Source organism: Vigna umbellata, chromosome 1, assembly GCF_029865625.1.
Source record: "Vigna umbellata cultivar VRB3 chromosome 1, Vumbellata_1.0, whole genome shotgun sequence".
NCBI classification, from domain to species: domain Eukaryota; kingdom Viridiplantae; phylum Streptophyta; class Magnoliopsida; order Fabales; family Fabaceae; genus Vigna; species Vigna umbellata.
Genome location: NC_142165.1, coordinates 60,373,586 through 60,485,639, shown reverse-complemented (window position 1 = coordinate 60,485,639; position 112,054 = coordinate 60,373,586). Strand labels below are relative to the sequence as shown.

Below are 112,054 nucleotides of genomic sequence, written 5' to 3'. Positions count from 1 at the left end.
AATTGTCATTGTTATTTTAGTATGTTCATTAATCAATGTTTCTTTTGTTTATTGTAACAGATGAAGGTGTAGTGGAAACTTGGACTTGAAACTGCTATGCAAAGAAATTTTCACAATAAAGCATCTCATCGGCTGTCAGAGATGTTTAGGGATGGCTGCTTGGCAGGGGAGCGGCCTTACTAGGTGGGCGAGCACATTTGGAACTCTTTACTCACTCATTGGAATTCAGTAGAGTTTCGCAATACGTGTGCTAGAGCCCAAAAGAACAGAGCTTCTAAAAAGGGTGGCATCTTGCATGCCGGTGGTCAATCACGGTTCATGAGCATGTCATTCGTATGGTAAACCTTCATTACTTTTATGTTTCTTTCATATTAACATATGTATTTTCTATTTCATGTACACTTCTAACTCTAAATTATGTTACAGGCACAAGCTTTAGTACGGGCGGTCCATGTTGATGAGATCTTTGCACTGACTCATGTTCGGAAGGGAACTACTGAATTCGTTGATGAAAGGTCTCAAAAGACTCATGTAAGCAAATAACATTGCTACTACTAGGTAGTAATTTTTATTTATGTTACTGTATCATTCCCTAACTTTTAATGTTTGAACAGAAAGAATTTTCTACAAGACTTTCACAGGTTAGATCTGAACATGGGTCAGCTTCTACACCGGATGATGTGAGTAATGAAGACAACGACATCTGTAGGACACAATGTTGGGTGGGAAGAAAAAGGGACGAGTGTACAATGCAGGACAATTGGCTGCAAACTACACAACAGCAAGAGGAGGTACTCTAAAGCACCAACCTTCTGCTTCAACCACAACTACTGACGAGGTCGTCGAGCGCTTGACACAGCTACTACAAGAACGTGACCAGGAAAATCGTGATTTGAGACAAGAATACACTGAATTGAGAAACGAGTTTACAAACTTTAAGTCCCTGGTCATGAGAGCGCTGCCTGAAGCTTCAGACATTGATTCCACCACCCTCCGACCCAACCATGACCCTCCCTGTCACCCGTCGTCCCTCAGCAGCCCACATCAGTCCAGCCGACATCAGTCCAGCCCACACTAATTCAGCCCACACCAGTCCAGCCATCTATAGAGCAGCAGGATGATGAAGATCATTCTGATAATGACTATGTAGATTATTAGTTTTATTTTGTTACTGAACATAGTTGTTCGAACATTTGGATGTTACATTATGATTTTGTTTCATTACATTTGCTAGATGAACATATTGTTTTATGTTTTTATGTTTCATGTTTCATTTACAAATACAAGTTCTTAAATTTCAACAATACAAATGATGTTATTATATTGTTGTTTACTCCATTAATGATTGGATGATTTTGGGATGTATAATATGGAGGTCTATCTGTGGTTTGAAAATGTTATGCAGGTTTGTCTGTGTTGTGAACATGTTATGCAGGTTTGTGTGGTTAGATAACAAATACAAATATCACTTAATTTTGTCTAGTTCTTACCGAAGGACTTACCGAAGGCTTTTGCCCTTCAGTATTTACCGAAGCCCTTTACCTTCTGTAATGTCGATAATTGTTAGCGACGAACGATTTACCGATATAAAAATGACCATTGCTAATTCGTCGATAATAGAGGCATTACCGACGATATTTTGGCTATTTCTGACGGAGTAGGGTCATCGGTAATGCCCTTCTTTATGACCCTACAATTTAATTTTTTTGTTTTAATTTTAATTATAGTTAGAAACAAAATTAGAATTGACTTTGCACGTGACAATTAACGTTGTTGTTGGTTACGAATAACTAAAAATTACATGTTTCATAAAGCAGAATGATAAAAATGAAGCCAACTTTAAAATAGGGACTAAACCCAAAAACGTTGGGACTAAAAACATATTTAACCCATTATTCAATAATTTGTATAAAATTTATCAAAAATAATAATTAAAAAATTAAATTTTCCATAATTTTAATTTTTAAATAAATTGAAAAGATAGGTAAAAAAATTCTGACACTTTTAAATAAAATGCATAAAAAAAAAATTTTAGTCAAATATTCTTATTTCAGAAGTGACAGAAGGACAAAGTTAAAATTTTTAACAAAGTTTGAGGTGCAGACGAGATTGAAAATGTGCAGATCTCTAATTATTATGCTTTACAGAATAGTTTATAACAAAATATGTAACAAAAAACTAATAGTAAAATATTATTTTTTAATATAATATAGATGAATTTTTAATAATTATTAAAATTAGTTTAAACTTAGTTTATTTATTTTAATTAATTTATTATTGTGTGAAAAATATATTTTATTAAAAATACAATAATTTAAATACATTCTCATACTAAAAGTTATAAAATATTATTATTTAATTTTAGAAAATAAAATATTAATATTAATAATTCTAATAAATAACACGACACATTAATATGGTTTTGAATAAAATGTTTAAATTAAATTATTTATAAATTTTGTAAACTCTAATAAATAACACGACACATTAATATGTCATATACAAATAGTTACACAACCAAATTTAATTATTTATAAATTTTGTCTTTAATATTTAAATTGAAACATATAACCTATTTTAAATGGTATTTATGACATGTTTATTATAGATGAAGTGAACTAATCCTTACAGCACATAACAGCATATAAAAGTATCAATCCTATAAAAAGAATTAAATAATATATTCAGTAATTAAAAATGAATCTTTTTTAGTGGATCAAATATAATATGAAATATAAGAAATTTTTTAGACATAAGTTATATCAACAAATTTTTTTAAATTTATATTAATCAAAACATGCTGTTTATTCTGGGATAGTCAACTCTAATACAGACTAAATGGTTGATGACGATTTACATTTTTCTAAACAATGTAGACCATTTCTCCCACTTTAATCATATTAGGAAGGTATTTTCAACAGTTCAATATTAATTAAGTTGAGTTAAGTTTCTTGTAAAACTATATATTTAGTTATTATATATATTTTCTTTGCACAGTTTTGTATAAAATTTTTAGTGTCACAAGAAAAACGGTTATTTTTTTCATAGTATCACCACAACGGATGTAATAAAAGAAAAAGAAATTAAAATTTACAAAATAATAAGAAGAGGGCGGGAAAAGGATAATGCTAAGGTGTACGTGGAAATAGTTTCCCTGTTAAATGTCAAGTAAGCAAAAAGACAATCACCTCGTTAGTATCGAAGGTGACACGTACTCTGCATGCAAGCAACTCTCATCTCTTTATAATCTGAATCGCACTCATCCTCATCCACCACACAAACAAAACTCATAAGCAATGCCAGGCCTTACCATCGGAGACACCATTCCTGACCTTGATGTTCAAACAACTCAAGGCAGAATCAAACTTCATCCCTTCTGTGCTGATGCATGGACCATCCTCTTTTCTCACCCAGGTTCTAAGTGTTTTCTTCTAAACATTCTTCTTTTTATATCAGTTTTTTTCTTTTTTTTCATGGTTTTGCTGATTTTATAAATGTACATTTTAGGTGATTTTACCCCAGTTTGTACCACCGAGCTTGGCAAAATGGCTGAATATTCCAGTGAGTTTTCTCAGAGAGGAGTGAAATTATTGGGTTTATCCTGTGATGATGTGGAATCTCACAAGGAGTGGATCAAAGACATCGAAGCCTATACTGTGAGTTTATTTCACACTTTTAACACACAGATCTAGTTCATCCTAATATGAATATACTGTTACTGTGGTTGTGTTTGCATGCAGCCAGGTTGCAAAGTGAATTATCCAATAATCTCTGATCCCGAGAGAGAAATCATCAAGAAACTGAACATGGTTGACCCTGATGAGAAAGACTCCACTGGAAACCTACCCTCCAGGGCTCTTCATATCGTGGGCCCAGATCTGAAGGTGTCATTCTATTTTCTACCTGTTAAACTAATGAGTTCGTATATTTTTTATGTTGGTGACATTGGTGGGGTAATGCAGATCAAGCTGAGTTTTCTGTACCCTGCAACTACTGGGAGGAACATGGATGAGGTGCTGAGGGTGATAGAGTCCTTGCAGAAGGCCTCTGTGTTCAAAGTTGCAACCCCAGCAAACTGGAAGTCAGGGGATCCTGTTGTCATTTCCCCTACTGTAACCAATGACCAAGCCAAAGTCATGTTCTCTCAAGGCTTCCAGACGGTTGATCTCCCATCAAGGAAGGAATATATGCGTATCACCAAAGTTTGATTACCAGGACGCCAAGACAACAACCTTATTTTATATATGTTTTGTTTGTTTCAGTTATATCATGTTGCATCCTCTGTTTGTCGTATTGTCGTATCTTTTGTTTTGTTTAGGGGTATAATATGTCCTGCATCATATCTTTTTGTTCACTACAGCTATCTCGTACCTCCACCGTATTTGTTTTAATTTTAACTACTTTGCCCCTTTAATGGCTTCTACTGTTCATATATAAGCATAAATTTCTTCCCACTACTGATTCAAGTCAATGAAAGCTAGACTAAAATTAAATTAATCAAACAAACCATTATATCCATATGTGCCTGCACTTTTACAATATACTTATTCAAGAAACTAAAATTAAAATCAAACAAATAGGTATACCCATGTTTCAGGGTAAAATGACAAGAAATGGATACAATGACATGCAAATTGGTTTGGAAGAAGCAAGTCAGAGATCTTTATATAATTTGATATTGATACTCGTTATGTTGTTCTAACATTTCTTGAATTAAAAGTCAGAAGGAATGATTTCAACTAAACACCTCACTCAAGAGATTACTCCAATTACTCTGAGATTTTTTTGAAATAAATTGATTTCACTTCAAACAAATGCTAATACTATTAAACTCTCTAAACATCCATAATCTCACAATTTTAATTCCATAAAGAAACCATTAATTTATGGGACTAGAATGTAGGAAGCTTCCTAAGAACGAAGCTAAATAAATCAACCTAAAGGTTGAAACTCAACTAGCGATGATTATATATATACGCTTCATCATCATGCTTCATTTATGAACTTGAATTGAATTGATAGAAGTGTTAGTTTATATTTAAAACAACATAGATCAATATTCAAGAAATAAGAGTAGAAAAAAAGCTCTAAGAAAATGTATAGTATGATATCTAGGCCGAACGATTAAGAGAATTAACCGATCGATTAACATTAATGTTAGGCTATAATTAGACTGACATATAAGTTATTAGAGTGTTGCTCCCTCCGCCACCACCACATGTTCCCTACATCACCCTTAACGAGATGTTGACATCCGTGAACAGATGTTGACATCCGTTTACATATTATATATTTTAGTTTATTGTTTTTATTTAAAAAAAAATCTTCAACGAATGTGGCACATCCGTTTAATAGATTTTTCAAAAATATTTTAATTATTATTTAAATAATAATACATAAACTAAATAAATAATAATTATTTTATTAAATAAAATAAAATTAATTTTTATAAATAATTAAGTAATAATTTAAAAAAATTAAATAATATTTATATATTAATTTAAAATACAATAAATTAAAAAAACTAAAAATTAAAAAAAAAACTCAAGGGATGTGACACATCCGATAATAGATGTGGCACATCCGTTAACAGATGTGGCACATCCGTTGAAGAAATTTTTCTTCAACGGATGTCGACATCCGTTTAAGAAAAGAGGTGGGCGTGTAGGATATTTTAAAATATAAAGGATAGTTTTGGAATTTAAAAAAAAGTGTGGTAGTACACGGAACAATATGGGGTGGTGTAGGGAGTAACCCTCTTCCCCATGTCAAATTTTGTTGTGTCACATCCATTGAGTTTTTTTTTTTAATTTTTTAATTTATTGTATTTTAAATTAATATATAAATATTATTTAATTTTTTTTAAAATTATTACTTAATTATTTATAAATTAATTTTATTTTATTTAATAAAATAATTATTATTAATTTAGTTTATGTATTATTATTTAAATAAGAGTTAAAATATTTTTGAAAAATCTATTAAACGGATGTGGCCACATTAGTTGAAGACTTTTTTTTAAAAAAAATAAAAATAATAAACTAAAATATATAATATGTAAACAGATGACAACATCCGTTGAAGGTGAAATGAATGTTGACATTCGTTTTATATCTAGGGCAAAATAGGTATCGGTGGTAGCATGTGGTAGTGATGCAAGGAGCAACACTCGAAATTAAAAGTCTTTAACTCGTCTTGATTTGTCTCGTTTAAATTGGTAACCTAAAGGATAATTGACTTGTCAATCATTTTTATAAAGGAAATTAAAACAAAGTTAATTTTATTATATTAATTAAAAAATTTAAATATATGATAATATTATAACTTAAATTATTAATACATACAAATTAAATTTTAACTATTATTTATTGTTGATGAATTTAACATCTAAAAATAATAATAATTTCAATCTATTATATTGGGTTAAATATGTTTTTAGTCCCAAAACTATTGGCCATTTCTGGTTTTCGTCCCTCTTCCAAAGTAAGGTACAATTCGGTCCTCATTCTTTAGAAAAACGTTCGTTTTAGTCCTCAAAATTTTGTTTTTAGTCCTCGTTTTAGTCCTCAAAACGTTCGTTTTTTCGACTAAAACGAACGTTTTTTAAAAATTGAGGACTAAATTGTACCTTACTTTGGAGGAGGGACGAAAACCAGAAACGGTCAATAGTTTAGGGACTAAAAACATATTTAACCCTATTATAGAAACATTAATTAATTAATTAAGATTTATAAAAAAATTATTATTTTCTTTTAATTTATATATATATATATATATATATATATATATATATTAAATCAGGTTTAATTATAGTTCTCTATTTTTTTCATTCGAAATCGGAAATTCATCCTTTTATTATTTTTTGTCATTTTTTTTTTTGTCTCAATTAGTTTTTCAGTTTCAAAAAATTGATGCAATTTGGTTCTTTTCGTTAGTATTGTACTAATATCATTAAAGATAGTGTAACGTGTCAATTCCTTATTGTTTTTTAAATATTTTTTAGTTTTTTATTTTATTTTATTGTTAAGGTTTAAACCCTCGGATGATCCTCATTTTTGTATGAAAATCTCAGTTGGGTCCTCATGTTTGAAACTGTCTCAATTGGGTCATAATATTTGTAAAATATAGTCAATTTTTATTCGTTAAGTTGTCCCAAACAGTGTTAAACTGTGATGACGTGTTTATGCTGATGTGCATTATTTAATTAGGTGGAATTTTTATTTAAATTAAAAATTATGACATGTGTCAGCCCCTTCCCTACCCAAAATTAGGGTTTCAGATTAGGGGAAAGGGGAATTTTCTACTAGTATTGGGATACGAAGGTGGAGGCTTGGTGGTCACGGTGTTGCGGTGGTGATGAGATGACTGCGCAGGGTTCGCAGGAGAATTGGGGAAAATGCTATTGGGTTTTGCTGTGTAGGTATGTGCGATAGTAGAGATGAAGGAGACGAACACAGTGACAGCGACGCATGGTCGCGGCGATTTGCGATTGGGTTTTTTTGATTGTAGGTTTATGTTGATGGTGGGAGAGCACGATTCTGGGTTGGTTTCTAGTGGCTTCAAGTTGCGAAAATGGTGATTGGCCGTGAGCGTGGGCCGCACGATTCTGGAGAATGCCATGGAAGAGGCTTGCGATTTGGCTCGCAGAGATTATGGATGCGTTCGTGGATATTTGCGAATCGCAGCGGTCATGGAGGCGTCATTGCGCTATTGGTCTGTTGCGATGGAGAAAATTGGGTGGTGGCGTGAAGTCTTGCGCTGTTGATGGTGGCTGTTGTCTGAGGCAATGACGGCAAGGTAGGCGTTGTTTGTACTGCGAAGAAGATGATGCATTGAAGCTTAACGATGACCTAGAGGAGGGTTTCTGATGAAGGTTGATGGAGGAGAACGAATTAGGGTTACGCGACGGCCTTGCGGCATAATGGTGACGACACAGTTGCGGCACGGCGGCAAGGGTTATGGAATTAGGGTTTTTGTGGAGAGGATGATGATGTGACAGCAAAAGTTATCAAACTCCACGTCATTATTTAAAATTTATTTTCACTTAATAAGATCACACATATCAGTATCACTACATCAGCAGACTTTAACGCCGTCTAGGACAACTTAACGGATAGGGTAAAATTGACTCAATTTTACAAATATTATGACCCAATTGAGACAGTTTCAAATATGAGGACCCAACTGAGATTCCCATACAAATATGAGGACCATCCGAGGGTTTAAACCTATTTTTAAATAAAAAAAATTGTCATGTGCCAAACTATGTCACGTGAAAAATGCTAGTGTGATGTAATAGTGACAATACCAAATATCATTGTTTTAATCTCAGTCATTGTATTTTTAGCTTGTCTCAATTTCGTCTTATTTTTTTTTAATTAAACAATTTCATCCCTCCTCAAATTGAAACAAAATTTAATTTTTATATAAATGTTATATAAATATTTTTATTAAAATTGATATATTTATTAAATATTTTAAAAAAGATTAAGTTTATTTATATTAATATTTGACATTGAACTTTATTTAAAATTGTTTTTAAATTTTACATTTGAATTTGTTTTAATATGTTATAAAATTGTTTAAAATTATTTTAAAATTTTACTTTTAAATTTGTAACATTGTTATTTTTAAACCAACTCAAACATTTATATAGAAATTATTGATAACTTTATTTTATTTTATGAATGCAATTGATAAACAAGTTTAGCATAATTATTAGGTTAAAATAATTTTGAATCTTTTTCTATAAACTTTACTTTCTATTAACAACTTGATAACAATTTTAAATAAAAATTAATATAAAATTTAAATATAAATTAATTTAATCGTGTTAAAAATGTTAATTTTGATCCAAAAATTTGTATAATATTTATATACAAATTTAATTTTGTTTCAATTTGGAGAGAGATAAAATTGTTCAATTTTAAAAAATCAATTAGGACTGAATTAAGATAAAATAAAAATATAAGGACTAAATTGAAACTAAGACAATGATACATGGTATGATAATGACATATGACACTTCCATTGTCACATTCATTGTCATTGCCACATGACACAACATAAGTTTGACATGTGAATTTTTTTTTAATTTTTAAAAAATAGAAAATAAAAATAAAGATTAAATATGTTTTTAGTCCCTAAACTATCATGCGATTTTAGTTTTCGTTTTTCTCCGAAACTTTGATCCATTTTCATCCCTCTCCTATTAAAAAGTTTCATATTTAGTCCTTCATGACCAACGTCGTTAATTTTTTTCTGACGTGGCTAATAGTGTGTCACATGTAAGGTCAATTTTAATTTTATTTCTACTTATAATTAAAATTAAAAGAAAAAACAATAAACTGAGGGGTCAAAATTGAAAACTCTTTTCTTCTTCGTACATGATAACGACATATGACAAATGGCATGATAAGGACATATGACACTCCATTACCACATTCATTGTCATTGTCACCTGACACAACATAAGTTTGACATGAGACAATTTTTTCTTTAATTTAAAAAAAAAGAAAATAAAAATTAAAAAAATTTAAAAAAAATAAAATTTATTAAAAAAAAGTCATGAACTGACATATGACACCTTTTTTAACCGTGTTGGTATAGCACTAACAGAAAGGACCAGATTGTATCATTTTTTTCAAATTAGGGACCTAATTGAGACAAAAAAAAAGGATTGATTTCTAATTTCGAACAAAAATGGAAATAATTGGAATAATTAAATCTAAAATTTAAAATTAAAAGAAAAAGTTGGTGGTTTAGCTCACCCTTTAACAAGATATATTAAAATTTCCAGCCCCTTATTTTATGATCCAATCCTCCCCCAAAGAACAAATGACTAGATAAATTGACTCATCGTATCCTGTTTAATTAAAAGGAGAGAGAAATGCATAAAATAGAAACCTCTTGTATAGACTGAATCAGCTAGAGCATATCTGGTTTTGAAGTTTAACAACCGATATTAAACGAAATCATCTTGAGAAATCAAATGGAAAGAACAAAATGAAAGGAGTTATATAAGGCTACACCAGGCGCTTAAATATTAAATACTGGAAGAGATAAGCTAAAATGACAGGACGTATCCTTGAGAAAAAACGTCTAATCAATAAGAAAAGTCTACATACACTTGTCAAGACACTATACCTAAAGTCACACATACACCCAAGAAATTATGGGTATAAAAGTGTCTAAGTAAACCTTACAAAGTAATAGGCGCAAAAATCTATCAAATGAAATAGACTTCACAACATCGTCTAATGAACATATGCAGATGACACTTTGCTCTTAAGAAAAAATATAATACAAAACACTGTTGACTCACAATTAATCAATATTACTAGAGGAAGGGAAAATTGATAAGAAAATATTGTTTGTGAGGCAGAACCATCTAACGCCTTCATATTTTGAAGTTTAACAAACAACGACAAATGAAATGAGTATCCGACAAAGTATTAACTTTGTGAAATCAACATCGTTGAATTCAAGACATCGTATGAAAAAACATTAAGACATATGAATAAACAAAGAAAAGTTTTAGTAAACATGTTAAGACCAAACGATCCTATTGTTAGAAAACACATTACTAAACGATTTGTTACTATGAAAAGGTCAATGTGTAACACCACCATTTCTAAGATGCCACGGGTTATTAAAAATCGATAAAATTCAAAATTTATCATAGCAAGGAAATGTACTTAAAGAAAACCTTATTCAAACATTATTTCGAGTAATAAAATAACGAAGGAAATACTTCAATTATATTGTCTTAATTTGTAAAACAAAATAGCTTTAAATGAATCCCAAGGTTATTTCTCATCCTCTCTCGTGTTAATCATGTCTCTGGAACATCTGTAACATTATTTCCTCATGTATAACACATTATACGATCATTGCCGATAATTTCATTCACAAACACACAAACACACAAACACAAACATGTATGGGGTAAGATACCGATAAAACAATCATAACAACAAGATACATACATATTGATTATATCAATCATAATCAAACACACAACAAGATACATACCTTCTCATTATACCAACGATAATCAAACACACAATAATATACATACCTTCTGATTATATCAATCATAATCAAACACCACATACATAGTAGTAATAACAATAGGATCATAATCCTCTAACATAAACAATTCAATCATACTGAATTACTCGATCCTCGATCTCCGATCTTTGAACTTCGATCATCGATCCTTGATCTTTAACCATTGATGTCATCACTAACATCTCACACATAGACCCTTGGTCTATCCACTCATTAGCACCCATGCTAACTACTTACTATAAACCATTATAGTAACACCACTACCAACATAACATAACTTGGAGCATCTCAAGTACTAGGATCATCATCATAGATACACCACCATCATGACTATCCCAATCATGAACAACACAATGAGCATCAACGTACCATAATACCATAGTGGAAAAAGTGCATCTCACTCTTGTACCCTACCTCACCGACTGTAACCACTCCTACAGCCCACCTGTAGCCTTCCCTACATGACATCTATAGCCTCCCCTACAAATCATCTCCTTCCAATGCACAAAAAGCAAAAGGAAGTACATATCCGCATATAGAACCAGGATTTATGAGGAATAAGTAGACTTATCCTCCACACTCATGCTCATCAATCACATACTCAGGTACATCCCAATAATCACTCATACGCTCCACTCTCAATCAAGGGTCAAATTGACCCTAAACATAACCACTAACCTTAATCTCTAATTATCATCATGTTCCACAACTCCTTAGGCTTGGTTTACGTCTATTCTTCATCAACTTCGTCATTTTTCACCAAAATGCATTGTGATAATCGATTATCACTTAAGATAATCGATTATCTCAGTGAAATTTACCCAGAAACATCATGCAGGAAGGGATAATCGATTATCATCCCAGATAATCGATTATTGAAGTGAAATTTACCCAGAAACATCACGCAGGAAGGGATAATCGATTTTCATCCCAGATAATCGATTATTTCTTAAACCACTCTCAAAACAAACACATAGATAATTGTTTATGACTAATGATAATCAATTATTGTTGAATCGAAACATATTCTGGACACTTGAATAATCCAAAACCCATCATTATGCAGATTATACCCAAACAAACCTAATATTCTACATATGATTATCATACCATCTTTATAACATATATTTGCATGGTAAAACCCTCAAGTATCATAGCTTTGTTCCCCCTTAGCATCAATACCTATTATGGGATAACCCAACAAAACAATACATATTTTCATAGGGAAAATCCAACACAAATATTACATAAACCATGTCCTCCTGCATACACAAACCGTTACCCAATAATAACCACAAACAATCATAACCATAATCATGTACACATGCATCAAAACAAAGATTATTAATCAAGATAATCAATAACATGTAACATAAAATAACAAGCAAATAAAGGTAAGCTTCATCATACATTGGTCAATCCTAAGGCTTTATCTACAACTCTAAAACAACATCAATCTTCCTTTGCACTAAGGTTTTTTGCAGCTCTTCCTCTTCTCTCCTAGAAAACGTCTTTCTCTCCCCTTACCTCTCTTTTTCAATTTTTAGATTTAGAGTAGTAATATGTTGCCTTTTTTCCTCTTCTCTTTTTATTTCCCTTCACTTTATCTCTATCTTTTTGGTTAAAATAAAATTTCTCACTTAACTCTAAAAACCACCAAGATTTTATCTCATATGTTATCTCAACTACTTTTTAAAATATCAATAACTACTAAATCTTTCAAAATCCATGTAACCCTTCTATTTTGTAGATTTTATTTGCATTCTTTTACTTTCTACACCCCTTAACTTAATTGTTGCATCATTTAATAAGGGTAAAAAGACTCTTTGCCCCTAGACCAAAAATACAATTAAAATCTAAGTTTCTCCTAAACTCTTTTCCTTGGGAATTGAACCTACATTCATTCAATCTAAATAACATTCCTACCAACAAACCAACACATCACATTGGTAATGTCTCACGCACAAAAATCACCAAATTAGTAACATATAAATCATGTGTTGCACTTTATCAATAATAACATCAAATAATTAACATAACTATTATAATTCTAATAAACATCTAAACATTAAACTCCAATTACCAAAAATTATTACTCAAATCTCAAAACCACTGTATTCCCTAATTACTACATTTTTCTCAAGTCTTACACTTTACTCTTCGTAGGCTATTCTCTTTGTATTTTATTCTCTTGATTCTTTCTTTGAATCATATTCTATTTAAAGGCTTATCAAAAGATACCCATTAGACTTAAATTTTGCCTTGATTCTTGTGTCTTCTTAGTCTTGTCGTGTGAAGCAAACGTTGATTAAAGTCAACTTGTCAAAGCAAGCTTTCTTTTTCAGTACTTTTACAAAAGTAGGTTGTACTATTTATCTAGCACGACTTCTGATGAAGAGAATATTCTGTGAATGTCTTCTTTGTTTTGAATGTCTACTTCTGGTATGTATCTGATGGAGCAGGTGGATGCATATAGTAGGTTATCTGCACAAAGTAGAGTAGATATGCATGCACTAGATATGTCTTTTCTTTTATCACTTTTGTTGTTTTTGAACAATGAGCATTTGATGGCATTCAATGCTTGTTCAGAACAACAAAGTGTTTTTTACATTTTATATCGTTCGGGTAGCATTTTATCATTTAAGCTTTTTCACTAAGACACCAAACATAATTGAAGACTTCATCGTTGGACGAAATGAATGGTTTAGCTCATGGTATCGTCTAGTCTATTGTAAACGCTTTAAGATTCTACTTCCTTCAGCAAGAGCATTTAGCTAGTTGTCTTCCACAAGTTTTTTGAATATTAATTGAGACTTTCGAATGGCTTACCAAAAACATTGTCTTGACACTTTTACATCCTTATCTATTTGAGAGTTTGACTAATTACCGTTTGGTGTAGTATAGCTTCTGCGTTTAGCAAGACTCGCATTGACGCTTTAACTTTGGGAATCGTTTAGTGTTGTGTCTAGTTTTATGCCTAAGTGTTTTTCTAAGACTTTTCTAGGTTACTAGATTTTCAAAGTATTTAACTTATCACCTATGTTTCAGTTATTCTGATATTCTAGTGATAACCTATTCAAATGCTCATTTTGTTTAATATTGTTTTGTTAAACTTTAAAACATATGAGAGCGTTTAGACATTTTAGTTTTATAGACGATTTTGTCTTAACATCGATTAGTATCAGCCTTTTGGCTTCTTCTCATCCTCATTCGACTTCATGAATGACCATTCAACCTCTCCCAAATGGTCTCAATTAGTATAGCCTCATTTGGCTCCATCATCTCAGCCTGATTTAGCTTTAACAATATCAATTGTTCGGTCTTACCTGTTTCGCCTTAGTGTAGCGTGATTCGAATCCTTAGCATCATATAGCTTCATCGTGAATGACCAATCAGTCTCTCTCGCACAAACTCAGTCAACCTCCATCTTGGCCTATTTCGACTTCGTCATATCAGCCTTATTTTGGCTTAATTAGCTTGTTCGATTAACATCATCAACATCTTAGTCTAATTTAGCCTTAACATCTATCAGCCTCATTCAGGCCTCAACATGTTGGCCTTGTTTGGCTTCAAGATCTCTCGATGTAGTTTAGATCTCAAGCTCGGCCTTATTAGCCCTCCAGCTCAACCTTCTTAAGCGTCAATAACTATCAGCCTTGTTCGTCCTCGTCATCTACTTGACCTTGTTATGCCTCAACATCTCGACCTTGTTTAAACCTTAACATTTGTCGGTTTTGTTCAGGCCTCAATAGCTCCTACTCTTTCAGGACTCTAGTACGTCCTTTTCAGGCCTCAATAGCTCACCCTGACCAAACCTAAACAACCCAGCCTTTCTAGGCCTCAACAACTTAGTCTCATTCAGACCTCTAGTTAAGCATCGTTCAAGCCTCACAATCTCAACCCTTGATTGACTTCTTTTAACGAGCACTTCATCTATAAAATAAAGGTTTTCACTTTTAAACTTCTACTTCACTATTCTGCAATTCTATTTGGATACTTTGCAGGCAAGTAAGTTCCCTATTGCCTACTTAAGTGGCGTTGGTCGAAGTAATCAATGTACAACAAAGCGCACGAATTTCAAACTAAGGAACCCCTCTTGATCGGATTATAATGTTTGACATACTTAAGCACCAAGTACCGAACAACCCAAATCCCAACCCCTTTGCAAATTATGCAATGCTCAGGCTTGGGCCCTATGTACCGTATGTCCGTTTAGTTGAGTTCCTCCAATCGAGTTCCTAGGGTCGAGCTCTCCAGGTCGACCTCCTACAAGGCGATCTTTTTAGACTGACCTCTTATAGGTCAGTCTCTCCAGGCCGACTTTCTCCAACTGAGTTTCAAGGCCAACCTCTCCAACACTAAGCTCTCCAAGGCCAAACCCCTCCAAACGAACTCCAAGGTTGAGCCTCTCCCGGGCAGAGCTCCTTTGGTCGTCCACTTTAGACCGACCGGTTATAGCATGAATGATCGATCACAACATGGTCAAAATAAACAACATGGTTCATCGGTCACAACATGGTCAAACTAAGTAGCATGGCCAACTGGTCACAACATAGTAAAATTAATAATGGTAATGATAAATCAACATCTTAATGTAGATTAAGATATGATTAGATCATAATTAGACTAACAAAATGGTGAAAACTTATCATAACTATTATATATAAAAGTTTCATATATAACTTTAACATAACATACACATAATATGCATTGATTGCTAACTAAATAGTCATCTACTAACTTTAGTATCGATATATCTCGTATAAATAGTATATGAACAGATTTTAGACAATGTTGAAAAGAAGTTGAAAATCAAACAATTAACTACCCAAAAACTATCCTATCTATAACACAATCTGCACTGTCTATGACAACTAGTCCAAACTCCAAAACGATAAATAATCTGAAAAGATAATAAGTAAAAAAGAAAGGAGAAATCATGTTACAAAAATGTTGTAAATGTTTTCTTGAAATTAGAAATAATTTGGTAACAGTATACAGTATCCTTGATGAAAAGTAATAAATGTTGTCTTGAAAGTATAAATAGTATGGCACATTATTAGTAATAATACTTTACAATATAATTGATGGTAGAGAAAAAAAGTAATAAATACTCTCTTTAAAGTAGAAATAGTTTAGAATAATATTAGTAATTACTTATACTAGAGACCATCAATAGTGGAAAAAAGTTATAAATGCTTTCTTGAAAATATAAATAGTTTTAAATAAGATTACTATTTATTAATGCTTTCTTGAATGTAGAAATAGTTAGGAATAACATCAATAGTTATATACATGTACCTTTAAAAGTAGTATAAATACTCATTCGACAATATTATTTAATATATAAAACAATAGTTTCTATAATTTACTTGTTATGAAAATGTTCCACTTAATTTTTAATTTTAAGATTAAATAAAAGTCTCTTGCAAAATTAAAATTGTTAAAAGTATATTTTTTTTCCACATTGTAAAACAAATTAACGCGATTTCTAGTATAAATTGTAATCACTCACTTATTTAAATATTTGTCTTAAACGTATTTTGTTTCGTTAATTCACTATTTTATTTTCAATATATTAATAAAATATTAAATTAACAAACTAAAAAAATATTTTAACGGATTAATTTTTCATTTTTTAAATAAAAAGTGTTTTTCTTTTTTTGTTTTAACTTATCTTTATTATATAATGTGATCCATCAATGATTTTATTTTACTTTAAGAAAAAAACCTGCTGAAATTCAATTTTACAGTAATATTTAAAAAAAATACACGCATTCAATTATGTTCCACTTTGTTTTTTTCTTAAAATCTAATTAATATCTTATTCTTCTGTTATAATATTGTAACTTGAATTATTTAATGAACTTTTAATCAATTTTAAATATTTTTTTTTATCCAAATAGCATATTTGAATCTAAAATCTACTTGTGTCAAATATTAACATAACAGTATAGTTTCTTTTTTAGGTTAGAATTTGGTTATCGGAAATTGAATTATGAATTGTGTCAAATCTCCTTTTTATTTTTTAAATAAAAAATATAAATTCAGTTCAAAATTTAAAATTGAATTCTAACTTATGTTTCAATATTTTTCTTTTAAATTATTGTTCAAAATTTGGTTTTCCTCTAACCTAGCTCTGATACATGTTAAAAGAGGACTTTAAGCCTAACTCAATCCCACAAAATAGGGTGAAGTTTACGCCTACTTATATACACTGAATTGGTCTTATCTCTAGTCGATGTAAGACTTCCAACAAGACGTGCATAAATATTTCATACTAAGTAATTTTATTGTCTATATATCAGATAAACATATCCAGTATAAAAGATCAATAAAATCATGAAAATATTTTTACAACCACAAAAAAGAAGATTAGGGTGTAGTAATATATAAATGTTGAATGAAGCTATTACAAAGCGTAGGCCCCAAAAGAGACCAATTTCTGCATCTCATCGCACAAAATGGGAATAATGTACCCAGATAGGGACGAATCCTAAAAGATTATCACAGAGAACCATCATCAACATAATAATGTTCTATCATATATGTATAGTATATCATATATCATATATATTTCATCTAATATCTTGTATCTATAAGCCACCTTATATATATATATATATATATATATATATATATATATATATATATATATATATATATTTGATATAAGTAACATGTCTGGTTTAACTGCATTGATATTCAGAAAGATCGCCCACTGCCTCAGGGTCACCTTCCCTTAAGCAATTGATTGGAGGTATAGTCAAGGTCTCCTGTGTCCCATAAGCATTCCAGCAAAAGGGGTCATCAAGCAATGCTCCTTCGAATGGCAAAAGCTCAACCTCAGACAGAGTGATGTTTGTGCAAGCAACACTGTCACTGCAAGCAAAGTGAATAGGAGCTGTTCTCACATCATAGGTGCCCTTTATGTTGCTGTACGACACATCATTCACGTGCACAGCAGAACTCTGGTTTAGGCATTCCTTTGACAAACAGTAGTATTGATCGATGATGATGCAGTTCCCAACGTTTTCCATTTGGATGTTATCAAATCTCAGACCTGTCACTGATCCCATTCCCCCTTGCCATGTCTTGATTCTTAGTCCGTTGTCTGATTCTCTTATGATGCTGTCACGGACTGTCAGGTTTGACACACATGCCTGAGAGTTGTGCACTCCAAGACTTCCAATGCTGCACAAACAAATTACCATCGCACAAAAGTTATGCCATACTCCTTCCAAAACTATGCTTGTCTTAATCATGTACTTTTGTTTCAAAATTGCTGATGTTTAACAAATTCAACATAACATTTCTAATGTTTTTTTCAAGTGGTGGTTCTGCATTGTACCTAATCCCGTGGCTAGGACCACAAGTTAAACCTGCTATATCCACGTTTGAGGAACCGGGTCCAACTGAAATGCAATCGTCACCTGTTGAAACCATGTGATTATGTTATGGCATAAGTAAAAAACAGTGAAATGTTGAACCAATATATCAAACGGGGTGAGTGAACATTGCAATATAGTCAATACCATTGCTTATCATGGAGTTGTAAATCCCCACATCTTTGGAGTTTTCTACATGGATTCCATCGGTGTTGGGGCTCAGTTTTGGTGAAGAAATGTAGAGCTTATCAATCAGCACTCCTTGGCAACCATCAAACTTCATGTGAAACTGAGGACTGTTTTGGATTTTAAGCCCATTCACCTTCAAATTGGAGCTCATGAAGAATCGTATCATCTACAAACAAAAGAAGGGTAAGTCCAAATTTATAGATACCTTAACAGTTAGTAAATGCACGAGCTTGGTTGAGTTTACTTACAGCTGGACTACCACATGGTCCTGACAAAGTTTTTCCATTGGGACCCTGAAAGTGCCATTTTTTAAGCATTTAGTATATGTTTCCGTTCAACTTTAAATAACCACAACAACACAAATTGAGGGAAGAATGCACACATTGATTGTGTTTGTGACAAGACAAAATGTTTACCCTGTGAGGTTTGCAAGGGAGATCCCACCATTTGTCTCCATTCCCTTCTATTGTTCCAGTACCATTTAGAGTCATTTGGTCAAGTCGGTAAAATACAAGCCATTGGTTTCTACTATCTTTTTCTGGCCATGAATTTGGTCCATCTGGTGCCATCAGTGTTCCATCCACCTGGTTATTTGTCTAACTTTTTAGCAAACTGAAATACTTTCATTATCATACATAGGCAGTTAAAGTTAAATGATCTTAACCTTGTGTACAAGGTTGAATTGAAGGCCTAATATTAACTTCTCTAATGTCTCACACATGAAAAAAAAATACTATGTGATGTAAGCATTTAAGAAGCATTCTTACTTGGAATACCAATCCTGGCTTGCATGGACCTGAAAAAATAGTGGAAGTGATCTTAAAGATGTAGTCTTCTGGAGCAAGAAGAATTCCAGACTCCACAGCACATGCTGCTTTCCATGCTGCCCTGAATGCAGGTGTGTCATCAGCACAACCATCTCCAACTGCCCCAAAGGATCTCACATCAAAAACACAGTCAGAAGAGGAGGTTTGGTTATCATTTGGATAAGGGTCAGAAGGAACGGTGGGAGAATCAGCAGGGGGTGGAACTGAAGGGTTTGGGTTCTCTGGCTCAGTTGAAGAATCAGAAGGAGCAGTAGGAACAGAAGAAACTCTCCTCTGCTTGCTGTGATGGTGGTATCTTCCCTCCACATTTCCAAAATTATGGTTCAAAAGGGTCACAATGATCCATAGAGTAGAACATACACGAACTGTGAGATCCATGAGGGGTTCTAGTTTGTGAATATTTTCACTCTGTGAATGTGTGTGCCAATGTGGGAAGGACCACAAAATGATGCTAAGTTGTTTCTGTAAATAGACCAAAACTTCTAATTCAGAATTTGTAGTTCTTGAGATAAATGGATGAGAATGAAATAGAAGAATGGAAAACGTTTAATGCATATCCAGAGGAAGCTTAGCAAAGAGCACTCATTTATATTGGAAAACTTGTATGATATGGAACAAAAGGTATGCTCAAACCATAAGGATGCCACGTGTAGAGTTCATGTTGGTTGAAAAGGCCAGAGTGTCATAGAACTTTAAAAGGTACTTTTAGAGGTAAGCATTCTGTTTAAAGCTTATTCAAAAAGTTTATTTGTTTGATAAAGTTAGGGAAAACATTTTACATGTTTCTTTTTCATGTTCTTCATCAATTGAAATTGAATTTTATCTCCATATTTAACCTTCATTTTAAGCTTAAAAGTAGTTTTGGGAGCTAGATTGAGAGGAAAAGAAATGAGGATACCTTTTATTTATATATTAAGATAATTAAATATTAGTTCACAAAGATTTTCCATTTCCTACTTTTACCAATCCGTTATGTTCTTCCTTTGTGGATGAAAAAGTTCATCTTTTCTGGTACCCCATGCCACGTCCTTTTCACTTACATTACTCAATCTTATACATTGAACAATTTTCAGTTACTAGGCTATTGTGAAGCAAATTTTCTTTTACTTTAAGCCATATCCAATAGAAGAATCCATTTTGAATTCTTAACATATATTTTCTTGGTTTATTTGTGTTATATCTATATATATATAACTGATGATTCTTATATATGATGCCATGTATAATTAGTCTATAACAGAATCAATATAGGAACAAAAAGAAAAATAGTTCCTTTTGTAATAAAGAGACAAGTATATTAATTTGACCTTTGAAAGACGGTGAATTTTTTAGTTGAAAAGAATAAACAAGCCATGTGTGTGTATTTTCCAAGAAAATATGAAAAACCATTCTAAACACTATTGTCTTCAATCTACATGTCCTGTCATATGTAACATGTTTTTCTGTATGTTTTCCCTGAGAAGAGGCCAAATCAGTGCTTGCATTACATAGCTTCTGATTCTGAAAACCCTATAAGACATTGCACGTTTGTTCTGGCTAAAAGTTAATAAAACCAGATCTGTAAATTAAGCACACACTGTCAGATTGTAAGCAGTTCAAAATAACAAACCATCATGAAGAAATAATACAACAAAACTTTCATGGTGTCGCACAAATCCTCCATTCTAATTTCAATTATGCTTCATATCTTCAACTATTGCACCTGTTTGACTGATAACAATAATAAGAATGTTTTAAATCTTACAAAATTTAACTCTAAGATAAGGTTTCCTTCACATATATGTTATCAATTCATTTTATTTTTAAATCTTTCTTTTCCATCTTATCTCTTTTAATATCCAAACATGAGAATTCATTATGATTTAATCTTTCACCACAAAACAATAAATATCATCTAAAACATACTTTCCAATTAAGACATGACAGGGAAATTTTTGAAATGGTAAGGCAATTGAAGCATCACGCACGTCACGATGAATTAATTATCCTATGGAAGTCTCGTTCACATTGTTATACTAAATAATATTTGCTTGTTCTGTTATGGCATGACCAACTTGCAGTCACAAAAGAACACGTAGAAGCCTATGAGAGAAGGATAATTCATTAATATTTTGGCACAGAAAAGAATTTAAAATAAGCATCAAATTGGGTGAATATGGTATTGATGTAAAAGCAATCCATCCCGTGACTCTTTGTTGTTGTTTAGCTCCTTGTGGCCAAGAAATTGTAGGCAGCATATATTAGGTGGGTGACCATCGATTTAACTTAACCCATTCACGGGTGGCACAATTCATGTTTGATTAAATGTCACCAAAAGAGAAAGAAAAGAAAAAGAAAAAGAGAAAAAGAAAAAGAGAAAAAGAGAAAAAGAAAAAGAAAAGAATGATACAAAGTAGTGGCATGTAATAGTAATACACAGTCCTAATATCAAGGTTTAAAGGTTAAAAATTGCAACTATGCATTAGTCTCGTTTGTAGTATGTAATATTTTTACTGCAATAAGATTCCATAACCCTTTTAGAAACCATACGATCACTCAATTTTATACATGGTTCTATCTATCAACATGACCACTCAAGGAAACATATTAACAAACAGTGAAAGAGCAATGGACTTTGTGACTTCACCTGAATATGAGTGTTTGTTTGCTCTGAACTTGCTTGGTTCAGGAAGTTTTTCTGTAAGCATGCAAAGGCAATGGCAATGGCAATGGCGCATGTAAACAAATTGTGATGATGCAAAAACACTGAGTTAACTAAGTTAAAGTTGAGTGTGAAGAGGGTTTTATAGAGGTAAGATTTTGACAGATAGTGGAATTGTTGAGCATGCATGCATTGCTTCCAAGTTTGTCATAATCTGTCACGTGTGCAGTCTCACGGGTGAGATAAAGAGAAAAGGGAGATTCCAAAATCAAATATAAACACAAAAATTATGAGCTTAACAGAACAAAAGTTTGTGATCAAAGAGATTCTGTAACATAAAGGTGAACACTTTTTTGTGTGCCCTGACAGATACATTGGCAGTTGCCAGTTTGTGGCTCTAGTTTAACCACGTGGCGTGCTCGTACTCGTAGCTACTGGTTCTGTGCCTGCTTCGTCACATATAGAAACAATAAGACTAGTATAATAGTATAATGATAATTGGTTCAAAATTACTCCACAATCAATAATAATAATCATAAACATTAACGTGAACTAATCACAGAATGATACATAATATTAAAATATTATTAAAAAAATATTGTCAAAATATCATTATCACTTATGACCAATGTTATACACAGATAAAAGGAATAAAAAACTAAACTTAACAAGAAGAAGATATACACAAGTTGAAGTCTTTACTAAAATATTAGTCCCCTGCTTGTTTTTGAGGAATAAGAGAAAAAAAAGTGTAATAAAATAAAGGTTATTTTTTATTCCTATTGAAAAGTTTAATTAAATTTCTAAACTTTATTTGGTTCAGTTTTTTAATTTTGAAAAATATCTAATTAGATCATTTTCATTAGATTAAATTAGATTTTTATTAGAATTTATACATCAAATTATCCTATCTACAAAATAAAATTAATTTAAATATTTGAATTTTTTAAATAAAGTGATTTGATGTATAAATTTTAACGTAAATTTAACAAAAATAACCTAATTAAATTATTTTAAAAAAATTAAAACACTAATTGAATTAAATAAAAATTAAAGATTTAATTAATTTTTTTATAAAAATTAAAGGAACAAAATGGAATTTTATTCTAAAATAAATAAAGTGGGTAAAAATAAAATTATAATAATAAAAATGAAAAATATCAATCTTTATATATATATATATATATATATATATATATATATATATATATATATATATATATATATAAAATTAACAATATTTAAAACTTATACGTATCTATATGTATTTATATTTCATCACATAAAGTAAATTTGAACAAATATTTTTAAGAAAAATTTTAAAAATATATAATGAAAATAAAATTAGCTTCTCATTAACTTAAAATTAATTTTTGCATATTTAAAAAAAAGAATTTGAAGAAATTAAATAAATCTTAATTTTTATTTTATTCCTCTTGAAAACTCCTGTATTTTGTATCCAAGAATCTTGTGGTTTGTAACGTGTGTTATAATATTTAATTATTTTAATATTAAAAGTTTAAAATATAAATAGAATTTTTATAAACGAATTTTATTATTTAAAAGTACATTATCTTTCTAAAAACTTTTCTCTAGATTTAAAAATACATTATCTCTTTAAAAGCTTATCTTTGGAGCTATCTCCCTCCTTTCTAGATTTTCTTACCATTAGTTTATCTGTTTGAAGATCGAAGACACTAAAAACACACAATTTCTTTAAAACCCTTTTACGTAAAGTTTTCTCCCTCTTCTCTAGATTTTCTCACCATCAGATCATATGTTTGACAATCAGAGACTATTAAGGTGATCCTTGTGACGAGCTCTTCACTTATGTATGATCAGTTTCTTCTATAGAGTAAGTTGGTTTCTTGTCACTTTTCTTGGTTTTATTTGTTCTTCATTTGCATTTGTGGTTGACATGTAGGTTTTGAATTTTCTTTTCTAGTATATGTTGATTAGTGGTTTTAATGGTGTGTTCTGATTGTGTTTATATTGTTCATAGGGGTAGTTTGACATGTTTTTCAGGTAAGAAAAACTAATTGTGTTATTATTAATTTATAGACTCCTTTTAATTGATAATTATATGTTTGTATGATATTTGGTTTGTCTGGTTAAGTTATTTGCTAAAATATGATATGTGGAGTTAAGTAGGATTTTATTTGGTTTATATTAATTGTATTTTGAAATTGGGAATGTTGTCTGGTTGGTTTTGAAATTGATATGAATTGAGTCATTGAGTAGTGTACAATTTGATACATATGTGATTGTTGTTGGGCTATTTTATTTATGTTTTCTTTGGTATGTTTAATGTGTGACTTTGTCAATGTTAAAATGATGGTTGATTTACTATGTTCATTTGAGAATGATTGACATTAATCCTAGGAGGATTAGTTGTGATATATTTAATATATATGGATTTAGTATTGAGAGTTATCATGTCACTCTAATAATCATCCAATCTCAAGTAGAGAAAGGGTGAGGTATGTGGTGAGAGATGCAAAAGGTTCTACTTTAAGGGCCTTTACCTTAGCCAAAGATAGTTGATGGACTAACTTTGTGTGTGGTAGTTTTGGTAGACAAGTTATTCCACTACAACAAGTGTATAACTCGCTAGAGTTTGATATCAATACATGTATCTGAATAAGTGAGTCTTGTATGAGTCTTCATGTGTAATATGTTTGTTTTATTGAATGAATCATGTGTGATGATAACTTTATGTCTATTTTATGAATATTCTTTTTTGAACATTAGCTTACTTTTTTCTTTTGTGTTGTTTTGTCTATATGGTAAGCTTGTTTGCAATTATCACATGGTAAGAACAGATGATGATGTAGCAATTAATGCAGTGCAAGATGATGATAGTGTTGTAGTGTAGTTCATACGATGATTATGTTATGTATATAATTTTTTCTTTTTAAAAAGTTTTATTATATTATTGATAATATAATATTTTTTAAATTGTATTAAACCTTTGATATTATAGTTATACTTATGATAACTATAATAACATTATATATTAGTGAGTGATATGTTGTCATATGATGTTTCTTTTTAGTAATGATATACCATTCATTGGAATTTAGTAACGATATACCATTAATTGGAATGTTACATATTGAAGGTAAAGTTATTAATTCAGAGATGTCACCAAACACAAAACAAACTTAGTGAGATAAGCACGACTAAGACATTTAAATAATTGGTTGTTAGAATCAGAGTATTGCGAAACCAAGGAGGTATGCTTGGTATTAAATTATAGAAACGGTGTGAAACGGCTAAACTATTAAGGAAAAATAAATAAATCACATTTTAGTCTCTTTTAAAACAAAAATAACGCAAAATATTAATTTTTTAAATTTTAGATATCAAATTGTTATTATAAATCATTATTTATGCATATTACTAAAATTTTAATTTAAGTATAATATATAGAGAGAGAAAGGGAGAGAGATATTTTTATGTATATATAGTTGAAATCTAAGATTACTTTATCTTATCTTAAAAGATGTTTTATAGGTAACTTTTTATATTTATAGTTTTTTTTTTTAATTAATGATTAAGTTTTTTATATTATCAATATTATCATTAAATTTGTAATTATTGATAATTAATTTTAATTTTTTATTTATTGATAAATTTATTAATAATTATAATTTTTTTATTTGTCAATAAATTTATTGATAATTAATTATAATTTTTTATTTGCCGATAAATTTATTGATAATTACTTTTATTAACGTATTTTTTTAGTATTTTTAGTCATTAGTAATTCTTCTATAAACATGAGTTAGCAACAAATTATTTTATTTCTAATAAATTGGATTCTTGGTAATAAACCATTCTATTGTAATAAAAAAACTCTTATATCAATTTTGATAATAAAGTTTTGAAACTATAATTACGAAATATTCTATCAAAGTTTTAATATTTTAATTACAAACTAAACCTCTAATGATAGTTGTTTCTTTCTGCAATGCTCTTAATGAAAATATGAGAAAGAAAACACATGATTCTTTATTCTCATGTACTTTTGTCACAGAAAATAAAAAATAAGTGAGAAAAGGTTTAAAATTAATTAAATGTATATTTTATTGATTATTAAATTAATTAGATGAATGCGAATGGTTAACGAACTGGCTTTCACCCTTTTCACGTGTTGGTGTCTTTTGTTCTTGTGTGTGTCACGGACTCAGTGGAAGGGAATAATAAAAGAAATGTTAATTGGGTTTTGAATAGATTTGTATTCCATTGGAGTGAGACAGTGACGAAGACAGCAAATGTATGAATCGAATCGTGAGGAATAAAACACATGTAAGGTTTCATCACCTTCTTAAGAACCCATTATTTTAACTTCTTTTAATAATTTTCTGCATTTGTCTTAATCAAACATAGCCATTCAACCGGATTTGGCTCAGACGTGTTTAAGGAAAGTTGCTGCCTGTTCCACCTTCACTCTCTCTTGTCCCAATTCTCACTTTCATACTAACCACTTTTACATTTTTTTTATTCACTATATTATATTTTCTTTTAATATTTGTTATTAATCTTAACAAAATTAACAGACAATATTAAATAAACTTTTCTTACAAGATTTCATTAAAAAATTTGTTGATTTATGAGAGATTTGATTTTATATTGAAGGATGGGTTCATCATAACCAAATATCATTAATTCAGGTTTTTTAATCAACCATCATCCCTTTACCATGTAATTGTGTTTTGCATTTTTCATACAACATCAAATGTATAATGGTGCTTCAAACTCATGAATGAAAATCACCTAAATCTTTGTAATAAAATTTATAACTGTTGGAGCCCTACAGATAGATCAAGTTCATTTTATTGTGCCAAAATCAAGAGTGCATGAAAGATTACATCAAGTACAGTATTGCATCAATATTATTACAAAAACATGTTCCATCAAACCCTAACTTGTATAGCCATATTTTTATAAATTGATATTTGTTACTTCATCATTTTCTGTTCTACAGCTTCCCTCAATTATGAATTTTGATCAGTACCAACAATCTACCACTTCTTCTTGCTCTGGCAAATTCCACTTCTTTGGGGGTCCTGAGGCCCTTGGGGTTGCACCAAAACAATCCCAACCCAATCTAGCAATTTCCACATAGATTGTTCGACCATAAAAATCCTGTAGAAAATGGACAATAAACACATCAAAAGGGAACACTCAATTGCCAATGGATTTTATAATCCAAATACCAAATACCAAATACGGACTAAAAATTACCTAGATAGCATTGTTGTGCCAAATATATACACAGATAGCAGGGTTTGTTCTTTTTCATATCAGAATTCAGTTTTCAGAAACAAATTTTTATTTCTTTTTCCTTTTTCATTTAAAGAAAAGGGTAAAGATATTTTTTAAAAAAAATTGAAAACATAACCCATTTCAAAATTCAATGCTATCTGTGACACAGTATGTTATCTGGGTAAATTTTAAATCCAAGCGTACTATTTGGGTGAAAAAATCATTGCCAATGTCATGGCTGGCAGAAGAAGGATGAGGCATGAAAATTTGAACCTTCTGATCCATGGTTTCTAGTGCAAGCATGGCATCATCTTGGCATGTATATTGAATGAAAGCAATACCCTTGGATCTTTTCGTTTTCATATCTTTAACCATTTTAACTGCACACATAAAATGCATGACCCAAGAGGTGAGTTAGAGTAGTAAAAGTCATGATGTAAACCATCCCAAGACTCACACCATTGTGAACAATGAGAAAACTTGGGCATTTACCTTCAGCTATCTTTCCAAAATTAGAAAATTCCTTTTGCAAAGTAATCTCACCAGTAGAATAGGGTAAATCTGCTTCCAGATAAAAACAAGGAGAAATTGATGTAAAAAAGTAGGTAAGATGCAATATCTGAAATTAATATAAATCTGCCTCCATGGCATGGAGACAACATAAGTCAAAAATAAAAAAAGGGCACACAGTCATGCAGATTGATCACTGATGAAAATTAAGAACTGCACAAAGTAAAGAAAATCTCCACCAAACAACAATACATCAGAACTATATCAGTAAAAGAAACCGTAGATGGAAACTAAGCGGATAGATATGATAGATGCTTAGTGCTTTGAAGCTAAATGCTTCTCATATGTTACTGGAACTTTTATGATTAGAAGTCAAAACCAGTAATGATAATATAGCTAAAGCTAAGTCAAATATTGTCTAATTAGATTAGACACTAGTCTGCACGGCAGATACATTAACTTGCTAGATATCAAATTAACAAAAGAGAAGTGTTGTTAACCAGATGATTTCGTAACAGACACCTTTGTACTTCTATTTATCAGGTAGATAATTGGCAAAAGTGATTCTGTTATTACTGTACAAGAACATTTTTACTAGTCACTGTAACAAGGACGAAAGATCAACAATCCTCCTAAACAAAGAAACCGTCACAACTATATATAGAGTCTAGAAAAGTATGTTCATAAGGTACTACCTCTACACCAACTATGGCTAAGAATTCATCATCCCCTCCTTTTTATTCATAAACTTTACAACTTAGAGCAATACACTGAGCCAATCATTGCCTATCTGCACAATAATGGAATAAAATATAAAGAAATATAATAAGGCAATGACATCAACATCCTGATATGTCCCCTTTAATATCTGATGTAGTCTTTCAATCTACTAAGGTCCCTGGTATGACTCTTATGGGTCAATGTACTGTCATTTGTCTACCTCAAAGATGTTCAAATAAAATTTTGAAGAAAATAAATTTTCCAGCATAGAGCACAGAAACACTGAGAAAGCATGAAATGTAGAAAAAGGCAGAAAGAAAATATAGTCAGAGCTGAAAACGATCTCCAGTACCCTGGACTTAGTCCCTGTTATAAATCCCAAACATAGACAGTAACCCCAGTTGCCAAAATGGAGCACAAGGCCCAAAAGGCTCATACTGAATGTCTGAAACCAAGTAGGACAAAGAACATTGCCTAATAAAAGCCTGATACCTAAGATATTGACAATAACTCAGATGTGGCACACCATAACTAGTATTCTTTGATAATTCTGTTTGATTTATTGTCAAAAAATCAAATAAAACTATGCAAATTATTAAATATAATAAAAATTGTATGGGATTTATGTAGAAAATATACATAAAGTCCTGTACTTATAATAAATAAAATATGGGCTGATAGGTTCTTGAATCAAGAACTATCCCGGCACTTTATCCCCACTCACACACAACACAGAAAAGAAGAAACAGTTATGTATATTCTTCTATATGAATCACCCTTTCAATTGTACAAGACCTCCCAAGGGATATCTCCCTCCTCCACAGGATATAAAATGTCCTGCCAATTCAAAGAATGTTCCAAACTGAAAAACTGTACAATATTCCCTAAGCCTTTTATATAGGCTTCCCCTTTCCCTCCAACTAACAAAACTAACAGACTCCCCTTGTACCCTGCTAACTAACATATTAATTCTTCTTTCTCCTTTCATAAACCCTCAGTATTCTACCATTGACTAAACTCAAAATACAAATAAAGAATAATAACAAAGTAATTAAAAATAAAAGATAAAGATAAAATATCTATCTAAGGTATCTAATAATCTAATATATATAATACTCTTCCTCAAGCTGGTACATACAAATCATATATACCAAGCTTCTTACAAATATAATCAATTTTCAGTCCTCGCAAAGACCTTGTGAAAATATTTGCTAACTAAAATGTGTTTGGTTCTCTCATGAAAGACAAGATTAGAACAAATATGAAGAGTAGTCTCATTGTCACATATAAGTGTCATTTAAGTGACATATCTAAATTGTAACTCTCTAAGCTTAAGCCAAACAAGCTCACAAGTGGCTCAGGCCATAGTTCTATATTCTACTTCAATACTAGATCTTACCACAACACTTTGTTTCTTGCTTTCCCAAGAGATTAAGTTACCTTCTATTAGAAAGAGATCTTGTCCAACCAGCATATGAATAACAAACAACTCATGGTTATTGGAACCATATAACAACCATTTTTCCAAGAGCTCCTTTAATGTAATTTAATATACAGATAACTCCATTCCAATGATTTTCACATGGAGAACTAAGAAATTGGCTTACCACACTAACAGCAAAGGAAATGTCAGGACGAGTAACTGTAAGATAATTTTATTTTCCAACTAGTCTTCTATACTGCTTGGAATCTGACATAAACTCTCCCTGATGTGGTAGAAGTTTAGTATTAAGATCCATGGGTGCATCAAAAAATTTTGAATTCATCTATCTAGTTTCCTCCAAAATATCCAATGCATACTTCCTTTGAGATATAAGGATACCATCGTTGGATTGTGTCACCTCAATACCTAAGAAATATTTGAGTTTGTCAAGATCTTTGGTTTGAAAATGGTGGCAAAGATGTTGTTTCATCTGAGAGATGCCATGATTGTCACTAATGATGTCATCAACATATACTATCAAGTAGACACATCCCTCACTCGAGTGATGATAAAAGACTAAATGATTTACATCACACCGAGTCATACCAAATTGTTGAACAACTAAAAATCCAAGGTTCTCCAATCAAAGCACCAATCATAGATCATGAAAGAGAAGAAAGAGGCGACCTTGACACATTGGATCACTATCGGAGAGGAGACAGGACCCGCTGCCACGTGGGGTGGATAAAGGGTGCAAATCCAAAACTTTGAGAGGCGTTTGAGGACGCATGAGAGCTTTGATTAAGGCATCGTTGACGACATGATAGTCGCTTCGTCGAGAGAATCAAAACTGTATGGTAGCTGGTCGAAATTGAAACTCTGACAATGTTAAGGGCGACGATGGTTCAAGAGAACTCACAAGCTCTTCTACCATTCTATTGGTCATATGACATTCTCAGCAACCTCAAGATCTTCTCCAGAGCTCAGCTGGTGGACAACATCTCTCTATTTCAGCTAAATTGGTTCACCATGAACCGATGATAAACTCAAAAACTTCTTTGTCTCTTTCAACCTCATGCTCTCGAACTCGTCCCGAAGTGTTTGAAATTGGACTTGTTTCCTCGCTCATCTCCCTTGTACACTTTTTCCAAAATATCCCACACTTCTTTTGAATTTTAGCAATTGTTATCTTTTAAAAGACAGACTTATCAACAAACACTTAAGCTCTCAAGCTCTAATGCCAATGTCAATTTGATGACAAGTTTTTCTTTTGTGTGAATATTCTGATTCACTTTTCATTCATTAAACAAAAAATAAAATTGTGAACGTATGTATACATTGGAATGGCTTTCCACCTATCCATTCTAAAACTGCTAAGAGATTAACTCTCATTTAAGTTTATTCAATAACCTTAACCCTCATTTAAGTTTATTCAACAACATTAGCTATCATTTAACTTTATTGGCCATATTAAAAGCCTTGTAAAAATCATCTTCCATGAATGGAAAGGATAATTTTCATCTCCTTGGACTAACCAACCAACCCAAAATCTTCAGAGGCCAAAATGGTGTTTTACTCAGCACTTAATTTTTCTCATACCCTTAACCTTACATATCCCACCAAGGAACTAACATTCACCTGCCTACACTTTTCTGTAGCATAAACTACCTAGAGCTGGCAATGGTAGATAACAGTTAAAATGACATCTAATCTCGGTGCCACACCATAAGTAAAATAAGCATCATATATGACAAGGCTTTCAAGTGCAATAAATAAACAAACGTCCTTATATTTTCTCCTTAGAACTACCCACATCACCAAATTGGGTGGCGTAAAAATTGCTGCTTTGTAAGGAAAAGGGTATAAAAAGGAGCTAATTCTAAATTGAGTGTGTATCCATAAGGCTCAAACAACACAAGAACAATTGGAAATGAGATGGGCATGAATCAAACACACAAATAAACGCTTCAACTAAATGAAATTGAAGGGTAAGAGGGTGAGAACGAATATTACTCTTAACAACAATTTTGCTCGCAAGAGGGTAGTCATGGCGCAGAGAAGATGCCCTGAGCGTAAGAAGAGAAGGTTTTACAGTTGCAGAGGGTTTAGCGAAGCCAGGGAAGGAAGGAGCCAACATACTCATCTCCATCACCAAAACCAAATACGGCCTTTGATTCTTATGAGCACAGCGAACGAGGTTGTTCTAAACTAATTTGATTTCATAATTTTAAATTTCGTTATATTTTTTTTATCACAATTATTAATCTTTTATCAGTTAGTTTTAAGTATATTTTATCTTTTAGGGTATATTACATGTTACTCTTTTAATTTTTTTTTTCTTTTAACCTTCACAACGTTACTTGGATTTATTTTATTTCTATTGTTTTTAGAGTATATTTTATTTATGTCAAAATGTTACAATTTCGCAATGTTTTATTTTATCTTTTAGAGTATACTTTATCTTTTATTTTAATAAATGTAGCATTATTCATAATAATTCATGAAATTCTCTTATAAATACAATATATAAAGGATGACATATCTCAGCTTATTTAACTGATATTGTAAGACTAAATTTAATTTAATTTTCACTGTTTCAATAATAATTTAAAAATAATATTATAATATAATTAAATATATTTTTAATTATTTTAACAAAAAATTGAAATTTGTTATTTATTCAATGATATAATTTGGTCTTTAAACTTAAAAATAATCGTCTTATAACCTAATTGAATTCAAAATTTCTTACGTGGAATAACGTTTTACGTTAATGTTTCAACTGTTCATAGTTTAAATATTTACGTGAACTATAGTTTACAACATAAAAAATTTAATCATGTATTATATTAAATATTATAAAGTTTTATAATTAGATATATTAACTGATAAAGAGCCTAATCCTTCCCAAAAATAACATTGTGTAGCAGTAGAAATGGACCAGAATGCACACTCTACTACCTCATATTTTTACATTACAAAAATAGTTGAATCCTCATATTTTTACATTACAAAAATAGTTGAATAATAGTTGTAAATAACTAGCATTCTTCTAAAATATGAAGAGTTCTATAGTGGTTATTCTCCTTTATTCGTTCTTATCCACATGTTGTAGCAGTATGTATGATGTACTTTTCTTTCATCAATAATATATAGAATTCATTCCAATATCTTCTCTTTCTTGTCTTTCGGTATTTCCTTTTTATGGTATCAAGAGTCATTCTTTGACATATCAGGCTCAGCTTCTACTACGTCCAACCTAGGGTCCAATGAAAATTCTTCAAATCCCCCACCAAACCCCACCAAAAATCCTTCTAGTCTATATCACATACAGCCTAGTGAAAGTCCATCATTCGTCATCTAGCCCTCGTTGGCAACAATTATCATTCCTAGTCTTGGTCATTTCGCATGGCCCTTGTCTTCAAAAACAAAATGGGGTTCCTCAATGGTTCCATTCCAGCCCTTGCCGCCACAAACTCATTATTCCCTCAATGGGAACGATGCAACACACTCATCATGTCCTGGTTATTGAACTCTCTATCACCTTCCACAGCTCAAAGTGTGATCTACCTTGACAGAGCTATCGACATTTGGGCCGATCTTCGTGAACGTTTTTCCCAAAGCGCTTTACTCCGAATCGCAGAACTTCAAGAAGAAGTATGTTTGTGGTTGTTCTGCAAAAATGTGTCATACATAGGACTTCATCATCAGGTTCCTTAAAGGTCTTGATGATCGTTTTTTAGTGGTTCGGTCTCAAGTGCTCTTTATGGAACCCCTACCGTCCGTAAATCAGATTTTTTCCATGGTCATTCAACACGAACATCAACAACTAGATGTCGTTTTTTTCCACTAATGAGCCTAACTCGTTTGCCAATGCTATCATGGACAGAGCTCGAAGTACCACAAACAAAGCCAACTCCTCGAAAAAGTGTAGTTATTGTCATCGTCCCTACCACACAATGGACGTTTGCTATAACACGCATGGTTAACCACCGGGTCATCCTCGTTATCCCGGAAGGCCAAAATTTAATCCTTGCACTGCTTCTTCAGCTCACGGTACCGTTAGTGATGCTTCTTCCATTGAGGAGAAGGAGACCAATGAGAGCTCCACTCAAGATTACGGGCTTAATCTCACTAGAGCCCAATTTCAGCATTTACTTAGTCTTCTCCAGCACACTCCTCCTTCTAGTAATTAGAGCTCAATAAACAACGACCAGCCCAAAAGTGTCAATCTCTTTCTAAAGAGCCCAATCCCTTCACTTGGTTCCAATTTGGGTATCCCTTTCATTTTTTGCGCCACCACACACGTTTTTTCTCACACATGCAGTATCTTTTTCTTCCACTCCACCCCCTAGATTGTAGATTCAGGGGATACAGACCATATTGCATCTTCTCTTATTTTATTTCAAGTCTATACCAAAATCAAACCCACTAAAATAAATTTACCCAATGGTTCCTCTATCACAACAAATTTTTTTGGCATCATACATTTTTCTCCTTCCTTTGTCATCCATAATGTTTTTTATGTCCCAGAATTTAATTTCAACCTTTTGTCTAATTCCAAATTGCTTTCTATTTTTTGTTATAAACTCACTTTTTCTCATGATTCTTGCCTAATACAGGATGTGAAATCCTTAAGGATGATTGGTTTGGCTAAACTACAATAGGGTCTCTACCATTTGGTAATCAGCAAGGAACCTTCCACCTTACACACTGTTCCATCCTTTGTCAACTCCTCCACCACTAGTTCCATCACCATGAACAACATTTGGCATTTTAGATTAAGACATTTATCTGGGAAACGTCTTCATATTTTACATTAAAAATTTCCTTTTATTTCCAAAAATTTCAATGAAACTTGTGATGTTTTTCATTTGGCTAAACAAAGAAAGTTGTCTTATTCTTCTAGTAATAGTAGAGCTTCCAAAATATTTGATTTAATTCACATGGACATTTGGAGACCCTTTTTCCAAAGCTTCCATTCATGGTCACAAATATTTTCTAACTATTTTTTATGATTATAGTAGATACAGTTGGGTTGTTTTACTCAAATCAAAAGTGGAAGTCCATCCGAATGTTCAAAATTTTGTTGCTCTCATTGAAAATCAATTTGAAACAAAGGTTAAATGTATTAGATCAGACAATGGTCCAAAATTTTTCTTAAAATATTTCTTTTCATCAAAAGGCAATTTGCACCAAACCAGTTGTGTTGCCACTCCACAACAAAATGCCAGACTTCAAAGAAAACACCAACAGATTCTCAATGTTGCCAGAGCACTCATTTTTCAATCAAATGTGCCAATTCATTTTTGGTCCTATGCCATCAAACACGATGTTTATCTCATTAATCGTGTTCCTTCTCCTATAATTCAAAATAAAACTCCTTATGAGTAATTACACAAACAACAACCATATTTTTTCATGATTAAAATTTTCGATTGTTTATATTAGGCGTCCACACACACACATTGTAACAAAATTTGACCCACGTTCCAGACGTGGTGTGTTCTTAGGTTTTCAAAATGGCACAAGAGGTTATGTTCTTTTGGATTTGGATACAAAAGAAATTTTTATTTCTAGAAATGTGTTTTTTCATGAATTGATTTTTCCTTTTGCTCTAGATAAAGAGCTCAATATATCCTTGTCTCATCCCAGACCCAATCCACCCAATCCATCCTTGTCTCATCCTAGCCCAACTTGGTCTTCATCAGACGTTGATTCCTACTCACCCATTATACCCAAGAGTCAAAACCAACATTATGCAACCCACATTCCTCTACAGAAAGTGTTGCAGCCCCAAATTCCCCTCTCGTGACTGAGCCAAACTCACCCAATTCACCTCTTATGACCGAGTCCCTCAATCCATCCATGTTCGAGCCCAATTTTCCCTTCTCCTTTCCATCTGGTTCATCCTTCCTAAACGCAACCATGCGACAGCATAGTGAACCAGACCAAACAACACCCCTTATTCGTCGCTCAACTCGCCCACATAACACTCCACCTCACCTTGCTGATTACGTCTGCAATTTTACGCCAACGCAATTATCCACAAAGTGTTTACATCTATTGGAATTTGTTCTTAGCTACACTTTTGTGTCTCCTTCTCACTGTCACTACCTCATGTCATTGTCTTTTGAGCAAGAACCCACTAATTATCAAGAAGCCATAAAGCAACATTGTTGGAAGGAGGCTATGAAAATTGAAATAGAGGCTCTAGTGCTGAATAAGACTTGGGATATTGTTGAAACTCCTCTGAATGTCAACCGATTAGGTGCAAGTGGATGTACAAAATCAAATGACGACTAGATGGGACTATGGAACGCTACAAAGCCCGACTTGTAGCAAAGAGATTCACACAGATTGAAGGTATCGATTATTTCGAAAGTTTCTCTTCTGTTGTAAAGATGGCAACCATACGACTTGTTCTTGCTTTGGCTTCTGTCAATAGATGGCATCTTCAACAGCTTGATGTTAATAATGTGTTCTTACATGGTAAACTTTCTGAAGATGTCTACATGGTTGTTCCTCCTGGTGTCATGGGTCACCACAGTTCACTGTGTTGGAAATTAAAGAAATCTCTCTACGGTCTAAAACAAGCGAGCATGAAATGGTATGAAAATATGTCTCTCTTACTCTTATCTTATGGATATAAACAAGCTCATGTTGATCACAACCTTTTCATTAAATATGATGCCTCTGATTTTACTGCTCTGATCATATACGTGGATGACATTGTTTTAACTGGGAATTCTATGCATGATATTGCCCATATTAAACAAATATTACATTCACATTTTCATATAAAAGATCTTGGTCTTTTGAAATATTTTCTAGGTATAGAAGTTGCTCATTCAGATGCAGGAATCTCTTTGTGTCAACGGAAATACTGTTTAGATCCCCTTAAGGATTCTGGTATGACAGGATCTAAACCCTGTTCCACACCCATGGACAGTGCACTTCATTTGCATCAAGATTCCACTAAACCTCTTGTTGATCCACTTTCGTACCGAAGACTTGTTGGTCGTCTATTATATCTTACAAGTACAAGTCCTGATATCACTTTCAGCACACAACAACTAAGTCAATTCATGAGTAATCCTACTCATATGCATCTTCAAGCAGCCATGAGGGTCCTTCATTGTCTCAAAAGCAGCCCCGGGAAAGATTTGATGTTGAGGCGTGATTCTCCTATCCAAATTCTTGGTTTTAGTGACACGGATTGGACAATCTGTGTTGATTCAAGAAGGTCTGTTATAGTGATTATTTTCCATTATTTGTTCTTATCCATGTGCTATAACATTATATATGATGTATTTTTCTTTCATCAATAATATATAGAATTCATTTTAATATCTTCTCTTTCTTGTCTTTCAGTCTTTCCCTTTTATATATACCACTAAATAGGTATAAAAAGCAAATATCTAAATATTTTGAAGCAGACGTTAGTGTGAATCCCCGTGCATCAGATTCAAAGTAGAATTAAGGACACAAGATACATCTTTTAATCCGTCTAAATGTTACGACAAAATAACTATCTTTGAAATCATACTCAACTCTTTTCTTTTCCCAAGAAAAAGATCCACCGATATTCTAAAGTTTGTTTTCAACCACTGTCTCACCTGAGAAGGAAATAAATCTTACTCTTCTCTTACAAAACCTTCAAATTTTATTGAACTGTCAAGTTAGAAATCACATTTCGAATCTATCAACCTAGAAAAAATTGCATATAAAACAAACATTGAGAACTTATAAGTTTAAAAACTACTTTAAAAATATATTTTTTTTTTTACTTTTAAAAACATTTTCTTTAAAACAACTGAAATCAGAATTATCAAACATTTTCTTTACTTTAGGACCATTTATGAATTTAAAACGACCTTAAGGAGGAAAACTTGAGATTTCCCAGAGCATATGTTCACAGAACAACCTGGTATTACTGTGCTATCGGATAATCCTTATGTCAATTCTACAAAAGCATTGCTTATGATGATCATTACACAAGTCTTTTGATTCCTTTATCACTATTATCAATTCCATTTACATTAAAAGTTGTGATAAGATAGTTAATCTCCTCGGAACAAATCCTAGAGAGGATCTTCGTTTATCTAAATCTGTTAATTATCAAGTAATATATATGGGAAGTTACCTTGGAATTTTAAAAATCGGATCGCACTACCTACAATTTTCAACTGTGGTTTGGTGAACAAAACAAAACCATCACTAATTGCTTTGTATAAATGATTAGTCCGCAAAGTAGCATTCAAGAACATCTCAACATCCCATATCACATACATTCACTTTGCCAAACTACATCAAATAATAAAAAACCTACAGTGATTTAGTTCAAAATTTACTCCGCAAAGCTTCCTCTAATTTTCGGAAAATCACAGAGAATGCTCCTGCATAGAGAATAACCCAAAACTAGACAGTTATTACTATATAGCAGAGGTGCTGCCACTTGATCTTAACCATAGCAATTAGCAACATATCAAATGTAGGAACCAATGTCTAAGGTACAAACATGTGACATGTAGGAAGCCAATGACAGTTAAAAAAAACAAGAAATTTTCAGTAATGTGGTCAGCAAATTATCAGACTGATTGCATTTATTTTATGATGCACATCAAACCCCCCTAAGAAAAATAAGTTATTCCACCAAAGCTATTTGTAGTTTCTAGACAAAAGTGCTACACTAAAATAATGGAAAAGACATTTAGAAAAATTAAAATTGGAAAAACAGGTTAGAGAAAAACCTGATAACGGGCTATCCTTGTCTTGTAATGAGCCTTTCACCAACAGTGTCCCAGGGATTTGCTGAAAAACCTGTACGATAAGATACATAACTTAAGATCAACGTAAATTCTGCCAACCAAAGTCAATTTTGAAAGCCAGGTAAGAAAAGATAACAAGCATACCGATATTCGAAAGCATAATCTCTCGAGAGAAAAATTCAAACTCGATTCATTAGATGTCTCTCTTGTAGGTTGGCAATCAGTGGAATCATTGACAATTGTTAATTCATTCCTCAAGATTGAATCACACTCATCTTTTGTTACTGCAACCTATCATAATGAGATCGTGATTAATAGCTATGGTAAGGACATTAAATCAGAATCTGAGTCTTAAGAGTGACTGATCTTACATCCACTGTGAAAGAGGAGGTATTCAATGAGCAGGATAGACCATATGAAGAGAAGTGAGACTTAACACTTTCCAACACATTAATGGCACCATGTTGGCGTTGAAGACCCTGAAAAATAAATCTGTTTCAACACATTCGAGGAAACAAAAAAGTGACCAGATACATGAAAATGTTATAGGTGTAATTAATCACTATGTCAAGCCAATTTAACACGTACTTCATATAATTGAAGATCTTTTTTCACTACAAGAAAATCATTAAATAACAACCAAATTTTAGAGACTAAAATAATTAGTCATTATATTGCGTAAGTTAGATATCATTTTATAATTTAAAAATTATTAATATCTAAAATAGTCTTTATTATTAATAAAAATTTATAATTGATAGAGTCTAAATTGGTCTCTAACATTAACTACTAAAGTTTTAGTTATTTTTATTTATTATTATTGATTCTAAATTAGTCTCTATTTTCAAATTAGAAACTAATTTAGAATCAATAATAGTAAGTAGCTAAAAACATTGGTAGCCAATGCTAGAAATTATTTTATGTACCAATAATTTTCAGTTTATAAAATGATGTCTAATCAATATAATAACTAATTAGTTTTTGTCACTAAATTTGGTTGTTATTTAATGATTTTTTTGTAGTGTTCACACTGGAAATCAAAAGAACATTTGTCCCTACAGGAAACACAAAGATATTGGGGTTCCTACATGACAACCTTGTATGCAAAGGATGTATGCACTACCAAGAACTGAATTCTCAACCAACTAGAGGTACGCATCAAATAACGTAACCTAACTATAATACACAAGAACAATTGCTTTCGTGTTTAATAGTTGTCCAGGCTTCTGAAGTTTGAACTTAACCAGTTGTACTTCCATCTAGCAGGAAGTCTCCTCAAGTTAGACACCATGCATATTATCTCAGAATATGCACACCCTTCTCAAGTTGATGATACAAATCCCGAGCCTTCTAGTAAGCAGACATATTGCTCTTAAAACCCTTTTTTGAATTAAATCTTACAAATTGACACAATTGCCACCTTCCAATACATATCCTATAATAAACCTTAAATGACTCTATTTTACAATAGATAAATGGATCTGTGCAACATCATATTATTAATACGATTGCACAATTCAATGATATGTTATTTTCTACTTCTCTTAAATTCTCACGAAAAATTTTAAATTCATATAAAGCTTAGCTTTTTGAACTAATCCTATTTTATGATTGCACAACTTTATTTATATAGTTATTTGTTAAGAAATAGACTTTAAACTTAACCCTACAAAATCAGCTTATAAGATAAGATTTGCACTTACTTATATATACTGTGAAATCGCTTTATCTCTAGTTGATGGGATTTCCAACACACCCCTCTCACACCAAGGTATATACATTTCATGCGTGAAACTGAACATTAATGGGTGGTCCGATAACAGCCTAGCAAGTAGAAGAATGATTACCTAACAACAAATTCCCCTAGGATAGACTTTTAAACCATGACTCTGATACTATGTTAAGTAAACTTTAAGCCTAACTCAATCCTATAAAACTGACTTGTAAAATGAGGTTTGCACCCACTTATATATACTATGAAATCGCCTTATCTCTAGTCGATATGAGACTTCTAACATTATTTAATTACTTCATTTCCAGTCTTCTAAAATAAAGGGTTCGAAAACTCATAATAACTAATAATTTTTTAGTGAGACTTCTATTAAGTTGTTTTATCTATTTCTAGTTCAAATAATTCACAATGAACACTACATGTCTGATTGACATTTGAAGTAATTTTTCATTGCCTTCTAAATCCTACTATTCACTGCAAATTATGACTCGCAGTTCAAAAATAAACACAGCAGTCCACGTTTCAAATGGTGATTTCTAAAGCTTTGGTTTTTAACCATGCCAAATAGTGTTGTGTAATCCATGTATATGCATGTGGGTTTGAGTCTAGATAAAAAAATGCCATAATTGCAAAAATGCAATATACATACTAGTACAGTCTACCTCAAGCGTGAAGGATGTGTTCTTTTTATTGGATAAAGAAATTGATGACTTCTGCACAGGTGGCAAGAATGACCAAGCAAGCCCCCACCGGTATGTCCTGCCTTGAACAAATTCAGTTGTCTTCACTATCGAAACGCCAACCCCCCAAAGTTTTGATACGAGGTACTTAAGATTTGACTTTTTACCAACCATTGAAGTGAACCACCTGTGAACAATTACAATGAACGAGTCCATATTTACTACAAGCACGAGGATGTAATTGCACAAATATGAAAAACCAGGAATTATTTTGATAAACAAATAGTAATTACCGAAAATGCTGTTTCAATTGTGTACTATCTTCAATGATACGAGTAATGAAGGCCCTTTCACCGCCAGGACAAACCATTTCACGAGAAGTTCCACCACAAGCCGTTTTGGGATTGAGTCCAGCTTCCTCCAAACTTTCAAAAAATGGTGGATTGCACATACAAAAATCAAACTTCTCACCGTCCCTGACCACACCAACAAGTATGGGAGGTCCACGATAACTCTTATTCTCACAGGCATGCAAATCAAGAGGCAAAGGAGCTACCTCCATATCAGTTTTTTTGCACAAAGTTATCTGGTCACTGTTCACTAAATCTTCAACTTCCACACAGGGAGCGTTATTGTCTTGAACCCTTCTGATTTCAATCAGATGAGAAATATGTGGATTACTACTAACATTTTTTTCTGCCCACTCAATTGCTACATCAGTCACATCTGCAGTCGGTCAATGAAAGCAAATTTAAATATCAATTTTGACAACAGTTACACAAACTAGACTGCCAAAAACAATGAATAAAACTTGGACAAATTTTCTTATTTTATTTTTGGGAATCCAAGGTATCCCAAGATGAGAGGTGAGAACTAATCCCTTGAGATACTAAAATTCATCTTTTAGCCTAAACCTCCAACAACATTCTTAAGGGGCATTGTCACACCATGTTGGTGTTCTTTACATGCTTGTGGATGACTTTCAATACCCAGGGTATCCACAGTTGAAGGTCAAGAATTAATCCTTCGAGGTACTAAAATTCATCCACAGTTGAAGGTCAAGAATTAATCCTTCGAGGTACTAAAATTCATCCAAGAGATTGACCTATCCCAATAGATATATTTTCACAAAAATTGACTAGAGATTGAATCCCTGGCCCCGTGCCTAACCGACAGATTTATTACCTACTAACCATGTGAAAAAAAATTGGTGTTCCTAGTGTGCTTTTGATTATATTTTCTAATGAAAATTAAAAATTTACCTAGCAATCTTCACAATCCTTCATTGGGCACATTGAAAGACTAAAGTTTAAATTTTAATAGAAAAATAACATCAAAATCATAGAGTTACATCTAACTCATAATTTTGTCGAAAAAAAATATACCTGATCCAACAAAACTCCAGCCATGGAGGGAAGCACCAAGAAGAGGGTAAATGCAGCTAGCTCCAGTTCCTATGTCGAATCCCCTGACCTTGGAATCACTTGAAATGTTCCCAGGAATCATGTTAGATAAAAGAAGATGTTCAAGCCAGTGAATGTAATTGGAGCGGTTGGGCACAGTGGGACAGAGTTGTCCATCGGGAATCCACCTACCAAACAGATAGCATCAGCAACAATATCAATATATGATTTAGCAGTGAGAGAGACATAGGCAGACACAAACCAAGTCAAAGTGTGACGATGATGGAGCAAGATACGTGTGAGTTCCCGTGTGGCGTTGAAGTCGGTCCAATCAATGGTGAGGCGCATATGAGAAGGTGAGGGTTGGACGAATGACTGGAAGGAAGGGTAGAGAATTGCCAAATGAGCAAAGTCTGGTTGGCTTTCTGAATATACAATGTCATTGCTTTCTTGTTGCTGTTTGTTTCTCTTCCTTTTCTTGCTCCCACCCATGTCTCTCAATCCAACCCTTTCAACTTTCAAACACAACTTTTTGTTTCTTTTCACATTCACACAATGTTCAAGGTTGTGGATTGAAATTGAGAGCACATTGTATGAAGTCAAGGTGCCATTTGCACATTTTCCTCGTCAGAACTGGTGTGGTGTGCAAGATTTTAAAACCCGCCTGTTGTTTTTAATAAATATCAACTAAACTTCATTTCCCATGTGCGAATTTGACTTAGTTATGGAAAAGTGTTAAATGCCTGAAGATATTGTACCATTTTAGTTAGATAAATTCACTAAAATTCAATCTTCAATGTTGTAAATTTTGGTAAAAAAAATGCATACACAAGATGGCATACCAACATGAATAAAATTAGTAATTGAGGTTTTTAGGCTTTTTTAAATTATAAGACATCTCTAATGGAAGTTTTTCTCCAATGGATGGTTTATTTATTTAAATCAGAAAAAAGAATCGTACAATAAATAGAGGGGATTTGGTATCTTCCATTAACAAAGATATGACACATAAATAAATAAATAAATCCTAATAACACATATAATCTAGATATTCTTGATTATATAAAATCAACTACTTATTTCTATAATTATAACAACTGCAAAATGGTACTTGAGGACGAAACCTCAACTACAAGGGTAGAGGAAGACTAAAAAGTAGAGGGAAGAAATATAATCCGAGAAGAAAACAATCTCTAGTACACTGGTCTAACCCCCTGTCATTTGTCCCAAACTTTGCATGGAACCCCAGTCACCATAATGCTCATACTGAAAGTCTAAAACCAAATCAAATGAAGAACTTTCAAGCAAAATATGTTTAGTCTGTAGGCTTCCACTTTTCTTAGTTGTTTAGGCTAAAACACAATTTTGGTTCCCCAATGTTTTCAATCCCCAAGTCTGATACTCTTATTTAAAAAACAGAAATATTTAAAATCACTAATTTTAAAAAACTAGGTGACTAAATGTCCCTATTTTGAAATGGGGATACAAAATTGACAAGAGCACAAAGCACCCTCAAACAACCAGTCTCATTACGAACTTACTTGGCACAACTCACACGACATAACTAAAAATCATCATAGGTTCAAAAGAAGAGGATTTGGAGAAAACCATATATTTATGTTGAAACATGTAACATTTTGCTCCATCAAAGATGCCACACCATAATCCCGAAAAAAAAATTACACCAAAAACCTTTCCCTTACCATCCCAAAATTAACTACTGAGGAGAAGCGCCAAGATGTCTTGGAACCACCACTATACCCCTTTTATGCAAGACAATAATGTATTCTTCCCATTTTTATGAAACATCCACATGAACAGTAAGAGACTAAGGAAGAAGTACTAGTAACATCATAATAGTGCTTTGATATGACTACTTTGATATCATTACGTACTCATTGTATAATTATTCTTTTCCATCATAGCGGTTAAGAGAAACATAATAGGGAATATTGATTTTCTAACACTTTCAATTCTGGTATGTAAGAAAAACAATGAACTTAGTGAAGCAAAAGCAGGCAATATTCACGTGACCCAATTCATCCAATGTTCATAGATATCATAGATTCATGCTATCATGTTGAAACTTCAATTCTATGATGCACGGGAACTTCTTGCAAAGTTATCTTTGAAACTTGATTTGATACCCCTCATTATTCCAATTTAGTTCACATTATAAAGCATCAATCACTAGAGATTGACTGCAAAACTATGTACACTGCAGAACAAACAGAAAGCAAGTACAAGCATTCGTCAAACAATTCAAATAGCATGCTTCATCTATTTGCCCCAAGAATGATCCAAATTTATCTAATAATCATAAACATATCAGGCCCAACAAAAAACCCATGTAAAAACCATCTTCCAGGAATGAAAAGGATAATTTTCATCTTTTTGGACTAATGGACTAATCCACAACCTAAAATCTTTTGAGGCCAAAATGGTGTTTTACTCAGCACTTAATTTTTCTAGTACCCTTATAACCCTAGATCCCCACCACGGAACTAGCAGTACGCTGCCACACCCTTTTGTAGCATAAACTGCATAAAGTTGGCAATGGAAGATAGCAGTTGACAATGACATCTAAACTAAATGCTACACCTAGTATCACCCTGAAAAAATCACTATCCTCTAATATGTACATATAAACTCCCTTGGCATAACAACCAAAGAGACACCACTAATTCTCAGGAAGAGGCTATGAAGAAAACCATAAATCTATGCTTAAACATAAAACAGTTTGCGCCATCAAAATATGCCACACCATAATCCGGAAAAACAATTACAAGAAAATCCTTAAAATCCCTGACCATCCCAAAATTAAATAATGAGAAGAACCAAGATGTCTTGCAACAAGCACAATACTCCTTCCCACAAGACAATAATGCATTTTTCCCATTTTCATAAAGCATCCGCAATAAAAATACAGACTTAGGAACAATATATGGATATTCAGTAATAGCACTGCTTTGCTAAAACTACTTTCATTTCATTCCGCACTCACAGTATAATTATTGTTGTCTATCAGAGTGGTTAAGAGGAAAATAACAAGAATACAACAATTATAGTGAAGCAAACGCGAGCCAGACTCAACATTCACATGACCCATTCCAAACTTTGTTCATAGACGTCATAGATTAATATTATCATATCCAAACCTCACCATGATGCACGGGAGCTTCATTTGTAAAGTTATCTTTCAAACTTGATTTGATATTCCTCATTGTTCCAACTTAGGTGGTATTATAATGCATCATTCACTAGAGATTAATCGCAATACTATATACACTGTATAAGTAAAATAAGCATCCTAAAGGGATGATATATGTGACAAGGCTTTCAAGTGCAACAAATAAACAAACGTCCTTATATTTTCTCCTTCGCTCTACCCACATCACCAAATTGGGTGGCGTAAAAATTGCTGCTTTGCAAGGAAAAGGGTATAAAAGGAGCTAATTCTAAATTGAGTATGTGTCCATAAGGCTCAAACAACACGATAACAATTGGAAATGAGATGGGCATGAATAAAACACACAAATACACGCTTCAACTAAATGGAACTGAAGGGTAAGAGGATGAGAACGAAAGAAGGAGCCAACCTACTCATCTCCATCACCAAAACTGTTATACCCCTTTTGCTGGAATTAGGAATTTTAACTCTTTTTCAGACTTTAACTTTCAGTCGTTTGAAACAAATACACTGTCAATTGTTGACTGTGTGAGAAGGGCGTGTACCTGAATTCCGGAAATAATCCGTGAGCAAGTGTTCGGTGCAGCGGTGACTAAAACCGTGTGGCGGAAGAGTGGCAGAACAGTGCAGTGCAGGTGGTGCAAGGACTGAAGCGGTGGCTAGTGATTAGAGAGAATAGGAAGACCATTACAAGATCTAACACACCTTTGATTTTTATAAACACAGCGAATGCGGGTGTTCTAAACTAACCAACTTTTGATTTTATAATGTAAAATTTCTTTATACTTTTATCACAATTTCAACTATTAATCTTTTAGCAGTTAGTTATAAGTACATTTATATATTATTTGCTTTTTCATGTTCAAAAGGTTACTCGGTTTTATTTTATTTTTATTCGATTAAGTAATTAGGAATCGGTTCCATCTTATTCAAAACCGATTCCATCACTCCAAAGCTCAATCCTGCACCTATAGTCAACATAGTAATATTGTAAAACCTTATATCTTATCCTTAAATCGTCTCATCTCAAACGAGATTGGAAAAACAGTACATCTCGCAAATCCATTTCTTCTCTCACTTTTAAATTATTGAAAACGAACATGAACAAAAATTCGCGTCTCACAATCTTCATGAACAGGAAATCCACCCAAGAAAGTACAGCCTTAACCCAAAGCGGGGAAGAAGCAGGAAAGGCACAAATTACAGAAATATCACTGCATAGTTTGATACACGTGTGATAAAGCTCAGGGTAAAATGGTGATTTGGAAGAATATTCAAGTAACAAAAAACAAAGCATAATTTTGTAATGGTGTCAAACTATTAAAATGGTAGTTTTTCTTAGTAGTCTATGTAGAATTGCCAATTGAAATAGCAGTTCACAATGATTTTTTATTTTTTTAATCCATTTTATGTCTTTCTTCAGGTATTTCTTATTTGTCTTATTAAAATTGTTTCTAAGCTTTGTTTCTTGTTAGGTTTTATTCCGCGTTCCCTTGGTTTTGTATTTGAATTTTTTCTTTAAGTTTTGCTTTTTGTTTATTTTGAAATGTTAATATGTCAAAAAAGATAAAGTTGTTATTTTTATGATGTACAAATCAAATGCTGTATAAGTCTATGTGATAGTATTAAGTCATGTTTGGTTGATAGAATAGTTGTTAGAGTATATTAGTTGCTTAAATATATTAATTGCTTATTAAGTTTAGAAATGTTATAAGTCAAGTTAGAATGTTTTTAAAATTAAATTAATCACAAGATAATCAATTAAGATTAGTTTTTTATGAAAAAAATCCAATTTAAATTATATATCCGTCATTTATTTGTACTAATGGATTAACTTACTAATCTAATATATTAAAACAGAACACATTTACAAGATTCAATATTGAAAGACATTAATTGATTACGTTATTTTCATAATCGATTAATATCATCAATAAACAAGTTTGTCTTTAGAAACCAGTTTCCTTCTCATTTTTAACTATGATTTTTGAAATAAAAAATAAGAAAAAGAAATATATGAGAGAGCAATTTTCAAGTTTCCATCTAGATTGAAAGAAGATTGGATTGGTTCTAAGATTGAGATGTAAAATCTACACATCATACAGGTGTATTCATTTCATATTTTTGTTTGTTGTTATTCTATATCTCCTTCACTTTGTAAGTGATAAGTTAAGGTAATTATGTGTAGCAATACCTTTGGTTGAAAATCTTAAGTATACTTTAAGTTCTTGTATATCTAGAATGTAGGTTTTACATTGACGAATCTTATAATCCTAACTCTTGATATGTTAATAGAATTCTAACTAAGGTTGTCAGAATATGACGTAGATTCTTAAAGAATAAGTATAAAATTGTGTTTCTTGTTCTTTCTTTCATCATCTTTTAGTATCTTGATAATTGTAAAGGTTTCAAAAGCTAAACATTTTATCTTATACATGTTAATTGGTTAAAGATTTTAAGACCAATTTTAAATATTAAAAAAAATTCAAATTATTCAAAACCCAATTCACTCCTCTCTCTTGATTGGAAAATATTAGTTGTAACTATTTTAATAAAGTCTTTTATTCTTTGCTTCCTTTCGCCTTCTTTCAGTTTTTGTGTATAACTTTGGCGTAGACTTTCTTTGGAAGTAGACCATCACTTAAGGTAGCATCTTCTGGAGTGGAAACCAAAGTGAAACTCAAAACTTGAATGAGCGATCAAAGACTTGAGAGAAGACGAGCGAAACACATTGGGGAGGATATCTCTTTCTTGTTTTGTTGTACTTGCATTATTTTTTAAACACTTCGTATTCAGAATAGTTAGATGTGTTAGAGGAGTCTTTGGTATTCTTCTGTCTCCTAGCCTAGTTAGGTGTATTGGAGGAGTCTTTAGTATTCTTATATCTTCTGATTAAAACTTTGTTTCAATTTATTTTAATTAATAAAAGTCTTTAGATGATTAACATGTCTTGAAGGTTCACAAGTACCAAGAAACCTTCTTATGAAAGTTGAATGATACACCACTAAAGATAGTAGTAAAACATGCATTATAAAGAGATGATATCTGATAAAGCCCGCAAGTTAAACAATAAAGAAATGTTCCTATATTTTCTCCTTCCCATTACCCACATCATCAAATTGGGTGGCATAAAAGTCGTTACTTCACAAGGACAAAACAAAATGAATAAAAAGAACCAAATCTAAATCTAGTATGTCTCTGTTGGAATCAAACAATAAGAGAACAATTGGCAATGACATGTGCATGAATTAAACACACAAATGCACGCTTAAACTAAATGAATAGAATTAGAAAGATTACGTGTGAGAAAAATGAATATTACTTTTAACAACAATATTGCTTGGAAGATAATAGTCATGGGATTAGAGAAGATGCCTTAAGCGATTATAAGGGGTCTTGCATAGCCATGCACAGGAGGAGCCAGCACACTTGTCATGTTGTGAAATTTAAGAACCCCAAATTCCTTTTTAGAAGAAAACAATCTCGTTTAGATTACCTCTTTGTAGGGAATTTTCAGATTCAACCAACTAAAAAATAAAATTATTAAAAATTTATCTTAAAAATGGATAATCAATTGATTTTTCTTTTTGTATTAATTTAAATTTTTCTACAACAAAATAATTTGGTTTGCTTTGTAGTTTGACATTTCAGAATATTATTATATTATTATATTATATTAGACATTTTCAAAAGCGTTTGGAAAGCTTTTAAATGGAAAGCAAGAAAGAAAACTTATTTTTATACTGCTTCATTCAAAACTGAGTTACGTCTAGTTCACTCTTAAAGGGTACCACTAATCTTTCAAAAGATTACAAGCAAGTTTGACCTAGTTTGACAAACTAACCTAATTTGTTAGACGAGTTTCAACACTCCTAGTATAACATTAGTTCAATTTAGTAGATCGGTTAACTTTTTTAAGTTAAACTTACAAGTGTTTTGATTCAATTCTGAATCTAAAAACAACAAATTACTTTTGAAATATGAGTACATGTGTTTACTCTATTCAAGAGGATATAAAATCAATACAAAGAATACCTGAAAACTTGTAAAAAAACTTTTCTTTTTCAAAGATGAAGTCTAAACAACGAAAGCTTAAGAGAATGTTGACAATGTAAGAGCAATAATAAATCTTTTTATTCTTGTTCTCGTTTCATGTGGTCTTCTTTATATACACTTCTTCGAAAACGATATGTTACTCAGAGCATTGACTTCCACGTAAGAATGTAGCTTTGTAGTACGAGATCAAATGTTATGTTGCTTCTTGTAGAGGCTATTGTGTTGCTTGTACGAAAGAGATAGACAAAAGACATAAACGAAACATTCCAAGAATATATTCATATCTCTTAACATTCTTCTAATCTGATGCAGAACTTTTGAATAAAGTTTTGTACTTATTTGATTTACATAGAAAAAAAGATCACAGTACAATATACAACGGAGTACCAGTTCGTACATACATTAAAAGCATTAAATGTTTCTTAAACATAGACAATGGAGTACTAGTTTGTACATGCAATGAAAGCATTACAAATTTCTTAAGCGTTTAAGAAATGTATGTGTATAAGCATTTAAGCATACTACATTTTGTTTAGGCATAGTCTGTTTGAGTAACGTTTAATGTTTAGGATATCGTTTATGCATACAACGTTTAATGAACTTATCCTAGGTGATTTATTTGATTAAACGTTATTTCGTTAGATGTTTTTGTTTTACTTCAAAGCAAGGTTTGCTTATATCATCTTGTCTTAACATTCTGCCCCTCTTTTATGTTTAACAAATACATATGTTAATATGAAATAGGTATCATTGAAATTTGTTGAGATATTATAGATGTTTGATCAAAGCATACATATATTGATTAAGGCACTTCTTGAGTTCTATCATGGTAGTCGTTTCTTTATCTTTTTCATAGAAATACTCATACTAGCATATTGAAACAATTAATCAGATCAAGTATGATACATTAGATTATATTCGAAAATGTATCAAAAAATTTGTGAATATGTATCAGAGTATTAATAATAACTATTAGAGCATTAAAACATAAATATCATAGCATTAACATTATATCTATTATCACATAATTGACTTAAGCTAACCAAATTATGTTTCAGGTCATCTACTAATAAAACATTATCAATAAGAGGAGAAGCGTTTATACTTATCCTTCCAATGCCTATGATCTTGCCTTTTTATTTCCTTAGAACGTTCTCGTTCCTCCTTTCTTCTTCGTCAAGTTTTGGAATATACCTTTGTCTTGTCATGTAATGTGAGCACCCACTGTCTAGATACCATGACAAGGGTTTCTTTTCTTTGATTAAGCATATTTGCAAGAGAAATAATTTTATTCTTAGGTACCCATCTTGCATTGGGTTCTATTTTATTAATCTTTTGTATCTTTTTCTTTTCAAAAGTAGATGCACAATTAAAGGATTTCTCATTAGATTTAACAAATTTAACAATTTAGATTTAAACATATAATGAAAATTTTTGCCTTTGAATCCTAGTCCTCTCTTGTTACAAGGATGTCTACAACCTTTGATTAATTCCTTCGAACGTTCTATTCAATATCTTAAGTAAAGTGTCATTTTTAGTTGAAGGAATTCAACGCGTTTAGCATCTTTTGCAATGGTTGAGTTTTGCTTAAGCTTTTCATTTTTCAAAAATAGATTTTCAACTTAAATTTTAGAGTAAACTAGCTTCCTTTCGATGTCCTATTCTATTATTTCAACTAGTTTCTATATTGTTTTCTTAAATTTTTGTAAGTTTATGACAACTTCAAAGAATTCGACAATAACTCATTTTATAAGCTTAAATTATAAAGTGTAAGTCAGTAAAATCTACTTCTTCAATAGAGTCATCAAACGAACATTCAATATTGTCTACCATAAGGTAAAGATTAGCTTCTTTTCCTTCCTTTTCTTCAAACTTTGAAGAATTCAAGTCTTCCAAGTCATCACGAGTACCTTTTTTTTCTCATTTTTGGAAAATACTATTTTCTATTTAGACTTTTCTAAGTCAGGACATTCAACCTAAAGTGTCCAGACTTCTTGCATTCATAGCACACCACTGCTGGCCCTTCATTATGTGTGTCTTTTTTATCACTTTTGGAGGTTGACCAAACACATCTTCCTCTAAACGAAATATTTTACTTATTGTTCCATATTGAATGGATCTTTCTTGAGATGAATGGTGGTTCATCTTCTTCTTCATTTGGTTTAACTCCTCTTATGGTTCTTTCGCTGTGAAGGCTTTGGTAAGAGTCCTTCTCAACGACCTCTAAGCCTTAAAAGCAATGATGTTCTCTTTCTTCAACATCTCGTCTTAATATCAAGTCTTGTTGTAACTCTAGCTCGTAAACTTTAAGAATGCCAACAAATTCTTTAAAGCTTAAGCCATCAAGATTCTTGAAAGTTTTTAAGGCAATCACGTACGATCTCCACTATCTAGGGAATCTACACAAGATTTTTTCAATATGATCAAAATTATCATAAGACTTACCTAACAATTTTAATTCGTTTAAAATCATTTGAAATCTACTGAACATTGTATGGATGCTTTCATTGTTCAGCATTGTGAATAGTTTGTACTATCCAATGATCATTCTGAACTTATTTTTTTCACCTCATTGGATCCTATGTGATGACCAAAGTGTCCTACATTTCTTTAACATCTTTGTAAATAGGCTTTTATGTATTTGTTTTAAAAAAAACATATATTAATGAATTACAAGTTTTAAAATTTAATAAATATTTCTGCTTTTGTTTGTCTGACCATTTGAAAGAAGTAAACCAATAATGCTGGTCTCTCCAATGAGTGTGTTTAGTTCTCCCAAACTAATTAGTAATGGGTTTCAATAGTCAAGATAAAATAAATATTACTATTGTCAACTTCTAGCTTACAATTATATAAAATCATTTTTAAACTGAAGCAATATGTCATTCATTGGTTCAATTGAGTGAAGTTTTAGAATTTGAATTCAAGTGGAGTCATGCCTTCAAATTCAATTTGTACAGTTTCACAAATTCAGAACATGATCAAAATCACAAAACACAAATAAGTAACCTATGTATACCAATTACAACTTCAATTTCATTGAGTTAATCTATTAACTAAATTTCTTAAGATTTTTAAAATATATCACACTTATAAAACACATCAAACTAAATCACAACCCCGAAGTCAAAATATTATGTAAGTATATATCACACCGTAACAAAAACTTTTAAAAATACATTTTCAAAACTCAGCATTTCAATGAAATCATGATTTTGTATATTAAACTAAATAAATTTAATTCTTAAAAAAATACCAACAGGTATTTTGTATGTATTTATAGGAAACAATTGCAAGTTATACACAAACGGGTAACTAGATAGGTAGTTTATCTAAATTTGTGCACTACAAAAGAATTCTCTAATGAATGAACAATTTCTTTTTGAAGAAAAAAGCATCAATTATGTAATTCAGAGTATGTACATACTCAATCTTATTGGTAAATTCTAGAGCTATAAGAGGCTGTTTGGCCATAGAAACTACATAAAAAAAAATAAGATCGGATCAGATTGCAAAAACTAGACACAGTATAAAGGCGGTCAGAAAACTCCCAAACCAGGCATGGCAGAATTATACAAGAAAAAAAACATTCTAGCCATTCTTGCTTGGAGAGAATCAGAATAAACCCAACCAACACCAAAATGCCTCATTTTGATGAAATAGAGCCCACAACATATCGACAGATCAAACTCCTGATGAAAAAGAGAAGGGAACCATCAGTCATTCTTCTAACAAAATTAAAAAAAAAAGAAACAAATCTGCATCAAATACAACTACTAAAAGTCCCTCCTTTTACTTTAATCTTTTAGGAGAAAGTTTGAAAATTAACTCTCCCATGGTATCCAATGATATTTGAACAAAAAAACATATGGAGTTTGGAGATTTGTTGGAATACTTATGTAAAGAAAGAGATGTCTGACCTCCGAATGACAGGTTGGAGACCCATGGTTGGATGGCTGTGAAAAAATATCTCACCAAAATACTGATTAACCAAAACCAAATCCTTCACTAGCCTCATGAATTGCAAGTAACATGCGTTCTTGAAGTTGTTCTTTAGAGGTATATTCAGGAAGGTCAAGTTGATTGAAGCTGAAGTTGAAATTGATTAGGAATTAGCATGACTGAAACTAAAAATGCAGACATTGCAGTTGTACTAAACGCATGGATGTGCGCAGACCATATATAATAATTACTCACCAAGTATGAGCTGATGGCAGACGATCTGGAGCTCCATATGCCTTGTGAATTTGAAACCTTTGCGGACCAGAGATGCCCTGCAAGGCCTTAAAACCCTCCAACGGAACCTGAAAAGCAGGTGACATTGTATTTTAAAAGAAATTAAATACCCCTAACAAAGTTAAGTACTTTTACCCTAATTTGACAAACAATATGAGAAATACCAGGACATATTATTCTCACGAAAACAGTTTTCTTATATGCCCTATATGTTTAGAGTAACCTTAGCATGTGATAGAAATATTTATTTATAAGATGACAATTTGATGTTTCCACTAGATCACCTTAGATGTTCCAGTCACAAATTGCAGTAATCTTGCCATGTCTTCTTTGTTGAAAGTTTTAACCACTTCCCAGAACCACTGAACAACATTTGATGCCACCGTATAGCCAGTATACTCAGTGTTGGCCTTCAAGTCATCCACTGTAGGGAGAATAACACCACTCAGGTGCTTCATTGGTGATTAAAAATATAGAACATAATTTAAAAAATGATGAAACCAACTCACAGTCGATTTCTGGGAGACCACTTATGAGAAGCTCAAGCTCTTTGTCATTAAATATGGATATAAGTTCTCGTGGCACTAATTCATTAAAACCTTCCAGGAAGGAATTGATTTGAGGACGGATGGCATTTGTCAAAAGATGGTCAGCAACTAGATCAACATACTCGTGCTTTGTTTCTTCTGTGACTCTTATGTTCCTTCCTCCAGGTTTAAGCTCATAATCGGTGACCTATTTCAGAATTGCGGGAGAGACACCAAAAGCAAAACGGTAAGGAGAATTTATCAAGAGTTAATATACTGAAATTGAAAAAAAAAAGTCAGAATAAAGCCTAAAGATTAAATGCAACAAATCTACTTTTCTTTTTAACCTAGTACGCGGGTAAGACATGATAAGCCAAAATAAAATGCTCATTTACCTCATTCTTCTCATAAAGAATATGTTTTTCCTCATCGGCATCCATGCTAAATGTCAGATCAGGAACATCACTCACATCATTCTGTTATGTAGATACAAAAAACAAAATTAAACAAAATGCATACAGAAAACATGTCATGAACCAAAATGGACTGAAATAGGCATGTTCAGCAAAGCTTGTCAGAGATTGAAGTGGCGGCTTAAAATACCCAGTCATTTAAGTTTGTATCCTATCCAATTATATCCATTGATTACCCTCCAACCTAGCTAAATTAACAGTTTCTAAAATCACAAATTTGTAAATAACTTGCCAAAACACATGCACCTCCCAAGTCACTCTGTCCATCTCACTGCGAAAATTTTCCAGCCCACTTATCTCTATGATGAGGCTGACACCCTCAACACCCACAATCAGTCTTATCGTACCCAATGACAATCCTAGATGGCCTGGCCCATAAGTGTGTCTAAAGAAAATAGACAATAAAGTGTTAAAGATTGTAAATTGAAACTCACCTCCAACATCCATTTCAAATTCTTATAGTAATCAGGATCAACAGCTTCAATGTCATGGTATGTAACCTTAACACCCAGTATATGTTTATAGAAAGATCGAGTAAAGTAAACATCCAGCAGTTGCCCATCAAACAAAGCCTTCCCCACCTGCATGAAAGATCAGACAACTGTCAAATATTCAAAACCACTCAACTGTTAACCTAAGTTTAATATTGGTGTCACAGGCAGCTATAACCATATATCACCCAGAAAAATAAAAAAGATTGGGGGAAAGCGGGATTCTCTATTATCATAAGACCACATATAAAAAACCTTTTGAGAAACATACCACTCGGCCAACAAACTTGAAATATGAGAGATGTTCGGTCTGATATACTGAATTCGGGTTTGGTTGGAATGTTGCATTGTTACCCACTGTTGTGAAAAGTAAAGCACCTTTGTCAAATATGACCCTCGATAGCAGCTGATACCATTCTCTGGTGAGACCACCTGCATCAATACCTTCTTCACCTTGAAATTGAACATTTAACCGCCCCTTTAGATCTTGAGTAGGACGCATCCTTAATTGATTATAAGAGTCCTCCAAAATATAAGCCCGCCTTACACTAATTCGCAATGGCCCAGACAAGTGCTGGTCATGTTGTTGCCTTATTCTTGAGCGGAAATAGGCTCTCTTGTTATCAAAGTCAATCAACCTCGGTGCCTTGAGCATCATGGAAAGTGATTTCTCCAACAAACCTGGGTTTTGCCTAATGAAAGCATTTGAAAGTCGGCGATGCTTCTCAGCAAATCTTGTGAAAGTGATACCCCCATCCAATTTTCGCTGTGAGTCTCCACCTTTTATGCTCGTTGAAGCTGAACAACCAGCAGATTCCTTGACTTCTCTAGCAGTCACATTTCCATGGTCTTGCTGCATGAAGGATTCATTTGCTTGTAGCTTTTCACACAAAACAAAGAAAGCCTCGATAAAAGGCAATAATCTCTGTGTCCCAGGAGGAAGAGGTGGTGAAGTAGAAGAACCTTGCAAATTCTCAGCAACATTTATGTTTGATACGCTAGGAGAGAAAGAGCTCTGTCCAAGCTGCATCTCAGCAGCACTTATACAATTACTAAGTTCTTGCCACAATGGCTCAAGCGCAGTATTTAAATTCCAAATAGTTGCTCGATCATCATGTTGATCCACACTATTATCCATATCCATCTCACCCACAGTATTAAGTGAAGTGAGAGAACTAAGAGCTTGCAAAACACGTAGAATGGCTGCACCAGCCATAGAACCAGCACTCAAACCAAGCATATTTGTTTTCTGTAAGGTGACAAGCTCGCTTATGGCTGAGCCTGTCAAAGCATGAGCTGATTCTGAAAGCTCTAAAGTAAAAAAGTTCCTATGGGATGGAACAATGAAAGCCAACTTCTTCAGCACTTCACCAGCAAGCATATACATTTTATCCGAGAGCCTAAAATAATGTCAAATTAGTCACTTTTATTCATCACAACTTCAGAAAAATATGGAGATGGAAATGAGAATTAACAGGTGAGACAGTATAAAGACAGTTTTTCAAAGTCATCTATTCTGAATAGCATAGTTAAAAAATGAGAATATATTTGAAAAGGTTAAGAGTGGCACCCTTCACGACCAAGAAGACTGCACAAATTCCGCAAATCAGATTGTGGCAACTGCAAGAAGATATTGTACATATCTATACTCTTCTTCCCTTCAGAATGGCATACATGCATATCTGCACCCTTATCTTGTTGATTAGAGTCTGGCTCCACTAAAGCAGCATCCTTCTCAGTATTACTTGGGACTTCACTGGCTGACAATTTTTGGGTATCTGCCATTTCTTTTTCAGACTGTGATTGACTTTCTAATTTTGAAGCTGCAGTATCAACTATAACTTGAATCAGGCCCATTACCTGCTCAAGATGAGCATTGCTGCGTAAAAACAGGGGTCGACTCAAGAGCTTCAGAAAGAGGACTAGAGGAACAACCCCAGTCTGAGATCTAGAGGGATTTAGTGAAAGCCCCCCTTCAATAACCTTCTCTTTCCCTTTCTCATTTGTATGCACATTAACTGGACGTGAAGAATCAGGAATAATTGATTGATCAAAATGAAACAACATTTTTGCAACAGCAGAATGATTTGTGGCCAAATAAGTCAGAATTTCAAGAATTCGACGGAACACAAGGGGAGGAAGACCTAGAATGAAGACATGATGAGAAAGATCAGTGATTCAGTAAGCAATAAACTATAATATTGAAATAAGCACATAATGATTCTATCCCAGACAAAGTACAAATGTTACCATCCAACAATTGAGATTGACCATAAACTGTGTTTGAGTGACAACCAAAAAGCCTCTGGGAATTTAGTGTTGCTGATCTACTACTTACAGAGCCTTCAGCTTCAGGTTCAATCATGTCAAGCAAAAGATAAATAAGCGTGGCCATTGTAACACTATGCGCACATAAGTTTAACAAGAGCCTCTGCAGAAGGCCCTTTCCAAGAGGCTGAGAAGAAGATGGAAAAAAATGTTACAAATTTATTGAAATCACAGATAGAACATCCCAACTACAACCTATATGTCTGATCCCACATATTGATTCCTACATACTGATTCTTGTAATAAATATCTACAGAATAAACGGTAGGCACAGCATTAGGAATAAAAATAATGCATCTTCATATTTAAAATGAGGTAAGACAGACTACTACCAGGAAGAGATCCAAGTTACCTGTGATAGTCGCAGAAGCCGAATCAAAGCTTTGAGTGCAGTTGCATCAAGTAGTGGCTCACCTTCAATCTCTTTCACCTTTAAGCTATCTGTAAGAGCAGATCTCCTCCCTATTGTAACTCCAACACCCCGATCCATCACTGGCCGCCTATCAAATCCAAGACCATTTCTTCTATTGTTAAGCCTGTGGCTGCTACCAAAAAGGCTTCGAGCTTGGTAGTGACTCATTGCTCGATCCCTCAATATTTGAGCTTCTGCAAGCAATGGAGATGGCAGTGCTGACAAAACAGCCTCCGAAGAAGTCAAAAGAACCTATAACAGAAAATCCAAGGATAGAAATCATCTTGTCATATTTCATAAAATAGAACTTCCTCAACAATTACACAGCAAAAAATTAAGATTTAAACCTCTTCACGCAAATCAGCAGGAAAAGTGGCAATTATAGAGGCATTATCCATGTCAACTGGCTGTCCTTCGGCCTGCTGGGCTACCCTTTGAGCTCTTTGTTGGGCCAACACCTCTGCTTGAATATCAGGAGGAAGAGCAGCTAAAAACTCGGGATCAATATCTTCTGCAGAAGGTGGTGCATAGGAAGGTGGTTGAACAGACTGAGCTTGTTGGGATGCTAGAACTTCCGCCCTTAGATCTTCAGGCAGAGCCTCCAAAAACGTAGGGTCAATTGTATTGGCACCAGAAGCTTCATTATTTGCACTAACTTGGTCAGCCTGAGAAGCATCTGGAGCAACCTCTGTGTTCTGAGCTGATAACAACTCATCCCTCCTGTCTTCAGAAACAGCTGGTTGCTCTGATTGATTTCCTTCAGCGTCAGTACCACCCATATCAACATCAGCACTAGCATAAATTGATGCAGTATGGCAATCACCTGAATTAGGAGTTTCAAAACCAGAGCCTCCTAAGTTATGATTAGTATGCTGCCCATCAGCAGTTGATGATCCATTGCATTCCATGGATTCAACTGGTACATCCTGGATGGTAGTCTGCACATCAGCAGCCCTTTCACATTGTATAGCAGCATTAGAATTAACAGATGAATTAACAAATATTTCCACATTCTCATCGGGAGTAACATTTCCTTCAATTACTGTGCAATCAATACCATTTGGTATGCTGTTCAATGAAACTGGTTGAACTGACATAGGCTCATTAGCTGGCAGGTCTTCACCAGTATCTCTAGCAACTGAGTCAACATTAATTTCTTCACCATTACCATTTTCTTGCTCCTGACTTTCAATCTGCTGACATGTAGAGTCAGTTCCTGCAATTAATATTGGACCATCATGAGATGCAATTGCATCAGACCTATTCTCTTGTTCTCCAGAATTTTGTAACTGTGGCTCAACAGGACTGCTTGCAGGAGCTATACTGTTCAATTGGGCTAGGAATTGTTCCTCTACTGCTTGCGCAATGGATGCCGCTTGAGCACTTCCTTGTGGCTGACCATCATCAGTCCATCTACCATTACCTAACACTCTTCTTCCAGGTAGGTGCAATGAGCCCATGCCGACAGAATAGTCTGTCAAGGGAGGAGGTGCTGCACCACCCAGACGGTCACCAAACAGACTACTTGTTGGCACATGATCATATGGAAGAATAGGTGCATCAAACATGTAAAAATGAGCCACATCAAGATTCCCAGATGACATGGTTTCTGAATCTCGGGATGTAGAATTACCACCAGACGACCACATTGAGACAAAATCACCAGATGGTGGTGGTCTAACAAGAAGAGGATGTTGAAAACCATTAACTTCAGTAGCAGATCTCTCAAACGAAGACCTACCAGTTTGACGACGACGCTCAAAACTCTGAAGACGAAATAGGTCATCCACATTTACACCTTCAAAAGGCTCAGCAGCCACATCTATAAATCCAGGTTGTCCAAGTATTTGCAAGTGATCCAAGCCATCAAGAGCCTCCCTCCACCTTACCTCAATGACACGATTCTCATGAAAATCATCATCATCTTCATCAATCATCTCATCATTATATTCATCTCCAAAGCCAACATCATCATGATCCTCCACATCAGTATCTGCCAAGGACATCATGCCCCCACCATCTTCAGCAATGTCCTCGTCTTCATCCTCTCCATCATCATCATCTTCATCCTCATCACCATCGTCACCCATATCATCATCTTCATCACCCATATCATCATCAGCCCTATTTTCAACATGAAAAGTCATCTCAATTTGATCTGGGTTGTGCAAAACACCGCCCTCTCCCATCTCTTCACGCATGAAGTCCATTCCAAGTTCCATTGGTGGGTTTTGAGACAATGTCCCATCTTCTTCGACTCTCATATCTTGCTCCACTGACTGATTTGGATTATCAGCACAATCATCACCTTGAGAAGTTCCTTGATCATGTGCATTATCCATTGTATCTATGATTGCTTCTTGGCTGCCCACATTTTGATCATGGGCCACTGCTTCAGTTGCAGATGGTGCTGTTATTTGATCATCAGATCGATCATTTAAACCAGCAGATCTTTTCTTTTCAGTCCCATCAGATTTAAATATTTGCTCACTTGCATTAGCAGCTCTTGTAAGACCTTCTAAACCTTTGAGTATAAGATTCACAATTTTGGGTGCATCAGGATGATCCAGATCAACCACTTGTAGAATACTAGTAAGACACTGAATAATTCCCCCATCTATCATGCTCTTAGCAATATCAGGTGAATATCCAGAACCAGGTAAGCTACCAGATGACGAATTTTTTGACAAGATAGAATACACTAGATCAACAAAAGTGAATAACCTCTTATCTGGCAATAAGATGATTCTCATGGAATGGCTCTCAAAATTTGAAAAGGACATCAATTCTTTAACAAGTTCATTTGTCACTCGTTTACGCCCTTCACCAGATCGACCACACAAAACTACCAGGAACCATGAAGCCTTTTCAGATAACTTACCTCTCCAATCATCAGGTCCTGCAGATTTATCAACAGAGAGTGGTAACAACCGATGTAATACATGGTGGATAATACCACTTTGTCCAGATGGTTGATTAGATCCACGAAATTGACACATTTCAGAATCACGTCTAAGTATAACACCCACTGCATGCCCATACATCAGAAGAATGTCACTCAGTAACTTGAGAACAAAAGTCACCTTCACTAGTCCTGTAGACCTTTCAGACTCAGGCTCTAATGACCCAGCCTCGTCAACCTTAGACTTACCCTTCACTTTCAGGGTAGGTTCATCTATATCCATGAATGTTGAGTCACGCTCAGATTCTTCCTGACCTTTCAAAGGTGGGTACTTAAGCACAATCTCCAGAAGCTGATCAATTACTTGAGTGAGATTAACAGGAACCTTTTTGTGGCTTTTCAAACATTTGCCTGGTCCATCATGAGACTTGCTTTCAGATATCCGGACACATTCATTGGAAGATAACCCAGCCTCAACACTAGATGACTTTGACTTTTCTTTTTCTTTCTCCTTTGACAAAACAACAACAGTCCTTCCCCCTGATGTTTCTATCTGACAAACTGCTGCTGCAGCTTTCATAAAAACGTTAGGATCCCTGGAGATAACAGGTGCCAATGAGGTCAAAAATGATCGAGGAGAAACACGCCCTGAATGGCGATTTCCACTTAAAGTTTGCCGTATCTCCAACTCCATGGCTGTCTGCAGTGTTTGAGGATCTTCAAGGAGGTGTCGGACTATAGCTGACACAACAGAGTCATACCCAGGGAAAAAGCAAATCCTCGGAAGATTAAAAAGAGCAGCCAGACCTCCATTTTCAAGAAACTGCAAAGCTAAAGCATGTGTTTTTGTTAACCTAGCACATAATTGCAGAACTGCCTGCATGACTACAGCAGGAACATGTTGTTTTATCAAATCACAGGCAACATCCAGCAATTTATGACTCTCTTCAACAGTTGCAAATCCAGTAGATTTTCCCAGTATACTCTCAAAAGCCATTGAAGGTTCTTTCTCATTCCCATTTGAATTTTTTTCCTTCGGTAAAACTGTATCAGAAAATTGCAGAGAACCATGCTCCCCTGAAGAATCAGGCAGGGAACCAGTTTGAGTTCCTTCCATATTTTCAACTTTTGGTCTTGACTGCACCATTTGATCCAATATAAGTAGTAAAGCACTAATGCATTTTGGAACTGGTAGTTCTTTTCCCAACTCTTGCCTGCCTTTGAAGTTAGTCAAGATATCTATAATGGTAGATATAATGCCATTCTGGGCAGCAATTTCTCGAGTACTTACATCCTCAAAAAGAAGAAGTGCCAAGATATGTGCTAACACACTCAATGCACAATTATCCTGGGAAAAATCCAATGGACAAAGTTTTAGCTGCTGCATAAGATAAGATATTACCTTTGGACGATCATCACCTTTGTTCTGACTGCAAAGTGTCACAAGCAAATCTGTCAACTGAAATGACACTGAATCACTAGTCTGAAACAACTTGACAGATGCAGCAAGTATATCATCAACCGGAGGTTTCTTTACATGTCCCTCTTCAGTTAGCACGTCTATAGTCTTCTCAGCACTCTCAGCTTTAGTAGATTCCGAACTATTTCCTAGGGATAGAGCAAGTGCCCGAGCAAGTTCATCATCCTCCTGGACAGGATCATCAGCATGACTAAACAGCCACTCCATGGCCATTTCAACACTGTTTGTTTCAACTCTTCTCAACGCTTCCTCAGCCCTTGCCCTTGAAAAACCCATCTCAACAATAGTGGCAATGGTTGCCTCATCAGGTGGAGGGGGCATTCGTTGGTTTGTGCTTCCCCCAATGGTACCACGACTTCGCTTGACATCTCCAACACCAGAGTATACATGGGTAACAAGTGAAATAATAGATGCAATGAAACCAGGACTACAGCTACAAAACATGGGATGATTCCAGACTGGTAGAATTACATCCAGAACCTGAGATTGCAACATACGTACAAAAACTTCTGGGTCTCGAGGGACTGGAAAGAGTCCAATTGAGAGACCAACTGCAACTGGCTGAACAAGAAGCTCTGCCTGAGATGCCGAGGTTGGGGACAAAAGAAGAGAAGAATTTACAAAATACTCAAGCAAACGACAGTAGCTTTGCAATGTATCAAGTAGCCATGTATTATGGGACAATTTACCTCCTCCTTTTTTACCAACATCAATGTCTGATGAAGGAAGAGAACATGGAAGTGTCCATAGCAACTGACTAGTAGCTTCAAATGTTGTGAGGAGCTCTTTAAAAGTTCCATGGACATAAAAATTATTAACCATTGCAGTATAACAACTCCGGCGCCTGCTGTCAAATGTGAGAGCAGCCATATCATCCACAACCTTCCCAAGATATCTACATTTTACAGAAAGTGACATTTCAAGTCCAGAAGCATAAGTAGAATGCCCAGAAAAACTAAGAGCCTCAAGAAAATTTGTAGCTAAAACAGCTCCAAGAGTCTTTGAAGCTGAACTGAGTGACCCAGAATCAGCTCTGCGACGATTTGGTGAAGTGAATCCCTTCACAAGGGCAGTGAAGAAAGAGCGCAAAGTTGATGCCAATTTGTTAAGAATCTCTGAAACAATAACATCAGGGCTTTTCTTTTTCAGATCTTGGGACGATGGTGCTTCCAGTGCACTAGGAGGTGTTTCTGAATCAATATTTAAAGCTTCCAAATGACGACCAGCCCTTCCACCTCGGATGCGGGATATTCCATGCCGACTTCGGCGATGCAAACTTTCTCCAGCGCGAACAACAGAAAGGAATTCCCTTTCCCCACTCCACAGGGAATGTGGACCATTCCTAGCAAAAACTGGGTTTGTGTATCTTACTGACTGGATATTTGAATCATCGTCACTCTCTCTTTCAATGGTTGTAGATGGAGGTACCTGTGAAACCTCAGGCTCTTGATCAGCATTCTTCCTTTCCTCTGCCTTAGAATCATTGCACAATGATATTTGCCAAATTATTTCCTTGTAAGTTTTCCCAAGATCTTTCAACACATCGGCATCTGATGTGCTTAGTTCAGAGACAACAGTGCTTGTTCCCTTCAACAAAAATACAGAAAGAGTTAAGACAGCTTCAAGACTAGCAAGATATTTCAACACCTTTGTCTGCTTTGCAGATTCCACTAGAGCAAGTTGGGTCCCTCCCACCAAATCTAAAAGTTCATTAGTAGATTTTAGATGTTCCCTCAAGAAAGAGCATACGGCCCGAGCAAGAGAAACATAATGCTGCGGTGAGAAATTCTTGAAGGCAACAGATATGCTGTGCCCAACAGAAACAGATGCTGGCATCAAAGGTAATGTAACTAACTGGAGAATAGCTTCAATTCCTTTTTTCTCAACAAATATCCGACATGTGTCAGCATTCTGAAGAACTGTCTCAAGTAGACGAGCAATATTGTTAACACAATCTGGAAGAAACAACTCAACATTCACTATTGACACATCAGGAGATGGCTCAGAATTATGCTCTGTGTCATCAGCCTTTGAAGACTCATTGTTAGGTAAGATCACATTCTTGTCCTCACCATCCATTTCCATTGGAACCAATGATGAAGAGCTTGGGTCAGAACTCGAAGATGAGGATTCCACCACAGAACCAATTTTTGAGATAGTTTCCAGAATTTCAACTAACATTTCCACTCCAGGCCCACGCAATGAAGAAGCATGGCGCATTAATTCATCCAATCCACTAGACAAAGACGCAGGTGTGTCCCCAGCCAGAGCACGCAAATATGTTTTAGAAGTAAACACTTTCACAAAACACCTCAAAGAGTTCCTATCTTTCACAGCCTGCAGGCCATTACTATTTAAGCACAAGGCATCCAAACACTGGGGGATGCAAGTAATGGCTTCTGAAGAGTTGAGAACATCATCCATTATAGCATCCAAGAAGGCGGATGGAAGACCAGCTGCATCCAAAACAGGATAACAAGTAGGATCCTTTTGTATTAAGTCACTCATAACAGTAGCTGCAAGAGAGAAAACTCCACCACCAAAATCTTTTGCCCTTCTAAAAATTATGCATAAGCAATGAGGCAGAACATTCTCTTCAGATCCATAGATACGAGCAGTATTTCCAGGGGCATAAGTTCCCAGGGATATAGCACGCAATAAAGCTTTCATTAGCAACCTACGGTGATATGAAATTAATGGTTCAGAATACAATGGTTTTTGCACATCATCCAGCCCAGTTGAAGAACTTGTAACCATATTTACACTTCTTGCACTAGACTCAGATTTTTCATCTGGCTGTTTTCCACCATTTTCTACATAGGAGACTTCAATCTTTAAGCGAGAGATGGTATCATCCAAACCTCCCAAATCTCTGAATAGAGCAGCAGCTGGATTACTGTAATCCATAAAAGCCTCCAAAATGCGCACAGCCTTTTCAACCAAATGCAAATGCTGTGGGTTCGTATCTTTAAGGAGGGGTAGCAGAGTAGGAATAAATCCTGCTTCACGCATGGCAGAGCAACCTGATGATGTTGAAACCAACACGGTGACAAGAGACAAAAGAGCTTCAGCAAAATGAACTGACCATTTTGAGGTATTACTGGTAACAGAGTCAATGGCTTTTTGCATCAGGCTAGATAAAATGCCACGATGCCCACCAGATGTAACTGCCGTCTGTACTGACTGCTGACGAGAACGATCTTGGCAAAGAGCAGCTAATGCATGCAAACATAAAATCCGAATTTTCTCCAAAACTGCATCTTCATAGCTCAGTAATGATACTAATTCATTGATAAATCCAGGCTCAGCATTGAAGAACGAAACGAGGTCATCAGCATCAGCACATGCTTGAATTAGTACTATGAAGGCATACAAGCGAATGCATGTATATTTCTGTCTAGAAGCCAAAGAACCAAAAGCCCTAGCGAAACGTAGTCTTGACAATAAAGAAAATCTTAAACTGGCAGGCACCTTATATTCCGTAACTAACTTGTGCAAAAGCTCAAGATCAGTTTCCACACGTTTGTCAATATCACTTAAGTGTATAATTTGCAAGCCTTGGACCAAGGGTTCGGCCACTTTTATGTCACTCTCTGGCTCATTTACAGCATAAAATTCAAAATGAAGGGTACAACCCAATTCACACGCAATATGGTCACAACCATCAGGTACAGCAGATGCAATCAATCCAAGTCCTTCCTCCTTTCCACCCCATCCTTGGGCAAGAGCATACAATTTTGAATTCAAGGAAGAGTCTCTTATGGAGTACTTTCCAACTGTTTTCTTCAAAAAGGTAGCCAAAGTGTCTAGGCTAGCCTCAACCACATCTGGATCAGTAGATGCAAGCAATGCAGAGAGATGCTGCTGCAGACACACAAACACATGCAGCATCAGTACTAGAGGCATGAAAGTCATATTTCAGAATAAAATACATAAAACAGATCACTGATAAAAAAAAGGTAACACAGAAAATCAATATGCTTATATTAGGTCTCATTGTTATGAAGATGAAAAGTATTACTTAAGGGAAGATGCCATACCTCATATGAACTATAGAAATGTTTATTTGTGCAATTATCCAAAACTGTTCTGATGACACGAAGAATTTGAAGAATGGCTTCTCTAGGGAATGGAGGATCCAAATTAAGAAAATCATCATCAATCAGCAAATCCTTCCTTGGTTTTATGTACTTCTCAAAGTATGAATCAAAATGGTTAAAAAGGTCAACCCAGTGATGAAAATCTCCCTGTACAAGAAAAAAAAAGCTATGAATCAAGCACCTCAAAACAAATGTGTGATCTCCCTAAGACAACGGCATAAAATTACCTTATCAAACTCCCAAACAAAACCCTTCAAAGGTTCTTCTATCTTCTCAAGTGGAACTGAAGTAACACGATCAATGAAACATCTAATTTTGGGAGGCTGAAACCAATCAACAAAAAGGTAATTCATACACTCTTTCAATTGATCTATCAATATGACCATCTCATACTGAAATTAAAATGACAAACTACTAAAAAATATAACTAAGATGATAAAAGAGCACACACTAAACAACTAAACTCATAACCATGTAAATGTTCAAAGAGTACAGAGGCAATTAATTAAACACATAACTTTGCATATTAAACATTGAAACTGATTTCCAGCTGCTAAATAGAAATTGTAACAAGACCCAACTCAAAAATGCTTTACCGATTGCAAAAAATGCAAAGTTACTTAAAGAACCCTCGTAGAACGCATTATTCTAGTTCTCAAAGGAAACCTCTCATCAAAGTATGAGACTGAATTCACTGGTAATGCATTGACAATATGAATTTAGTCAACATGGCTAAAATGAATTAAAATAAAACAATAAAAACACACAAACAACAATTAATAACCCATTAGTTTGGGTAGCTGAATCAATTGAACATAGGTGTTGGCATCCATCAAGACCAAAATATTTAGAAAATATACATAGAAGCTGTAAAAGTAATAACATCACATCTTGCGTCTTCAAAATTGTCATCTCCAATCCAATTTAAGCAAATTATGATTTCCAAGTCCATAGAAGTGTGGAGAATACTATATCTATGAATAGACTTGTCTACAGCAACAGGATTAATTTCCTTCTGAAGACATTTTGGTTTAATATTCAGAAAAAAAAAATATCTGTAACATATTATAAAGTTTTTTGTTACGAAAAATTAAAGTGTCAATCTATTAAAAGCTACATGTGTAATATATAAAAGTTGTAACAAGGAAATCTATAGGTGTGATGCTTTAGAATTGTGAAACAGGGACTAGATATCGATAGAAGAAGCAAAAGATAAGAAAATACACATCCTATATTTGAACATTAGAATAGGAATTAATCAAACTACAACCAAGTCAAAATCAGAAACTAAAACATTTATTAATCTTTAAAAATCATAGAGCATATGCAACATGCCTACATGATTGTTGCCAATTGTTGGTTCGTCAATTGTTACAACCAGAACCTTAGGTTACGCTATTGCCATCAGTTGACAAAGTATCGATCACTTTTTTTCTTCCCTTGAGAATTTCTAAAATAAAAATCATAGTATCTCCTATGAGGAGAAAAAAATCTTCCGCTAAAAATTATATCATACATAACATAAAAGGATAAGTCACTAAGGCTCCAATAAATAGTCAACAATACAACAAGGAACTGAAAAAGGGTAAAATTCATCTCAGAAAAATCCTTGCTTGCCAACACCAACAGTAAACATCAAAAGTTCCCCCATCAATAAACTAAACAAAATTGCATATAACAATTTGCACACAAAGTTGTATTTAAACAAGGATAGCTAATATACAAAATGACAACAAATATATTTCATGCTATGCTATTCCCTGATTTTCAAGTCAATTGCCCCTTTAATTTCAATGCAAAATACAACAATACCAAATTTTCATAAACAAAATTGCATATAACAATTTGCACACAAAGTTGTATTTAAACAAGGATAGCTAATATACAAAATGACAACAAAAATATTTCATGCTATGCTATTCCCTGATTTTCAAGTCAATTGCCCCTTTAATTTCAATGCAAAATACAACAGTACCAAATTTTCATGAATCCATGCAAAATAAGAAACATGCAATTCAGACCAAAGAAAGAGTCACCAAGTTTTTTTTTTTCCTTCACTTAAGAATTTCTAAAATAAAAATCATAGTATCTCCTATGAGGAGAAAAATTCTTATGCTAAAATTGATCAACAAAAGTTAGATCATACATAATGTCAAAGGATAAGTCATTAAGGCTCCAATAAGTACTCAACAACATGACAGCCAACATAACTGAAAAAGGGTAAAATTCATCTCAGAAAAATCCTTGCTTGCCAACACCAACAGTAAACATCAAAAGTCTCCCATCAATAAACCAAACAAAATCGCATATAACAATTTGCACACAAGGTTGAATTTTAAAAGGGATAGCTAATATACAAAATGACAACAAACATATTTCATGCTATGCTATTCCCTGATTTTCAAGTCAATTGCCCCTTTAATTTCAATGCAAAATACAACAATAGCAATTTTTCATGAATCCATGCAAAATAAGAAACATGCAATTCAGACCAAAGAAAGAGACACCATGTTTTCATTGTAACAGTATCGATCACTTTTTTTCTTTACTTAAGAATTTCTAAGATAAAAATCATAGTATCTCCTATGAGGAGAAAAAATCTTCGACTAAACTTGATCAACAAGTTAGATCATACATAACGTGAAAAGATAAGTCATAAGGCTCCAATAAATACTAAACAATACGACAGCCAACGGAACTGAAAAAAAAAAAGATAAAATTAATCTCAGAAAAATCCTTGCTTACCAACACCATAAACATCAAAAGTCCCCCATCAATAAACCAAATAAAATCGCATATTAACAAGGATAGCTAATATACAAAATGACAACAAACACAATTCATGTTATTCTATTCCCTGATTTTCAAGTCAATTGCCCCTTTAATTTCAATGCAAAATACAACCATAGCAAATTTTCACGAATCCATGCAAAATAAGAAACATGCAATTCACACCAAAGAAAGAGTCACCATGTTTTCATGGTAACAGTATCGATCACTTTTTTTCTTCACTTAAGAATTTCTAAAATAAAAATCGTATGAGGAGAAAAAATCTTCAGCTAAAACTTGATCAACTAAAGTTAGATCATCATAAAGTGAAAGGATAAGACATTAAGGCTCCAATAAGTAGTCAACAATAGACAGCCAACAGAAATGAAAAAGGGTAAAATTCATCTCGGAAAAATCCTTGCTTGCCAACACCAACAGTAAACATCAAAAGTCTCCCATCAATAAACCCAACAAAATCGCATATAACAATTTGCACACGAATCAGTGAAAACTCAAGGAAAATGGAAATAATATAAGATTGTTGCAACCAGAAATTAAAAAGACAACCAAAAAGATAAAAAATAATTAAAAATAACCCATAAACCCCAACAACAAAAAGACTGAATTGAGGAGAAGTAACCTAGAATCGCAAAATTGATCAATAAACAAAAGAATCGCGTATAAATGAACCATCAGAAAAAAAGAGAAAAAAAAGGAAACCAAAAACTAACCACTTCAAGTGCCCTTTTCCTCTTCAACTTCATCTTGGAACTAAGAGCATCGCAGGTAAGAAAAGAAAATAGATTGTGAGAGTTGATCAATCCCCGACCAACAATCGAGAATTGATCCTAATTCTGGAAAGGAATGAGAAAATTGAAGTGAAAGTGAGGAGAGAGAAGGAGAAGATTAGAGGAAGCGAGAAACCCAACTGAGAGAAGAAGCTGCACACAATAACGTGGTTTACAATTCCAATACCCTTCTATATATTTACAACAAAACTATCATAAATTAAATTAAATTAAATATAATAAATAGCACCACCTTATTATTAAACATAATAATTAAATATTATTATATTATTATATATTATTATTAGATGAAGATTGAAGAGGCAAAAAGAGAAAATGTTGGTATTACATAATTTTGTTAAAAATATGTTCCATCACTAATTATATTTTTTTCTTTTTTTTGGATTCCTTCCTTCTTTCTTATTTAATATCTTTTATACACTGGATAATAAAACACTGTTCTTTTTTTAATCTTCCACACTACCAAAAACTATTTTTCTTTTTAATCTTCCAGAAATGGAATATATCCGTGAAGAAGAAAAAGGAACTGCAAGGTTTTCTTTTTATACAAAGCAATATTGTTTCAATTATCAAAGTTTTGGTTATCCTTTTATTTTGTTATTAGATTTTTTTTAATTTGCCCTGTCAAATCGTCAATTTGATTTTTAAGATTCCAAGTTTTCAGTTTTTGTTATAAACCAAAACAAACATCAGCATCGGCAGAGCTTTTCATGGTAAAGCACTGACTTTTCTGTTTTTACAAATACTTTTTTTTATTGTGAAATCACTGGATTTATGAAGGTAAAAATATTATAAGTTCATGTTACTAAAATTGAAAAATATACTTATCTACATTAAAATAGATCCATCTTTTAACACATAATTTTGATCATATTTCACTTATTTTATGATCCGGTTGTTGAATGTTAGCACATTAAAAATAACACTTTTTTAAGTTTGTTAAAAAAATAGCATATATAAAAACTACTAACGTTATTAGTCAACAATAAACTTTAATATCATGCTTTTATTTATCAATTTGTCATCACACATTTTTTAAGTATATTTTCTTCTAAAAATATTTAAATTCACAAGCTTATAAGTCTATTTTATACTAGTATATAAGACATATGTTTTCTCTAATATTTTATAGAAAGAATCAATAATTTATTCTAAAATGTATTATATAAAATGACCAAAATATTATACCATCACCTAAATAAAACTTCAATATGATTTGAAATCATACAAACAATATTATGGTATTGGGTTTAAATTTCGTTTATCAAAATAATTAAATTTGAGATTTTATGCGAACTGAAAAAGAATATAAAATTGTAAATAATGAAATTGTAATCTAATATAAGAGTCTATAATATATATATATATATATATATATATATATATATATATATATTTCATATACATTAATATAAACAAGAGAGGGAGAATAAGTGTAACATACCAAATATTTAATTTTTTAATTGTAGATTAATACAAACAAATGAGTTAAGGTTGTATGATTAGTTAGTAGTTAGATTCAAATTTATATTTGAATATTTGAGTTAATAAGACCGATGTGATTTTGATTTTTATAACAAGAAATAATATTAAATTTTTTGTTATTTAACAAATTTTCTAAAGAGAAATATTTTCAAATTTGTATAACTAAATGTGTATAATATATTATTGTTATTGACATTATTTAATATTTTACTAGACACATAAAATAAGTTCAAAATAATAATAAACACGTATTAAAAATGTTAGTCAAGAGACATGAAAACTAGACAAGTCTCTCAAAGAAGCATTATATGTAAGATCACGAAGATAAAATAAGTCTCTTAAAGAAGCATTAGACCTATCATCATAATGATAGAACAAGTCTAGATGCCTATGACAACTACATTGAGACTAAATGATCATGCACTCAATTGACACTCTCAAAAGCTACAGACCCAAGGACACATGAAAGATTGTCTATCCTAAAGGTAAAGTCTCATGAATTTCAATGATAATCCTAACATTCAAACAATCTACTTCTAAGCATTGTGTGTTCATTTTAATGTGGTCAATAGAGATAGTTATTCAAAGAAAATTTTCCCCTCACTTAAACAAAAGGTGGTATATAACATCAAATGTTAACATAAAGTCCAACATATCTCATAAAGCTCTAACAAAAAGGACAAAGTAAAAGCCTTAAATTACAACAAATTTTTGCTATGATTTTTATAAATAGAAGACATGTCATGCGTATGAAGTTAGACGCAATTTGCTGGAAAAATAAACATACAAGCACTTATTTAAGCTTTCAATTTTTAACTAGCTTCTTAGTGCATATAAAAAAATATTTTCAGATAATGTAAAAAAGAGAGCTTTATTGTACATTTTTCACTCTTGTGAAATAATCTCTTAATAAAACAAGCAAATATTTCATATTCATTCATTTGAATTTGAATCTGGTAATCTAAACAACTTCCTTATTATGTAGTTTGTTCGTAGAAACCTTATGTACTCATTTTAATCTTATGGGAAGATTAACATACAAATAAAAGTAACTTTGTGTATTTATGGTAAGTATAAATGTTATTAATTGATTGATTATTGGAATCTGTTTTTTGTTAGTATTGCAAAACTATATGTAACACTTGTTAGAGGTGAACCAATATAAAAATAAAATATTCACTATGTTTTTCTTACACATTTTTTCTCTTGGGTATCATAAAATATTTTTGAAAGTATTTGTGAAAGTTAGGAAGACACGATAAGAAATCACAAATTAACTTGATTAACATAAACATCCATGTCATCATTGGGGTCTATGTGTCCTTGATTCCATCAATAAAGCGATGTTGGTGTGATTCTCCTTAGGTTAAATAGGTGTAGGAAGAAGTCTTGATCTACAATCTAACCTTTTGAGTGTTTTCAATCTCCATTCTTGTGACAAATGAATGAGCTTGAAATAGAGGGGATTAGTAATAATTGGGTGTTTCTCCTTCCATCCTTTAAGGCCCTGGTTTAGGACTTTAGAGATTCCATCAAACTTCCTCCTTATTTTTTCATTTTCTTATTTCAGCACATTTTCTCCTCCATATCTTTTGTTCATTGAGTTCCTTTCAGGTTCAATGAGTAACGTCATATAGTATGTATGATTCTCCTGTGCTTTTAGTATTTGTTGTCATTTGTTATTGTTCGTGTTCTTCGTTGATACCACATTGTCTTCTAATATTTTATTTAAGCTTCACAATGGACACCAAATATTCTTACAAGGACCGAAATAATCTTATAAGGTTGATTCTTCTCTTCAATTTTTCTCTTTCATGCTCACTCGAATTTTTTATTCTTTACATATGTCAGATGTTCTCTGTAAACTTCTCTATCTAAGATGGAGTGGAATGTTTCCAAAATAATTCAAATTAACAAAACATATTATAAGTAATAACATGAAATATTAACTTATTTTATAATATTTTAGTAAATATGTCTTGATTAACTCAATCCAATAAATTTATTAACTAAATGTCTTGATTAACTTAATCCAATAAATTTATTAAATTATTTATAATAGTTTAGTAAATATGTCTTGATTAACTCAATCCAATAAACTTATTAACTTATTTATAATACTTTAATAAAAATGTCTTGATTAACTCAATCCTTAATAGTTTAGTAAAAATATATTAATTAACTCAATCCAATAAACTCAATACTATGGTACATAGTCGAGATAATCTTAAACTTAAATAGTAAAATAGTTCATGAGATGAGTTTCACACATAAAAAATAATTAAAGTTAATCCTACTGTATTGTATAGACCCAAAATTTAGTTAAACGATGTATTGTATTCGTGATCACTTTTTAAATTTAATTTTTTTATTTGATATTAATTTTAAATTATATTTTTCAATCTCAAACTAAATTTAAATATTGTATGTTGCTACTAAATATTTTACAGACATTATATTTTTGCAAATGTGACTTGTAATAACATTATATAGATGATTCATAATCATGGCACGATATTGTCCTCTTTTAAGAAAAAAAGTATAAAAAAGGAAATACTAAAGAAAGTCACTAAATGAAAGAAAAAAAATGTTTAGAAGAATTAAATAAAAAGATGTGAATTTATAATCAAATAACAAAAGGTGAACTTTTTAATTTTTTTGCACAATTATTTACACATTTCTTTTATTCTAAAATTACCATCTATTGCTATTTCTTTCATTTTAACCTAACTGAATACAATTTCTAATTGATTTCTCTTTTACTTTTATTTAAATATATTATTTTTAATTTATTTTAATGAAAGAGCTAAATGAAAAATATTCCTATTATATCCGCTTCTTAATGCTAAAAAAGTAAAAAAAAAATAATTATTATTAAAATAAAACTTTACATTAAGTTATAATTTATTTAAATGAAATGTTATTATTGAAATATAAACACACAAACCAATTTATATGTTTGTATTGATGAATTTTTTTTTTACTGGAATTTGCCAATCATAATGTTTTCCTTTATACATGATAAAAATTTATTTCAATAACTGGGTTAAACTTCTTAAGTTGTCCCTATTTATGTGATTTTTTCCAATTCAATTCTTGTTTTATTGGATTCTCCAATTTAGTCTTAAAAAAATGCAAATTTGAGTTAATTGAGTCTTTGTCGTTAAATTGGGTTAACGGGTTAACTTTTTGATGACCTAGTACCTTGACGTGGTAAGTTTAGTACGTGGCATTCGAAGGTTTATACGTCAAATTTCATAACATTAAATATTTTAAAATTAGGGTTTGTTGGTGGAATTTTTGGGTTTTGTTGTGTGCAGGTTTCATGGCAACGCATGGAGGTGGTTCTTGAGCAAGTTTATTCGAACAACGGTGAATCGTTATGGCTGATGACAGTGGCAATTCACGACGAAGAAGTCGCTATTGGAGGTTTGTTGCATTTTTGTGATTCTTGCAAGAGAACAAAATTTGCTCGCAATTTGACCTCGCCTCTCTAGTACGCGGTTAGGGTTCAAAGATGGTAGAGGACGAGATGTTGATGGCGGCCTAAAGGAGATTTTGCGTCGGCCTGAGCGCAAACGCGATTTAGGGTTCATCTGCGTTTGATTTGGAGTTTTCTGATTCTACAGGTGTTTCGCGAAGATGAAGAATTATGGTTGCGACAGCGGTGACATGGTGTTTGGTGGCAGGTGTGAATCGTGGATGTATTCTACAACGGCTTGTGCGCATACTTGGAGCGGTGATCAAACTGAACTGTTTGAATCTCTCTCGCAACAATCTTTCTAGAAGTATTCCATCCAGTTTTTGGGGCATATCAAATTTGATTTCTTTCAACATATCATACAATCGGTTAGAAGGGCCACTTCTGAAAAATGGAGCCTTTCTTAATGCTTCAATTGAATCATTGAAAAATAACACAAGTTTGTGTGGGAACGTCATTAGGTTGATGCTTTGTCCAGCCAACCACAATGAATATTGTGCGGGGTGGGTGTTTCAATGCCGAATATCTCATAGGTGTCGAAGGACAGGGAAATGTTTACAAGGCTGACTTCCCTTTAGGTGAAGTCTATGCTGTGAAGAAACTTCATCCAGGAACAAATGGAGAGAAGCCTAATTTTAAAGCTTTTGAGAATGAAATTCAAGCTTTGACTGAAATCAGGCACCGTAATATTGTAAAGCTTTGCAGGTTTTGCTCACATCCATTACTCTTATACTTAAACTCTTCTATTCCCTCAAACAATCATCATTTTTTTCTTCTACCCCTCTTTCACTTTCTGCCAAATCAATTATCCTTCTCAAATGTGTAACCCTAAAAATGGGGAATCAAACACCCAGATCCTTGAAGATGGAAAAAAGTTTTAATCTTTTCAGGTACAATTCACTGATCATTCATGTTCAATACCCTCTCCGACATGGGTGGCAGTGGCCAAGTCAACTCCACCGCATCCAATAACTTTATGAGATATGTCATGTTCTTGCTCAGATTTTAGAAACCTTACTTTTAAAATGTTTATTTTATCAACATCCCACCTCATAAAAAACTTAACCCCGTTAAGCTAATTTAACGGCAGGAGCCTAATTGACTCAAATTAGCAATTTTTAGGACTAAATTGGATAATTGTTAAGATGTCGGCAAATGTACCTAATCGTATCAAGTATAAAATGGTAAGACCAAATATCGTATCCCAGAAGACTCACGACACTAAACAGTCATGTAATTACTTAACTAATTACGACTTAAGAACATTTTTTGGGGTTTTTGAATGCAAATGCAATAAAAATAAACATGAATGCAATTTGATCAATTGAGGCTAAACACTAGAAGGAATGGATGAAGTTGATAATATGAGATGATAATGTTGTTGGGGGGTTTAGATTTCACCTAATCACTCTCATGCATATATGAATTCTTTTTCTTCATTAAATTGTTAACATCACTCTCTAAATTACTTAAAACCCGATTCATCGGCAAAGAAAGCCTATCCTTAATTACTAGACCACAATCCCTTGCATCCCTAATAATTAATTCCTCATTACGATTAGGAGCTTAAGACAACCAAAACTCATATCCTCATCCATGAGCAATACAACTTTTGGAAGAAATTCTCCAGATCGTGATTCGTAAGATAACTCCCGATACTCAAACAAATCATAAAATCATGCTATGAATAATCAAAACATAACAAGCATAGAGCAAAGGAGAAAATCCCTAACAATTAATGAATGAAGCATATTATAACTTAGAACAAATTCAAATACATGAGAGTTTAGAGGTTACATCTTCCCCAACAACAAAAGAGTTTAGTTTCCCATCGTCATGGAGAAACTAGGTGTACAATGGAATGGAAGAGATAGAAAAATCCTAGAAACTAAAGAGGAGAGCTCCCACATCCCCAAATCTGCCTACAAAGGAGCAAAACGTGTGTTTTTGTGCTCAAGCCATCAAGAGATACAATTCCTAGGACGTCCAAGTCTTTAAATAGATCAAAAAATAACAGAAAATGGGTCCAGGCCCAACATGTTGGCGCTCAACGCCCTCATTTAAGGCGCCTGGGCAAAACTGCAAGAAAACTGGCGCTCAGCGCCCCTAAAAGGGCACTCAAGTTTTGTGCGATACATGAAACTGGCGCTCAGCCCCCCTTTCTAGCGCTCAACCCTGACTAGTTGGCGGTCAGGGCCCCTTTCTGGCGCTCAGCTTCAGCTTGACTTTTTTGCATTGCGTCTTTTTCTCTTTTTCAGCATTCCAACTCCTTGGTACTTTACTCTTTTAAATCATTCCAATAACCTAAAAAATCAAGGGAATTTAGTGATAAAATCATCAAGTATACCCTCTACTCACTTATTCACAAAAGTATACTAAAAACATGAGTTCAAGCAAGCTTCTAAGTAAAAAAGGGTTGATTTAATGTCAATTGAATCATAGATAACAGTATGTTCAACTGTTATCAATAATCCAATCAAACGGGATCAAACTAGGAAAAACCCACATAAATAGGGACAACTTAAGGGATTTAACCTTATTTTGAAATCTATAAATATAGGTTTGAGATAAAGAGGTAAGTGGTGACATTTAATACGTAATAATATCTAGAACTGTCAAATCTTTGTTGACTTTGGCATTGGTGTGCTTTTGGAGATAACTTCCAATCTTAACTAAATGAACAGCTAGGACGAATAACAAAGTAAGGATAAGTACTCAAACCTTTAGGACATTCGTTATATTGTGACAAGCTGACCTTGACCTTATAACCAAATCATTTTGGCACCCACCATAGGGCATGAGGATTCAAAAGACAACCCAATGGTAACCACAAGGAACATGAACATAACAACACCAGGAGAGTCAAACATTCAGCAAGATCTTATGGACTTGATAAGGTAGATGCAATGTCAAATATAGGAGATGTAAAGGAGGCATGAAGAAGAACTAACGACTTTGAGGGTCGAGAACGCTACCCCACGCCACGAGAAGTCCGTCTAAAAGTCTATGCCAAGAGGTCCTAGTCAGTCAAACCTGAACAAACAAGTAGAAGAATCGACCAAGATAGTCCAACAAGGAAGTACAAGAGCTAATAAGGGGGCTCCCTCGATAGAGATGGTTCACACGATCAATTTGTTTTCGTTCAACCCAACAATCATGGAGATGCCCATGCTCGAGCAGTGGTCTCCTCTTATCTTTGCCAAGTATGATGGGTCAATTGACCCTGATGAACACTTGAGAATGTTCATTAACCTTATGGCATTCTACATATTGAGTGACCCCGTGTGGTGCAAAGCCTTCTCACTGTCTCAGTTTTGGTACGAAACTAGGCAAATTTAAAGTATAAATTACCGATTTATGCGAATTACGAAAACAAGCAAGTCGTGAGGGGTCCATATGACTTCAAATGAAGAAGTTGTGCCCCCCCTGCACGACTTCACCCATACATAGTGGTTAGAGGTGAAGTCGTGCACCCCAAAAATGATTTTAGGGCATGGTAATCGATTACCCGGGCTTGTAATCAATTAACACGCTTTTTTCCAAAATTTATTATAATGAAATAAATTAATTTTATGCATTTTTATTTATGCAATTACAATAATTTTGGTTAGAAATTATAAATGATTTTAATTAATAAAGAAATTAAAAAATAAAAAAAGTAAAAATGTGGGGGGTGTATGACTTCAATAGGAGAAGTCATCAACCCCCCTACAACTTCAATTTTCTTTTAATTTTTTGGTTTAATGTATTCGGAGGTCCCTATTTCTGGGATTCGTATCAATTGGGTCCTCCTATTTTGGAAGTGCTCAATTGGGTCCCTAATTTGACAAAATTGAGTCAATAATACCCTTTCCGTTAAATCCAATGGACGGCGTTAACTTTTTAAACAGGTGGCATGCTGAGGCATCCTTTTATTTCCAGGTGGCACAGTTTGAGCTTAACACGTGGATTTTATATCATTTTAAAGCATTCTTAAGAAGTTGGATTTATTTAATCCCTCAATTTGAAGGTCAAAATCCCTAAATTAAAAGGGTGTGTTAGGAGGTCGACCTTGTAATTCTGCGACGCAGGTGGCTGTAATGGTGTTGAAGCTTGTGCTTGTTATGGTTCGAAGACAATGTTGAAGGAGCACTTTTTCTATTCATCGAGTTGTAGTGCCAAGCGGAAGGAAAATAGTACGTCTTCACCGATCTGCCACTGTGGTCAAAGATCTGTGGTGAGAACTGCCAAAACTATGAAGAATCGGGGCAAGCAATTTTGGGGATGCTTCAAGTATAAGGTATGTTAAATTCAACCTAATTAAGTTGTGGTACTGTTTCTGAGAACACGACATTGTTCAATGGTGGTGAAGACAGTGGTACTCCCTAATTAAGTTGAATGTTGTCTTTATAGAACGGTGGTGAAGACGGTGGTTGCAACTTCTTCAAATGGTGCACATTGGGTTTGACGAAAGGGGTAGCTACTTCAACAGTGAAGGAAACAAAGAAACTTTGGTGAACAGTGAAGACATGGATAGTACTAGGAAAATGATAGTAAATTTACAAAAATCAGTGTTCATTGTTCAAAAGTGGATGAAGGTGTTGATGTTGTTGGTTTCTGTTTTATGTGTAATAGATATAATTTTAGTTTCAATGTTGATGGGGAAGGGATGATTTCTTGTAACTTTGTTGTAGGTTGGTTATGTTGTAATGAAATAAATGAAATGAAGAGTTGTTTCGTAATTAATGGAGTTGTGCTTATAGAATCTGATATGTGTTCATTAGTAAGCATAGGATGATTGTAATTTGACTTGAATATAAAGAATTGGTTTACATAGAATTGAGTTACAAAATTAGTATAGTAATGCACATAATATGTTAAGGTAAGGAAGAAAACATTGCAGTGTTCAGCTTGATACTTCTGTTTCATATAACTTATCAAACCTTAAGTGTACTCAGTCCTGTTTTATATAACTTGATATTTTATCCTTATCAAACCTTAAGTGGTATGAACATTTCATAAAAGCAAAGATAACATTCCATAAAAGCAAATATAAACATCAGAATTGGTTACAACACTGAGATAAACATCAGAATTGGTTAAAAAAAGATGTGCTGAAATTATGACATCAGAATTGGGTCAACATCAGAATTGGTTCAACATAAAAAATGTTTACATCATTAAAAGGTAAAAAAAAGATGTGCTGAAATTGTGACATCAGATTTGGTTCAACATCAAAATTGTTTACATCATTAAAAGGTAAAAAAAGATGTGTTGAAATGGTCACAGGTAAACATCAGAATTGGTTACAGCACTGAGATATACATTAAAATTCCCTTCCTATGCTTCAGGGTCATTTGATGATGGTATGTTTGGTTCATTTGCTGGGTTGCTTTGTTGTGTTTGGTCAGGGTTCACATCACGATCTTGGGTTGATTTCTGGCAAGAAGTTCTGTTGTGACCCAGCTCCCTACAAATGCCACATATTTTATGTATACCACCATTCCTCATTCTTGTGTCGTCCTTGACTAACTCTCATTCCTACAACCTTCTTTTCTTCTTCGGCCTCCCTGGCAATATTCTCTTTTTTGGAGGGAACACATCATTATATGGGGTAATCTGCCACATGTTCTCACTATTAATTAGATACACAATGGAAGAGTACATTTCTCCATATGTTGACTTCCTAAAACAAACAGGGATGAAGTCCTCTGCATCTAAATTCAGAAACTTCATACCAGCCAACGCATGACAACATGGAATGCCCGAGATAGCCCATTTCCTGCATGTGCATTCATATTTGTCTATATCAACTACAAACTTGTCCCCAACTTGGGACACATGAAAGACTTCAAACAGCTTCAATGCTGACCAATTGGAAAAACAAAATTAATATTCAGAAACTTCACATTTGTTTAGGAGTTGAACACATGATAAATGTTAATAAATTAAGCTTACCCAGGAATCCAAAATTTAGTTAGTTGGGACTCCTTATTAACTCTACTCTTAATTTTAGGACAAATCAACCCAGATAATTATTCACTTTTTGTTCGGTTTGTTGCCCATCTATTCATCAAGTAAAGGCGGATCTCCTCCAACATGGTTATGATTGGCTTTGACGTTGTTTGCACAAAAACACTGTTGAATGCCTCTGACATGTTGTTTACCAAAGTATCACACTTAGAAGTGGTGGTAAACCTTGATCGTGACCAGTATCTACATTGCAAGAGATTATGAAATATTACTATCACATTCTGACACTTGCACAAGTATGAATTGAATCACAAACACATTTATTGAAGAACATACATAGGAGGAATTTTTATTAGGTATTTGAAAGCCTCAATGATGACTTCCTTTAATTTTATCATTTCGGTTTCCCAAGCTTGTGGATGGGTTGTTGTAGCTGCCTTCCACATCAACCGCTTTAGCTGCTTTCCAAGGAATTTTTTCCTGAAATTTGCGTAAAGGTGCCTAACACAAAAGCGTTGATCAACTCCAGGGACCACTTCTTGAATAACTTGCATTAAGCCCTGTAATTTGAAATTGTCAGTGTTGTTAAAGGTCAGATATCAATAACAATGAAAATGAACATACGTTTTTAGGAAAAAAAAGGCATGTGAATAACTTTTTGTTGATATGATATGAATGTCAATTATGCATGTACTGGCTCCCCACCAACGTCTTCAACCAGAAGTTCCAGAAACCATTTCCACGTGTCCTTGTTCTCTACTTCCACAATGGCATATGCTAGAGGTAGCATCTGGTCATTTGCGTCTCTTCCAACAACAGTTAGCAATTTCCCACTATATTTACCTTTTAAAAAAGCACCATCCAACCCTATAATTGGCCTGCAGGACACAAAACTGTCCTTGCAGGCCTTTAGACAAACATAGAACCTATTGAAAATATGTCAACCAACATTATCTTCCACTTGCACCTTCACTGTGGATCCAGGATTACGAGTTAGGAGCTCGTTCGCATAATCATATATCCTTTTATATTGCTCTTTGAAAGACCCATCTACATGGTCTGAAGCAATGGCCTTTGCCCTATAAGCCATGGATCTAGATACACCTACATTCCACTTTCTACTTATCTTGTCACGAATTTCCACTCCCTTGACTTTGGGATTTTCTCTCAGTTTTCTCCAACCTCTTACTCAGCCATTTTGAATTAAGTAATTTGACTTTGTGCTCTCTACTACAGATGTGGTTGTCAACAATAGTCCTTAATTGCCACGTTCGTACTGCATTCATATAAGCACAGTATGCCATCTAAGGGCAATTTCCTTTACCACCCATACATTTGACCCTAATTCTCTTCTTATCATTTTTAACATATGTTAGATTTCTTCCATTTTCTACTGCATACGTTTTGATGGAATCCAGAATATCTTGCTTGTCAGCAAAATAAGTCCCCAAATCCCACTTGTAATCCACCATTGTTTTAGGCATACTAAATGTTACAAACTTTCCATAACTGTCTTCTTCATCATCTTGTCCATGACTTTCTCCTCCACTAAGCAATTCTTCTGATACCCAATTATCACCGACAGACCTTTATCATTGTCAATATTTATACCATCATCAACATCACTATCGGACATGTGAGTCCATGATGGTCCATCATCTTGCACATCAACTTCGATTTCACCAAACCAATTCCCAACTCCATGACCTACCTCTTCTTGTATATCACAATCAACTAGGTCTTTCATACAGTCATCATTAACATCCACATTGCAATCAACATTAGCATCCTCACCACTAGAACTCCAGCTACGAACATTAACATCATCTCCTTCAGATTGACCCACATCACATTCAGCTTCAATTTGACCTTCTACAACATCATCTCCCTCACATCTTTATTCTGAAACATGAACTTCACATCTCTCAACTACCACGTCATTCACCTCACCATGATCTTGTTGACACTCACCATCACCTTCCTCTGTACACTCACCATGACCTTGTTGACACTCACTATCACCTTCCTCTTGACACTCACCATGACCTTGTTCACACTCACCATCACCTTCCTCTTGACACTCACCATGACCTTATTCACACTCACCATCACCACTATCACGCATCACAGGTTGAACTTCTTCTTCACCTATATTATGAGGAACATTTTCTAACAAGTCCATGATCTTAGGTTCAGACACAGTGTGAACAACAAATAGATGAACCTCACCATTTAGCCTAGATAAGTTAATCATGTGCATGGCTCCTCTATCATCACACAAAGGCTCTAACCTATTATCTAACACAGAACCCCCCTACACAATACAACAACTCCTTAAACCCATTTTGCCTAGTTTCTTACAAAAATCCATTGTCTCTAAAGGGAGAAATATTAGCATGGTTCAACTCTCGGTCACCCAAATCCATAGGCAACTTCTCGACCATAAGCTCCATGTTCCGCAGGTAGTTCACACGAGCCCCGAACACAGATCTGACCACCTTGGCTTTGATTAACATTAAGCAAGAGAAGTATGAGTCTCTATAAGCTTTCATAGACCGGTACAACAAGACTACTTGGTAAATCAAAGACTTCAGCGAGAAGTTTGTCTTACATCATGTCGTCACGGCCTTAAGAGTTGGGCCATTCATTGATAGTCTCTGCATGAAGCCAACAAAGACTATACAGGAACTAAGGGAGATAAGTATTGAGTTTATAAGGATAAAGGACATGCAGGAATATCGCAAGAAACAATAGTAAGAGGTTGTGAGTGCGAGCTGTGATAAGAAGGAAGGGAAGAAGCTGGTGACGAGGAATGATAAGGGGAACGACTCCCGACTGAAGGACCTCCTTCAAAGCAAGCGATTCCATCAATACACCGCCTATAATGGCGACGGCAAGAAACATTGTCAGTATCACCAAAATCTGAGGCATACAATGAAGTAATGAACTACCTTCTTGAATAAGATAAAGGAATTGATTCATGAGGCTCACCTCTAGAAGGACATCAAAATCGACCAACCAAAGGAGCTCATCTCATAGGTAGAGCCCTAAACGACGTGCTCATCACAATCGCAGAAGCAGAAGTAGAAGTAAAAGTTGGCATCGGTCGTTTCAGGGCCATATAAACACAATCTCAAGAGGATTCACTAGCGACATGTCTTCATCGTCTACCAGGTAGAGGCACTTTAGTAGTCCAAAGATAATCCACTTGGTGGACAGGAAGCCTAAGCTCATGTCGTTGATAACCTTCATGGACGATGACTTCAAAGCACTACATCCCATTTAGAATGACCCCATGGTCATCACGATCGAGATCACTCGGTACAGAGTCAATAAGTTCTTAATAAACCAAGGAAGCTCGGTCATTATCCTCAATAGGAAGACTTTTCAGAAGATTGATTTTTCAAAACACCTGGTCGTTCCTTACAATGAATAGATCATGGGTTTCGCAGGCGAACAGGTGGACACATGCAACTATGTTGATCTACGAGCAAGGTTGGTTGTTGCCCATGATGGAAAAGAGATAAGGGTGAGGTACCTATTGGTGGAGGCGAAAACCTCTTACAACATGTTGACGTGACGACCATGTTTGAACACATTTGGTGTAATCATCTCCACACCTCACCTCATCATGAAGTTCCCCTGTGACAAGGGAACCGTATGCACAGTCTATGCTTACCAAAAGACTGCACGAGAATGCTACGTAGTGGGGTTAAAGGTAGAACCCTACGTACCTCTCAAGAAAGTTAAGCAATCAAAGGTGGCGATGGTCGATCTAGAACCGAGAACAAAGATGAAAGACCGGATGGATCAACAAGATGACATTAAATAATTGAATCTAGGGAAGAAGAATGCTTAAGTGACGAACATTAGCAATAACTTGAGCTAGGAGCTTGAGATGGCTCTGAACGCTCAAGGCCAATAGTGACATGTTCGCTTGGACTAAGGCAGACATGTCGGGCATTCACCCGATTGTCATGTTCCACAAGGTGGCCTTGTTTAAGGAAGAGCGCCCGATGGTACAGAAAAAGAGAAGGCTCGTAGAGGAGAAAAGAAGGTCGTGAAGGCCGAAGTAAAAAAGCTTTAGGAAGCAGGCTTCATCCGGGAGGTCACCTACACCACATGGTTGGCGTACATGGTAATGGTCATGAAAATGAACGGTCTATGTTTCCCTGAAGAATGCCTACCTCAGGTCATCAGATCCTTAGCTTTTGGAATGTGTATTCTAGCTACAACCAGATACCCATGTACCACCCCGACTAGGAGAATACAACATTTATCACTAAATAAGCAAACTAGTGTTACAATGTGATGTCGTTCAGGTTGAAGAACGTTGGAACCACTTACCAATCTTTGACGGAGAAAGTCTTTCACCACCAAATCGGCAAATGCATAGATGTATATGTAGAAACACCCCTAATTTTGGAATGTTACAGGTTTACAAATACTTTTAAAAATTTAACTCTGATACTATTTCGAAATACAGCTTAAATAAAAACTTCTATTTATTATAACCAAATTTGAAAAACTTCATAAATCAAATGTATCTATAAAGCGTTTATATAATCTCATTACAAAACTATTAATATATAAACTAAAACCCCATAGTTCTCCCATGTATCTCGCTACTCAACTTCGCTTTAGCTACATCTGTAGCAACATCTACTCCCATACAAGTATGATCATCGCAGGTGAAAACCACAATCACAACACGCAAGGTTGAGCTAACAGAAACATGTCATATAAACATACATAAGCATTAACATCAACTTAGAATAAGATTAGAATAGTACATATCATCATTCACTTACACACATCTTTACATGACAACACATCAAATCATTAACATCTGCACTACCAGAATTTCAAGTCACCAGTATAAAACCACAAAATGATTTCGTCAAAGTAACAAATTCACACCCCGACTCCCTCGATCATTCACCAACCCACACCCTAATTTATTTGAAACCATTCACTATACATTGAATCATCACCGGTTACTCATATACAACATAAGTTGAGTGTCACCTCCCACCACTCTCTTAAAGAGCTTCATCAGGCTAGTACACTTTACCACACCATTACATAATGACATATCCCACCACTCTCTAGAAGGCTTCACCGGCAAGTACACCACTTCCCACCACTCTCTTAGAGCTTCCCCGGGCAAGTATATGCTTTCCACCACCCTTTTGGGCTTCACCGGACAAGTATACACCTCCTACCACTCTATTCCCAGAGAGCTTCACCGAGCAAGTACCAGTGTTACTCCCATCACTCTTCTAGGAGTTTCACCGGGCATCACAAACATAAACCCAACTCCATAGGAAATAAACAATATTATACTTTACGTAAAACATAAATAAATACACATACAATTCAGAGGCGCCCTTCTTCTACCTTTTCTCTTTAAAACAACACAACTTATATTACTTCCTGCATGCCACTTTCCATGGTCTCCACTCTATCTTCCACATTCATACACACAACGTCCAAACTCGTTATACACACCACTAATATTGATTTACAGACAACCTACATTATGTACACATACAACAACTAACGAATTTCCCAAACAAGAAGAAAACCCATAACCATTTTCTCGCTTAAACCCCAACAACTCTCCGTAGCCACATTCATGCACTACAACCAACAACCATCATCTAATCCCGCTACTTCTTTCCTCTTCTCACATGCATCACAACAACATACCCTCAGACACTCAACCCCCTCGGAACTCCACTGGATGATCTCTCGGCCTCTCACCTTCATCGCAGTATTATCTACCCAAGATAGAGTAGTGGTACCCCAAGTCACCGAGAAAGTGTATAAGGCCTCACAGTCCTACTAGTCTCGTCAGGAACCCTTATACACTAGCCCACAACTTTTAAATACAACAAAATTATCACCAAAAACAATCAAAAACATAACAGAGGGATCAAAGGAAAATTATTGTACCTAAACCCACATGTTAAGAGTTATATCATTCATTTTCCACAAGTTTGTGAATCAATAACAACATTAAACACTCCTTAAGGACATCATCCAACCCGTGCAAACCCCAACAACTACAACATTATTAGTTTGCTCCCCTTACCTAGACTCTAGAGGTTTGTTAATGGCTTGTAAATCCTTCCCAGTATAAGAAGATCTTCCTCTCTTTGTTGGTGCACTCTTCTTGCTCTACAGTTTCACAACAATTCACTAGGGTTTGTGCTTCTCTCCCCTAAGGCTATCGTAGAAGTGTCCCTTTTTCTCTCCCAATTAACCTAAAAGAATGTGTTTCAAAATCCTCTCCTTGAATCTGTTACTATCCTAAAACTCTCTTCTGTTACGTAAAAGGAGGCCAAATATTTATGTTTTTATTTTTTCTCCCTCCAAACCACTTTTTCTCACGTAACCATGCATTAAAAACAACTTTCCCTCTCTCCTCCCATTACTTCAAGCACGACCCACTTCACCTAAATCGCCACTTTTTAATTATTAATTTTTTTGTTCTTCGTGGACCCACACGGATTGCACAATCCAAAATTAAATTGGTTAGAATTGGCCACTATGTTTCCAATCTATGCCCTCCAATTACCCCATTCACACTTTCATAAATTACAACCAAATCAACTCAATTAATTGATATAATAATACAAATATAAACCTTTCTTTATGCAAATCTCAAATATTAAAATTAAAATAATTATTAATTAAATTTTTATACAATCCTAAACATTTTTATCACCCAATAAATACCATAAATAAATATTTAATATTATAAATTCAAAAAAATAAAATAAAAAACTATTTTTATTTTACCCGGATCTTACAGATGACATAGTGATAAGAAGTTGGTCGGTTATGGAGCATGTGAAAGGAAGTCTTTGCGTAGATTCGACGCTACGAAATGTGTCTTAACCCCTTTAAATGCACGTTTAGCATTAGAGCGGACAAATTCATGGGTTTCAAGTTCACTACACAAGGCATTGTTGCCAACCATGACAAGTGCGCAACCATGTTGGAGATGAGGATCTCATAGAACCTGAAGAAGGTGCAGCGGCTTCTAGGTCAGTTAACCTCACATCTTGGTTTATCCCAAGTTGGGTGAAAGGGTTAGGTCAAACATGAAGATAATGAAGAAACGTTTTGTTGTTAACTGGATGTGTAGTGTGAAGCCGCTTTTGCGAAAGTGAAGACAATCTTGGCCAACCCACCTATAAGAGGCTCCCGAACTTGAACGAATTCTTTTTATTAATAGAGTTTTGTATGATATATAGACTCTCTATCAGTAGATGGAAAAAGTGATATTGGCATTGTTCACGATCCTTCGCCATTTAAGACCTTATTTCCAAAGTCACCAAGTGGTCATCTAAATCGAGCACCTAGTCGCTAAGATCCCGAGGAAGTGAAACCTTGTAGGACAGATGGTGAGTTGGTTAGTCGAGTTGTCGAAACTCAACCTTCAATATGAACCTTGCAGCTTGGTGGATAGACAACACTTAGCAGATTTCATTGTTAAACTCCCCCTGCGTGAAGAGATCCCCAATCAAGTGTTCAAGTTGTACGTCAATGGATCATCAAATAAAAAGGGTGAAAGAGCGAAAGTAGTGTTAGAGGGGCCGAACGGAGTAAACATTGAGCACTTCCTTGTGTTCAGATTCAAGATTTCAAATAATCAAGTCAAATACGAAGCGTTGGTCACCAACTTAGATTTGGAAAAGGACTTAGGAGCCTAGCGATTTGAATGCCAAACAGACTCACAACTCATCGTCGGGCAAATGAATAAAGATTTCCAAATAAAGGTTGACAGGCTCCTTTAGTATTTCCACAAGGCCACAAAGTTTATGGAAAGTTTTGAAACTATAGATATCAAGCACATCACGAGCATGGAGAACGCTCGGGTAGACATATTTTCAAAATTGGTGAACGAAAGGGAGAAAGGCCAATTGTTAAGACAAGATCGTTAAGAGACTAGACCATCTAAGAACTCGAATTTTGATGTTTAACAAGCAACATTAAACAAAATATCACTTTGAAAGATATATTGTTTTAAAATAAAAGCATCTAAAGAAAGGAAATGTCTTTCAAAAAGAATCATCTGATAAGCAAAGAATTATAATATAGTGCTTTCAAACACATATCGTCTAAACAGATATTGTTTTATAAACAACATCTTGAGAGAGGAAACATTTATCTCAATGCTCATAAACATATTGAAGCTTAAAATATATTTTATTCAAACAGTGTTAATCAAGTAAGAAGCGTGTTATGAAATGTATCGTTTAGTGAAAAGCCCATTAAACGGTAGAGTTATCAATTTTATTTTGAGCCCCAAGGTCAACCCTATTCTTTTCTAAAGCTAGACCCAATTTTATTGGCCCATACTTTAGGGAGTTTTTTTCAAGGCCCCTGACCCTCAAGACCCAATTAAATGGGTTACCACTAGATTACCCAACGAACATTTCCCATTATTCTACATAAACATTTCCTTACTAGTGAAGGTGAATCTCAACATTAGCACATGGTGGAGCTTTTGGCTTTATTTCACGACTTCCTCTACATTCCCATCTACCATTATTTAGCAGGTCTTTCACATTGTTGCTTTTCTCTTCTTTTTGAGTTTTGTGTATTAGTGGGGTATTAAGGTTTTTCTGTAACAACAAAAACGTTAAATGACAAAGGTTAATTTTCAAGTGGGAACTTCTTAATTTTATTTATTGATGCAAGTATGTAAAATGATCTTTGTTGATTAAGGTTTTCTAGGTAAAATTTCAATCATGATTTGGATATTGCATTTTGTCTAGCAAGGTATGTTAATTGTAGATTGGCAATTATATGGTGTATGATAAATATTGTCTATGCACACTACTTGTTTCCTTGCTACTAAAAAACTGTCATCTAGTCCCATATTGTCTTGTGCTTCTCAACACATTACTGTTAATCTCTTTGGCAAGTGCACCAAATCGTTCAAGTAATAAACCGTGATAAGATTAGGTATCGTTTTCCCAAGAGACTCGTAATACTAGAAAATTGTGCGATTAACAACTCATCTAGACTCAAGAACAACTCATCATTTAAGAATATGTGCAAAAAGATAAATTCACAAGTAATTACAAGGTTAGACTTTGGTGCTGAAGGCACTTGGAAATGGAAAAGACTAGAAATGGTATGAAATGACATTGTTAAGGTTAGTTTTCACCAATGCACTCTTGTGTATAACCAATTTCATCTCCTCTCTATCAATTTACTAAAGTCAATCCACTAAAACACTCTAGCCCTAATCCCTTAGGTGAAAGAGCCTAGGTTTTCCTTATCAAACTCCAATCCCTTGGATAATCTAACAAGCAAACCCGCATTAAGAACTAGGATCTAAGACAACATGTGAATCATATCCCATCCTTGGCTCAATGACCCACAAGGACTCTTGTTTCAGTTCAAGATTTCATATCCCATCCCTGACTCAATGAAACCCCAAAATCAAGTCATGAACGTCCCCATTACATGCAAGCTTTAAGATCGGAAACAAGAATACTAGTAATAGATAGAAAAGGTATTTATAAATACGAAACAATCATTCATTACACAAGAGTTCATAGGCTACATCTAACCCTAACAAGATGAATCTGGTTCTCCATTTCCATGGAGAACCCTAAAGCTTACAAACATTGAAGATGGAAGAAGAAGGAGACCCAAAGGAAGAGGAGGAGATGTTCCCAGAAGTTCCTCGCGCTCTCCATGAGCTCTAGACGTGAAATCGCGCCTCCAAAGAACCAAAGACCCTTTTTCTTTCTGCCTCGTGAGTATATATACTGCCCAAATTCTCGCTTAAGTTAAATTATTCTCGTTTAAGAGAGAATAAACTTCTTGGAGAAGATAGTCATTCTCGCTTAAGCTAAATTATTCTCGCTTAAGCGAAAATGACTTTTAAATCAATGATTTCCTGGATCACCGAGGCTCTTCAATGTAATGGAGGATCTTCCTAACATCGAAATAGATCAAAAACAAGGGATTAAAGTATTATTTACGTAATGTAGCTCAAAATATAGATAAATACTAAAACTAAATAAAAGAGAGGATTTAAGCAAGTAATAAGCTAAAGAAGAGTTGATTTTGCTACTAAAATGATGCTTAGATAATGGTAAGAATTAGCATTATCAATTACATGACTCAGTTAATAAAAAAATGAAGTGAATTTTATAACAAGTGGCTTAAGCAGGGATTTTCCTAATTGTTTGAGATATTTTGTTTTTGTATCGTGAATTTTTGATACCTATATTTCCTTGATCATCTCATCTTATAACTTTTAACGCATTCTTCTTTCTTTTCCTAATGTTTGTTTGGTACTTTATTTGGGAGATGTCTTAGGTAGTGGCATTGTTTTAAATTTTAGTAGTTCAACTCCATATAGTTGACTTAGTTAATTTAATTGTGTCAAGGTTATCAATCAAAGAGAGCTTCACTTATCTCTTGACCAAACTAGTCAATTTCCACTAGCAACTATTAAGCATGAGTATTTCTAGCTACAACATGAGTATTCTATATTTAGCTTCTCTAAGCTAGCCACATCATGAAACACAAGAATATCAAGGTTGCACAAGACAAGTTAGAAGAGCTCACTCCCACACCCTAAATTTCTTTTTTTCGAAAACTTGGCTTTGATACCACAAATATAAGATCCCAATTCTAGGAGTCACTTAAGCGTATCAAAGTCTAAAATTACTCGTAAATAAATTGAAATTTTTTAAACAAACTGACTTATTATAAATTTAAATTGTAAATGTCTATGAAAGTTCAAATAAACATAAATATTAATTACAACTTATTAAACAATTTTCATAAACTTAAAGGATCTTTAAACTCCCAATTCTTAATCCCTTTTCTCGTCATCTACTCAACTCCTTCAGTATTTGCGTTCACTTATGGAATTTGCTCTCTCTCACAACACAAATACTTCGATCGAGCTTCGCAACTTCACATGTCTCTCTCACAACTTACTCTTTCACTCTTAGCATTGGTTGTTTGTTTTATGTGTCTCTATCACTCTCATTATCGCCCATTTTATAGACTTCTCTTCACACTCTCAGATTCTCTCTTCCATTGAAACCACAACTCCTTCTTCTTAAAACCTCACTTTTATTTCAGTCTTAGAGCTTTAATTGCTCCCTAAACTACTCCTGCATACTACAACTCCCCTAAACTCTAGGGTTTGTGAACGAACAAGAAAAAAAAGAAGGAAAGAAGAAAAGATAACAATGAGAGTTGAAGAGAAAAGAAGGAATGTCTCGCAAGCCCTCTACTCCTAACTTTACTTCCATTATTTGGATTTAGGATTTAAGGTTCGAAAAAATAAAACCCTCTTTGGTCTCATCGGGGTTTAAGGTTTGAAAAAACATGTTTTAATAAATAAAAAACTTCATAATTTTTTTTTCTTAAAATGAACGTAAAGAAGGTACAATTATTAAAAGTGAAAATCCTACCAATTGAATTCGTAATGTGAAGTTACACTTTGATATGGTACTAAAATTTCTATATTATCAATTAATTAAAATTAACTTAAACATGCGTTTAATAATATTATTTTTCTTATAACATGCTAAAAAATATCGATTCACTTATCCCATATTATTTCACTAATAAAAAATTAATTATATACGTATAATGTATATAATATATAATTTATAGAACAAGAACACTTAAAAAGATATATATATATATATATATATATATATATATATATATATATATATTTACGTATTTTATATATTTTTTTAAATGATTTTTCCATAAACTATATATTATATACATTATGTTATATAATTAAGTTTTTATTAGTGAAGTAATATGGGATATGTGAATCGAAATGTTTTTGAGATATTATAAAAAATACAATATTTTTATATATAATGCACAGTCTTTTATCTTTTATTTACGTGTAAGGTATAATTTGAGCAGAGAATTACAAAATTTATTCATTATCTATTATAATATAAAAGAAATCATTATCTATTACCTATATATATTATTTATTATAATATAAAAAGATAATGAGCTTTAAATTATTATTTATGTTTATTTTATTATCAAATATCCAAAAGTATAGTTATTAAATCATTTGATGGAAGTACCGGAAAAAATACTAAAAGGGATTAATACTATTATAAGAAATTTTTTTGGTGAAAGAGATAGTTTAACAGTTTTGTTGAGGATTGAAAGGTTCACGTAAGTTGTTAAACACTTGACCTGAAAATTTCAGTTCAAATTATAACTTCTTTAAACAAATGTTTTTCAATCATTTAAATAAGTCTCATGTAGCGTTTTGATAAAACTAGCTCTTAATAAAAAGGCATTTGGTGACAAGAACTTTTGTTGCGATTAAAGTAATATACACCTGCAAGATTTGTAAGATAAACGTTTAGCAAGAATAAAATAATAAATACACAATTATTTTTATATTGGTTCACTCCACTGAGCTACGTCCAATATCCTCTAACATCTTAGAGGGTGTTTCACTATAATCTTCAACAAGATTACATTTGAGTATTATCACCACTTTTAGTATCCCTAATCACTCCAAGTAACCACCGTTACTCTAACTAGAACCGAGTTTCACCCACCCTTAGTTGTGTAGTATTCTTCACCACTCATGGTCCCTAGACAATCCAAATATCTCTCTGATATGTTGTCTAGTTAATTTTAACACATTTATGGTTTCCTCTAAACAAACTTGTATAGCTACCATTTAACCCCACCAAGTTAAACGTCATGAGTTTCAGCCACTCCTGATTTCCACTCGACAATTTTGTCTAACTACCATTTAACTTCACCAAGTTAAACAAAAAGTGTTTGAATTCTCTTCATAATCTACAATCAAAAGATTGGTTACAAGTCCTTAGACAATATCTCTCGCAGAGAGGATATATATGCAGTACAATTCAATCTAACAAACTCATAGAATTTTTCTCTCTTCTCTCTTCTTAATATATTAAGCTTATATATCAATGAAACTTGAGAGTGTTTTTCTTGCTTGAGCTTTTCTTCTGTTTCTCAGATATTCTCTTTCGAGTTTGTGTGCTTGAGCTTTTTCTCGATGTTGCTTACTTGAGCCTTTTCTTTATATGTTATCTCTCTTGATTCTTTTTTTAGTGATCTTCTATTTAAAGGCTTCTAAAAAAGATGTCTGATAGATAAAGCTTTGCTTTGATCTTTGAGTCTTTTTTATCTTGTCGTATGTAGCAACTGTTGGTTAAAAACAACTTGTCAGAGCAGACTTACTTTTTCAGTACTTTGACAAAAGTAAGCAGCACGATTTTCTGGCATGACTTTTGATGAAGAGAACATTCTGTGAATATCTTCTTTGTTTCTATCATCCACTTCTAATTCGTATAGGATAGAGCAAATGAATGCGTGTAATAAGTAATATGCAGAAAGTATAGTAGATATGCATGCAACATATATGTATTTTTTCTTATCACTTTAGTTGTTTTTAAACATTGAGCATTTAATGAAATTTAATGTTTGTTCAAACCAACAAAGTGTTTTTTACGTTTTCTACCGTTCAGGTAAGATTTGATCGTTTAAGTTTTTCACTAAGATACTAAGCAGTTGATAAAGACTTCATCGTTGGATGAAGCATATCGTTTAGCACATGGTATTGTCTAACCTATGTAAACGCTTCTTTAAGTTTTTCTCTTTCATTCAAAGATGCATTTAGCAAGGTGTCTTTCAACACAAGGTTTTGGAATATCGTTTAAGACCTTTGGCGTACTTCCAAAAACATCTCTTGACACTTTCATTTATCAAGATATATTGAGAGTTTGCTTAGCGATGTATAACACTTGTTACATTCAACAAGACTCTCATTGATGCATTAAATAGGAAAATTGTTTAATGGTGTGTCTCTTTAATACTTTGGTGTTTTTAATAAGGCTTTTCTTAAGATGTTTAGATTTTTCAAAAACATTTTCACAAAATTTATATTTTGGTTGTATTGTTTTTTCTAATGATAACACAACTATATATTCATTTGGTTTGTTACCATTGATTAACTTAAAAACTACGACATTTAAACAAATTAGTTTTATAGACAATTTTATCTTTTTATCCTCCATTTATATTTAAAGTATAATATAAGTAAATTATATTATAATATAAGAGGAAAATTATCTTCTTATCCACTTTTATTTTATTGACAAATGTTTTAATAATTAGTTTTTTAGTCATTTAATATTCTTAATTTTTTTTGCCACATGTATTTTGAGAGTTAATTTACGTTTTTATCTATGATTTATATTTAAAGCATTAATTCTTTTTTATTATGATTATTTGATCATTTAATATGATTTTAAATTATTTGATTATTTAATGTATTTTATTTTTATTTCACAAAATAGTATTATTTAAATAAATTATTTTTTTACTACTATTTTTCTTTTAAGATCCCATTACATTTAAAAATATGTTTTAATTTTATTTTGTGAAATACTATTATTTAAAAATAGTAATAATAATTTTATCTTTAAAAAATTATCAATAATTAACCATATTTAATATTAAAATTTAATATAGATATTTTTATTATTAAATATTCTTCATGTTTTAATATGTAAAATTTAAATTGATATCTTCTAATAAATAATTACACTAATATTATGTACATAGAATTTCATTTATAAAAATTATATTTAAAATAAATATATCTATTATTTATTAAATTTATTTTATTATCCATGCTTACTTTGTTGAAAGTATCCCAATAGTTTTATCCATTTGTCCCTGTTTTTAAACTGATATAGAGTAAAAAATATAATTTCAACTCTATTATTCAATTTTTAATATATTATTATTTTAGTTCTTAAATAACATTATCAGTTTCTCAAATTTAAAATATTTATATCAAACTCTAAAATGTTAATTATGTATAAAATTTGAAATTTTTTTTATTAATCAATTTAGTTTATGATATACATTTCTAAAAATTATTTTAAAAATTCGTTAATTTTTAAAATAAATAAATAAATATTTCTTTTAATGGGTGTACTTAGGCATAATTTAACCATCATTAAAAAAATTCTAAAATACTTTTAACATATTTATTATTAAAAAATAACATATATTTCAAGTATTGATTTCTTTTTGCTATACTATGTTTTTCACTCTTAATTTTATCATTTTATAATTTATAATTACTTGGTCATTTAATAAATTATTAAAGAATAATTTATATTTAAGCATTGATTCTTTTTATATAGCATTTTTCCATTTATATTTTATCCCTTTTTAACTTATAATTACTTGATCATTTAATAAAATTACATTTTAAAAAATAATATTTTACTTTTATTTATTAAAATCATATTATTTTAAAAATAATATATATTCATTAATAATACAAATTGTTTTCCTTATCATATAAAAAATTTGTGAAATAATAATTTTTAGCTTACAAAAAATTGCCAATACAAAATTATATTTATCAATTTTATAAAAACTTTGTTATTGTTGAATATTCTTCATATTTTTATTATGTCAAAATTAATCTCATATTATTTAATAAAAATTAACATGAATAATGTATACATAAAACTTTGTATAAGATTTAAATAATTAAATTTCTAACAAAATAAATTAAAATATTGAATTTAAAGGTTTAAAATATTCATTTATAATAAAAAAATTATACTTCTTAATATTATTATTTTTATATTCGATTGAATTCATGTTCTGCTTTCTAACTTGAAATTGTGAGAGCTAGTGATTTTAATAAGACTAAAAATCAAAAAGTAAAATTTAAGAAAATAATTGTCTTAAAATATAATGTATTTATATTGTAACGGATACTTAACAAAAAAATACTTGTTTTTAAAGTATTAATTCCTTTTTTAATAGTTTTGTTTTTCATTTTTAATTTTATCATTTTCATGATTTCTAATTACTTGGTCATTTATTAAAATTAAATTTTAAAAAATATATTTTATTTTTACTTCTTAAAATAATAATATTTAAAAAATAATTTATTTTGATTGATAACACAAATTGTTTACATCGTGATGATAAATTTGTCTTAAAAAAATGTCAACATAAAATTACATTTACTTATTTTATTAAAATATAATATCAATATTGTTATTGTTGAATATTTTTTATATTTTTAGTATGTAAAACATTAGTTTGTATCTTGATTATACCAATTTAGCAATAAATATTAGATGAGTAATTTATATACTCATTAAACGATTCTAAAAATATACATTAAACAAGTCTTTCCACATACCAATTAGACAACTCTATTAATACACATTAAGAAAATATAAATATTAAATTTTAAAAAATAGATTTTACTTTTATTTCTTAAAGAAATATTATTTAAAAATAATATATTTTATTGATAACACAAATCGTTTACATTGTTGTTAGAAAAGAAATCTTTATATGTCAAGCCAAGAGGGGTGAAATGAATTTCAAAAGTCTTTTAAATCTTTAGCTTAAAATCACTTCTCAATGGTGTTTGAATCAATCAAGTAAAGAAAAGTAATAGAGACTATAACACACAAAGATTTATATTGGTTCAATTCTTACAAGAAACCTATATCTTGTCTTCCCTCAACAACCTTAGTTGGGGGATAATCCACTGATCAAGATTTGAGTTCAAGAATACAATGATACACTCAATTAGAATCCTCACCAACACTCAAACCTAATACAAAGGATACAAGAGAGGATCACCCCCACTCTCTCCAACCTTGGCCTACCCAACAAAAGTAACAAATCAAAACAATGTAAAAGAACCTGAAAGAAATACACTCAAACAGTGCACATGATTATGAACATGTAAGCTCCGTTAAGTCTTGATTGATTTCTTGTTTTCTTGTTCACCAATGTAGCTTGAAATCTCCAAGAACTCTTCTTGGATGTGCCTGTACTCAAACTCAATGAAAGTGTTAGTATATTGCAAAATGAATAATGTATTGAGTCAGGTTTCAAATCTGATTTATATATAAAATCATATTCTTTCGGAGTTTAATCGATTATATTAATATCTTAATCGATTATAATCGATTATGCAATTGTTTCCATTTTAATCGATTATGTCACTAATATAATCAATTAAAATAACAATTATGCCTTACACTTCTTCTTTTGACTTACCTAACAGATTAGGTTGTTAACATAATGAATTAGACCAAAGTTTCTGTTTTAATCGATTATATGACTAATGTAATCGATTAAAATTAAATTATGCCTTGTTTTTATTCTTTTCACATTGTCTAACATATTAGATTATTTGTATAATGGATTAAGCCTAAGTTTCTATTTTAAACGATTATGCTACTTATACAATCGATTATAAGAGACACTTTTGCCTTGTTTTTGCTTTCTATGGGTTATGACTTCTTTTAATAGATTAGATTATTTATGTAATCTATTAATACTACTAGAACTATGTAATTTTGAATTATTTAAGCCTCTTTCATTTATCAATTCGTGATCTACACATGTAACACAAATTTGTCATTCATCATAAAAAAATCTCATCAATTTTGGAGTCTAATGCTCCCCCTTTCACCAATCATCCCCTTTTTTGATGATGACTAATAGTCCTCCATCAATTCTCCACCTTTGGACATAAGCAAACAATGGCAAAACAACTAACTGTGAAGGATTCAACAGTAAATGATTGACATACTCGATAGTTCAATAAAACCATATGTGCAAGCAGATAGATGACTTAATCGATTATGACTAGTTGTGCAACTAAATGTTCTAGATTCACCAAGTGATAACGAATATCAATTTTATGATCAAAGTGACTCAATTATGAGATAAGCCATACATATAACAAATAATGAAATGACATTGAAAATTAGTTATGCTCATAGTGAGTAAATTTTGTACATATAGCAATGTGCAGTATTACTTAAGCAAAGAACAAAGTGCAATGTATTCAAAACAAATATCCAATTAACTGTTCATATTTACACTAAACTTCTTAGCTAAATAGTTAGATATGAGAGAATGTTAACATAGTCATAATATAATTGAAAGTTCTAAATATCCAAAATAAGTGTAGTACTAAATGCATAATATTAAGCCTTATGGCTGAAGGAGTACAAGTCTCCAAAAAAAAACTTACAGATAAACCACATATCTATTCTAATATGAAATATTTACATAATCTTTATCTTCCATATCCTCTTCTCCTTCACTTTCAATGTCTCCTTCTTCCTCATCTTAATCATTATATTCATCCAAGTTTTGATTGTCTAATTTTTGCTGGATGTAAGCAATTAATTTTACAAGTTTATCAAATCTAGTTGCGTGAATTTGCATATGCCTAATCATATGTCTTTCAAAATCAGTTTTGGGCCTAAAGGAAGGTACAAAAGTGGAAGCATCCACATTAAGTGGCTCAACATCCTCCCCCTCAGTGGGCTAATGTTCATCCTTGAAAGCCCATCCTGTTTCAATTTTCCTCAATCCCATATGATGTAAGGCAAGCTTAGAGATGAGGTTGGTCTTGTTATATCCTCTTGTAATCTCATTTGTGAGATCAACATTATAATGTCGTATAACTTTGGATAGGAAAACAACATATAGAAGACAAGTCATGTTTTGTTTTGTGATATTGAGCATATTATCAAATATAGCTTATGTTTAGACAGTCTAGATTCTCCTTTTTAAAGCATGAATAAGATAGATGTCTTTACTGGTCAATTGAGCATGATTGCTCCCCCTGGGAAGTAGAATCCATGTTATCATGAAAGCACTCAAATGATCATCTCTTTTCATTTCCCCTGACCTATACAAAGTGTAATCTCTGGGCACTTTAGGATGCCTTAAAAAAGCTTTGTATATAACTAGCTTATTTACTCTAGGGAGTCCTAAATGGGATTTTTCACCCCTTGGACGAAAACCAGCAAGAGATGTCCATACTTCTTCATCCAGTCTAATGTTGACACCCTTTACTCTAAAACACATAATACCGTCAACAACTTTTAAGTTTGCATAAAGGACTCTCACTAGGTTAGGATACCATTCTCCAAACATTTCCACAAATTCAGCTAATCCTTGGTACTCTAGCCAATCTTGGAAGATAAAGTCTTCTTTATGAAAGAAAGTGATGCCCATGTACTTATGAGGAATGATCTTACGAATGCGCTAGAAGCAAAAAAAAATTGTTTGAGCTTCATCATCGCTTATCCAACCAGTAGGACTAGAAAATCTCACTTTATGAGCAGCCCTTTTGGTTCGTTTGGAGGTGGAAGCCATGAGGTAAGAATGATTAGGGTTTGGTGATTAAGGTTTAGAGAGATTTGAATCAAAAGATAGGTTAGGGTTCTAAGTTTCTGGGAACATCTTAATTGATTAAGGTTGCAACTTAATAGATTGAGAAAGATATGGGAAATTCATTTGTATCATAAACAACCCATCAAAAGTTGTTTTAATCGATTTGTATTTTAATGTAATCGATTAAAACAAAGATAACTCCATAATTGATTAAGGCTTAGGTCTAATCGATTAATTTTATGACAGACCCCAATTCTAGCAAGACCAGAGAAAACACTTAATCGACTATGATATTGTCTAATTGATTAAATGCAATGTTAAGATGCTTTGAACAATTATAATGTACAAATTATGTCAAGAATGCCTAATTCATTCCTAATAGTATAGAACCTCTCTTTTGATAGAGGTTTTGTAAAATTATTTGCCCATTGATGCAATGTGTCTACAAATTCAACCTTGCAATCCCATTTTGATACATGATCTTTGATAAAGTGATGTCTTATTTCTATATGTTTGGTTTTGGATTGTAAGACTGGATTTTTGGTTAAATTTATTGTACTTGTGTTGTCACATTTTAGGAGAATTTTATCTAGATGAATATCATAGTCTTCTAATTAGCTCTTATGTAATCAATCAGAACAGACATGTTTTCCCTATTTTTGATATGAGTTTTGGTTTCTTTTAATAGATTAGATTACTTATGTAATCGATTAATACTATCAAAACTATGTAATTTTGAATTGTTTAAGCTTATTTCATTTATCAAGTCATGATCTACACATGTAACACAAATTTTTCATTCATCATAAAAAGCTTTCATCAATTTTGGAGTCTAATGCTCCTCTTTCAACAATTGTGATAATAAATTTGTCTTAAAAAATTGTCAATATAAAATTACATTTACTTACTTTATTAAATTATAATATAAATATTGTTGTTGTTGAATTTTTTTATAATTTTAATATGTAAAATATTACTTGGTATCTTGATTAGACGAATCTAACAATATACATAAGACGAGTAATTCATATATTGATTAAACGATTCTATTAACATACATTAGACAAGTCTTTTCATACACAAATTAGACGAGTCTAATAATACACATTTGTCATATCTTTTTCATCACAAATTTAAAAAAGATATTTGTGATGAAAAGCAACATACTTTTTAATATTATAAATTTTATTTTATATTAAAAAACAATATATCGCTTACATGTTTCTTTTAATACGTGTTTTATTGTGTTATTACTGGAATACCACCACATTTGCATTTTAAAAAAAATTAAACACCCGAGTTGACTAGCTTTTCTTATTTATTATTTTTCTCGAACCAAACAATGTCTCTTTTGTTTAACATTTATATTCGTGATAAGTGTAAACGTAAAATGAATTTCTTATAGTTAATGCAAATTCTTTTAAGCATTTGTGTGTTTTTGAAAATATTTTTCAATATTGTTTTTGGCAATGGCATGCATATATCATAAAGAAATGAAAGAAAAAGTAATAAAACTATTTTTGGAAAGTTATGACATCCTTTAGTGGAAGCAAACTTGTCTTTATCTTAACCCTTTTACTAAAATCAGTCAAAACTTTTACTAAAAAGCCACTTTTACGATTCATTTAGCATCAAATTATTTGATTTATTACTTTCCTTAGTTTATTGAACTCAACTTTGCTAAAAATTGAATCCATGAAAGCTTACAGTTGTTTATAAGAAAAATAATTCCAAACTATTTAAAATTTTTGAAAAGCATCTCAGCGTCATAATCATCTTAAGTTTTGCATATGCTAATTTGCGGCGTGCATGTCAGGTAAACTTTAGATTCCGAATACGGTAAAGAATGAAATAATAAGTAAATAATTATCATTTTTACGTTGGACATTTTTTATAGTCCAAAGTAAATTTATATTAAATTTTTTTATACGACGTAAATTTACATATCCTGAATTAATATTAGACCTAAAACAAATGTAAAAAACCAAAAAATAAAATACCATTACCGTGTTAGGGATCTTTCATTTGTTTTTCTTTTTGAAACTCAATTTTATCACCAAGAGATAACTAACTATTTGACTCTTGTGAATCTCATACTTCGTCTCAGAGACACTCCATATAAATATGATAAAAACAAAAATAAAATCTACATCTTTATTTATTAAAAAAAATCAATTAGTCGGATAATATTATGAATTATAAACAAAATATCTTAATAGATAACCTGTGTTAATGTTTTCCCTTTTCTTCAATTTTCACGTTTCGGAGCTTATAGTACATGCTTATCTGTTAACGTATTTTCTCCTGTTACGGCATCCTCTTAAATAAAATAATACAGTATGCATGTGCCTTCGATCTATGCACTATTATCTCTAACTATTTATCTAGTTAATATTATATATCTATTTATTATACGGACGTTAATCAGATATTAAAATGAATTATTGGATGAAGTATTTGAATAGGAACTTACTTACGAGCGAAGTAATGAATTTTGTATGTGGTAGCTTTATTCCATGTTTAGACAAGATTTGATTCTTCTTTAACAACAATCACAAATTCCATAATTTAATCAATACCTTAAACAAAGAAAAGCCCTACTTTAACATCGTTTAGATACTTTAAGCATACTTTTTATCAAGCAAATTTTTTTAATAAAGTTTTTACTCCTAATGCGTCTCAAAATAAAATTATAATTATAATTAAGATTAAATGGTTAATTAAGTCTTTGAAAGTGTTTCATAAAAAATAGTTGTCGAAGGTGTGAGATAATATTAATTTAGCTTTTAAAAAATGTGAAAAAAATAATTTAGCTCGTAATAATTATGTTGATATTTATATTTAGGAACTATTTTTTAATTTTAAATTTATTACATAATTTAATGTTAAGTGCTTCAGGATTGGATTGAGCTCAACGTTTCAAGTATATATAATAGTCCAAAGGATTTCATTGTTATTCTTCATTCTTTGTCTATTGTGGTGTTCGTCCAATATTGTTGGAAAGACACTTTTAGAAGATGTTTTGATGTTAATGTCAATTCGAGTTTGTCAGTTTGAGTTTGATAGTTCAGATATTAAATGCGTAATAAATGCTACTACCTCTTATTCTCAAACCTATATTTGTAGATTTTGTTGTGAGTCTTTAATTAGCAACGACCTAATTACAGTCCAACGGGTGTAATCACACTTTATCTTAAGTCACTCAGCATTAAGACTAATCTTCTTGGAGGTTGATCGTTCAGTCCCAACTCCTGGCCAAACGGTCGCAAGGGTCGTCCATGGAGATATATGAGTAATGGTTGATGGTTTGGTCTATGACTTGATTGGATGGTCATACAATACAAGGTCTCCCAAGCCTGAGTCTACTATGATAGTCGAAGGGGTTTCTAACGGGATCGATTCTACTCATTCGACTATCTCCTAGACCGGTTGGTTAAGACTCTTTCAGCTTTTTGAACATGTAGCTGTTGAAGGAAAGATATAACCATTGGGGGAAAAATGCATGACACTTTGAACCTCACACCATTGGAGAGATGAAAATTTGGATGTTGCGAATTGTTAGATCTTCCTTGATCCAACGGTTGAAGATGGCCCGTTAGGATGTTCCACTTGGCTATAAATAGTGGTGGGCCTCGGTTTCATTTTCACCATCACTTTCAATTTTCCTTTCATAACTGAGAGTCCATCCTTTATTTACTTTCAGGTAATAATGTCAATTGTTTATGTGTCTTCGTCTGAAGAGTTCGAAGCAAACGACGATCGAGGGTACACGGACAACACTTCTTCTTCATCGTTGATGTCAATATCAGTTTCGTCCTCCATTCAGGATCAAACGAACGAGATGCACATTCAGATGACGAGGTGGTCGTTCTACATAGAAATCAGGTTGTGCCACTTGGCGATGAGGAATCAGCAGTGGCGATAGATTGCTTCATCTAAGACAGCTAAGTAGAGTTGTAATCCACTCCCTGCGACTAACCGAGTCATAACGGGCTGGCTGGCTAGTGAAGTCTTTATTTCCATGAACACAAACTCAAAATACTCGTCTCATTTGATGGAAGAGCTCTTCTTCACAGTCTTTAGGACAAGTTTTATCTCCTTGACTAGCTTGGGATGAAATGGGAGAGGGTTTTATCTTTATTGTTGCATCTCTTTAAGATTTTGTAGGCTCCTCATCTCTAGGATGGTTGAGCATTTGTTCAGCTTTGTCTCAGTGCCTCGTGTGGTGAGCATGAAACCTAGAAACTTCCTTACTCTAATGCCAAACATGCATAGAGGGACTCAGTCGCATACCTAATCCGATCAAAGACTTCCTCCACGTTTTTTATGTACTCCTTGACCGACTGAGACCTCGCCACCAATGTCGTCGACATAAACGTCCATGCACCTATCAATCTGATGGTGAAAGATTTTGTACATCAAACGTTGATATGTGACCCCAATAGTTTTTAGGTCGAACGACATGACTTTATAGCAGAAGTTTGCTCGATTGGTGATGAAGGTCGTCTTGTCTTGGTTTAGATGATACATGGAGATTTGGTTATACCTCGGGTATGCATCCAAGAAGCTTAATATCTGGTGACCTGACGCACCATCCACTAGACCATCAATATGAGGAGAGGATAAACATCCTTCGATAAGGCCTTGCTGAGGTCATTGAACTCTATTCACATACTCCACTAACTATTCGCCTTCTTCACCAAAACTATATTAGTTAACCATGTGGTGTGTGTGAGCTCCCGAATGAAGTCAATTTCCTGCAACTTCTTCACTTCGGGCGACCCTTTTTTTCTTCTCACCTAGACGAAGTTTCTTTTGCGCCCTTAGGCGGGCTTCCTTTGACAAGGATAACTTATGGGACATCACCACTGGGTGCATGCCCGACATGTTAGTTGTCATCCAAAAGAACAGGTCATTATTGGCCTTTAACACATTCGCCAACACTCGCTCATGCTTTCCTTCCAAGCCACTTACCATGTTTGTAACTTGCCTTTCATATTTTCCCAAGGCTGTTTAATCTCGCCTTGCGGTTCCTTTCGGTCTTTAGTGTTAGTCCTGGGATCCAGGTCAGCCATGGCCACTTCAAATCGTTTGCCCTTGCGTGAAGGTACGTAGGGTCACCTTTAACCCTACAATGTAGCATTCCCGTGCGATCTTTTGCTTTGCATGGACGGTGCATATTTTTTCCCGATCATATGGAAACTTCATGGCGAGGTAGGGTGTGAAGTCTATTGCGCCGAACGCGTTGAGACATGGTCACTCGACCAACACGTTGTAAGAGGTGTTAGCCTCCACAAGAAGGTACCTTACTCTCATCTCTTTTTTGTCTTGGTCAGCCCCCAATCTCGTACAGAGGTCCACGTAACCTCGCTCCCCTATGAAGCCTACAATTTGCTCATTGTGTGGAACAATGAGGTCTTAGACAAATCGATCTTTAGGAAAGTCTTCCAATACAAGATGTTGACCGAACTCCCTTAGTTAATCAACATCTTGCTAACCCTGTACCAAGCGATCTCACCCGTTATGACCATGGGATTGTCCTTTTTGGGATTAAGCACTTCAAAATCCTCATCGTTGAACGTGATGGCCGACATAGACTCGAGATTCTTATGCACAAGGTGGACCGTCTTTAGAGCTTTCATGTGACGCTTGAAATAACTGAAAAACACTAGAAGGGGGGAGTTGAATAGTGTTGTGGAAAACATTTTCACAAACGTACGTTCAATAACTTTTGGTGAGAGTTAAATAGTTTACACAAGTTGTTAGACGCTCGATTTATAAGACATTGTTTTAAATGTAACATGTTTAAGGGTAAGGTATTTCTAGGGCGTTCTGCAAAGCTACTATAGTGTTTTAAGAAAGATAACTGCTAAGAAAAATAATGTTTAGTGACAAGAGCTTTATAAACAATTATGTTAATAAGCAACTGCATAGTTTGTAAGTAAAATGTTTTGCAAGGATGAAGCAATAAGCACACAAATATTTTATACTGGTTCACTCAACATAGCTACGTCCAGTTGTTCTCTAAGACCTCTTAGAGGGTTCCACTATAATCTTTCAACAATATTACAACTGATTATTAACACCACTATTGGTTACACCTAGTCAATCCCAATAATCCACGTTACACTAATTAGAACCAAATATCACCCACTCCTGGTTGCATAATATTCTTTACCACTCCTGGTATCCCTAGACAATCCTGATATCTTCCTGATACGCTGTCTAGTTGAGCTTCACCCAAACCTGATTTTCACTAAACAATCCTTGTATCAACCTGATACGCTTCCTAACTAGCGTTTAACATAACTGAGTTAATTAATAAGTGTTTGAATTCTCTTTAGAATGTGCAATCAATCAAATTGCTTATAAGTCTTAGACAATTACTCTCATAGAGAGGATGTGTTTATAATACAATTCAATTTAATAGACTTTGTAGGATTTTCTCTCTACTTACTAATGTAACCTTATAACTCTATGAAGCTTGACAATATGTTCTTTCACTGGTATGTGCTTTGCTTTTCAAATATTATTTTCGTTGTTCACGCGTCTATTCTGTTGATATTCTCTTCAAGGATCTTCAATTTGTAAGCTTCATGAGAAAATATCTGTTAGATAGTGCTTGTTTTTTATCTTCGGATTTCCATAGCCCTTTTGTAGGTAGCAGTTGTAGGTTGAAGTCAACTTGTCACAACATACATGTTTTTTCAGTACTTTATCAAAAATAGGTTGTACGAACTTTTCAGCGCGACTTTTTATGGTAAGAACATTCGATGAATGTTTTCTTTGTCTCTAATGTCCACTTCTAACTTGTATATGATATAACAGGTGGATACTTGACATAGACAATTGCAAAGAGTACAATAGATATGCATGCATACAAATATGTCATTTTTCTTATCACTTTTGTTGTTTTGAGACGTTGTGCATGTAATGCTCTTTGATGCGTGCTCATAACAACTGTGTTTTTCAAGTTTAAATAAGATTTTATCGTTTAAGCGTTTTGAAAAGATACCAAGTAGTTCATAAAGGTTTCATCGTTAGATAAAGATATCATTTTGTAACAAGGTATTGTTTAGCCTATACAAGACATTTACTAACAACGATTCGTTTAGAGATCTTTGTTCAATATAAGAGTGCGTTTAGCAAGGTGTTGTTCAACACATTTATTTTTTGGAGCGTTGTTTATATCTTTTAGCATGTTTACCAAAAACATCATTTTGCAAGATATTATGAGAGCTTGTTTAACATTGTTTAGCAATGTATAACAAGAGCACGTTTAGCAAGGTATATACAATAGTCCAAAGGGTCTCACTATTGTTCTTCACTCCTTGTCTGTCGTGGTCCTTTTTCCAATACTACTCAAAGGGCACCTACAAAATATGTTCTATTGCCAAAGCGAGTTCGAATTTGACACTTTAGATATTAAATGCTTGGTAAATGTAATAATCTATCTCCTTTTCTCAAACCTGTATTTATAAATTTCGTAGTAAGTCTTTGATTGACAACAACCTAATTACAATCGAACAAGTGGTAATCATACTTTATCTTAAGTCACTCAACATTAAGGTTAATCTCCTTGAAGATTGATCATTGAGTCACATTTGTTGGCCACACGATTGTAAGAGTTGTTCATAGAGATGTCTGAGTAACGATTGATCTTTTGGTATGTGACTTGACTATCATACAATACAGTACATTCAACAAAATTGTTATTATTTTTTTTAAAAATTCGAATATATACAATTTGGTTAGACATCCAAATGCACAAGATTTATGAGTCCATGATTTTTTTTAAAAATAATGTAATTTAATTTAAAAAATATATATATAAATAAATTTTCAAAATAAATTGAGAATTAGAGGGTTAGGTTATCTTTTATTTTTTTATATGATAAAATTATTTTAACGTAAGAAAGGTTAAAATTGTTTCATTAGAAAATCACGACCAAAGAAAAGGCACTTAGGAAGTGGTATAATACAGCTTATGATTTTATAATGTAGATGTAAGAATCTTAGCATTTTAATGGTTTCAATAAATCTTCATTGTAAAATCAAAATCCGCCATCAGCAAAATCGAGTAGCTTAGTTCACACTTGTTTTGCATCTTCCTCTGCGCCGCCGTCACCGCCCGCCATCGGCAGAAGCTCTCATCTTCAGAGCAAAACAATGGCCTCATTTGTTTCTACCGATTGTATCCTCCCCATTGGATTTGTGCGTGGCCAAGATGGTTCCTTTGCTACAACCAGCATTTTACATTTTCATAATTCTCCTAAAACCCTAAGCCCTCTCTCCTTTTCGCTCTCTCTGCGTGGTTACATTCCTAATCCTTTCTACCATTTTGGTTACTGCTCATATTCGTGGTCAACGAAGAATCTGATTTTCCTGGTTTTGTTTAATTCTCTGATTTCTTTCTTCAGCTTCAGAAATTAAGCCGAGCTTTGCTGTTCAGAGGAAGGGTGGATCTTCTTTGACACAGACAAATGCTGTGCGGAATCTGACAGGTTCTGTTACCAGAACCCAAGGACTTCGTTTTGCTGTGGTATGTATCCATGTATACCAAAATTATTAGGTTATTTTGTTAGTTTTTTCCCAAATATTTGTGGGAAAAAAGTTTTGAAGTTAGGTTTATAACAATAACCTTTTGAAAAAGCTGACATGAATGAACTTTTATAAATTAACTTGTACAATTTTTAATTTATTGAAAATTTTATCTCATGTTTTTCTTATGGTACAAGTACGTACGCCGAAGTTTATCTGAAAAGAAATGTCAAACTGATTCTGGCTTTTTGTCTTAGGCCATGAGTTTTGTTGGTCTTACATTATTGTCCTGCGTTGTTTTCCAGTTGGGCAGTGTGTCTGCCGTACATATTGTGTTAGAAGGGGGAAAAGAGTGTCAATATGAATGAAATATTATTCTTGGAGTTAGGGCTTGCTGCTTTTAGTTTTTTAACAGAAAACCCTTTACATTCAACACCTGTTGTTGGACGCAAGAAGGTTAGAGAACTTAGTGGGTCTTTTATATTTGGGGTCCATAGTATAAGAATTGGCAGAGTGGAGTTTCACTGGAGGCATGTGGGGATAAGGACTAAGGTGATTGAAACCTTAGGGATGGGTGGTTTAAAGAATCATTTAGGTTTTCATTGGCTGAATTATTTATGACGTCTTCCAGAAATCGGGTCTGGTAGAAAAGCTAAATAAAACAAGATAGTAATTGAGAGGAAGAGAAGGGCATTGGCATTAATGGATGATTTCCCTCATAATTGCAAAATTTGTGGTATTAGGCTAACGAGAACAGTTTAATAGACACTTGGAGTGGCATAATCTAATTAAGGCATTAAGAAGTTGGGATGCTAAGTCAGGTAATTGGATTGACTGCTAGCATGGCATAATACTCATCTGGTTGGAGCTTACGTACTCTATTGATGTACATGACAAAAAGATAGATAGATCTCAATTGGATATAATGATTTTAGCAGATGAAAACCAATGCTCGTCAAGCTATTTGCAGATGTGTACATTCAGGAAAGGAATGAGTGGATGTTCAAAGAGATCGTTTGCATAAGCCACGCAGACAGCCATAAATAGATGGAAGTATGGATCATTCATGTTGGATGCTTATCAGAGAGCTTACTTGTCACCAATTCGGGTACTGATTAATTGTTTACTCTTAGCATTTGATATATGCTGTACACAGAAGCTTGCCAACAGTACCCACACTGTTTATATTATATACTAAATTTTGACAATCCTTTAACTGGTCAGTAGAGAAGACTGAAGAGGAAGTAAGTAAAGGGGTAGAGAATAAGATATTATCCTAAAGAAGGCACCGAAAATATGAGAGAGAAAACATTGCAGGAGAATCTGATGAGCACACTGTTCTCTATGTATTTGACACACAGTTCCCTCTAAAGCCATTGCAGACAAGGATCACAAATTGATACCACCAAATTACTCCATAGGAGTATACACCATCAAAGGATGTTTTTATACTTCTCCTAGACCGAAAATGGTTGACTAGTAATTTGTCCAAATCTTTGAACAAGAAAAACTCTAATTCCCCCACAGAATACTAAAAAATTTGTACCTAGATGTTTGTTAACGGCACAAAACAAACATCTTTGTGTGGCCAGATGTGTAACGAATTATTTTTATTACTCCTATTAAACACAATAGGCCAAATGAAAGACTTCCCCTTAGAAGGAATCCTGAACTTCCGAAGTTGGATTGCAAGAATAAAGTTCACTTTTTGGAGTATGCATGAGGAACTCCAACATAGTGCCCAAACACTTTTCAACAGATGAAGATGATAAAATGATGAAACACAGCAAGGGTGAATTCCAATTTTAAAGCTTTTTGGTGATTGATTAAGGCTTTGACAATAATGAAAATTTTAAGAGGTGGAAGTCTTTTGGAGAGAGTGGAAAATGAAAATGGAATGGTGTTGATAGAGGAATATGAATTAGAGAAACGTGGTAGTGAATCACGCAGAAGTTATGATATTCTGTTTCAAGATTTTGCATTTATTTTCTACTTCAAACTGGATTGTACTTGTAAGTTTTTCTAGTTCTCTTACGTTTCGTTTCTCATTTCCATTTTTGCTTTTAGGTTGTTGCACGATTTAATGAAATCATTACTAAGCAGCTCTTGGAGGGAGCTTTGGGTACTTTTAAGAATTATTCAGTTCAAGATGAGGACATTGATGTAAGTGAGCTGTCTTGTAAATTCTTGGAATATTGATTATTTGTGATATACACTGTTTCAATTGTAATTTGGTTAAGTCTCCACTTAGCATACTTTTTGAAATTTATTTTTGTTTTCTCACTTATTCTGTTATGTAAATTATTGAGTTTTACTGAATATGAAGTAAAGCAAATTTATGCACCCGTCATAGGCTAAAACCTTGAAAGCACATATGGCATAGAACATGGATATAATATGGAAAATTTAAAAAGTTCTTGGACATGATATGGCTATAATTCAAAATATAGAATTAAAATAAAACAAAAAATTTAAATGAAATAGAATCAATGTTATAACAATGAACCAAGTCATAGTAGATACAATAAATGCAACTATTTATCCATTTTTTTTAATTTTTGGCTTGTAAGAGTTTAAGAAATAAATGTAAAATAAAAATTGTAAACTGCAGCAAGTAGAATTTGAAATGTCTGACTAGAGATGTGTTTGACCCAGGTAGAACATGTCACAACTACTTTTGAAGGGCCCATGCTTCCTTGGCTAAAACAAGAGGCCGATCTTTTCTTTTTTGTCGCTCTCATATTTTTCTCTAATCATGCATTGGAGATTATAAAATATTTACTTCTGTATCTTATTGCAAACTTTTGCATTTATTTCGTTTAGTTTTAGCTTGGAGTGTTAGCTGTATAATTTTTTCACACTTGGTCATGATTTCAGACAAAAATAGTGCAATTGCTGTATTTGTAAGAGTTTAAGAAATAA

At 33.2% G+C, this 112,054-nt stretch overlaps 6 protein-coding genes and 1 pseudogene across 9 annotated transcripts in view; 2 read left to right on the top strand and 5 right to left on the bottom strand.

Annotated features, from left to right (window-relative positions):
• The first annotated feature begins 3,255 nt into the window (after nt 1-3,255).
• PER1 (1-cysteine peroxiredoxin 1) lies at nt 3,256-4,414 on the top strand. Its single transcript, XM_047292157.2, has 4 exons — nt 3,256-3,414; nt 3,508-3,656; nt 3,741-3,884; nt 3,963-4,414. Exons 1-4 carry the CDS (start codon nt 3,297-3,299, stop codon nt 4,206-4,208), a joined length of 657 nt encoding a protein of 218 aa, XP_047148113.2. The 5' UTR covers nt 3,256-3,296; the 3' UTR covers nt 4,209-4,414.
• A 13,010-nt stretch (nt 4,415-17,424) lies between these two features.
• Nucleotides 17,425-22,343, bottom strand: LOC124845562 (polygalacturonase At1g48100-like). Of its 2 annotated transcripts, XM_088103966.1 has the most exons (7): nt 22,104-22,343; nt 19,418-21,035; nt 19,067-19,234; nt 18,899-18,943; nt 18,609-18,816; nt 18,425-18,506; nt 17,425-18,267 (listed from the first exon to the last, which is right to left on the bottom strand). In XM_088103966.1, the coding sequence occupies exons 2-7, from the start codon at nt 19,853-19,855 to the stop codon at nt 17,763-17,765; spliced, it is 1,446 nt and encodes a 481-aa protein (XP_087960092.1). In that variant the 5' UTR covers nt 19,856-21,035; nt 22,104-22,343; the 3' UTR covers nt 17,425-17,762. The 2 variants fall into 2 exon arrangements, with proteins under 2 accessions (XP_087960092.1, XP_047178635.1); XM_047322679.2 differs by having other exon boundaries at nt 19,418-22,343.
• Nucleotides 22,344-26,883: 4,540 nt separating this feature from the next.
• Nucleotides 26,884-32,243, bottom strand: LOC124845554 (RNA-binding (RRM/RBD/RNP motifs) family protein). Its single transcript, XM_047322667.2, has 4 exons — nt 32,056-32,243; nt 27,882-27,950; nt 27,663-27,769; nt 26,884-27,269 (listed from the first exon to the last, which is right to left on the bottom strand). Exons 1-4 carry the CDS (start codon nt 32,189-32,191, stop codon nt 27,132-27,134), a joined length of 450 nt encoding a protein of 149 aa, XP_047178623.1. The 5' UTR covers nt 32,192-32,243; the 3' UTR covers nt 26,884-27,131.
• A 5,994-nt stretch (nt 32,244-38,237) lies between these two features.
• FIO1 (methyltransferase) lies at nt 38,238-46,563 on the bottom strand. The gene is made up of 9 exons (XM_088103965.1): nt 46,364-46,563; nt 42,891-43,371; nt 42,611-42,816; nt 41,519-41,951; nt 41,208-41,412; nt 39,185-39,292; nt 38,958-39,104; nt 38,796-38,865; nt 38,238-38,441 (listed from the first exon to the last, which is right to left on the bottom strand). The coding sequence occupies exons 2-9, from the start codon at nt 43,118-43,120 to the stop codon at nt 38,386-38,388; spliced, it is 1,455 nt and encodes a 484-aa protein (XP_087960091.1). The 5' UTR covers nt 43,121-43,371; nt 46,364-46,563; the 3' UTR covers nt 38,238-38,385.
• A 6,623-nt stretch (nt 46,564-53,186) lies between these two features.
• Nucleotides 53,187-70,530, bottom strand: LOC124845559 (E3 ubiquitin-protein ligase UPL1-like). Of its 2 annotated transcripts, none has more exons than XM_088103964.1 (15): nt 70,324-70,530; nt 67,051-67,146; nt 66,764-66,970; nt 58,689-66,587; nt 58,282-58,593; nt 57,852-58,056; nt 57,172-57,745; nt 55,873-57,001; nt 55,545-55,691; nt 55,033-55,113; nt 54,620-54,845; nt 54,395-54,534; nt 54,072-54,178; nt 53,795-53,963; nt 53,187-53,566 (listed from the first exon to the last, which is right to left on the bottom strand). In XM_088103964.1, exons 1-14 carry the CDS (start codon nt 70,354-70,356, stop codon nt 53,861-53,863), a joined length of 11,259 nt encoding a protein of 3,752 aa, XP_087960090.1. In that variant the 5' UTR covers nt 70,357-70,530; the 3' UTR covers nt 53,187-53,566; nt 53,795-53,860. The 2 variants fall into 2 exon arrangements, with proteins under 2 accessions (XP_087960090.1, XP_047178630.2); XM_047322674.2 differs by having other exon boundaries at nt 58,689-66,584.
• A 10,156-nt stretch (nt 70,531-80,686) lies between these two features.
• LOC124845557 (uncharacterized) lies at nt 80,687-83,871 on the bottom strand (annotated as a pseudogene).
• A 24,688-nt stretch (nt 83,872-108,559) lies between these two features.
• Nucleotides 108,560-112,054, top strand: part of COS1 (6,7-dimethyl-8-ribityllumazine synthase / DMRL synthase / lumazine synthase / riboflavin synthase) — a 12,997-nt gene continuing 9,502 nt past the window's right edge. Inside the window, exons 1-3 of one of the 2 annotated variants that reach the window (XM_088103963.1) lie at nt 108,560-108,905; nt 109,012-109,133; nt 111,200-111,295. In XM_088103963.1, coding sequence (XP_087960089.1) covers nt 108,761-108,905; nt 109,012-109,133; nt 111,200-111,295 — 363 coding nt within the window. In that variant the 5' untranslated portion in view covers nt 108,560-108,760. The remainder of the gene's footprint in view (nt 108,906-109,011; nt 109,134-111,199; nt 111,296-112,054) is intronic. The other variant, XM_047322668.2, reaches the window with a different exon arrangement.

Coding starts and splice junctions, on each gene's coding strand:
- LOC124845562 (XM_047322679.2), bottom strand. CDS start 19,855: ATGGATCTCACAGTTCGTGTATGTTCTACTCTATGGATCATTGTGACC. Junction 18,944..19,066: donor TCCCTTGCAAACCTCACAGG/GTAAACATTTTG, acceptor TGGCACTTTCAG/GGTCCCAATGGAAAAACTTT. Junction 18,507..18,608: donor CAACTCCATGATAAGCAATG/GTATTGACTATA, acceptor TGGTTTCAACAG/GTGACGATTGCATTTCAGTT.
- PER1 (XM_047292157.2), top strand. CDS start 3,297: ATGCCAGGCCTTACCATCGGAGACACCATTCCTGACCTTGATGTTCAA. Junction 3,657..3,740: donor AAGACATCGAAGCCTATACT/GTGAGTTTATTT, acceptor GTTTGCATGCAG/CCAGGTTGCAAAGTGAATTA. Junction 3,885..3,962: donor TCGTGGGCCCAGATCTGAAG/GTGTCATTCTAT, acceptor GGGGTAATGCAG/ATCAAGCTGAGTTTTCTGTA.
- LOC124845554 (XM_047322667.2), bottom strand. CDS start 32,191: ATGGAGATGAGTATGTTGGCTCCTTCCTTCCCTGGCTTCGCTAAACCC. Junction 27,951..32,055: donor GAGCAAAATTGTTGTTAAGA/GTAATATTCGTT, acceptor ATCTGGAAGCAG/ATTTACCCTATTCTACTGGT. Junction 27,270..27,662: donor TAGAAACCATGGATCAGAAG/GTTCAAATTTTC, acceptor CATTTTCTACAG/GATTTTTATGGTCGAACAAT.
- LOC124845559 (XM_088103964.1), bottom strand. CDS start 70,356: ATGAAGTTGAAGAGGAAAAGGGCACTTGAAGTG. Junction 66,971..67,050: donor TTGTTTGGGAGTTTGATAAG/GTAATTTTATGC, acceptor TTTCTTGTACAG/GGAGATTTTCATCACTGGGT. Junction 57,746..57,851: donor TCAATCTCAATTGTTGGATG/GTAACATTTGTA, acceptor TCTTCATTCTAG/GTCTTCCTCCCCTTGTGTTC.
- FIO1 (XM_088103965.1), bottom strand. CDS start 43,120: ATGGGTGGGAGCAAGAAAAGGAAGAGAAACAAACAGCAACAAGAAAGC. Junction 41,413..41,518: donor CAATTGAAACAGCATTTTCG/GTAATTACTATT, acceptor AATTGTTCACAG/GTGGTTCACTTCAATGGTTG. Junction 39,293..41,207: donor ACACATCCTTCACGCTTGAG/GTAGACTGTACT, acceptor TTTATTTTTCAG/GGTCTTCAACGCCAACATGG.